This window comes from Primulina eburnea, chromosome 6, assembly GCF_022965805.1.
Source record: "Primulina eburnea isolate SZY01 chromosome 6, ASM2296580v1, whole genome shotgun sequence".
Classification (NCBI taxonomy): Eukaryota; Viridiplantae; Streptophyta; class Magnoliopsida; order Lamiales; family Gesneriaceae; genus Primulina; species Primulina eburnea.
In genome coordinates, this window is record NC_133106.1 from 36,193,710 (window position 1) to 36,333,043 (window position 139,334).

A 139,334-nucleotide genomic window follows, 5' to 3' on the forward strand; every position below is an offset into this window, starting at 1 on the left:
GGTTCTGCTGTCTGAAATAGCGTCTCAATGGAAGTTACAGGAAAGAATTGTGGATTTGATATTGTCTATATACGCGTGCTTGTCTGTGTTTGGATGAGCTAGTTATAAAGTTCTTCCATGTTTCTCAAATAAAGATTCACCTGTGAAGAGAAATGGATTCTTCCTTGTCTTTGTGTTTTTTCCCATTTAACTGAATGGAGACATTGAAAGATTTTAGATTTTTGTGCTCCAGATAAACATACCATGCTGTATTTGAGTTCCAAGGTAGCAAGGAGAGTATGTTTTTCAGTGGCGACTTTCTGTGGCAATGCTTCATGTTCTTTTATATCCCATGAACATAATTATAATTCCATCTCAACTATGGGACTAATATTTGAGGGTATGCACAAGTCTGCTATTTCCGATAATTTCTTGAAGTGGGGTTCACTTGGCTTCCACAGAACATTGAGTTTCGCGACTGGATTTACCCCACTACTATTAAAGCCTTTGGAGGAAATTATCGATATTCAGAGGGCAAAAAATAAGTCATCCGAAGAACTTGCCGATATTTGGGACGATGTAATTTCCTCAAGTATTTTGCTTCCACTCAATAAATTTAGACACTTTGTGATACGTTTTCTGCATCAGTTGCATTATGAAAAACACCTTTCTATGTGGAACATCCAGATGTTGCTAATAGTTTGCCAATGTTGATTTTTGGGTGTATTCAGTATCACTTGGGAAGGGGCCATATCGGTGCATCAATTAAAGCAAAACTATACCATTTGGTGGAGCACAGAGCAGCAGATTGGTAAGTCATCTACTGGATTTTTGTTCTTAGAACATTTCTTCTTCAAGTTGATTTAATTATTCATTTTTTTGCAGCCGTTATTTTGTACTTCCATTGTGGAAAGGAAGAGGCTATACAACAATGTTTGTTCAAGGTCATTTATGAATTTGCTAATTTTTTGGATCAAATAAAGATAGAGGAGTATTCTGTTCAACTGTATGAACTATTTAACCTGATATAATCTCCAAACTAATTGGTGGAAGCATAATCTTTACTTACATAAAGATAATGGAGGATTGGACTACTTAATATAAGTATAGCTTAATAATGTTAACTTTTGAAGAGTGCGTGAAGAGACTTAACTAGACCACTTTCAAAATATACATGATTATTGTTTTGAAAAGTGCTGTTATTATTGTTATTATTATTATCAGAACATACCTCTCATGTTGCTTGATTATGTATCGAACTTGTGCAGTTCAAATGCCACACATGCTTTTCACTGGTCTTGAAGATTATAAAGCGAGAGGAACCCAAGCCGCTCCGTACTTTACTGTTTCATGCTACACAGAATTTGCAGACAGCAAAGACCTGGTGCTTATTCGTGGAAATGTAGTGCTTCCTAGCAAGCTGAGTGACTCAGAGGCAAAGTGGCTTTTGGAAACTGCTCAGTTTTTTTACCTAAACGATCAAAGGTATAAACTGGTGGAGCGATTCAACAAAGAAACACGTGAATTCGAGTTCAAAGATGTTTTGAAAGCATTAGATATGCCCATAATGTAGCTAAATAAACGGAATGGGATTATTGAAGCCATATATAGATGCAGAAGATGAATGAAGTGAGTGATCGGTTCAAACAGATGATCTTCCATTTTTTTTAATCTTTTGTATAACACATTTGTTTGGTTTTGTAACAAAACTAACTGATATTTTCTTCTTTTTACATGTGTGGGAGAGTTTAGTTTCGTATTTCAAGCGTTTGTCACAATTGTCAAGCTGGTTCTGCCCTTTCGGCGGATAAAATCTTTGAAGACACTTGCTGTTTGATATTTTACTTCATTTCTTATTAGGAATGAATCTTTTTTCTGCAACGTTTTTGGAGATGGAATGACCGATTTCCCTGAGTTTTCCCCTCTAATTTGTTTTACCCGCTGCTCCATCGAAATAAATCAACACAACTCTCCTTTGAATTTGACTGAAACTTTGGAAAGTAAGAGTACAGAACACTTGACTTTATACAAAGAACACTGACTTTATACAAACCGGAGATAGCAGAGAGCTGGTCCGACATATACTTTACAGAACAGTCCGATGATAAATTAACTCTTCCTAATGTACAGTAAATCAAGAACCACACCCATATCCAATCTTTCTTTTCTTTTGAAATTTGCTGCCGATAAGCACACAGTTGTTCAAGCTCAACGAGCAAAGCATGCCTGACTGGCTGATTTTCGTCATCACCTTGATGCTGCACACTCTTCTTGAATCTGAAAACTCGACTTTAGGATTCATCCTGTTCATTCTTGGTTTCACCATCTTCGGCTTTCGCATTCACTTTCGGAACAGATGTTCTCTCAGATGCTTCATAAGACAGTTTTCGAGATCTTCTAGCAGCCTTTCCATTAGGAGAAGCTAACTTGACTTTAACTGATGCTTTGATCGTGGGAGGAGTTTTGTTTTTAGGAGTCTTGCTTGCCTGGAGACTTGGTGCTTTCTTTGGACTTACTGATGTTGGAACTCGGCTCTCCCAAGGTCGAGCAGCAATCCACCGGTCCATCCAGCTCCAGCCCCAATTTTCTTTGCCAAGTTCATAGTTTCCTGATCCAAAATTCGGATCGGAGTTGGCCCTCCACTGAAAAAAGACATGGATTCGGTCACTACTCTCGATTAACAAAGACAGCATGCAACACGACACAGGATCTATGTTTCGGCTACCAAGGCCTACATACATGATCCCATCCCCAAATGACAAAAACTATTATTAATTTAGAATTAGAATAAAATATGGTAGGAAATATTTCATATAACTAGATTGAAAAATAAAAAAAAGAACCAAATATAAAAGATATATCGGAATCCGAATAATATCTAATCTGATTTCAGATTTTTCTTGTTTTCACACCTGATGAGAAAAGGCATATGCCATAGCTCGCTCCCGCCTCATTGCTGCTTCTTCTCTTTGATGTATTCTTGCAAGAGCTTCATCCATTGTCTCAGAACCTGCACTCCAGTCCACCTGTAAGGCAATCCATCCATGGGGGATATGGCAGAGTCAAGTTCAATATATAATTTCGAAACATTTAAATACTGGCCACATAGGGGAAGCACTCTATCTTACCTCGAGGTCATGAAGCTTTGCTTCGAGCTTCATCTTATTCTCGAGGTTCTTCTGCCTGAGTCGACCTTGAGTAACCATATGAACTCGCCGAGCTCTAACCTGGGTTTGAATTCTGCTCCATGAGTGGAGATGACGTAGCGTGGTTGATGCTTGCTTCTTGACAGAATCACATTGCACCAGATCCTTGAACCTTGTCATTCCTTTCATTTGGCGATATTTTTTCCGAGCCTAAACAAATGTTGTATTTGAAATAGAGAAATATATATTGACGATTGAAAACCATAGAGACCTTCATCCAAGACAACAATAACCATGAGGCTGGACTTCTTTTTAGTCCAGCTCAACTTAGATGAAAATACATTAGAATATATATATGTGTGTGTGTGTGTGTGGAAATTTTTCTTATAGCTAAATCGCAATAAAATCATATAAAAAATTAAATCTTATTCTTATTATTTTTGTTTTCACAGTAAGATAAAAATAAACATTTGTGAGTAAACAAGAATAAGGTTGACAAGTAGGTTATTCGGCACATTGAAGTATCACATACCCTATATGCTCGATACACGGTCTGAATTCGAGTTGCAGCCCTATTCTCAACTTGGATCCGTATATGGTCTCCCTCAGATGTCCCATTGGCCAATACAGGACAATCTTTCCCCAAGACTTCCTCATTGTGGCCATTTGACTTGTCAGATGCTGAATACTTCTGCTCGATTACGAAAAAAGAACTCAAAATGCATAAATTCAGATATCCAGAATCCAGACACCTAGATATCCATAGTCAAATAAAGGAAAAGGATTGAATAATATTTGGAGTTCGACTCCACTTATAATTGCAATATCTGTATAATACTGGCTTAATAGTTTAGTTGTCGGGAGAAAAAAAAGACATCTCCAGAGCTTCTAACCTGCGATTTTTGTGATCTGTTACCCTTGGATTTCTTTCTAGTGATTATATTCTTAAACCAAACTCCCGAACCCATTCTTGATACTTACTGTATACAACAAAATCACCTGCAGATGGTTGTATCCCATGAGCATCGTCGAAGTCATATCTAGAATTCACAAGATTAAAAATAACTAAACAAGCCTACATATCAACCGTGCACTGCTGTAGATTTATACCATTTCATCCTTTAGTAGTCAATTAATGAAAATGTTTTGAGATTTGCCCACGAGTCAAGAATTTGTTTTATCATGCAATAGAACACCCAAAACGAGCATGTAAAAAGAAAACATTAGCAAATTTAATGGAAAAACTCGTATTCTATCTTGGAACAAGATGAAGCCATTTTGGTGTTTAATAGTTTATATTTAAGGTTAGAGCAAATCATATAAAGATAACTCAAGATTGACACATCATCTCTCTCTCTCTCTCTTATAATCCATATATTCGAGACAAGAGCTTTTCAGGAAAGTGAAGAGGATACCAACAAATTTTAAAAAAGGGACATTCTAAATTCATCAAATGAGCCAAGGGACCAAAACTTGCAAGTTCTCGAATTTAAGTATACTTGGTTGTTCATAGATCCATCAGCGTAAGGACCTATCAGTCTCGCAAATGACTGAATATACAGTTCCCTTCCAATTCTTGTGAAACGAAAACTATATGAAGAGGAATTCAATGATCAACAATGTGAAAGATGTAGAACACCCCCTTATTCGAACATTTCACACCGTACGGACCAAATCAAGCATCACAACTTCACATTATCTTTACCACAACTTCTCACAGTCTCAAAATCAAAATCTAACAAATAACTATGTAAAACTGCTGTCAAGAACTAATTCAAGATTACACGAAGACCCATTGCTTTTTTCAATATTTAACACCAAAAAAAGAATTCAGATTCACATCCATCACTTGAATCGGTGAAAAATATACGAAGAAACACATTAATAGCAATAGGCAATCCAAGAATCACATACCAGGCAAAAGAACCCCACATAAAGTCAGTAACCTTCCCGCAAAAGGGTATCTCCAAAATATGAAGAAACGCCAAGAAAAAAGATGCAAATGCAATGACGTTGAGAAATGCAATCGAGGTAGGCAACACTATTATTATGTTATGAGTAAGATTGAAGAAATATGAAACATGTATATGAATAAACTTAAAAAAAAAAAAAGTGGGTGGCTTGTCTATGCTTGCAATGACCCACAACTATTGACTTCCAAAAGATATGATCAATTATCATCATTAAATACAAGTATAATCAAGAAACAAGGAAATCAGAGCCACCGTCACCATTAATTCTGAATAAATAATTGCCAATACACTAAATCAAAGGGCCTAATCAAATTCCACCCAAATTAATTCAGGAATCGTAGTTTATTATTGTCATCCCAGAAAATATTACTACGAAAGCAGCACCAGACGCGGCAACCTTTTGACAATGAGTTTTGACGCGTTCCTGTGTTATTTGCTACATATCAGCATCAAAATAGTAATATATATTATATATAAATCTTTTCCAATTTTATAATCTGAGAATTACATTGATATATATATATAATATTTTCCGATTTTATAATCTGAGAATTATATATATAAATCTTTTCCAATTTTATAATCTGAGAATTACATTGGATGCAATAAAAACCGAGAAAATTTAAGTATGTTTGCCTTGGTATGCAGTCTACGAAATGCGTGTCATGCAGGACACTACTAGCCAACTGGAATTCTCAATTTAATGCCAATTTTTTATTATTATTATTATTATATATATATATATAAATTATTTTACGAATATATATATAAAAAAAAATTATTTTACGAATCATATTTGTGGTATATTCCTATGCAAATTACAATTTGCACATATAAAAATCATATTTTTACGAATCAGATATCATATCATATAAGAAATATATCTGAGTCATGTAAATTTAACGTGGGGTGCATTCGATTGTATAATAATTGTTAATATTGTTAGCTAACTTATTATACAGTATTTTCTTGTTAACTATCAAATTCGAGTCATCCCCAAATTCATGTACACCGATTACAGTGTATATTCGGCCATATATGTTTCGTGCTTGTCCTGAATTTCTTGATGAGAAATAGAAGTAGAAGACAACGGTTGGTGATGTTTGGATTACGAATTCTTTTTGCTGTTCTAAAATAAATATGGATGATTAGATATCTTGTTGTCTTAAAATTGTTCGTATTACCATATGATTATAATACCAATAATTAATTTTTTTTGGTTGTTTGGTGGATAAATATAAAAGTACTGATGATTGGACGCACATTTGTCTTTAATATATTATGCGCATAATGAATTAGCGATAATTTTTTTCATAAAAAAATTTGTGAGACGGTCTCACGAGTCAATTTTATAAGACGGATCTCTTGTTTTAGTTATGCATAAAAAATATTATTTTTTATGTCAAAAATATTACTTATTGTGGTAAATATGGACATAGTTGATTATCTCACGAATAAATATTCGGCAAAAACTTGTGTGAGACGGTCTCACGAGTCGTATTTGTGAAAAAGATCAATTATTTGGCTCATCCATTAAAAAGTATTACTTTTTATGCTAAGAGTATTACTTTTTATTGTGAATATTGGTATAGTTGACCCGTATCATAGATTAAGATATGTGACACAATCTCACACAAGATCCACTCAAAATATTCGTGAGATCGTTCAAAAGTGACCAACTAATTTATTTAAAGCACTATTTGATGGGAAAAAAAAAATAAGATTCAATAACTTTCTATCATTCTGTATTTGACTAATTTTTTTACAATAATTGGAGTTGAAATGAGTTTCTCCCAAAAGTTCTTTAATATTTATAAATAAAAATATCCTTCACCAAAAAAACTGTTAAATTTTTGTTTTTCTTCTTTCCAATTCTTTATAAAAAAATCATTCTCTAACCTGTTTCGTGTGAATTTATAGTTGTGTTGTTTATAAATTCTATTTATTTTGAATACTCTTGACCATTAAATTCAACAAGACAATGAAGTCACAATTTCCACAAATATAGTAAATCACGCTCAAAACGATGAAATTGTTTTATCTTAAAAGAGATCTTCTATAATTTTCCACTCCAAGCAAAATCACATTCTTGATTTTCTCTGTAACATAAAACCGTACTTGTGTTCGATGAGACTTGATACAAAATTTAAAAATAAGCTTTTTTGTTGGTATAAAAAATGTTAAAAGTTTTTAGCAAATAAATAATACATAAATACACAAGAAATAATATATATTACATAAAAACATGTAAATAAATATTTGAAATAATTACATAAATAATAATCGTCTAGTTTTTTAGAGGAAAAAATATATCAAATTTGTATAATCTAGTTTTCGGATCATTTATTTGTCAGTCATCAACATAGTTAGCTCAATTAGTCTATTTTGTGATATTATTGATCGAAGATAAGTGTACTGTGTATTAACCTCAACTTCGATAAGCTTCTTTCTACTTATACAACTGTTACTAGGATATTTAACAAAATCTTATAGACAATATAAGTACTTGAGAATAAATCATTCAGTTTTGCCAGACACTGTAGTATCTTAAAAAATTGTTGAAACTCTATACAATATTTTATCGAACTAGTTAAAGACTAACTCGTTAACTTTCCAAACTCAACAAAATGCCCCAAAATCTCTTGACATTGTTTAAATTGTTCAAACCAACTTGAAAAAAAGATCGAGTTCAATTATAAACAAAAAAATATTCATTTTATTCATTTTTTCATTTAATATCAGGTGAGAAAAAACTTATTTCAATAAATTATCAACTCAAAATATATATTCCTTGGTCTCGTTAAAAGTTCGGGCCTACTGTAACAAAAACTAGTAATGTTATCATCTTTCAATTTGTCGTATTATCATTCATATGTAATATCAAAATTTTGATATTTTTTTAAAAAACAATACAATGTGTATCATAAGTGAATTTATGATTAGAGTAACTGAGAAAAAGACAAATAGAAAATATATCAATCTGGTGCAATATAGCGTGCATGTTATAAATTTTATTATAAATTAATGATAAACATCACATTTTAGGGTTAATGAGATCCTACCCATATAGACATTGCCTCCATGAGAGGATGGATGGCCAAGATCTTGCCAAACATACAATTTCAAAAAAAAAAGTGGGTCTTATATATGCATGGACAAATCTTGACCATCCATCCTATCATTGGGGCAATGCCCGCATAAGTAGGATGAAATAAACCACATTTTAGGTATAAAAAAACCAAGATATCCAAGGGCAAATATATTATATATCAATTGATCCTATTGATCCGGGTGGAGCTCAAACGCACAACAGGCCGACGCTCTAAACCGGGCTTACAAATATATCTAAGGCATTATTCGATTTAATCAGTTCAAGAAATCAATAATCAAACTGACTGGATTTAATTTAAACCAAACGTTAAATAAACAATAGGTGGAAAAATCTTCAAATGTGAAGGATAAAAATATTTTTATTATTTTATTTATAATTCGAAACCAACTAATTATGCTGCCACAGATCCCATCGAACCTTCCAAGCATCTTACAGACATAAAAGCCAGACAAATGCAACACACAGCCTCCATAAAATTCCATGTAATTACCACCTGAAATCCCATATGCTCTCATGTATCAACTTTAGCCACGGAACCATGTACAATTCTCGAAAGACTTGAGAGGATCTTCCGCATCGATATCAGAAAGGAGTGGCTGATCCACAGGCAGACTTTCCAGGCTTATTCCTTCTTCCTTGAGCCGGGCGACCACTTCCTCAAACAAAACTTTGCTCCCTTTCTCAGTTAGGTGCAACCCATCTCTGCGTTTCAAAGAATAGGATCGAATATTACATGATATTATGATTCTGATTATATGCCACAGCCCGAAGAGAATGATCTAATAAAAGGGTGAGTCTGTCACCCCATTTCGTTCCTGGATTCACCCTGTTACGATGGAAAGATTTTGAACAAAAGAAGAAGCACATGTACACTAAATAAGCCTTTTGCCATCCAGGAAACTGCTGCATTTTCGTCCAGAGGTCTACAGCTGCAACTCCACATTCAGATGCAACTGCGAGGCATGCTTTGGAATAGTTTCCAGCAGCTTCATTTGTCCTCTCAGGTAGGCCGGATGAGTTGTCACTCAACGGATGCCTGAATTATTTTTACATCCAAGATGAAACGTTAAAAGTATAGTGACTTTAAGAATGTTAAAATTAAAAGTTTGAAAGTACTAGCTAGAAATACAGCAAGTTTTACAGGAGACGTGCAGCTTCATCAATTGGAGGAGGCGTGATGAGGAGAACACAAGATGAAGGCCATTGCTTCTGAAGCATTAGTAAAGAAGGCGGTAATGTCACACAAAGCATTGTGACAAAAGCAAGAAAAGGATATTATGTTCAGAGTAGAACAGTTGCATCTTAGTTTGGACTTACTAGAACCAGTACCACTATGATAATGAATCATTTTGAGGCATGGGCAAAGAACTACTATGCTAAAATAACCGAAAAATAACAGTATGCTAGCAAAATTAATACACCAATATCAAGTTTCTCAAAGATCTAAAAGCAACTTGCATGAAACAATTAACAAGTTCAAATCGAGGGGAAGAACTACTATACTACATCCCCTGCCTTTAATTTTGGTCCATGCATGAGCAGTCGCAAGTTACAGGCATGAATGGTACCCAATTCATAGTAAAATATACAAGTTTGAGAAGAAAGTCGTCAAATCATACTCTTCTCATCTTCCATTTCCGCCTCGGTTACTGGGCGTCATATAATGACCACGTTAAACTTACTTTTCCAATAATTTTCTTCATTCACTACAAACAGTGTGTTGGTGGGGTCGTGCACACTTTCCAAGTTTACCTTGAGAAAAGCAACGATAGCGTGGAGGTTCTGCTTGTACTCCTCAAGCGGCACGTATTGGAAAGCACTAGATCTGTCGGGGATACACGCGTCGTTCGCCCCGAAGAACACCAGCACCGCCGCCGGAGAACGGCTGCTCTCCGACGGATGCAGCACCTTCTCTTTCACCTTCAAAGCCCATCTCGTGTTGTACCCACTGTACCCTCTCAAGACCACATCCGCCTAACATCAACAGCGTCAATATGATCCCCATCAACTTTAAGCAAAGAAAAAACCCAAATCAAACAAAAAAAATCCGGAATCCTCACCGTGCGAGAGAAGTGATTCGCAAGAGAAGAACCCCACCCACCTTCTGCGAACGACGCCTCCGTGATGGAGTCTCCAAACAGATAAATCTTTGGTCTCATTTTTTGCTTGCAGATGCTCAAGAAGAAGATAATTTGCTTGCTGAGTGTTAAATGTTTTTTGAAATTGTTGAATGTGTGTCACCAAAACATCAGAGAAGTTATTCTCTATGAGTGTGTGTAGCCACTGGTAACAAGAAGGCAGTTGAAAAGCGGTTGGCCAGCTCAAGTACTGACCTGGAAACTAGAAGGCAGGGCTATACATATAAATGGGATGTTTTCGGGAATACACACAAGAAGAAGAAGAAGAAAGAAGAATCTCTGACTCTCTCAAGCAGAAGGGATATACAAGAGTGTAAACAAGGGAGAGGAAGAGAGTGAATGTTCTTGAGTGATAGGAAGAATACTAGTGCTCAGAGAAAGGACTCTCAATAATCTTGTACACTTGAATTGTTGTGAATAAAACTGATATTGTTCCTCCCGTGGATGTAGGTCAATCGACCGAATCACGTAATCTCTGGTCTTGTGATTCTCATTTGATATTTCTTAGATTCTTGATTGCACAGGTTGAAACTCAAAGCTGATCATCTACAAGAGGATCACTCAACAAGTGGCGTCGTCTGTGGGAATCGAACCCACGAATCAACGAATCAAGAACTACGGCAGAATGAGATCAATGAAATTCGATATAGAGAAATTTACTGGCAAGAACGACTTCTCGCTGTGGAGAATCAAGATGCAGGCCATTCTGGTACAGCAAGGGCTGAGTGTAGCTCTGAAACAGAAAGAAGAATTGTCAACAACTATAGGTGACGAAATTCTTGCTAAGGCACAAAGCGCAATAATCTTGTGCCTTGGAGACAAACCATTGAGAGAAGTCGCCAAAGAAAGGACCGCTGCTGCGATGTGGTTGAAACTGGAGAATCTCTACATGACTAAATCCCTGGCAAATCGCTTGTATATGAAACAAAGACTTTACTCATTCAAGATCAGGGATGATAAGAATTTTGGAGATCAAATCGACGAGTTCATCAAGATTCTTGATGATCTCGAAAATCTTGAAGTTAAATTAGAAGATGAAGACAAGGCGCTCATTTTATTAAATGCTTTACCGAAGAATTTTGAGAACTTCAAGGATACAATGTTGTATGGAAGAGAGTCATCAATCACACTGGAAGAAGTTCAAGCTGCTTTAAATGCCAAAGAACTACAGAGGAAACTCCAAAATGAGGAGATTCAAGGTGAAGGACTTTCTGTCCGGGGAAGATCAGAAAGGAGAAACTACAAGCCCAGTTCTAAGAACAGATCGAGATCAAAAAGTCAAGCAAAATACAAATGTTTCCACTGCCATAAAGAAGGACATTTCAAGAGAAATTGCCCTGAAAGAAAGCATCGACCATATGAAAAACCAAAGGGGGAAGGAGAAGCAGCAGTGGCCCTACAAGATTATCAAGAAGCAGAAGCACTGACTGTCACTGATCAAGAATCAGAGAATGAATGGATCTTAGACTCTGGTTGTTCATTCCATATGTGCCCAACAAAATCATGGTTTGAACATCTAAGTGACTCAGAGGAAGGCATCGTTCTTCTGGGAAATAACAAGTCCTGCAAGGTAAAAGGGATTGGATCCATACGAATAAGGATGTATGATGGGGTGGATATAGTCCTACAACAAGTGAGATATGTGCCCAAACTCAAGAGAAACCTATTATCTCTAGGAACTCTTGAATCACATGGATACTCTTTCAAGTCTGATGCAGGAACTATCAAGGTTACAAAAGGACAGCTAGTAGTCATGAAGGCAATAAAAAGAAATTCATTATACATACTACAAGGAAATACTGTCATAGGATCCTCTTCAATTATCCAAAAGAATGAAGATGTGACAGAATTGTGGCACAGGAGACTTGGTCATGTGGGTACAAGAGGATTGAATGAGTTGTCTAAGCAGAATCTTCTATGTGGGGGCCGTATCCAAAACTTAGATACATGTGAGTATTGCATACTTGGAAAAGCCAAAAGGGTCCAGTTTGAGACAGGAAAACACTCAACCGATGGCCCCTTTGAATATGCTCATTCTGATCTTTGGGGACCAGCAAGAACTCCAACACATGGAGGGGGAAGGTACTTTATGAGCATAATAGATGACCACACAAAGAGACTTTGGGTATATGTTTTGAAATCCAAAGGTGAAGCTTACAAAAAATTCAAGGAATGGCTACATTTGATGGAAACCAGACTGGATAAAAGACTGAAACATCTAAGGACAGATAATGGCCTTGAATACCTCTCAGATCAGTTCAATCAATTATGCAAGGAAAAAGGAATTACAAGGCATAGGACAGTCCCGGGGACACCACAACAGAATGGGACAGCGGAGAGGATGAATCGCACATTGCTTGAGAGGGTAAGATGCATGCTACTAAGTGCAAACCTGCCAAAATCTTTTTGGGGGGAAGCAGTAGTAACAGCAGCATATTTGATTAACAGATGTCCCTCCTCAGCATTGAACTATAAAACTCCAATGGAATTGTGGAATGGATCCCCGTCAGACTATTCAAGCTTAAAGGTTTTCGGTTGTCTTGCCTATGCTCATATAAAGTAAGACAAACTTGAACCAAGGGCCTTAAGAAGTATTTTCATCGGATATCCAGATGGCATAAAAGGATATAAAGTGTGGAATCTTGAAGCTACTGGACCAAGATGTTTTAACACCAGGGATGTCACATTTGACGCTCTATTCCTAATATCAGCTCACAAATTGAGGTGAAGGATTCAAAAGATCCTTCAGATCAGATTGATGATCCTATAGAAAGGGTCACTACAGAAAGAGAGGAGTCTGGTACAGAAACACACGGGAATGAGGAAACAAGTACCTACATGTTGACAAGAGATAGAGAAAGGAGGACCATTAGACCACCAAAAAGATATGCACATGCTGATATGGTATCGTATGCTTTAGTTACAGCTGAGAGTGTGGAGCTGCAAGAACCCACCAACTATCATGAAGCTGTAAATGGGAAACTAAAGCATGAATGGTTAGAGGCCATGAAAGAAGAAATTGACTCATTAATGAAGAATAAGACTTGGCAGTTATTAAGTAAACCGCTGGGACATAAGGTGGTGGGATGTAAATGGGTCTATAAGATTAAGGAAGCTAACACTGAAAACAAATCACCAAAATTCAAGGCGAGATTAGTCGCAAAAGGCTTTACCCAAGTGGAAGGAGTCGACTTCAATGAAATCTTTTCACCAGTTGTAAAACACACATCTATAAGGATGATGCTGGCCTTAGTAGCTCAGTTTGATCTTGAACTTGAGCAGGTCGACGTAAAAACCGCTTTCCTTCATGGTGACCTTGAGGAAACCATATTTATGGAACAACCTCAGGGCTTTATTGAAGAAAAGGATAAAAATAAGGTGTGCTTGCTAAGGAAATCCCTTTATGGCTTAAAACAAAGTCCCCGACAGTGGTATAAAAGATTTGATGAGTTTATGATAAGAATAAACTTTGTAAGAAGTTCATTTGACAACTGTGTCTACATGAAAAGGTTGAATGATACAGCCACTACCTTCCTACTATTATATGTTGACGATATGCTTATTGCAAGCACCAATATTAAGGAGCTTCAAGTCCTTAAGAAGCTCCTGAACTCTGAGTTTGATATGAAGGAATTGGGGGAAGCCAAAAGAATTCTGGGCATGGAGATCATCAGGAATAGAAGGGAAGAAAACTTGTTTCTCAGTCAATCCAGTTACATCAAAAAGATCCTAAAAAGGTTTAGAATGCATGAGTCTAAACAAGTTACTACTCCATTAGGGCAACACTTCAAGTTATCAGAGAATCAATCCCCTGGAAATGAAGAAGAGCAGTACAAAATGAGAAGTATACCCTATGCAAATGGTGTAGGGTGTATAATGTATGGAATGGTGTGCACACGTCCAGACCTTTCACATGCTATAAGTCTGATATCAAGATTTATGGCTAATCCAGGGAAGATGCATTGGGAAGGTCTAAAGTGGATTATAAGATACTTGAAGGGAACTGAAAAATTGGGACTGATGTTTAGAAAACAAGGAAAATTAGACCAGCCACTGGAAGCTTTTGTGGACTCAGATTATGCTGGGAATTTGGACACAAGAAAGTCATTAACAGGGTATGTCTTCACCTTATTTGGGACTGCTATAAGTTGGAAGGCCTCTCTACAATCAGTGGTCGCTTTATCAACTACAGAAGCGGAATACATAGCTCTTACAGAAGCTATTAAGGAAGCAATTTGGCTCCAAGGGATAGTAGCTGAATTCGGTATAAAACAAGAGCTTGTAGTGGTGAAGTGTGATAGTCAAAGTGCAATACACCTCACGAAACATCAAGTATTCCATGAAAGGTGTAAGCACATCGATGTCAAGTTACATTTTGTAAGAGATATAATCTCAAAAGGGGATGTTGAAGTGCAGAAAATATCCACAGAAGATAGTCCTGCAGATATGCTAACAAAAAATCTACCTCAAACCAAGTTCAGGAAGTGCCTTGGCTTGGTGAACTTGACAGAAAGAAGTTAAGCTCCCTTACGGGAGGAAAAAGGGGGAACAACCAGGAAAGACTCTGTTTTGGAGACAAGGTGAAGATTGTTGAATGTGTGTGTCACCAAAACATCAGAGAAGTTATTCTCTGTGAGTGTGTGTAGCCACTGGTAACAAGAAGGCAGTTGAAAAGCGGTTGGCCAGCTCAAGTACTGACCTGGAAACTAGAAGGCAGGGCTATACATATAAATGGGATGTTTTCGGGAATACACACAAGAAGAAGAAGAAGAAAGAAGAATCTCTGACTCTCTCAAGCAGAAGGGATATACAAGAGTGTAAACAAGGGAGAGGAAGAGAGTGAATGTTCTTGAGTGATAGGAAGAATACTAGTGCTCAGAGAAAGGACTCTCAATAATCTTGTACACTTGAATTGTTGTGAATAAAACTGATATTGTTCCTCCCGTGGATGTAGGTCAATCGACCGAACCACGTAATCTCTGGTCTTGTGATTCTCATTTGATATTTCTTAGATTCTTGATTGCACAGGTTGAAACTCAAAGCTGATCATCTACAAGAGGATCACTCAACAGAAATAAGGATCAACAGAGGAAGGTGGTCAAATATTTAATACCATAAGTTCGAGCAGATTTGGCGGTTCGAATACAAAGCAGTGACGAAAACTTTTATCATAAAATAATATTTTATGATAGAATTTGAATGGTGTCTTTTAGTATTTGAATATGTTGCTTACATATTGCTTTTCTATATTTAGATAATATTTCGAAACAAAATTTGCCCACAGCAGTTTCAGATGATCATTCGATGACCATCATGGAATTAAGTGTGTTGACTCTTTGAGTCTCGATCATATTACCAAATTGGTTTTGTTGGAATTCACTACTCCAGCTCCCAGCAAACGATCGATTGAAGCTCGTTTGAAACAAATGTTTGTCGGATTCAGAGACGACGATGCTACACTGAATATGTTAACACCGACCAGATTGAATTTCATATTAGAAACTCAAAGTTCCATTGCTTAATTTATATGTTGGTTGTCCATGACTCGACAAATGGGTCTTCTCAGGTAAGACAAATATCTTGGGAAACTCGAGATATACTGTAATATCACAAAATGCATGCAACTCTATTACAAAGATCACGACAAATAGCAAAATATGATGTTAAAATCAAATATTTTTTTAAAAAAAACACACACCGCTATCAATATCACATCAATAACAAAAAAATAAAAAATAAAAAATAAAAAAAAAACTCATGCAACACTCCACTGTGATCTACTTTTTACTTATTTTTTCATAAAAAGAATAAATATAATATTTTTCAATTGAAAATTATATTTTTTTTAAAAATTAGTATTGGAAATTTATATAATTAAAAAGAGAGAATACCTGACGGTTACATTCAAGCGGCTAATTTGTAGGATAAATGGAAAAAAAAAAAAAGAGATTTCATATGTATTTATGGAAAAAAAACTATTTTCGCTTAAAAAATATATAACAACGGTTAGTTGAAAAAATCGAAAAATGAAAGGAAAAAGAAAATCAAACGGATGAAATTTTTTTTAAAAAGAAAAAAAAAAAGAATGTCCTTCCTTGTGCCATTGGGGCTGTCCTAAGTTGAATTTCAACCATCATTGTGTAAAGAGGCACGGATCAAACGGCGAAATGACTAAGGGATTATTTCATCGAAGGGCCAAAAAAAAATTTTATTTTTTTTTTAATTTTTTTTTCCCCATGAAGTGGAATCTCAACCACTCATATGGGGTGTGGGCACTGCCCACACACCCATAATCGAACTAACCATGACTAAGAGGGCCTATTCCTTTTTTGCTCTTAAAATCTAAGAATTGAAAGGAAAAATATAAAACCAACATGTATATGGGCTGGCAGCCATTATTGTATAGGGCTTGTTGTCATTCTAAACGAGCTTAATATCAAATTAAGCCCAGCAAATGTTGGTGACGTGTACTGGATCAACACAGATGAAATATATGGATGAACCACGTTAACGACTGCATTCAAGGGAGCATACATTAATGGTAGAATAGTCGCCCTTCACTCCATCTCTTTTTAGCCCCATCGACTTGCTAATCATTAGGTTCCCCCTCGTCGATCGGAGAACGAAAAATCGAACAAATTCGCCGATGATCTAGATACGAGAAAATTTAATATTACATTTTCTTGTAAAATTCATATATAATTTATTTTGGTAAATCATCAAATTGAAAAATAGGATATTTTACCAAGATAAATAAGAAAGGTAGGGGGCGTTGCAACGGGTGGTGCAGACTATCCCAGTGGACCACTTCACATTGATCCATGTATCCCCCCCAACTCCTGTCATTCTCCCTTCATACCCTTCGGACATTGCCACGTTATCTTGATAAATTAATTGCTTTCTCTAAACTTCTATTTCTTCCATTGTTCAAGAATTAATACACTCACTCTTTGCTGAAGAGAAATGGGGAAAATTCCTTTTTTTTGTTGGGATTAAATGTGATTCTACTTTTAGTCCAGCTTAACAGAGAAATGAATATACAAATAGTTCGAAATGGGTATTTGATTGATGTACCACATTGGGTCAAAAAGACAGGGATGGAATAAACAAAAGACAAAAAATGTAATGAAACAGAAGGAGCAGTGTTGGGTAATGGTCACATTCATTTTGCTTAGCCCCTTTGTATTGATGGTGATTTATCAGCCTTCAAAATTATTTATGATTCTCCACCTATATATTCCTCAAATAGATCTAATTTTTATTTTTCCTATAGTATATATTTCACTTTTAGTCGACTAAAATCATGCACGGAATGAAATGATCATCAGATAAAGGAAAGGAGTTCAAGAATTGTAACCCTATATTACTATATTAATGAATATGGGACTAAATATGGCTTATATCCAATTATATCAATATTATTTTAAAATGTGACGTCGTGCATTATTAACCTTACATAAAACAAAAAAAATTATTTGAATCAATCATAATCGTTGTTACGTCCAGTAAACAATATCCTAATGAATTTAAAAACTTTGCTTATTTGAAAATTTACACAAAATCATAAAGCATGGTAATAGTAAATTCCAAAATTAAGTAAAAATGGGGATGCAATTCAGTTGGTATTACCCAGTTTATAACCTACCAAGATCTCAGGTTTTGTGGAACCAAGTTATCGAGATTCGACCGTTAGAAGGGCCTTTCGATTTTCTTAATTATTTAACGTTATCAAAATATGAGTACTTTCAAAAAATTCAATTCTTACAACCATACGGGCCACAGGAAAAGGGACAAAACAAAGTTCACCTTCGGAGCCAGCGCGTGAACAACACCCACCGTTGACACGTTCGAGAATAACTAGAGTTTTTCTATAATGGCCCAGTACACATATACAGATAACGAGAAAGTGACCAATGAAGTCTTGTCCTTCTCTATACAGATTTCAAATAATGGCGCTGTGAAAATTTCTGTATAAGAGCGATAAGGTGAGTTTTCTTTGGATTTAAAGCGATAATGGTGGCTGGAAAAGTAAAAGTTGCGATGGGTTTGCAGAAATCGCCGGCGAATGCGAAGATAAAGCCTGATGTCTCCCCTAAGACTCCATCGATATCCACACCAAGCTCGGCTAAGCAGCAGCAAGCCCAGAAGGGATCTAACGCCGCCTATTCACGTTCTTTTGGCGTTTACTTCCCACGCGCCTCCGCCCAGGTTCAGCCTCGGCCCCCCGACGTCGCGGAGCTCCTCCGCCTTGTGGAAGAGTTACGAGAACGAGAGTCCCGCTTGAAAACAGAAATTTTGGAGAACAAACTGCTGAAAGAGTCCGTCGCCATTGTTCCTGTGCTTGAGAGCGAGATTTTGAGAAAGAATTCAGAACTTGAAAGATCCGGAAAGAAAATCGAATGCTTGGAAACGGAAAATGAAAGACTCAGGGAAGAGAATGAGTATTTGCACATGCACCTCTCCAAACAAAACCAGAAGTATGAGGAGAAAATCAAATCCATGCAGGCTGATTTATCCGATATCAAGAAAGCCGTTGCAGAAAGAGAGCGAGAGCAAGAAGAGGTGTCATCTTCATCATCCACTACGAGGTTTTGCGATGCGGCGAATAATCATAAATCTAGTGGCACAACAAAGTTTTTCAGAAAATGCATGACCCAAAATAGCATTAACTTTGGTGGTTTCGAAACTGGTAATATTAACTTCAAGCCAGAAATTGAGGAAAAGAAAGAGGTAAATGTTGGTGTAATTGAGATGTCTGAAAGGCCGAGGCATTCTCGGAGTAATTCTGACGAAATTCCAGACGTTTCTGATGGGTTAATAGGGCTGAGACCACCCCGCGTTCCTCGTGTTCCTAAGCCGCCGCCGAGGCCATCCACCTCAATTTTATCATCATGTTCTTCGTCTTCCTCTTTAATATCTTCTTCTCTGTCTTTGCCTTCGTACGGCTCTTTATCGGATTCAGCTGACCGCGCGTTGGCGGAGATTTCCAACATTCCTCCTCCGCCACCTCCACCACCGCCTCCGGTGAAAGTTTCCTCCCTGAAATGTCCTCCACCGCCATGTTCGAAAGCTGCACCACCACCTCCTCCGCCTCCTCAGAAAGGGGCAATAAGGCCTGTCCAGGCTAAGGTTCGAAGGGCCCCGGAGGTTGTCGAGTTCTACCATTCCCTCATGAGGAGGGACTCATATTCGAGGCGGGATTCCGGTGGGGGAGGCTCCGTCGATACCCAGGCGGCCGGAGCTGCGGCCAAGGATATGATAGGGGAGATTGCGAACCGTTCTTCCCATTTACTGGCAGTAAGTTTTGCTATATTAACCATAATTATTCATTGTGTGATAGTATATTTACTCCTACTGCAACTGAATTATACCAAGCTGGGCCTGACATTGACCGGCCTTGGTGCGCTTTTTCTTGGAATTTTGCTAGACTACTTCCAAAACTTGACAGAGACTTGGATTCGAAATCCGAATTGGTAATACAAAAAGTTGAAAATTTAATGAAACCATGTGGACTTATATGAAAATTTAATCTTGTATTCATTATGCCAATGAATTCAAATATCACCTTTAATAGTTTTAAAGGACATATTATGGATCAAGAAAGATTAAATCTTTATCTAATGTCGATCCTTTTAAATTATTTTAAATAACAGATTAAGACAGATGTGGAAACTCAAGGGGATTTCATCAGGTTTTTGATTAAAGAAGTTGAAGATGCTGCCTTCACAGATATAGAAGATATAGTGCCTTTTGTTAAATGGCTTGATGACGAGCTCTCTTTCTTGGTACATATTTTCAATATTTTTACAGTAATCTGTTGCGTTTCTTTTTGTTCTATTTTTTGGGTTATTTTTTTGTATATTTTGTGATCCAGATTGTCTTTGGTTAGGTTGATGAAAGGGCAGTTTTGAAGCACTTTGAATGGCCTGAGCAGAAGGCAGATGTTTTAAGAGAAGCAGCATTCGGGTACTGTGATTTGAAAAAGCTCGAATCTGAAGCCTCCACATTTCGAGATGACCCCAGACAACCTTGTTCTCATGCTCTCAAGAAAATGCAGTCTTTGTTTGAGAAGTAAACCGAAATGAATGCTACCTTTGTCAGTTACTTTGTCTGGATAATTTTGTTTTTAGATTCGATTGGTTGAAATATTGTAACAGATTGGAGCATGGAGTATATAACTTGTCAAGAATGAGAGAATCAGCTGCAAAACGATACAAAGCATTTCAAATTCCTATGAACTGGATGCTAGATACCGGTTACGTCAGCCAGGTTATAAAATATGAAACTAGCTGTAAATTTTCTACCAAGTGATATATTATGTGATTTTCCTGGTTTTGAATCCACCAGGTTAAAATAAACAATAATTTACAGTGATCGGCATGATTCTGTGATTTATCAGAATTGGAATTCTAACCATGTCTTGTGCTCTCTAGTCATTTGAATCATTGGATGACTCTAACTCATTGAATCCTCTAGTAAAACAATCATCTAAATTCGGATTGACTAAGAGAAACACGACGGGCTCATTGTTTACCAAAGAGAACTTGAAAAGATAGTTTTTTTCTCTCTCTCACGACTATTCCCTAGGAAAAGATCCATCGTTGGGCTAATTAATTGATCAATTTATTAGCTACTTTATCTCTACAACTATAAAGTTGTGGGAAGCAAAGGAAACTGCATGGAGACGGTACAATCAGCTACGTCTTTATTTAAACAAATTGATGCTATGTGACAAAAGGGACGGAGAGATTTTGCCTTATTTTGTTTGCTTCACGCCTGTTTTCCTTGTCTGTATTCCATTATTTTATGGAATTCTTCCTAGTTTTACGAGACATACAGATTTTGAACTTTCTGTTAAAGATTTTGTTATCTGATAATCTTTTAATTTGACGTGAAATTTGAATAAATTTTGTAGAGAATTCCAAAGAAAGCTGAGGAATTTGCCCCCTCTTTCGGTCACTTTCTCATGGTCTCCTATAACTGCAGATCAAGCTGGCATCAGTGAAACTGGCCATGAAGTACATGAAACGGATATCCGCTGAGCTCGAAATGATTTGGGGATGTCCAGAAGAAGAAGAGCTTATTCTTCAAGGTGTAAAGTTTGCGTTCCGGGTTCATCAGGTACATAAATTCTTGTTTCTTTATAAAAAAAACTCCTATGTTTCATTGATCAAAATAAACTTAAACGCTTTTTGTAATCTTATAGCTGCTCATGATTTCGGGTTTTTTGGGCTTTTATTTTCTTAGTTTGCTGGTGGTTTTGATGTGGAGACAATGAAAGCATTTCAAGAACTGAGGGATAAAGCTCGATCCTGCAATGTGCAATACCATAATCAGCATCAACAGAAACTTGTTTACAGGTCCTCTGTTTCTTACTGATCTGCAGCAAATTCAGCTTCAGAAATGGTACCCCCACGTACCACACTTTTTCTTGTAAAGAAATTTGATACAATAAACGGCCATTTGTGAATACACAATTACGGGCATTTTGGAAATTTTCTCTGAGAAGATTGAACATGCGATCGGTTGGAATGGAATCTGTAATACAGTTATTGCTCTCGCACTGTTATTCTTTGTTCTCTATGTTAGATCAAAGATGGAAAAGAAAATACAAGTTTGTCGCTGACCCCTTTCACTTGTTGAATGCATTTTGAAACTTAGCAAATTTTTTTTAAGAAACTTAGCAATTTGAATGACACGTCTAGAACTCCAAATGTGCGTTTTAAAGTTCATAAAATCGGTAACTTCAACCAGGCAAAGAGATTCGGAATTGAGATCGAGACCAGTCTGTGTAAATCAAGACACGTATTTGATCAGATTTCCATGTCGAAGTAATACCTTTTAAACTCCTTTTCCAGTACGTATCCGATCAAATATTCAGAATCAACTATACCCTTCGATATATAAACTAATGCCATTTTCTTGATTTATGATGAGCTTGTTGAATATGAGAGTTGTCTGAAAACAATGTTCCTGGGTCTCCAAATGTGCACTGAATCTTTTTCACAAAGCTTATATAAGGTGTTCAAACTATCAGTGTTTTTAGATTTGATGTCAATTACATAATGCGGAGACTTGATCCGATACACCTCAATCTTGTTTTGTTTAAGAAAACAATCTTAACAGTCACGTGGCGAGAGCTGCATATAGTAACTGGTTCTAAGTATCTGCAATCCAGGGAGGCACCAGTGGCTGCAATCGGACCCGAATGTGTACCACTGTATGCTGACGAACTGTGACAATGTTGTGATGTCGAGTAGATACACCATTTTTGTGATCCCCGTGAGTACTTTCTCGACAACATATACCTGCAGGGGTGTTCGACTCAAACATTAGATAAACTCGAGCTAATCTTTTCAATTTCTTTTTAAAAAATATACCAATTAGAATATAATAAAATTGTTTATGTGAACCCTAGCTAGCACCAGTCAATTTCTGGGTCTTCCAGTGTGGCCCAATAAAGTCAATTTGTTTATGGACGCTTGAAAATAGAGTTTCGATAAAATTTTAAAGTCCAATTTCAATCGGAAGTTTTAGGCCCATTCAATTTTTAGAAGGACTTTCAACGATTTTGGGTTTGACCCAAAGCCCACTTCTTGAGCCCAATTCTTATATCCCAGAACTACCCCATACTTTATACAAATTACAAAACTCCCACAAACTCTTGAAATTTACAGAACGTTCCAATAACAAGATAAGGCATCAGTGCCCTCTGCCCAGAAGGCACTCGAAAGGATAACAAGCAAGCACGAAGATAAAAATGGCTTGCTGCTTATCAGTGGGAACAGCTACTTGTTACAGAGGCAGCAATGTTAATGGCCCCACGGCTTCACTTTCGCTTCTCACGGGCTCTAGAAAAAAATCCTCTTTTTCAATCAACGTGAAACCCAGGGCCGCAGCTTCTTCAGGGGGCATGCTCCTCCACTGCTCCTTCACCCCTTCTTCTGTTCTTTCTTCCTCTGCGCGCTCTTTCTTTTCGGGTAACTAGGATTTTCTTTTCCTTTTCCTTTTCTGGTTTGGATAGCTCAATAGGTCATGTAGTCTTTATTTACAAAGTTTTATAATGGAATGCAATGTGAGAGAAGGAATGATTCTGGCTTGATTGTTGGGTTTTGGTGATTTTGATTTGCGGGCTTGTGGATTTTCTGCTTAATGCGCATGTATGCATGGATTTTTGGTTTCCTTGCCGAATTTAAGATTTACTTTTGTTTTTGTTTCGAAGTTGTTTGGTGAAACAATAATGGTATTATTGGACTGTTAGAGTGCTTCTCAGTCTTTTTCGTAATTCTCGAGAGAGTTCTAATTAATTGGTTGTCAGTTGTTTGGTTGAGTACTGACTTAGTTTTTTGATGGTATTGTTCCTTGCCTGTGTGGAATATTGGAATTATGATTGAACTTAGGGATGTCACGTCTTATTAGCTTTAATTAATACTTAGTCAGCTAATTATTAGTTAGCATCACAGTTAGCGGTTCACTGCTTTTAGTTAGTTAGTTGACTAGCGGATGCATATATCTGTACAAACCTTGACTTTACACTACTTCACTTGAGCAATAATAGAGTAATCAGATTATCTCTCTCAACTCATGCTCAATGCATCCAATACGTCTTATGATAATGCAATATAGATTTAAAAGTAATAATATTGGAAGAAGTTTTTTAGAAATTTAATCTTGAATAATTATTACAATAGTATATTCTGAAACTTGAAATGAATACAATGGCAAAATGTTGCTCCTGATCAAGATATAGAACTCTGTTAAACTGAATGAATGTCGATCCATATTATTCAAACATGAAGATACACAGCAAATATCTTTTTGTTTTTGAGAATGTTAAATAGATCACTTGATAGATCACTTGATAGATTAGTGAATAAGTAACTAAGACTAGCAGTTACTCGAATACTTAATAACCATCACATGTATATATATACGAATCCTCCTTGTAAAGAGACAGTTAGTTCATTTCAATAATTCAATTCTGTATTCTCCTGGAGCTTAATGCTCTTCAATGGCTGTCTCAAATGCAAATTCTAACATGGTATCAGAGCTATTCTTCCGCATCTGATCCAATACAGATCTTCAAAATTCATGGCGAATCATGCCACCACGTTTGGATTCAGTGATCCACTGTACCTCCATCCTTCGGATGCTCCGGGGATCTCTCTGGTTCAGGATCCGCTCATTGGCGCAGATAATTACAATGTCTGGAGCAGAGCAATGTTGATTTCTCTACAAGCGAAGAACAAATTAGGTTTTATCAATGGATCGTGTGTTCGTCCAGCAATTGCGCACCCGACCTTGCATCAATGGGAGCGGTGCAATGCGATTGTTCTTTCCTGGATCATGAATTCTGTTTCGAAGGAAATCTTCGGTGGTATCATCTACTGCACTGACGCCTCAAAAGTCTGGGGAGATCTGAAAGAACGTTTTGACAAGATCTGTGGATCTCGAATATTCTCCATTCATCGAGACATTGCTCATCTTTCTCAAGGTTCATCGTCTATTTCTGTATATTTTTCAACACTCAAGCGACTATGGGATGAATTCACTTCCTTAGTAACCCTTCCTTCTTGTGAGTGTGAAAGTGCTAAGGCATATATCGATCACGATCAACAAATGCGTCTCCTTCAATTTCTGATGGGATTAAATGATAGTTATGGCCACATTAGAAGTCAAATCCTCATGATGAATCCATTGCCATCTGTCAATCAAGCTTACTCGATTATTAACCATGAGGAATCGACTCGCCATGTGCTATCTTCACAGCCTGTTGTTGACATCCCAACAGCTGCTTTCTACTCTTCATCTACTAGGAAACATGAGTCGATGAAGTGTGAAAATTGTAATATTCCAGGTCACAACAAGGAGAATTGCTTTCGGCTGATTGGATATCCTCCGGGCCACAAACTACATAACAAATTCCCTCAAACAAGAGGATTCAAAAGCCATCACCCGTCCTCTAAAGTTGCTGCTCACTCTGCCTTTGAAAAGCAGACTTCACAATCTTCATCTACACATGAGGGATTACGAGCAGATAATGCACTGCCTCGCCATTTTACTGATGTTCAATATCAGCAAATATTGAAGCTCTTGGATCAAAACTCATTAAATACATCACGAGGGGACAACGAAGTCTCAGCCAACCTTGCAGGTAATTTTACAAGTTTGATGACTATCAATGATGCTAATGAATGGATTCTAGACAGTGGAGCCAATGCTCACATTGCAGGTTCTTCTAGTGGCATGAAAAACTCGCAACCATGTGACTCCGCTGCTGGATCTATTAGGCTGCCAAATGGTAACACTACTCAAGTTTTATCCATTGGTTCCTTTCATATTGCCCATTCTTGCACACTACACCGTGTCTTACATGTCCCTGACTTCAACTTCAATCTTTTATCCATTTCCCAATTCACCAAAGACCATAGATGTTCCATTAGTTTCTATCCACACTTTTGCCTTTTTCAGGACCTTTTGACTGGGAAGATCATGGGGATTGGTAGACAAAAGCATGGACTCTATTACCTCCATCGATTTTTTCCTGCCGAAGAGAAACCTTCATCTACTCAAGCCAATAACAGACACACATCTACTCCTACAGTTTTTTCTTCAAATGCTTGTAACCTTTCCCATTGTAATGACATTGATATTGATATATGGCATAAAAGATTTGGTCACTTATCAGTGTCTCGTTTACAATTTTTGCCCTTTATTAAGCAAAAATCTCTCACACATCATTGCACGGTTTGTCCTCTATCTAAGCAAACCAGACACGTATTTCCCACAAAAGCTAGCTCGTTGTCTCCCCATGTTTTTTATCTTTTACACATTGATATATGGGGTCCCTATAAACATCAAACCTATAATGGATTCAAGTATTTCCTTACGGTGGTTGATGATTTTTCGAGAAGCACTTGGGTTTTCCTTATGCACTTCAAATCGGACACTCTACAAATTCTTAAACAGTTTTTTGCCTTTGCTTCAAATCACTTTGAAAAACCCATAAAATACATTCGAACCGACAATGCTTATGAATTTTTCAGTACTGAATGTCGAACATACTTATCTTCAATGGGCATCATTCATCAAAGCTCATGCCCTTACACTCCACAACAAAATGGCTTGGTTGAGCGCAAGCACCGACATATACTCAATATTGCTCGAGCCATTAAATTCCAGGGGTTGATTCCTGATTCGTACTGGGGAGAATGTGTTCTTCATGCAGCCTATTTAATCAATCGAACACCAACTCCCCTGCTTGCCAACAAAACACCTTTTGAATATCTCTTCAACAAGCCACCGAACTACTCGCATTTCAAGGTTTTTGGTTGCTTATGCTATGCATCCAATCTCAAGCCTGATCACAAATTTGATGTTCGAGCTAAACCATATGTGTTTATGGGTTATCCTGCAAACCAGAAAGGTTTTAAACTCCTTGATCTATCCACTCAGGAATTCATTGTATCTCGGGATGTTGTTTTTCATGAGAATATCTTTCCTTTCTCCTCACACCATCGTGACTGCCCCCCTTTTCCATCATCTTCGCAGTTAGATTATGATGATAATTCCTCTTCCCTCGATTCTACTCCACAGCGTTCTATACCTGCACATATTCCCACGATGGATGTGCTTCCAACTGCTATTTCTACCTCTACCACAAGACCTCCCAGATCACATCGTCCTCCCCAATGGACCAAAGATTATGTATGCTCTCACACTTGCTCTACCCCATACAACCTTCTTGATCATATATCTTACAACAATGTATCACCCTCATATAGATCTTTCTTAGCTTGTATTTCTCAAACAACCGCACCCACCAGTTACTCTACAGCAGCAGCTGATCCACAATGGTGTGCAGCCATGGAAGCTGAGATTTCTGCCCTAGAAGCTAACCGCACTTGGGTAATTGTTCCTCTGCCCCCGGGTAAGAAAACTATCGGTTGCAAATGGATATACAAAATCAAACACAAAGCTGATGGCAGCATCGATAGATTCAAAGCCCGTCTTGTTGCCAAAGGTTACACCCAACAATATGGCATTGACTATATTGACACATTCTCACCGGTTGCCAAGATAGTCACGGTTCGATGTGTCTTAGCTATGGCAGCAGCAAAAAATTGGTCATTGCATCAAATGGATGTAACCAACGCATTTCTCCAAGGTGATTTATATGAGGAAATCTACATGTCTATTCCGCAAGGATTTGAAAGACAACGTCCAAATCATGCTTGCAAACTCCTCAAGTCCTTATACGGCTTGAAGCAAGCTTCTCGCCAATGGAATTTAAAATTTTGTGACATTATGCAGCATGCTGGTTACTCACAATCACTTCATGATCATTCTCTGTTTTACAAGAGACAAGGAAATTCGGTCACTTTACTTCTTCTTTATGTCGATGACATTGTCATCACGGGTAATGATTCTACTGGAATTGCTACTCTGAAAGAATGTTTACATAAGAATCTTGCCATTAAGGATCTTGGATGTTTGAAATATTTCTTGGGGATTGAAGTTGCTAGATCTAAGGCTGGTATCTGCTTAAACCAACGTAAATATGCGCTGGAATTGCTATCGGATTCAGGAATGACCGGTTGCAAGCCATACAACACTCCAATGGAACAACACCTAAAACTCACCACCCTTGAATATGATCAGCTCATCAAGACCACTGATTCTGATCCTCCATTGGCTGATCCAGCTTCTTATCAACGTTTAGTTGGACGACTGATTTATCTCACGATCACTCGCCCAGATATATGCTTTGCGGTTCAATCCCTTAGTCAGTTCATGCAATATCCAAAGCACTCACACATGACTGCAGCGCTTAGAGTTCTTGGATATATCAAGAGCAGCCCATCCTTGGGCATTTTCTTGTCTGCCACTAGTGACTTACAGCTTTCTGCTTATTGCGACTCTGATTGGGGTTCATGTCCCATGAGTCGGAAATCTTTGACTGGATATGTGATCAAACTTGGTTCTTCGGTGATTTCTTGGAAAACAAAAAAGCAAAACACAGTTTCTCGTTCATCCGCCGAAGCTGAATATCGCTCCATGGCTACAACTGCTTGTGAAATCACTTGGCTTAGAAGTCTTCTAGCAGACATGGGTCTCAGTATTACTCTGCCCACTCCTCTCTTTTGTGATAATCAGGCAGCCATCCACATTGCCGCCAATCCGCTATATCATGAACGCACGAAACACATTGAAATAGATTGCCACTTCATCCGTGAAAAGATTCGTTCTCATATAATTGCCACTTCTCATCTCCACACTCGACAGCAGCCGGCAGATATCTTCACCAAAGCCTTAAGTTCAGAGCAGCATCACCATCTCTTGTCCAAGCTTGACATGTTGAACATATTACAAGCTTGAGGGGGTGTGTTAAATAGATCACTTGATAGATCACTTGATAGATTAGTGAATAAGTAACTAAGACTAGCAGTTACTCGAATACTTAATAACCATCACATGTATATATATACGAATCCTCCTTGTAAAGAGACAGTTAGTTCATTTCAATAATTCAATTCTGTATTCTCCTGGAGCTTAATGCTCTTCAATGGCTGTCTCAAATGCAAATTCTAACAGAGAATGAATACATGGCAAATATCTTGAATGCAAGAAAACAATAAGAACTCAAGCAGAACATTTTGAATGTTGGGAAGTGAAATGCATTGGTTATACTGAATTTCAGGATTATCATTGGGTTTGGACCTGAATTCCAGCATTGGCATGAGGGCTAATAAGAGGCGTGGCTTGGTGGTCAGAGCAAAAAAATTCCTTCTTTGTCAAACCAAGAGGAACAGGTCCAGGAAATCACTGGCTCGGACTCATGGTTTCCGCAAACGTATGAGCACTACTGATGGAAGAGCAGTTATCAAGCGGCGGCGTGCCAAGGGACGATGGGTCCTGTGCACAAAAACAAATCCCAACAGTGGAAAACGTGCTTGATCATTCTGATGTTTCATTTTGGGGATCAGTTCTGGTAGGTAACGCTTCAAGTTGCTGATGTATTTGCATCCATTCCTTTTGATTTGATCATCTTTTTGTGGAAATAATCTGTTTTCTTGACTGAATTCCAGCATGTCTAATTATTTCAATATATCATGTTAATTCTGTTTTTACTTGGGTTTTTTCTGCAAATTTCTGTGAGCCAACTGTAGGAACTTGTGCTGTCGTGGCATTCTACGCATGATAAGATATTTAGATGAAATATATCAACCTTCTAATAAACAGATTGGTTCCAGAATTATCAAGATTATGTTTTCTTCTTCGACTGTGATATTTTACCTAGTTTTTTAAAGCATGGGTCGAGTCTAACAGCCAAGAACGAGACCTTTTCTTATTAGAGCATCCACATTATGAACCAAATAATAATCAGAATGAAGATAGAGACTTTTGTTTATAAAATTTCCCGCCACAGTACTTAATGTTGACAATTCCACGCACACCCGACAATTGATCAATCACATTAGAAAATTACAGGGAAGCATGATGTTTTGAGGTTCTTTAGGGATCTGATAGAGGAAAACGAATTTGCAACTGTTCGGTAGCTTTGAACAGTTGGATAAGAAGCTTGAATTGTGATGGCACAGTGACCCTGTGCCACGTACACCCTTTTCATTATTATGTATTCATTCTTGGCCGGGCTGTTACCACAGAATTTCCAACCAAACACCACTACGTACCATCGCTTGATTTTCCCGCAACCAATAACCAACAGTAGTGACACCATCATCCAGCTCAGTTCCATTGAGTGGAGCTGGAAGTTGGATACATTGGTATCATGTACCTGCTAGCAGTACTGACTCCCTATTGGCTGGATCATCCTCGTATCTTGCAATCTCGGCAACAAGAGAGGATTCATTTTTCGTGTTATAGGTTCCATCTACTTCCTTGTACAGGTAGGTCGTTTTAGTTACGAAGTCGTGACTTCCGACCATGAATTCGATAACACAATCTTTGAGAGCATCACAACTGCAGCCATGATCTTCACTTGTGCCAGTCAACAATTCTTATTTGGACGGTGATACCAGTTTCTTAATAGTAATCTGGTTGATTCTTTTCCTGCCGAGAATTCCAGCAGCATGTTGTGTCTTTTGTTGATGTGAAAACACCTGTATCGTTTGCTTAAATGTTCAAAATACTAAATCCTTAAATATTAATTGATTAGACACACAAAGTAACGCATTATACCGTCTAAGGTCTTGGTCTTTGATGACTCTGCCTTTTGAATCAGGGCTGGCGAATCAAGCCAAATGTCATTAAGGCATAGTTTGGTGCACATGATAGGATAAACATGTGATATATAATATAAAGATAAGTTAAGGATAAGTAAGATGTAATATATTATATTTAATGTTTGGTATGATTTTAATAAGAGTGATTAAATTTATATATTAGATTGTACTGACAAAATTAATCTTATCATAATAAATTTTATAATTTCAAAGTTGTTGCTTGAGTTCATATTTTTTATCTGTCCATGCGTTGATAGTGCTTGAATGATTTATTTATTTTTACCTAATTATATATAATATATATAATATGATAATTGAGCCTTTGATTTTGTGAGTCAAGTCAAATATCAATTTTAAGATTAATCGAGTGATACTAATAATTTTATTGAGATTTATAAATTTTTTTTATATAATTATCTCGAATTCATTTATATAATTGTCATATTATATAATATATAAAATAAATAAAAATATTTATTTGATTTTAATTTCTACCTACTAGATTTATAAAAATCATTTATAAATTGAGGGTAATTAAGTCATTTGTAGTGTATTTTATCATCAAATTAAAATTATCACACATAATAGAAGACATTTTATCATTCTAAAAAATTATTTATCAAGGGTCGTGATATTGTCATGGGCTTTTTAAAAACGTACCAAACATGGGATAAGGAGGATTATTTATCAATTCCTCTCTTATCCTATGTACCAAACTATGCCTTATAGTTTAGGATCAAATTCGAGCTGGGATAAGTGTGTTGGAACTCGAGTTCAATACTTAAAAATTCGTAAATAAGGATTAATTGTTATGCTTTCATCCCCACGAAATACTAAACACTTCTTTTAGAAATAGGGAAAAATGTAGTGATATAAATTCAGTAAAATAACTTGAATGTTAGGTTATGTATCCAATTTTCGTTTAAAGATTAATACTTAAATTTGTCCTTGATACATCTTCGTTGCACGTCCAAACGAGCTTGATTGCACGACCAGACTCCTTTTTGAGCCTCAAGAGATTTCAAGTTGCCCTTAAAACGCTATCATTGCATTACTTTTTCTTTATACAATCACTTGCAGAAATACATTTTTAAGTTCATTTGATAATGTAGAGTAGATTTATTTTAAATTCGGGAGTGGATCTTAAATCAGCTATCAATTTGATACGATATGGTGATATAAAAATTTAAAGATATATCATATTCATATAATATGAAATAATGATTCAATTATTTTTAAAGTAAAAAAAAGTATAATCCTAAAATAACATTTTTACAGATAAATGTGGAAGTGATATAAAATTCATATTTTACAATACAAAAACTCATGTGAGAATCTCACGAGTCAATTTTTACGAATATTTTATTTAGGTCACTAATGAAAAATTATTATTTTTTATGATAAAATTATTATTTTATATTATAAATATTGATAAGATTAATCTGTTTCACAAAAACAAAATATTTTGCAATACAATTAAGTATCTTGATTAATTTTACTACACAATACGCTCAAAAAAAAAAAAAAAATAACTTGTCTCACATCAACAAGAATCCTGAAAAATATGTTTTACCTTGAAAATATCCCAACATAAATATTTCATGTACATTTTAATTTATGCCCATGTAAACACAACCCATGCGGGTTGTTATGAAATCAGAGATCTAAAAATAACGGTCGAGACAGTCACCTGATCTCACCTTTGTCTAAAACATTATTTATAAGCAGTCTGAGGATATTTGACGGTCCACGAGCAAATAGCCAACCAACGAAGACGATCGATTATTTAAAATCTTAGTCAATTATCAAAATCAAATAATTTTAAAAATCAAAATCAATCAAGTTAAAAAAATTCAAAAATTCATATATATATATATAACAAAAACACATTTCATTTTCTTTTCTATTTACTTTTGGTTCCAACCACCTACCTCAAATCACCTCCGTCAACCGCCATCTCATTTTTATTTGTACTTTGTCTCGATTATATTATACTTTTTATAAATACACATAATTTAATTACATTATAATACAAGAAAAAAATCATCTGTAATTACTGAATTGTTATATATAATTATATATAAAAAAATTATTAAAAAACTCACCCGCTATCCCCATTTTTTTTGTAATTACTATAAAAAAAAATTATTAAAAAAACTCAACCGCTTAGACACCACCCCGCCTAGCCACCGCCATTCGGTGCCTAAGCGGCCAAGCCGGGAGGAAATCACTGACAGTGACCGCCTGGCCCCCGCCATTGCCATTTACAACATTGCATGAAATGCACTCGGCCAAATGAAGTAAACGAATCTTAAAGTTTAGGGTTACAGTAGAAGAAAATTGTAGGTTGAATGCTGCAAAAATGTGCTAGGCCACCATACAAATCTCAAATATCGGGGGTTCGCCGTCCAATAGTTAATAATCTGATACTTCGGATTTTATACAGGAGCTTTGCCACCGGACTATCCCACAGTGTGTTGACAGTTGTGAATGAACACAACCCACCTGTTGTAAAAACATTCAGGCGTGCATCACTCACACAATACAATACAATACAAGGCTCAGGAATCAGCATTAATTACTCCATTCAATCCCAGTCTCCTTCGATATGAGTCATGAATCACCTCGACCAACGGTGCAGAAAGGTGAAATGCATGCAAAGTCTAGTGAAGGCCAACAATCTTACCTCAGAACCAAGGGCAGACATTGCTGCAATGATACCAAATCAGGCCAGGACTTCTTTTCAGCTAAAGCTTAAAAGTCAAGTGAAGATCAGCTATCTAACTTCAAAACCAATGCAGCTATTGTTGCAATTCTGCCCAATCAGGATGGGGCCTCTTTTCAGCTAGATCTTTTAGGGATCTCATAGAGAAAAACCCAACCTTGCAGCCTCCCCTATACTTATAAATCAAGTATGTTGTCTTTGAGAAATGACAAATTGGACATGAACTCACAGTGTCAAGGAATGCACAAAAAAAAACATGTAAGGAATCAACATCCAACACCTCAATTATTTTTCAAGTTCAGCAAGATTCCAGACCAAATATAAGTAATCCGTAGAGACAAGGTATGCATACACTAACATTTATCTCATTTTAGAATCTTGCTGAACATTAACAAATACATACGAATACAGTAGTGTGAAACCGAGACATTTTGTTCACACATAAGTGATCTCAGCAAAAAATCATATACAATTGTAGTAGTAGATACCCCAAAAAAATATTGACGTTTAGGCCAAATACCTCGTAAAACTTCGGAACTTGTGACTACCCAATCTATTTGAAAGGAAGAGCAACTATAGTCTTCTAAAACTATATGTTGTACATGTAGATCAACATTCTTTTTAGGCCAAACCACTTTATATCTTAGAACAAACAGCTCAAAAGTATCCACATATTGTTTTGTATCAACTACAGAGTAGACAAGTGTCAGAAACTCTCTCCCTCCACATACATCAAGCACTTAGCACCCATTTTCAACACACAAAAACGGAAAATTAATTTGAGGTTTCCTACGGTCCTGGAATTTCTAGAAGTGCCCCTCAAACCAAGATAAGAAGAGTAAAGCATGTTTTACAAGGAGAGCTGCAACCTGTCACCATATGATCAAGAAAGTGGAAATCATTTAGACCAAAGAATTTATCCAGTCACTCGAAGATTACAGAGCAACCTATGCTGAAAAAGGCCATCACCCCATGTCTACGTCAAAATTTGTGATTGCCAACTTTCACCAATCGCAAGACGCATAAGCTAATTCAGATATTCCAGCACCATCTCAAAGGCCATAATTACGTAGATAACATAAAGACACCACATATACTAAGAAGTAAAATTACAATTATGGAAAGCTAGATAAAAATAAATAAAAGCTAAATAAAGGGAATGTAACATCTAAAATAACAAGGCAAAACCAAACATATTAAGAAACTTCAGTCATTTATCAAATTACAAAGCATCGTTCCAAGTAAAAACTTTGAGCTCATCCTAGCGAAATATAAATGTAATCCACAACTTTATTGGAGCACATAGAGATTAAGGCAGCCAAAGATCTACAGCAGTCCATTAATCAGCCAAAGATTTCATAGTCTTGTAATCACGTAATCACCACAACCATTTAAAGCATTTGCGTCCAAGAAGCTGTCAAAATACCTGAACACACACCCATATGCTACTTAATCCATTATCCAAATCAAAACATAAAAACATGCAATATATGAATGCACTGTTCCATTGACTCATAAATATTATGAAAAATCAACATTCGAGCATAAAGATGCAATTTACTAAAAAAATCTTTACTTGTTGCTTCTTGATAACCTCTTATGAGTAAGTGAATAAAAAGAAAACTTCATATACTGTGATGTACGGTTATAATTAGCTGAATCGAAGGAAGCAGGGGAAACAGAATTCTGGGTTGTTAAGCTCATAAGGAGAAAATCCTTTCCTGAATCTACAAAACCTTCACATGTTTAACCTATACTGCTATACATCACTTTGCCATGCCACACAAACTCCAAAGCACATCTTCCTAATAATTGAATGGCGTTGAGACTTGAGTCTTAGTTTTGTACAAGGTGGCAAGATAAATGGTTCAATTAACTAAACAGGACATATAGTCAAGTATAAACATAATAAAGAATGTCGCAAGCCAGAAATTACCATCATTACCAAGCATCATAGCAGCAAATATGCAAAATAAATTTCAAGAGTGCCTATTGTTCACGTGACATGCAAAATTATGCAAATGATTACATTACGTAGCTCGATAAAATTTTCAACAAGGAATTACCTCAATAATATGGTGGTGCACCATGATATGAGGGAAACCTAGGCCCAGTTCCAGGCTGGTTCTGATTAGATGGATATGCTGGTTGAAACCCATAATTCCCACTGTCTGGATAGCTTCCAGAGCTCTGCATCCCAAGAGTACTAGGAGGCATTCTGTATCCTCCATTATTGCTCAATCCTCCGCCAAGCTCCCCTGGAGCAGCCGCATTAACACCACCGCTGTACTGTGATGATCCACCTCCATACCCGCCACCATACCCTTGCCCAACCATAGCAGTATTAAACCCTGTATTTTGATGCATCACACTCGTCTGCTGTGGCTGCTGAGGTATGCTTGGGCCCTGACCATAACCCACGTAACCTCCTGCTCCATAGTTCGAAGCAGGCATCCCTTCACCAGGAAAGCCCATGGGACCTGCATTTGGCATCCCAGTGACCATTCCTCCCATGTTAGGCCTCTGCTTCCTATTATCAGTGGCCAATTTACAAATCAATTGATGACCGTCAAAGGTTTTCATAGGATCAACCAACGAAGCCCTCGCTCCCTCCTCGGTCTTATAGACAAAAAAGGCGAAACCCTTTGGCTTACCATTCTGCTTGTCAAACCCTAATGGCCCTTCTTCAATCTCACCATACATCGAAAAGTGAGATAACAATCTCTCAGAAGTAATCTCAAACGGAATATTACCAACATAAATCTTCCTCATTGACACATCAACCGAGTGAGAGTTACCTGAACTGCCCGTAGACGCAAGCTGAGTCACCGTGATGCGGCCATCAATCTTCTTGTTCGGCTCCTTCAGGGCTAATATAGCAGCATCGATGTGCTTAAATGTCACAAACCCATAACCCTTGGACTTTCCAGTGTTCTTATCAGTGATAACAATACTATTACCCTCATCAATTTCTCCGTAGGCAGAGAAAACCTCGCGAAGCTTGTCGGTGGCGGTCTCCCAACCGAGTCCGCGAACAAAGAGCTTACGCTGTACGGGGTCCGCATCAGCCACTGCACGCACGGCCTCCAAGACGTCAGGGTGACGGACTATTGCGGCGCGAAGGATTGGGAGGATCTGCTCCTTCGTTAAGGGTTCGATGATTTTCTCAGCGTCCTCCGGGGACATGCTGGGCGACAGTTGCGCAGAAAAAGTGTCGCCGTTAACCTCGGTGGGCACGAAATACGCTCCGCCATTCTCGTCAGCCTTACGTTTCTTGGTGAGATCCATGGGTTCGAATTGATTCCTCCTCGCAACAACAAAAAAAAAAACCTCCCAATTTTAATTACTGAAAAACCCTAGGGCGACCCCTTATTTATACAGATAAGATATTCATATTCACCCGGCCGACTTTCCTGATTTGGTGGTTTATATCTGCCCCAATTTGTTGGGCCTCTGTTATCTCTTGTATTGGGCTTAATCAATATTTGATTATTATTTTAATTTTAAAAGACAATTCATTCTCATGTGAGACGTCTCAATAATCTTAATTATTCACAATAAAAAGTAATACTCTTAGCATAAAAAATAATATTTTTTTTATCGATGATCCAAATAAAATATCCGTCTCACAAATACGACTCATAAGACCGTCTCATACGAGTTTTTGTCTTTATTTTATTTAAAATCGAAGCTCATTATGTGTTTGAATTTTCGGATTTGAGACCCAATTTTTTTTGTAAAAAAAATCTTCTAATATTTCATATTACATGCATAACCCTACAAACAACATTTTGGAGAGCTAGACAATTTGACACTCCAAGAGATGTTTAAAGGTACTACCGGCTGGGTTTACGAGAAATACAGACGTATGCATTCAAAGCACAACTGTTTGTGAAATTCTAAAAATAAAGGAAGGGTTGATAAAAATAAAAAAAGTCTTGGTTGGGATTGTATCTCCATTTATGTTACGCGTAATTCCTAGCTAGCTAGCTAATTTGACAGATGCAATTGTAGGGACGTTATGTATTTCTATCATCCATAAGCAAATGAAAGCAAAAAATTTATGTAAAATCAAAACTTTTTCCATCACATGAGTAGAAAGAAATCTTTTTTATTCTCATCAGACATTAAAAAAAAAAACAGCATTTCACAATAGGAACACGTAGAAAATTAAATCTTCACTTGTTCGATGGTTAAATCGGAGACATGGATAGATATATTCGCTTCATCATCACTTCTCGGCAGCAAACGCCTCGGTCGGGAAAGTCTTGGTGATACCAGCAAGACTCTTGAAGTGAATCTTCCCGGTTGAAGGATCAGCGATGGTGATCTCACTGACTGGTGGCCACAGCATCAGCTCCTTAGCCTTCACTCCTTTGAGCTTCTTGATTGTCTTATTCGACACGTATCCTGTGATGTTTGCGTCGTAGCTCACGAGTTTTCTGATCATCTTGAAATTGTGCTCAACTTTCTTCTTCTGCTGGATCCACATGTACCCCGTGGCCCTCACAAACCCTACTTCAAGAACATCGGCCAAGGGAAGAAGCCCGGACGGGAGCTCGAATTCGTCGAGTAGGGATGCAGCCATTTTGAGCCCTTCTTCATGGCCTATTTTGATGATGGCTCCTTCCTTTTCTGCCATGGTTCAATGGGCTTTGATTTTTTCGGTTTGTTCAGTGGAGGAGAGTTTGATGATATTTTGATGGATTCGTTTAATCTCGATCGGGATGTGATTTAGATTTATAGTGAGGATTTGCTTGAAAGAAACAAATGAAATGAGGTGAGGGATTCGAAGTGACGAACTTCGTGTTGATCACCTGTGAAAATGTATAGTCATAATTGATTAATAAATTCTTGTCATAAGTTTCATCACAGAAATCAAGCAGATTGAAACTGCCAAATGCATATGGAATAGGCAGATGGCTTCTTTTTTTGAAAAAAACAAAAAAACCAAAGAAATATTAATGTTAATTTCTATGTCCTATTTTTCATAGTTTTGTTTTGATACACTAATTTTTTATTTTTTTATTTTGGTTCAATAGCTAATGTGATATCTGAAAAATTAGTAATTTTCGATGTCACGTCATTATTTTTCGATATTATGTCAGTACTTTCTCATTTGACGTCAATAATTTTACTAAAATAGACGAAATTTAAAAATTATTTTATCGAAAAAAACTTTGAAAACTTAGTGGGCCGAAACCAAAAATTAAACAAGCTCATTGGAAAATAAATAAATTAAACTTCACACTCAAGAATATTAAGTTTTTTCTTCTTTTTTTTTTTTAAATACAAAAATATGTATAGTCTTCTTTCAGGTATATAATTTGTGGCTAAATACTTGGGCATGGGCCCATCTAATTGGGCTCTCGCAGATTGATGGGCTTCTTGAAGCGATTTCTAAGTTGTCAAAAACTAAAACCCAACTGGTCTACTTAGCCGTAATTGTCCGGAATGGATCTAAATAACCAATTAATTAGAATAGATTTGACTTAAAAATTTAAAACGGGAATCTATCAAGTGGTTTTATACGAAGAACATAACCTTTGGCACTGTTTTGTACACAGGATAAGAGTGTGATTGATAAATAATCCGTCTTATCTCATGTTTAGTACATTTTTAAAAAGCCCATTATAATATCATGGGCCCTTGATAAATACATTTTTAGAAGGATAAAACATCCTTAGTAAGAGGTGTGATAGTTTTAATTTAATGATAAAATACACTACAAATTACTTAATTACCCTCAATTTATAAATGATTTTTTTATAAATCTATGCTAGTAGGTAAAAATTAAAATCAAATAAATATTTTATTAATTTTTATATATTATATAATATGATAATTATATAAATGAATTCGAGATAATTATATAAATAATTTTTATAAATCTCAATAAAATTATTATTATCACTCGATTAACTTTAAAAATTGATATTTGACTTGACTCAAAAAATCAAGGGCTCAATTATCATATTATATAATATATAAAATTAGGTAAAAATAAATAAATCATGCAAGTACTATTGACACATGAACAAATAAAAAATATGAACTCAAACAACAACTTTGAAATTATAAAATTTATTATGATAAAGTTAATTTTGTCATTACAATCTAATATATAAATTTAATCACTCTTATTAAAATCATACCAAACATTAAATATAATATCATACATCTCATTTATCCTTAACTTATCCTTCTATTATATATCAAATGTTTATCCTATCATGTGTACCAAACTATGCCTTTATATACATGTTATCATGGTCAAGTAGTGAACATCTCTATGAAAGCAAAAGAATTGGTCATTATAAGCAGGGCCGGACCTTTTATGAGGCCAAGAAAGCCACCGCCTCAGGGCCCGGTACTTGAGGGGGCCCAATATAAATATAGTGAGAGTTGATAATCTATTGAAATAAATTTTTTTGCCCAACATTAAATAAAAGAAGAGTAATTTAAATATTTTTTGTTTATAATTGATCAAACTCGATCTTTTTTCAAGTTCGGTTTGAACAATTTAAACAATTTCAAGAGACTTTGGGACATTTGTTGAGTTTTGAGAAATTAACGAATTAGTCTTAAATAATCTTGATGAACTTTTGTATAGAACTTCAACAATTTTTTAAGACGTTACAATGTTTGACAAAATCGAATGATTTATTATCAAATACTTATATTGCATGTAAGATTTTGTTAATTATCTTAGTAACTGTTGCATAAGCAGAAACAAACCTATCGAACTTGAAGTTAATAAATACTTATCTTCGATCACAAATGTCATAAAACAGACTAAATGAACAAGCTATGTTGCCAAAGAAATGATCCGAAATAGATTATACAAATTTGATATATATTTTTTCTTCTGAAATAGCTAGAAGATTATTATTTATATAATTATTTCAAATATTTATTGATTTTTATGTAATATATTGTTTCTTGTTTATTTATGTACTATTTATTATTTGCTAGCTGAATTTTAGCATTATTCATATCAACAACATAACTTATTTTTAAATTTTCGCTTCAGGCCCTATCGAACATTGGTAGGCTCTGATTATAAGTGTGTTGATTTCATTGAGTGTGTGAAGCCTGAAGCTAAAATTACAAGTTCGAATCTTAAAAAAAAACTTCCCTGCTTGTATCTATCTGCAAAGATATGTGCGCTCTATTACATGTCCAATATTTACCAAATATAAATCTGAATGGTAGTAGATGCGAGTTTCAAATACTTGAAATAAAAAACAAAAACAAAAAAGATAATTGGCTAGATGAGTATGAGGAGTGGGAGTCAATTATTTCAGTAATTACGTAGAAACTGTGGTCGACTGCTCGTATTAGGTTTTCTGCCTCTGTAAGTCGTCTCACTTAAATTATTGCTTGTATCATTGTACGACGTCATTGATGTAAGAATCAATGAGATCACCCGATAATTAAGAAACCATTTGACAGACCAAGTCTTTTTCCACTTATTTAATGGTCGAAATGGAACCTAAATTAAACGAAACTGATATCTTCTATTGTTATATATTATAATAGACTGACGTGTTGAGTTAGACTTTGCTAATTGTAATTAAACCCCAGTCTCCCCGGTCGAGCAGCAACATTAAATTTTATTTTTTTAATGACGTTGATGGCATGCAATACTTATTTTTAGGTCTGTCCTGAGTAAACTTTCGGTCTAACACAGTAATCTGCAAATCATGTTAATTAAATAAACCATACAAAGTTTGTAAGCTCGTCCGCGAATGTGTTATAGGAAAATCGAACTCCAAACTTTACACTTCTGACAGGACAAGTGCAACAACATTAAATTATTGTTCTTAGAGCAAATGCATCTGTCAAATATTAGTAGCTATTCTTAGAATAAAACATGTACCATGATTATCGGGAATGCATAAACATGAAGACTCACAGTGATCCCAACCTAACAAAGTAATATAAAGTATCAAAATAAATATCAATTGTTTCAATCTAATTACAATATCATATGCATAAATTATTGATTTCACCCGATAGTATAACATAATTACCATCTTCTTATGAAATATAATGATGAGTGATATAATGATAAATTAAAAAATAAAAACAATATAATTATTTTTTAACTATAATTATTATAAATTTTAAGTAAAACTTGAATGATCGAATCTCGATTTTCGCACTAAACAGATCTAAATGTATATTAATATATAGACTATTAAAATAAATATATCAAATGTTTAACTTTAATTATCACTACACAAATGATTGATTTGACCAATAAACTAACATTACTTATCTTCCATTTATATTTAACAAAATAAACAAGCAAGCGTGTGTATCTCACACAAAATTGCGTCATTACTGTGATGCATTGGTCATTAATAAATTATTAATCGAGAAAACTTCGGGGTAAATTACTTTAAATATTATTAGTCTTTCTCATCTTTGCTTGCTTGTTTAAGCAAGACATAGCTTGCTCTCCAACTTAATTTTCCCTCTATAAATATAGAACACGAAATACCACTTAAATTCAGACAACCCAAAATCTTCTTCACTAGATTGAGTATCTCTCAAGTCCACTCTAAATATGTCGGTAAGCTGATCAGCTCTACTAAATTTTATCATCAGCACTGTGTGCTATGGTTTTGTGCCTCTCGCCAAATTTTGTACTATATATAGTTATACTAAAAATCTTAACCAAAACTAACATGAATTCATCTTTCATAATTCAGTATTCGTGTATTCGCTACCAAAAAAAATCATTTCCCTTTTATGTTTTAAGCTACGTCACGCCGACGTTATAACTATTACTATTTTTTTAATGAGTTTCTTTGCATTAACATCTGTATTTAATGAATTTGGTTTGAACTAGATAAGGAGATAAGTGTCAAATAGTGACGGGTTTTGTTTTCTTGCTCTTCAGATTGTGGAGATGAGAGTGCACATGGATTGTCCAGGATGTGAGACAAGAATAAAAAAAGCTCTATCCAAAATAAAAGGTAATTCATTTTATTCCACTGGTTCTACATCTTATGGACATATATTATATATCCTAGTATCAAATGTGTCCTATCTTTTTTTTATTTTTTTTAGGCATTAAATAATGTACTCTGACGATAAGCAATCTACGAAACAAAATGGAACTGAACTATGTGGTGTAAAAGATTAAACATCAAGAGCTAAAATATCATCCAGAAACAGGCCACTTCAAGAGCATGGGTCGACTTTCTCACCTGTCGGAATATGTTGTTTACATAAATTTATGTAAACAACATAGCAAAGATGCAGAGATCAGAACTACTTCCAAAGCAACAAAAGCAGTTGATGAGGCAATCAGGATGATTATAAATAGAGACACCAAATTGCAACTATGAAGGCTGAGTGTGGGTGAGGAGTTGGAAAAAATTGCACTGAACTGACAGATTAGGTCTCTATAATATGTACAAGTATAAGACAAGAAAAACTAAACCTAAAAATAAAGGAGGAAATACAAATAAACAGTCCTGAAAGGAAGATTCTCTGGAGAGCTCAATTGATTTCTTCACAAATCAATTAAACCACATTAAAAGCAATATCGATTTCCCAAGATATATGGAGATAGACAATCAACCAGCCACCCCAGCACTTCCATAGCACCTGCCACCACTACTTCAGGAACCTTAAGTGAATTCCTCATAAGAAGTCAGCTCACGGGCCAATCTTATTCATTCTATATGCAATCTATCACTAACCCACTTCACCTAGTGCACATGATGGATGTACAACCAATGGAATTGAGCATAGCCTTCCACCCATTCTATTACGGTTGTTTAGTCAGGAACAAGAATGCTAGAAATTATGTACCTTTCAATTATAACTAATTAATGGACTTGCAGGAGTGGACAACATCTATGTAGACATGGAGATGCAAAAGGTGACAGTGATGGGGTGGGCTGACCAGAAAAAAGTCCTGAAAACTGTGAGGAATACAGGTCGGGTCGCAGAGATCTGGCCATATCCCTATAATCCCGAATACCATGGCTATGCCCACAAGTATTATTTCAGTAACAATAGTCATGACAGCCAGGCTCCGACCAAGAAATTCTACTCCGGATACAGAGGTGGAGGCCTTGAACATTCTATTGAATCTAAGCCATCCTCAACATACAACTATCATGTGCACGGTTACAATGGGCACGAGCATGGTTACTTCCAGCAGCCGCTTTCCTCTGCTTTTGTGGATGAGGGAACTAGATACATGTTCAGTGACGATAATGTTCATGGCTGCTCTATTATGTGATCGTTATATTTACATTTGGAACAGAGCATGTAAATTTTTGCAAGTGTACTTGTGGAATATATCATGTATATTTTGTGACTTGAGTTGTGTATATGAGTTGTTTGACATAGACCCAACCAGTCTATTACCTTAATTGTTAAGACATCGTGTTTCAAGATTGAGCTCTGCTCTAACTATCGGGTTAGCCCGCGATGAATGTGGGGATAAGTTTCAAGGTTGAGTCCATGCACCCATGAAACATATCTGAAAACGAAGCATAAACAATACAGAAAAATTGCAGTAAATTGGACTAAAGAGGATGGCATCTTAAAATTTACAAGAGACCTACAAATCAATCACACAAGGAAATGGGCTTATTCACAAATATGCATCACAGATTTGATTAATCTGGAAATCAAAATTTCATGGCTTAGACATTTTACTTGCACGTCATGCCAGAAGAAAATCAAGCATCACTCCAGTTACTTTCACCTTCCCCATCATCACTACCAACAACCTGAATTGCCAACAAAGAGACACAGAAATGCACAAACAAATTAATAGCAGATTCATATAACTATATATTTGTTTATGGAGGAAGATATTATTGATACCTGGCGAATTGCATTCACCTTCCGAAGAATGGCTGACACGTGGACATTAGATGTGGGATCCCCATATTTTGATTTACCAATTACAGTTGGTCTCAGATTCAATGACTGGTGCCACAAACAAAGGTGTACACACAGGTGAGTTCTTAGAGCTACATCTTAAATAAAGTACAGTTTGTTCACAAGCTATTCTGATACTATCTACATAATAGTAACAAGATCATAACTCAGGACAGTATCATGATCACATCCTTTTTTTTTGACAATCCACTCAAGGTAGTTGATTGAAGAATCATGTCATTACACTATGATTTAAAAGAAACATAGTAGATAATGCATGTGATATTCGGCTTATGTAAACCACTGATTAGCTACTGCAGCTGGTTGGTAAGGAATAGAAGGCATGCAGGTCCAACATCCCTAGACCCTACTTGTCTCTAAATGGTAAGTGCAGATGAGATTATTCTTAGGTTGTATCAAATCAAATATCTAATACATGCTTGTCTATTAAAAAAATTAGAAAATTTGTCCACTAAAGCAACTTACTTTGGATCGAATTTGCTGCAAAAAATCTTGCTTTTCATCTGTGCCTTTGAGCTGATTAGCTTCTCTTTGTCGATTGGATGTCTGCAACTCTGATTGCTGCTTAAGAACAAATACAGATTAAATGCAGGCAGTAAAATGGGTATCTTAACAACAGTTCCATTCATCTCCTGGATTGAGTAAAAAATAAGTGTGCGTGGGTGGGAGAGTATCTGGGATATAACACCTTGCTTTCTTGCATTTTTGCACTCTCAATATCTTGATATTGAGTGAAGGGGGTGGGCTTAGGTTGTTGACAAGTTGTCGATGCCGAAAAGTTGAGATCAAAGTCAAAATATGATCCTTTGATAAATGTTTCTCTCTTGCCTTCTTCATCATCAAGATGGGACTCCATACCCCGCCATTGCACTGGAGGTGGAGTAGTGGGAGTAGGTGTACCCTGTGGCCTGACAACATGCTTCGAATCGGCATAGTTCCTTGGTTCCTTGGTGAATTCACTTTGAGATTCTGAACTTCGAAAATCAAACGAACTGCCAGAATTTTGTTCACCGTATTCAAGACAAGGAAACTGAAGTCCATAGTGGATCTCTCCACGGCTTCTACCATTTCCCTGATCTGTTGCAGCAGATTGTGTCAAGGAGATTCTGTAAAGGTCATCATACAAGTCAAGGTCCTTCCCACAATGTAATTGGCCAGATTCCCACTGCCCGGAATTTGATTCAGATTGATGATGAAGACAATCGTCTGACAAAGAAGAAGATGATCTACAGAATGTGTCATCTGAGTCTGAGTCAATGTTCTGCCGTATAATGGTTATCTCTGGGACCAGCTGAAAAGAAGGAAAGAAATCTCTGCTGGTTTCATGATTAATATTTCCGTCAGGAAATTTTAGTTTTAGCTTGGAAGTCTCAACACCATCTATTGGCTTAAATGATATTTTCAGATGCCCAAGCGGAGGAGATGAAGAAGGTGACAGTATAGATGATTCACAGCCAAAAAAATCTTTAGCATGTCCAGAAATTTTTTTATATGCAACACTTTGATTTTGGTTCCGCTCAAAAGATCCGGAATTTCGGTAGCTGGAAGGGTGGGAGTCATCTTCTCTGCCATGTAGCGGTATTATGTTAGATCCAGTAGTTTGCAATCTATCGCCGAGGTCAGATATTCGAACTGAGCTCCTGCTATTTTCTTCACCCCTTTTGGCATCTTTGAACATTGAATTAACAGGAAGAGAACTTCCAGTTGCCATTGTCCTTGCTTCGGTAGAGCTAGCATTATTAGGAGAGAGTGAATAGCCAGTTATTCCACGCTTGATTCCTAAATCAGCATGTGAGATTTTCCAAGATGGTTTTCTAAAATGTCTGCCACTTTCTCCGTGTTCCTGAAACGTATAGCTTTGAGTATCAAGGCCAGTTTCAAAATTTTTGAACATCTCTATTTGATTTGGTTTCTTTGAATCTATATCCCTGTAACGCTGACTAGATGTATTAATTTCTTCATCTTGGGCAGACGCAGGATATTGAGGAATACCACTGTTTGCATTGAGATCTGGTGGTTTTGAAGGTTCGAGTCCTAACAAGCCACCATTAGTCCAGAACATGACGGGAGTAACATATGAAGTTTTTATTGCAGGTTTCTGATGCGCAGGACTGCCTGTACGATTGATCATTGGTACACCAGAGTTGTCATACCTGAAAGAGCAAAGTGAAGTGCTAGCAACAGATTCTTCATTTGTTATGCCATCAATTTTAACAGTCTCAAAAGAATCAACACCCGGCAGACTGCTTATGTCTGACAACTCTGCAGCCCTTTGAGCTGGCAATAAAGCCTTGTCCACTGAAGACATTGAATCATATACATCTTTGACTGCCATTGGATTGTCATAATTGTATTGCGCAGAGGTGGATTTTGGAGACGTTGAACTGGGGTTATGCCCAATACTATCATTGTACATTGAACCATTGACCAGACCATCGGATTCAGAATAGGATGAATGGCATTCCGAATTATGTTTTCCTATTTCCAGTTCATTGTCTACTGCTTTCCCCCACAACTTGGAAAAATGTTCTATTTCTTGTCTTTTCCTGCAATCTGTTTGATGATCAAATTCAACGGTGTTCGTTGCATCAATTAAACAACCTGTTTCACTTTCAATATCATCAAGGTGGACCTCACTGGGCTCCAATGTTGGCAGAGTCTCACTTAAAGGCTGACCATCCATTTTTCCAACAGTTTCAAAATTTAAAGAGGTGTCACCCCGAGTTTCGACTTCATACTTTCGGGGAAATGATTCTTGATTTCTATCATGGTAATCATTCTGTGTCCCATCACAATCATGCTCTCGTGCTTCTATCTTTTCGTCCCAAGTAATAGAAGGTGAACTACAGCCTGCTTGGTCTTGTGACAGATTGATCTGAATATAATCATAAGCATCACTAATTTTTTCCTGGAGGAAAATGTAGTCTAAGAATTCATCATCAACGTAGTGCCTCTTTACAGGAGAAGAAATGGAATCTCGTGATCCTGGTTCTTCCGTTTGCACGGAGTGACTTGGATGGAAATCACCCTCACTGTAAGTTGACCCATTTCTCAGGTCTAGACTTGATTGATCATCCAAATCGGACATTATTTGAGTAGTTTTATTACCACCATTGAGTTGAGTGACCTGCATTCTGCAAAATTAAAACTTCCCAAATTAAGTCCTGCCATCGTGATAGCACACATCTATTGAGTTGAGTTGTAAAACTTTCATGTCTACACCTCTTAAGGGTATAAGTATGAAATGACATGAACCTGCCATCGTGATGGGAAAACGATGCCCCTTGAGCTAGTTCTCCATTCCTGGCCCACAACTTTTTTTTCTGTTGAAGTTTCACAACCTCAGTCCAATAGGCTTATAAGAAAGCTTGGAAGGAAAAAAAAAATCTTGCATAGCACACATCTTGAGCCGTAAACCTAAGGAAAAAAAACTCTAAAGGCTAGCGTGTAAACATCATTTTGATCTTTTCACATAAATCAGAATAATGAACTTCAGAATTTTCTCGAATACATAAGATTTTGTGAGCCAAAGCAAGTCCTAATAAAAGTTATTTTATACACACAGATATATCTAGGGCTTGCTGAAACATAGAAATTTAACTCAATTTAAAACAGTGTGTCCTTGGAGCAGTTCAGAGGCATGAAGCGGAAATATATGTTCTTCAAACAGCTTAGTATGTTAATGTTGCTTCAACCTTTTTCAAAAAACACAATACCTTAATTCTGAGACGTTTCTTATCTTTTGTGACTTTCTTGTCGCTTGCTTCACCAGATGCCACCGATTCTCTCTTAAATAAATTTGGATCTGAATACCTTTTCAGGCATGATCCAGGGCCACCAGGGTCAAACCTATAAAAAGAAAAACCTTATGCAGATGGATGAGTAGAAACACAATTGTATAAGTTTAAGAGCTGCCAATACCTGTCAAGCAATTGTAATCGGGGAGGGCTGCGACAGTCTTCGTAAGAAGCCATGATAAATTGAGGCATATCACTGAACACAAAATGATTTTGGTCACACTGGATATGAGCTTGCCAGTTAGAACCTGCAAACATTTTTCTCATAAAGACTAAAAATACGAAAAAACTTTGTACCATAAAGACCAACAATCCAACCACCTGGCTGTGTGAAACGGCCAAGTGAAAGGAGATTTGACATCTGAACAATAATGGCGTAAAACAACAAAGCTAGGATTACAACTATACCGGTTGTATAAGCAAAATGCAAGTGGCTCCTCTGTGCAAGAACAACCTTCTCAAGTGGAGAAAGTGCGGATTCAATTTGTTTCGTGCGGGCTCTCAAATTATGGGTTCTAGAAGACATAACCATCACTTCTTCCTGCAACCCATGAAAAACTTCCGCAGCAAATCTACCACATGCAGCGATAATATTTTAGTTAACAATCTGGTATGAAATTTCGAAAAATGAAGATTATAAACAACAGCATCGCTGGAGTATATTTGTTCCCAATGAACCAGGAGCTTCCGCGGAATAACAATCAAAGACACATTAAAAATAACATTTTAGGATCCGTTTTATTCATGCAATTGAATGAAAAAATAGAGATTAAAAACAGTATGAACCATGACAAAATAGTTAAATATATATGTTTGAAGCAAAATTTAACCCAACACCTTAGGCCATCGAGGCTCACATCCATCTATTCATATCAAAGCCTTGTTTCTGTAATATCCGATTCTTACAGTGACATCATCAAGAAGCATAACAGACTTATTTTAAGTGTTTTCATCCGATGCACAATGGACTTGTTTTAAGTTTTTTTCATCTGGTTGAGTTCCTTGTCACGGTGGTTTTGCATCACAGCCGCATGCCGGTTTATAGAGCAATATATTGATTCTCAATGTATGAAATTAGCAATTTGTTTATGTTTGTCAATACCAAACAGAAGCTATAGTATCTGGAATCCAACCAGGCAACGCATTGACATAGAAATCATGAACTCCACTGTAAGACAACTAAAAAATCTCCAAATATCAACAATAAAGTGAAATTTATGAGGCATATAGACAGAGATGAGGAATAACATACTCGGCGAGATCCCCGAGCTGACGTAAGATGCCGACGAGACCAGCCACCGTGACCCCATCAAAAATCTCCTTCGGGTCTTCCTTGTTCGCCTCCCTGTACAGCTCCTGTACTCCGAGTCCATAACAATTCCTCACCTCAGCTCTCGCCAACGGCATCGTTTTCCGTACAACTCACACGACAAAAAACAACACCAAGAGACTCTAAATATTTGCGGCTGACGGTCTGATAGAATGAACATATACTGTCGCACTTTACAATCTGTGCGCGAGTGAAATGCCAAACGGAAGGAGAAGAAGCCAATGCTACATAATCCCGTAAGCCATTGGAGCAGCTTCAGCTCGTGCTGACAGCTGAAGCGAAAGGGCATAAATGGGCCTGGGATTCTGAGGCTTGAACCTTGCTCCACGTGAAATGACAGGATTACCCATGGAGGTGTGGTTCATATGAATCCGAGTTGTAGATTCGTCACGCTGCGATTGATTAGATTTTTATCTCTTTTTGGAGAAAATTATAAATTATTATTATCCTACATATTATAATTATTTTAAATCTGGGTATTTTGGGAAAAAAATTGGTAAATCAAATGGTGAGACTAAATTGTCCTTATCTGATAATAAATTATCATGGCATTTCAGAAGATACACTTGAAAATAATTTTTGTAACACACTTGAAAATAATTTTTGTAACACACCCAATGTGTGTGTTTAACGGTAGAGTATGTCTATCATTAGTCGATCTCACGAATATTTATCTGTGAGACGGGTCAATCTTATCGATATTCACCATAAAAAGTAATATTCTTAGCATAAAAAGTAATATTTTTTCTTAAATAATCCAAACAAAGAACTCGTTTCACAAAATATGACTCGTGATACCGTCTCACACAAATTTTCACCTTAACCGATAGTATATAGTAAATATTAAAAAATTATATTGTTTGGTTAGTTAACTACAAAACGGTCCTGTATGGATTCCCAAAGAGGTTAGTTTCACACTCTCATCATGTTGACATATGGTACTTGTTTGTTATGTAAGTTTTGAAAAGAGTTTGGAAAGTACTTCGTGTTGGTCTAGATTAAAATGAGCTCTTTTTTGTTGTGCTTTATTTCTACTGAAGAATGTTAAGACAAAAGAGTTTGAATTGTGTGTACCTTTTGTTGGGGCAATTTGGAACGAGATTTTGTGAAATTACACGTGAGTTACATGAAAGAATGGCCAAATTCAAGCGAATTGAGCTTATGATTTTTTTTGAGAATATTCGAAAAAAGAGGGTGGAGTGTTCTATTGTTAGTTTTCGAATTTTTCACTTTTCAGTTTTTCGTATTGTTCGCCTCTCATGTATAAGTAATTTTTTTATTTCAAATTTTCTTTTATACATGTTTGAATTAGGTCTAATTTTAAATTAAATGGGAAAATTGATTAATAGAGTTATGGCCAAAAAAATATTTTTTCCATTTAAAATTATTGAACTTAATTTTTTTTTTTTGAGGAGAAATCAGATATTATACATTAATTAAATCCACAGTAGCTACATCCATCAACCACGATGGGTAAAAACCGTCCATCCAACATGAACGAGAAGGATTAGATAAAGCAAAATGCGCTACACAGTGCGCTAACTTGTTTGCATTTCTACTAATGTGATCTAATTTTTTAAATCTACCAGAAGTCAAGATATCTAATATGTTCAAGACTAACAGTCTCTGGTGGTTGCGAGCCTGAGACTTCGAAGTCACCTCTTTAACAGCATTACAGGAGTCCGAGAAGACCCAAACATCATAAACGTTACATCTCACAGCAAGCAACAAAGCAAACTGAATATTTAACCATTTGTCGATCAAAGCTTAATAATTAGTAAATGTTAAATTTGGACTTACTGAGAAATTCCTAGCTCCTTGTTATCCATTTTGCTGCTAGCCCGAGGACATATGGGCTATAAAGTTTCCAGATGAAATATGTATGTACCGTACCCACTAGCTGTTCTTTGGGCCTTTATGGGCCTCCATCATTATATATGTATATTCATCGTATTTTTTCTATATTATTGAATTTGACATTGAAAAATAGCACTCCACTATGTAAAACCATGAACGGGCACACAACCCCGTAGAGTGTTCGAGTTGGTATCGGAGTAGATGAGCAAGAGACTAAATAGTCACCGGCATCTACCAACACTTTATTGGTTGAGTATATCATTTTGAGTTTGACTAGTATGAATTAACTAATTGACGTGGTTTGCATGGGTTGATTTCATCCTATAGGGTACTACTCCTCATGATAGAATCAAGGGTCCAAATTTAGCCACACATACACGAGGTCCACTAATTTTTTTAATATCATATATGTGTGTGAGTTTTGTTCATCCAAATCATGTGCAGATAGTGTCCCCTTATATAACATCTAGTTAACCGTTTGCATGTACGTGTTAAGTCCAATGATTTACTCATTACATATCCGACGAATAGTGAACTGTCGGCTACGGGTTCCATCATGTGCATGCATGCACTCGATATGATATGATGCCCTGTAATAATATAAATTTTATAATTTTAAGATATTAATATAAAATTAATTTGCAATATATATATATATATATATATATGTATATGTATTATATTATATTTGACTGCGAAGGCAAATTTAATTATATATATATAGAAATGGACAATGAATTATTAAGGGGGACATGATTCACGAAGAAGGGACAAATAGAGAAGAGAGGGTAGGACCTACCCATCACGGGAATCACTCATTTTAAGATTCCTTTTACTTTACCCGATCGGACATATTTATTGTATTATTATATTATTTACAAAATTTTATTTGAAACGATTTTACGAATTAATTTTATAAAATAGATTTTTTATTTGAGTCATTTATTAAAAAATATTATTTTTATGTCAAATAAATTACATAAATATAAGTAAAGTTGACTCATCTTACAGATAAAAATCTGCGAGATCGTTTAAAAAAAACTATTAATTATATGATATGATTCGGATTTGGTCTCCGAACCTGAATATTTATTTCCAAGTCTAATTACTAAATTTAAAAATATATTAGAATTTTAAATTCGAAATAAATTTGATTTTTATACTTTTTAAAAATAAAAACTTTAAGCATAGGATGATTTTTTAAAACTTTGGATTTTATGGTATTCATAATATTTTCATTGTTTAATTATTTCATATTTCTAATACGTACCTATAGTTTAATATATATTTATTAGAGAAGCAAGAGAACTACCAATTGATTATGCGCATTATGCACGCACATTATATGTTTGCTTTCACGAGTGTTTTATTATATGATTAGAAGCTAAATTCTTATATATCGGATATAAATAAATAAATAAAGTTTGCTAAGAAACTACGCTTCATGAACTATAATATATTTTTGTTTCAATATTAATATATTAATATCTAATCTTAAAAAACATTAATTTTATTTCAAGATTATCGAATTAAATATTTTTATATATGGTAAATAGATTTCTTTATACAACCTAATTATTATTCTAAAATATATATACCATTTAATCAACAATTTTGTAATAAAAACTAATTTATTTTAAATTAAATCAATAAAGGGTATTTTAAAAACAAAAATAAAATATTTTGATATTTTGTGTTTTAGGCATACAAATATAAGATTGGGCTTTAATATAAAAATTACTAAATTTATTTGGATACAAAAAATATTATTTGCGTAATAAAAATCATCGCATCATTATTCAGGTTGATTTAAAAAGAAATTAACACCCCGATTGCGAAGGCCATCTTTACACGGAAGATCGCCGACATAAATTAATCGTGTATTTTTTGTTTCGAACTAAGATTCTTTGGTTTTTTAAAATTAAATATCCCGTGTATAAATTAAACGTACATCGAAATTCATCCTTCTCATTCCTTCAATTCCATAACTAAAAATTCAGAAGTAAATGTCACGCCTCGAGACCAGGATTAATCGACACCGACGTTGTTTTACAACCACACAATTAAAAACAACTAACCTTGTAGTACCAAAAACCAGTTATTACTCATAATTAATAATAAGATTGTCTTTACGACATAAATTCTTAGAACGACAAAAATTATACGGAAACGTTTATAATTTACTAAGCGAAAACTAAAATAAATTTCTTGATTCTTCTTGTTACCAGCCTCAAAATTAGTCTTGTTCACATTCCTCGATTTTCTCTTCTGATTTATCTATGGAGGGTAGAGTAATGGTAAGTGATATGGTCGTCACTCAGTAAGTGAGGGGTCGTTCGAGCACATACATAACAAATACACATGAATTTCGAAAACCACATATCATATTATGCATAACATTATTGTCATAACATGTCATTATAGTAACCATAAACATAGTTTTGGCCAAGGCACTGATATTCCTCTACTTCTATGGTTTACAGATATCAGTCCCTAATTTTTACTTTTCTAAGGGGACGATGCCATATAACGTTTACAATCCAACCGTGTAAGGGCCATAAACATATAATGCATATTGAGATTCTCACTCATATCCAATTGAAACCTCACTGTGTCGAAACATAAAATATATGATAATAATATCAAGAAGAGGTAGAAACAGAATAACAGTGCTCGACCGAAACTTTCAAAAGCAAAATAATTCATACGCAACATATTTTTAAAAAAAGCCTACTTACCTTAGACTAGAAGAAAACATGAAGAACTCAGAAACCATAGAATAATCATGCAACCGACACTTCGAAAACGCAGCAGCACATATACCGAAAAATCACCCGCTTTATAAAATTTCTTGATCCTTATTGAACCGTTGGATTGTGCTTAAAATTTTACAGTACGTTCATAAGTACATCAAATAAATTATTAACGGTGGAGATCGGGTTTGAAATTCGTTTTGACCTGCTTATGGAAAAAAATCGTAGGTATGTTGTTCCCCACCTAAAATTTGAGCAGCTTTCTTGCAAATACTATAAACGAAAAACTAACTGTTGGATTTGGCTGAAATTTGGATATGTTATTCAAAACATATGAAAGCATATTCTGAATGATGGAGATCAGAGTCTGAGCAACTGAGCGAGAGAAATCATTTTCTGAACTTTTACAGAACTTTGATAACTGCAACAAAATTTTGAAGAGGAAATTTCGAAAATATAGAGAGAAAACTCAAAAATTGATGTATAGATTTTGAATGAAAGCTTCTCTTATTTATAGAGGGGTGGTAAAAATCTTAATATAATTCGATTGATATCATTCCCTAATTGGAGATGCTCCTTCCATAATTTCGAGATAATCCTTCCAAAAATATTGAGATGCTTCATTGTTGAGAAAAACTGTCTTGTATATAATATTTATTTCCAATTATGTGGATATTCAGTCCTAATTTATCGTGTATCTTGCATTGGATTTCGAATTCTATGTATTTATTGTCTTATAATTTTTTGAATACCAATATGTATTATTTTAATATTTTCGAATTTATCATTTTTACAATAATATCATAATTCAAAAATAAATTATTATACATGTCTATATTTAAAAATTACACTCCCAAAATATTAGATTATCACAATAAATTTATATACATATCATTCATAATATATATATATATATATATATATTTATATATATATATATATATATATATCGCATTTTCATAAATTTAAATCCGAAGTACAGATTGAATTTGTTAAAGATATTCTCTGAACTTCACATGCATGGTACTTTGGTAAGTACACTCAAAATATTTATCGTTATAATCTAGGGTTTGCTTGAACATTAATTAAAAATTAGATGATTTTTTAAAAAAATTCTAGTTTTTGTGCACAAAATTAATAAAAAAATTTAATAGAATTCAACTCGCGAGGCTATATATACTGCATAACCTAATAGATTTTTATCAAAAAAAATCTCTTAGCTTTCCGAAATTTTGTAAATTTTCTAATAATTCCACAGTACTTATACATACATACATATTTATATTTGTGTGGTGTGTGTGTATGTATAAACGCAATAATTTGCATAAATTAAAATCAAAAGCACAGACTGAATTTGTACAATTTCTCCGATTTATTTTGTCAATTAATAGGGTAGGTCCAAAGATTAAATGATGATATTTGAAAAAGATAAAGAAAACGTACGACGGTCTTTAAAAACAAGGAACAGAAATTTTGTAGGGCAGAAGGGCCACAATTAAAAAGAAATCAAGGCCCCAATTTAACATGGGAGGGGGCCGATTCCAAACTGCACGAGAAAAGGGAAATAAATGGTGGTCGCTCGCCCAGGTGAAATTAACGTATATATAATTTTCTTTTTCTCAGTGTGATTTAATTATGTTTGCTGGAAATAATAAATGGGCAGTGACTCTATCTGAGAACAAATTAATCTGAGAACAAATTATAGGAAAAAAGGTATTTTGGACATATATGTTTGTTTCTTTGCGATTTTGATAATTTATGTTGTCAAATTTCAGTTTTAGTCTGCTATCTGTGTTTTTGTTGTTACAATTTTACGTTTTTTCAATGTGGCGCTGATGAAACAACAATGCAATACTGACGTTTATAATGTGACATCAGCGCTCTCGATGAAAAATGATTAAATTGTCAAAAGTCAGAAGATGCATGCACTAAAACTGAAATTTTATAACATAAAGACGAAAATGACAAAATTACATGACCAAAATATTGTAGTTTGCCTTAAATTATATATAAATATAGTTTTCTACAAGTGCATTTGTAAAACATTCTCTTTCGCAATCGTTTAATTTCACATGGTGTATTATTACCTATGAATTGTGCAAAAAGTCTTTTGCAATTTGATCGAACTAGACGCAGAAAATGGGGAAATTGAGAGAGTGAGATACATTGTATGATCAAACATTTGATGTTTTATCAAAAGTTATAAATAACGTTAATGGTACAACTCAAATTTTTTTTAAACCGTAGAACAACTTAGAGACATTTTTCAAAGAAAATATTTTGATTTTTCTACTCAGCAAGGACAAATATTGCACCAAGATAATTTATCTCTCAATAATTACACTCATTTTAGTCAATGATAATGTAACACGTGACATTGACTCTGATGTCAATTGTAGCACCGAGCCCATGCCGTTTTACCAAAAGTTATAACTGATGATAACAGTGCAACTCAAGTCTTTTAAACCGTACAACAACACAAACACCACATTTCGTATGTTCTACTCAACAAAAACAATTATTATATCCAAAAAACCGTGGAAAAATAATCCAGTTTTATAACTATAAATAGGAAATTGGGTCACACAAAAATGAGCAATACATATTTTTCAAAAATAATATTACTGCATGCATGTGTTTATAAATAGGAAATGGGTCACACAAAAATGAGTAACACATATTTTCCAAAAATAATATTACTGCGTGTGTGTATTTGTGTGTTATTTTTCAATATGCGTTGAAAAAAAAATGAAGAAGAAGATCGATCATTGTGAAATAGAATATTTCAAGTGGAGAGGGAATAGCACTAGGGAAAAAACATAAGATAAGATAAAGTAACAATTAAGGAGACAGAATCTAATTGCAATATTTTCTTTTCACCTGTTAAATACTCCTTTTGTGTTGGAGTTGGTCTCATGTGAGACCGTCTCACGGATACTAATTTGTGAGACGGTCCGTGAGACGGGTCAACCCTACCCATATTCACAATAAAAACTAATACTCTAAGCATAAAAATTATACTTTTTCATGAATGACCCAAATAAGAGATCCTGTCTCACAAATTCGACCCGTAAGACCGTCTCACACAAGTTTTTTCCTTTGTGTTGTTTTAAGATTCTCAAAAGTCGAAAACTCACACTTTATTTCCGATCCAACCTTAATTAATTACGTCAAACTTCTTACCAAGCTTCTAATCACATTAATTATGCTAAAACTGGTGAGAATTTATGTCCTAAATCAAATGAGACAAATTCATATATCATGATCTGATCTGATTACCTATCAACATTGTATGCATGGTTTTTTAAAGGATATTTTGATTAAGCAATTGATCAAAAATGGGGATTGGACAGTTTTATTTTAAATAAATACATTAATATATATATATTTTTAAATTTAATATTTATTTTTGGTAAAAAATAATAATAAAGTTTTATATGTTTTCATCTTGTTTATTTCAAATCTTGAACCTACAATCCTATTTGCTTTAATCTGAGGTCTCAACTTTAGGAACCTTAAAACAATGACACATCTTTTTGTAGGCTTTATGATGAATCTGCCCCCAACCAAAGTCACAAAAAATTCAAATAAAACCTATTTGAATTAAAAATAAATAAAAATTCCATGTTTGTATTAGTTTCACGGGAAAAAAATAATTTAGAAAATTTTATTGTTTGACTTGGCTCAGGCAATTAATCTCACATAATTAATTTTATATCTAAAACTTGCAGAATATGATGCCGCATTCTATAAATTGATTAGGTTACAGATTGTTTTTTGTAATATAAATAAGTCACGCATGATTTTTTTAAATAATGTGAGAATCTACGGTCGTTAACCTTCGATACATATTAAAGAGTAAAGTCCTAAACTAACATATTTGCCTATAAATCATGCTAACCAAATAAATTGTACTTATCAAGCCATATACGATATGCTAATCCGATAAAATGGTTATAGAAAAAATTTCAAACTTCTCACCTTTAATTAAACTGTCACCTATTCCATTTATTTGGAAAATTCTTGAGGGCGTCACATGTGATTTTTAATTAATGGAATATGAATTAATCTGGTTAAATGATTTGAAAAAGAAATGTGGGGTATAGATATAAATAAATTAATGTGAACGGGAAACGTGGAGTACTTGCCAACTAGCTAGGCATATCGTAAATGAAAATTAATGCATTTTTTTTTCCGTTAGCAGTCGTAGATGAGGATTAATGCATTTTATTTTATTTTATTTTTTCGTTAGCTATATATGGTTGGAACCTATATTATTTACATATTACACATCTTAGCAATTTCAGCTCACAGGATAACGAGAAACTAGTACATTTTTTTCCGGACGAGCTTCTCACATATAGTTTGATCAATGTGATTAATGTAATTAATGTAATTTGCAGTACGTCAGTATGTGACTTTACCGAGTAATTAAAATTTCATAACTATAATAATATTATCATATTTTTAATATAAACAAAACTAATTACAAAAAAATTGAAAAGAATAAAATTATTTTTTTTAAAAATAACATACCGTATAACCACACAATGCGTAGAAAGAAAGAGGTGTCGTTTACTGGCCTCGAATTTGATTCAACGTATAATTTTTGGTAACGTGCATGGTTGAAAGAAATCGACATCAACCAAATAATAAAACATACTATAGATTATAGAATTATTATAGTATTCTTAATGATATTTACTTAATTAAAAAATGATACTCATCACATAAATGAATATTTAATTTAAATTAAAATGAACTGACTAATGGTTAGTTGGTCAATTCTCACGTGCACGATCTATTTAAGGGAAAATTGTCAAAACAATTCCATAAATCAATTTTGGTCCGGTAAGTTATGTTATATTTTGATTTTTGGTTTTTTTTACAGAGTGTTTACGTGACATCATAAAATATTGATGTAGTACCGAGAAATACGGATATTTCTGACACTATATCAAAATTCCATAAAGAAGATCAAAAGTCAAAAGAAAAATCTAACTTACATGACCAAAATCCTAATATGAATACTTGCATGACCAAAAAAACAAAATAAACAAACTTAAACAACATTTTGACTATTTTCCCTCTATTTAACAGTTTTTTTTTTTGAATGAGTATTTCAAATTTTCGATTAAATGGCTACATCTTAATATCTTGTCCAGTAGTGATTCGTTATTGAGTGAGTCTCATGTGAGACCGTCTCACGGATCATAATTCGTGAGACAGGTTAACCCTACCCATATTCACAATAAAAAGTAATATTCTTAGCATAAAAAATAATAATTTTTCATGGGTGACTCAAATAAAAGATCCGTCTCACAAATACGACCCGTGAGACCATCTCACACGAGTTTTTGCCTTGATTATTTATAGAACTTGGGCGGGCATGTGTTGGAATTTGTCAAAGTTCAGTCAATTTTAGTCGGGTATCCAATATATGTATGTTAGGTAGGAAACAAAATTAAACTCGATTATAACCCGATAAGATCGGGCACTCAATAGTAATTTCAAGTACCCAATGAATCATTTCTAAATAAAAACTAATGATATAGCTTAAAAATAAATATTGTTTAAGAGAAATTTCTCGAAAACATATAATGTAGAGTTTTTATTCCAATAAACCCTCGCACACAAAAACCCGTGAGCATAAATAATTTATGTTATATCCAAAAATAAATCAATTTTTAGTTATTCCTAAACTAAATAAGTGAAAAAATAAATATGAAACGTGATGGTTATAACTTATAAGTGATAAATTATAAATTTATTGAAATATAAAAGAACGAGCATTTTCTTCCATCTATTAAAAGGCAAAAACTTGTGTGAGACGGTCTCATGGGTCGTATTTTGTGAGACGGGTCTTTATTTGGATAACCATAAAAAAATATTACTTTTTATGCTAAAAGTATTACTTTTTATTGTTAATATGGGTAGGGTTGACCGGTCTCACAGATTGAGATCCGTGAGACGGTCTCACATGAGATCTACTCCTATTAAAATGACCAAGGTAGGAGTTGATGCATTATATTATATAAATAGTATATTGAAAAAATTTGTGTGAGACGGTTTCAGAGGTCGTATTTGTGAGACAGATCTCTTATTTGGATTACTCATGAAAAAGTACACTTTTTATGCTAAAGTATTACTTTTTATTGTGAATATGTTAAAGTTGACCCGTCTCACAGATTATGATCCGTGAGACGATCTCATATGAGACTCATTCATAATATATACTTCCAAAAATTTAAATCATTTTTAATATTGCATTTGTTTAAATGAGTTATGTAGAAATAGTTTTTTATTGGAAATTATGAGCAATGTTTTTAAAAAATATAAATAAACCCGTAATATGAATATATACACAAGCACATTAATACGATATAATAAGGACAACATAGAGTTTTATACTTTTCGATCGAGAACAAATTTATATATATATATTGAATCGTGAGACCGTCGTAATAAATTTTTGTGATATATATCACACAAATCTATTAATATTTCTGATTAAAAACTAAACTAGAAGTTTAAAAAGAATTATTAATGAATAATGGAAAGAGGAAGAGGGGAAAATAAAATAAAAAAATAAATGGAAAACAAATAAAGCAAGAACAAATTAAAGCACTTTGAAAGCTAAGGGTCCATATCATGTCTCCTCAATGTAGTATTCAAGACGTGATCTCAGTCTTTGTTCACTGAATCCATTCCATTTCCAGTATTTTCCTCAAACCTTCTCTTTCCATCTTCCTTTCTTGTCCGATTTCCAAATTAACCCATGAATCCTTCTGCAACAACGATGTTCAGCGACTCCAAAGAAGCCTCCGCCAGTAATCCACCACCCCCACAAGCACGTCCACCGCAGCTTAGCCGTTACGAATCCCAGAAGAGAAGAGACTGGAACACTTTTGGTCAGTACTTGAAGAACCAGAGACCTTCGGTTCCACTCTCACAGTGTAACTGTAACCATGTTCTGGAATTTCTCCGATACCTAGACCAGTTCGGCAAAACTAAGGTTCATTTGCATGGGTGTATGTTCTTCGGGAAGCCCGATCCTCCGGCGCCGTGCATCTGCCCCTTGAGGCAGGCTTGGGGAAGCCTAGATGCTCTGATTGGACGGCTCAGAGCAGCTTATGAAGAGCACGGCGGATCACAAGAGACTAACCCGTTCGGAAACGGGTCGATCCGGGTTTATTTGCGTGAAGTGAAAGAGAGTCAAGTTAAGGCTAGAGGGATTCCATACAAGAAGAAGAAGAAGAACAAAATAAATAATAAAAAAAAGGCCCATCAGGAATCCGAAGCTGCCCCTTCGAATTAATAAGCCTTCTCTTTTTGCAAGAAAACATGGTAATTTGTCCTTATTTCATCTCAAGATTTTATGAATCCATGTTTCACATCTTTATAGTCAGCTTGTAGTGACTTGGAAACCGATAAATTATAATGGAAAGAACAGTGAATTTCATATTGTTCCCAGAGTGGTGTTTGTTGGAATGTTCACAAGTTAAATAAGGAAACATCTGATATCTACATCTTTGGCCCGGAGCAGTCTTTATACAAGCAAAGAAACCCTAGATCCATCCACCAAAAAACGAAACCCTAGTTTTTTCGAGGATATTTTTGGCGACCCTGGTCGAGAAACCAAATCACGGCATTACTAAACTAATTCTCTTTATATATATAGGTAGTCCAATTTTTTTTTTTTTTTTTTTGAGAGTGGCCATACTCGACCCAATCATCCATCACTTGATTTGTCTAAGATCACTGATCTACTTGTTGTGCACATGCAATATCTCATTCAAGAAACAATCTACAATTTTGGCATTTTTTTATTGTAGATTGCTTTAAAACAGCAGTGCTAGCAATCCATGGACTGTTTAATAGACCAAATTTAATTCATGTACATGTGATATGTATGTACATTTTACTTTCCAAACTATATATAACTACCGATCCTTCCAAACCCCACCGCTGAGCTCTCCTATTCATCCCCTTACAATGCCTTTCCTTTAATCTAATTTCTGCGGACTAGACCTCCGTGCGCTAAATTTTCGATAGCCATCAACTTAATCCAAACTCCGAGTGAAATAATCTTGAGGAATGTATGGCCTCTAGAGCCACAGAGAGCATATCATATAGTTTTATGCCAAATAACTTAAACATTTCAGTCTATTTAATATAATTAAAAAATATGATAATTTTTTGCATAAAAGAATTATATTGTTTGGTCTAATTCAAGACTTTTCGTTCAACACTATTTATGGTAGGTTTACTTAATTTCGTTCTGTCAAATCATGGGAAAATACCGTGCATTTACTTTCTTGTACCAGTACGTATGTGATGAACATCTTTTTTGTTGATTTGGTACTTGCTATTTAAACAATTATACAAGAGAAAAAAACTCTTTTGGTTAATAACTTATCTTTTTTTTTTCCCATTAATTTTTCGATTTTTTATTTTCATTGTTGGACTTTGGAGGACTATTGGGTATTTTGTCATTTTAAATGAAAATTGGATAACCACCTTATGACATTGATAATTAAGTGGATGAATAAGTGAGGAAGAAGAGTGTCCCACATAGTAAGTTGCTAGAGAAATCACACCACAAACCACTCTAAGTTGCTGTTAATTTTCGAGTACCCAAATTCTGTCCAAATTCAGAAAATATTTCTCATCGTTTTAAACATTCATCGTTTTAAACATTCGAATCCGATTTTCACCGTTCAGAATACGCCTACACATGTTTTGAGTAATATATCCAAAATTCTGATCGATCCAACGGTTCAATTAAGTGTAATTTTTTTTCAAGGTGACTGATTTTTGATGCCAAATTCCAGATTGTTCATTTCAAGATTTTCGAAACAATTTATCAAGTAAGTGATTTTTTGCTATATTTTTATGTGCACTTGCATTTCATAAGTGTACTATTTGCTATATATAAAATGACATGCTTGTTCTTCATAAGTGAATCTATGTTTGTACAAAAAGAAGTATGTATGTTTTGAAATTCGACCGACATATGTTATTCTTTCGATTTGTTAAATGATATTTGAAGCATGTTTGAGAAAAATATTTTTGAAAACACTGTTATCATTCATATTTGAAATGGCTAGGAAACTCCGATATTTGCGTTGATTTGATATGACCCTGATGCAGTGGATTATAATAACCAATACTATGGTCTTGCACCCTTAGAGAATATAACTTAGGGAACTGATCAGTTAGCCATGTAAAATAAGATGATTATGAGTGCCATTTTTTTAATTGATATGATATGATATAATTTGAACATGCTATCTTTTTTCAAATGATATACGCATTTATTATCAACTATGATCAATCGGTTCCTATTTACTAAGTATTTCTCCAAATACTCACTATTTACTTCCTCCCCTCAGATAAGAATAAAGAACAAATTGAGGAACAAGAATATTTACGGGGTTGGTGAAAATCAATTCAAACAAGACCAGTTATGTTATTTCGTTTATGTCATTTTTTTTTTACGCTTCCGTATTTCATTCAAGTTTTGTAAAGACACTGATGTGATTTATGAAATAGACTGGTTTGGACTGTTGGTGCTCCATATGATTGACTGTTGGTGCTCCACCTGAGCAGCCTTAGGCCTTTTGGATGGCCAGTCTGTAACTGTCCGTATGGAACCCAAGTGCATATATATATATATATATATATATATATATATATATATATATATATATATATATATATATATAATATAGGTAGCTTAGAGTCTTTTATGCATATATCATACTCACATATTACTTTCATCTCTCTTCTTGTCTCGGATTCCTGCTGCCCTGTTACTATGCTCCAATTTATGATACAGTTCAGGTACTTCTTCAGTTTGTCGACGTAGTACCTTCGTGCTAGGACGTTATATCTGGTTGTTCCATTGTATCCCGAGAAACAATTGTCCAACTTGATCTGTGACGCACATATCGGATGAGACAAATCTGTTTTAAGGATATTATACTTCGTATATGCCTCATTTTGCTTTACTGTTTCAATTTTACCTACTGTATTTTCTCATGGACCGTTCATTGGTTTATGTTAGGTTTCATGTATCTTTTAAAAGTTTACAACACTTTATTTCTCTTTCGAGAATTACGATATTGCATAACATTGATACAATAACCTTTGAATTGAATATTAGTGGTAGCTAGATGAATCAAAATAACTGAATTCAGAAGTTATTAAACCAAATAAAAATTCAAAAGCTAGTCAATTGACTTAAACCCAAAAAAAAAAAAAATTTAGTTAATAGAAAAAAATATTTCCCTTAATTATAAATAGTGCCAGGTTTCTGTTCGGCCCATGAATGTCCTTGCATACCATTCTTTTTAAAACAACTAAGGTATGTGTGTGGGTATTATTATATTATATGCTTGCATAATTACATATCGAACACATATTTATTAGCGTCAACCAAAAACAATATTCATGCATTCAAAGTTGCTATCAGGGTTTGGTACAAAAAATTAGTTGCTAGTTGTTAGTAATATATTTATATCGTTATCTGCAGTTGTCTATAATTAGCTGACAGTTCCATTGTTTAATAATTGGTCGGCTTTACTGTTATGCCGCAGCATGAAAATTTTAATTGCTTCATAATTATGAAAATAACAGGAGATCAGGTATTATATATATAGAGAAGGGTACAGAGAAAATGTAAGAAACTTATAATTTCAGGTACATCTATGGAAGAAAGATTTGAAGAACTGATCATTATAAAATAAGAAAAGGTAAAAAGAGATGGAATATATGTCAAAATCGTTTGCAAATTGACCTTGGGAAGGATGGAGCCATACATAAAAAACATTTTCCTCATTCTCTAACCAGGAGTCATATTATTGCAGCCTAGATCGAGTTCATGGTTCTAATTAAGAAAAGAGAAAAGCATATTGATTAAGGCAACATATACCTACATATATATGAGATTCTGGCTTTGAGTTTTGATTTAAGTTGATATAAATGCACGATTGCAACGCAAACACTGCATTCAGGAGCTACACGTACACTTGTCATGATCCCATTCAAATAATAAAAAAGGTGTAATTTTGTGCTATCTTTTGAAATATGAGTTCTCGGCCCTCAACATATTAAGTCATCCTTTATTCATGATTTTTTTCTTTCTTTCTTTCTTGGCCTCATGAGTTTAATAGAGAGGTATTAGGAAAGTTAGTCGTGATCGATCTAGCTTACTGAGTTGAGGGAATATTTTAAAAAAAATATGCACAATCTTTGAATTTTTCTATTGGGTCAAGCCATTAGATTCGACAGAAGTGGAAAGTACGTTGAAGGCCATTAGGACATGTACACTACCTTATCTAACCATGCATAACAAGTTTGAGAAATTGGTAAAATTTTGTTTTGGAATTGTTGTGCAGGATTAATTAATTAGATATTTATCAAGAAGATGTTGCGCCTGCAGGTTTCCAGTTTTTCTTTAATGCAGCCGATCTGTAAAATCCCAAATAATTCTTATGTATAACATAGATAGACATGATCTCCACTTGAAATGGATCACATATCTATAAATAGAGGAGCTTTTTCTGTATTATATTATATATTTTAATATCTTACATACGAATGACAGTAAAAAATCTTTGTTGCACTTCTTCATTTATCACTAGTGAGAAAGAATCAAAATGTCGGGGAATGTATTATTATTACCTTGCAGGTCCCATGCTTTTCTTGGTTGGACCAAGACGCTTTCAGACAAGTCTCTCTTCATTTTTAGAAGAAGAGCGGAAACTGCAAAATGAAATTTTAGTTATGGGACGAAGGTTAACTATATCTGAGGGAGCGAATCCGACCCCCACCGATATCCGCTTTGTGCACTCGACCGATATCCAGATCCGGCACTATCGTTTTCGGCTAGGCATGTGAGAAAGTCAATAAAAATATATATGTTAATAAATGTATAACATTTATATAATTATATGAAAAAAATTACAAATATCTAAAAAATCTTACAAAAAATTCCCGAGAGTCCATCAAATTTTGTTTACAGATATGTGAGAAAGTCAATAAAAATATATGAAATTCACCTACTTATATTTTTGTTTGGAAGAGGAAAGAATGGCTCGTGGAGGATTATGTTTGGGACTGAAAAACAAATCCAGTGGTTTGCCAGCTTGGTTCAAATGTTGCAAACTTGCTTCAGAGAGGCGACACGATTGCTTCCGATAAGTCAAACTCATCAGCTCCAAAATAAAAATTTACAAATTCTGAAAATTTATATTTATTTTAGGTAATATGTTGAAAATTGGATGTATAAACACTTTCCTATTATGCATATTTATGTACTGAACTGAAATGAATATTAAAAAATCATATTTATTTTTTCATTTTGATTTTGAAATTTATAAAAGGTATCTAGAGTTTAACAGTACGATCATTAAAAAATGAGTTATTTTAGAATCGAAATAAAACATGAACTCAAATTTAAATTATTTTGTTTGAGCTCGATGTTAAGCCAAAACTATAATTACATGTATAAGTTAAAAATCAAATTCATAAAAGTTACACTATTGTTTTTCAATTTCAGTCGATATTTATGCATGCAACTGTTAGTAGACGGACAAAAACACATCTTATTTCATACAACAGAAATTATTATAAGAATCTATTTTAATAAATTACAAAAATAACTAATTAATGTATTTTAGTTATAATTAATAACTTAAAGATTTTAAAATATTAATTAAGTAAAAAATTTATGCACTCCAACAATTACGAGTGCGTGGGCTACCAGTAACTATTAATTTTCTTAATAATAAAAAAAACAATTGCAAAGAGAATATTATATTTAACAAAATTTTCTCCAACTGGCATCTAATCCGTTGTAGTCTAGTTGGTCAGGATATTCGGCTCTCACCCGAAAGACCCGGGTTCAAGTCCCGGCAACGGAAGATATTCATTGTGGTATATTTTAGTTCTCTTGTATGTTTTTTGTTTCTGAATTTGATCAAAACTTTGATCCCTGAAATTGGCTGCAGGCTTCAGAGAAGAAGCTGTCCAACCCAATGATAGAGATGAAAGTTCAGAAGCTCGTCCCCAACATCTCTGTCGGTGAGAGCGGTTATCGCCTGACACGCGCCGCCAAGGTCGCACATTTGTCCAATATATTTGAATCATTCATCAAAGTTTCATTGTATTCTTACTTAAAGTTTGAATTTTGATTTGTGTGACTTAAAGTTTTGGAACAGTTTAGTGATCAAACACCCGTCTTCTCCAAGGGTATTGAATTATGAAGGCGATGCAACTTTTGGAGAGCGGGTTGAAGGTGAAGGAGTATGAGCAGCTGAGACGCAATTTCAGTGAAACTGGATGCTTCTGATTCGGTATTCAGGAGCATATTGACCTTGGTTTTTCCCAGATTCTTGAAACCTCAGTTTGAGAAGATGTGGAGAGTTGAAAATAATAGGACCTCTAACTCTAAGACAGGATTGGTGTTGCTTGTAGTTTGTAAACCAATGAAATTTACTATGTTTATTTCATGTCATTGATGTTGTTGTCTGATTACTTGATGTTGTTGTCTGATTACTTTATCCGTTTCTTTCATCATTTTTAACCGAAAATCATGTAATGCAGCTGTGTATATTTTTTCTTTGATGAGGACAAATACCAGTGTTATGTACTGAGATATCACACTGTTTAATGTCACTGCTTACAGACTTATAGCTTATCTTTTATCTTTGCTCGAAGGGGTATGTTTCATTTTTTTAGTTGCATGAGATTTTGTGGCTAGAATGTTGATTTAGGTTTGAAGTGTTTGATGATAACCAATCTATTGCTCATCACTTGCTGATTCTTCAAATTGAATTGTGAGACTCTGATACTCAATTTTATCCATGACCTATCATTGCAGGTACTACCCTTCTACTGGTATCTATGGTATGGATTTCTATGTTGTTCTAGAACGCCCAGGATACCGTGTGGGTCGCCGTCGAATGTGTAAATCTCACACTGGAATGATAGGGATTTCAAAACTGTTTAGGCATGAAAATGTGCAGTTGAGGAGAGTTTAAAAAATTTGATAGGTACTACTCATATCATCAAGGCGGTTAATCGTGCTTGACTTTGGACAATTATGAGATGATTAATCCCTGATAAGTTTCTTAGGGTCTGTGTGAACGAGGATATAAGCACAATGGAAAGACCTGTGTTAGTATGAGGGCAATCGTTGAATCTGAGACGTTACATTTTTTTTAGCGAGGTAAGGAAAATGAATGGATGCTAGCTATATCAAAAAATATTGTTAATCAAGAATAATAAAGACGAGATTGAATCCATGTATTTGGCCCATCAGGAATGTTGAAATGAAATGCAATTTGGTGAAGTATTTTTTATTTTATGTTTTGATCTTCTTTGAGTTTGAAGTTATTTTTTCCATGTTGGCGTTTGAAGGAGTTGGATGGTAAAATACTATCAATCATGGTAATTATCATTGAGATAGTGATCATGATAAAACTTTGAGTTTATCATGATAAATAGTGCAGCATGTAAAACCAAACAATTTGAGTGGCTGAGAATTGTCAAATTAAGGATAAAATATAATGTATCTTACATGTGATAATCAAAAAATTAAGGTAATAACACCAAGAAAGATGTGCGTCATACCTACCGAAAAAGAACTCATATTCATGTTATGTTAAATCAACTTTTATAAAGACAAAGCATGAGCTAGCCCAATAAAAAACATCACATGTATCTCCAATCTCAACACATGAATTAATAGTCAAATTTTGATTCTAAATCATGCTATCCATATCCACTCCATGATTGCAAAAATCCAGAAATGTCTCCATCAAACTACTCTTTTATATTCATTCCAAGATTCCCGACTAGTTATTGTTCTAATCACTTCATTAAATTATATATTCTACATATCCTATAAGGTATGATCAAAATCAAATGTCTGTCCCTGAAATCTCATCCCCAGCTCAAATCTTGGCCCATTCCTCACAGAGGATTCAGTTGGTGTCCAAATCTGTATCCCAAAGACTACTTTCCAAGTTTTATGATGTTTCAGAATTCAACTTTGATTACACACAAAGTGCGCTGTGGTCTCCTCCCGTGCCAAGAGGCGCTTTCTTAGCCTCGCCGGGCCGGATTTTCACCGAACAAGATATGGTGGTTAAGCTAAGAAGAGCCCTGGAAGCTCATCAGAGACGAAGATCCAGGCTTTCTTTTAATGTCAGCATACGCTACATTTATTTTTTCTTCGTTTTCTTCAACAGAAAATGCAAGAAAAGTAACTGGAGAAAATGGTGTTATGTTAATGTAATGGATTTTCGCGACTTTGCGCAGGCATGTTTGTGTTCTCCAAAGAGATGCTGATGATAAAGATTTAAGAAGTCGGGCATACATAATTTTATCTATATTCTAATATTCTGTGTACACCATATTTAAGTTAATTTATAGGAATGAAATTTTACTCTGCACGTAACATCTGTCAAGAAAATTCGAGACGAGTGTACTAGAATTGAGAAAGTATCATTGTATTTATTGAGGGATTTATTATGATTGTTGGGGTCAAGCCTGAGGTTAGAATCGAGACAAGAAACAACAAAAACCATCAAGTTTAGATCGTACATACATTATCCAACTTTAATGCATTAATGATCCATGTGAAATATCCGTATAGATTGTATTAGTATATGCTTGGAATGTGCCAATGTGGAATCTAGTCTATTTGTGATTCATCAACGGACCAGGATGTGACCCAAGGGGATAATGTGGATTCCAATGTAAAAGAAATTACTTTTTCCAGGTGTGCTGATGAAAAACTTATATTATAGACATATTTTTTCAAAACCTGCACTTGAGATATATCCTTTTGTTTTTTATGCAGATGGCTGTTAACCAAGCTCGCCTTTGGCCTCTGCCAAGTCGCCCTTGCCTTGCTAATACCGTAGAAAAATTTGGATACCTGTTCAAAGTTTCTACGCCAAAACTGTAATGAATTCTTTTAGCAATATGAATCAACCATAATATTAAAACGATTACGCGTTCGTATTGTACAGCCAATCCTTGTATCGAAACTATCTAAGATTTAAGAGTTATATAAACATTAGATTTTTAATGCACCGCACCCAATAATTATCGATAAATGAGACGCTTGGATGCAATAGGAAATAACGACCTGAATTCACAGTGGACTCAAGAGTGAATGAAATACTTCGGAATTTGAATGGCCGCACAACTGTAGGACCATGCTAGCTAAAGTTCCAAGTGTAATTCTCTCAGAACTGGTAAGAATCTAGCCTGCAGTAATCCCACCAGACTTTACAGATGTGTCTTTTTTGCGTAGCCTTTCCTTTAGCCCAAAGACCGACCCCACCAGCACCACCCCTCCTCGCAGGGCGTTCTGCACTTGGACCAAAGTTAATATGCATCTGTCATGTCATTTTCACAAGCAAAAATTTTCAAAATGGCAAACCAAATCCAAGTACAACCTAACCCCAAGTGCCTATCTACTTTTGTGTATGACGATGAAACCGACAGTTGTAACCATTTGATAAACACAGTAAACTAATCAAACTTTATTCATATTAGTTTTTTAAGTTAGTAGGTGCATGTTTTTCATTGTTTTGGACAAGTTTGATGTTTTACTGTTACTTTTGTAGATATAGTTATGTCTCAGTTTATTTGCTCATACATGTCTGGTGTATTTGTACTTGAACACTTTTGATCTATGAATTTATTTTTACTGGAAAAAAACCACTAAACATTGCAACATAAGGTACCTGAACAACCCAGTTGGATCCGAATTAAACCGCTTGAGGTGAGTCACCGATTCCTGCCATAAATTACTATGCCCTCACTACTCAGCACTTTGGTCGTTGGATTGGGCATTGTACGATGTAAAATGTGATGTCTGACAATATTCTATACAAATGTATCAAAAGGTGCTTAAATTGGACTTTGACCTCTATCAAGTACCCAACTACATCTCACTACTAAATCTTCGTAGTTAATTCGCGTACAAATATACAAGACGTCTCCACCTCAAAATCACTCCCGGCCCTGTAAAACATTTTCTCTACCAATTTTTAAACCTACCTAGAATGGTGAAAAGGAATGAGTTCCTTGGTTTTATTGATAATTTTTTCTACTTTAATCTCGTCTTTGCATGGACCAAAGCTTTCAATTAAAGTGTCGCATGATAAGATCCTCCGTCTTGAGTAGATATGTTATATTTCCCAGCGATCCCCCATCTTGAGTAGATATGTTATATTTTCCGGCGCTTGCGTCGATGCCTGGCAAGAAAGGTCACGCTGTTGCTGTTGATGAGAAGCTCATCGCTCGCCATCTCTCTCCGATCAGTCCCAAGCCCCGGGCAGGCCATTAGCCATGTACAAATTTCAAATTTCGTGCTGCCATTATATTCATTTTCCTTTCCAGTTTCCACCATAGTTTTGGCTTTGGTTGATAATTACATGTTCAAAGGGTTAATTCAACAGGTGACAGTTGATCTGTAAACATGGAAGTGAGTGTATAGCATGTAGATATATATACCTGGTTATATAGTTCTGTACATCTGAGTTTACTTATAATAACCAAAATATTATTTTTTTGGCATTTTCAGGATCAATTCTGAAACTGTGTTACTGGTACATGGATTAATTTTTATTTGAGTACATAAACGTCTTACAGAATATAAATGAAAATTTGAAATTAAATTGATCAGAATATTTTGCTGGAAAGAAATTAACATGTAACATAATTAGTTACAACTATTATAATATACGAAAAATAATTTATTTACCTTCTTACATGTCATTGGGGAAGTGAATATCCTTTTTAAAGGTGGTTTAAAAGATATAGATATTGGTTTAATTTCTCGTATATCTCTTGGAACATGCTCCTTCAGATAATATTACTAGGTTCAACCGTTCAACTACTGACTACTTAAACAGAACGATTCCAACTGTGTCCATCCACAAAATCTTAATACCGGCACTAACATTTGTAACCATCACCAAAATTTCCTCTGCTAAAATCATACTTGATCTGTCAAAAGAGACAAACTATGTGTGAAGTTACAAATATGAGCACATCTCGAACTAGGTCCAGAATTTACATGTATAGAACGAACATAGCTTTTTAAGTATGTCACAGGCTGCAGGTAGGAGCAAGATGGGAACCTAATTCTCCCAAATAAATATGGGAAGACGTGATTCGACTCGACTCTGTCATAAGTGAGGCTCATTTCAACAATAACTTGCGACAGATGTGTAAACTATGCTACGACGGTACGAAGAGCAGATTCAGTTGTATCTGTGTACCATATGCAATATTTTTTGTATCAGGCTGGCAACTTCAGTTTCACTTTGTTTTTCCAGCTGCAATAACGCGGTAAAATCTCTTTAACGATGGGATTATTCAGATACTTATGAGGCCGGAGAGCTATATTTTCAAGAGGGGTTCCTCACCTGATGAAGTAATAGTAGAAAAAGTCTGCATACAGAGCTGTTTGGAGAAGCCCAGAGACGCAGGCTGGCAAAAGAAGAAAGATTGTTAATAATCAGAACAAATAAAAAAAAACTCATCCAACAGTTCTATAACCGTGACTTACAAATCCATCGAGTGAAATGCTGCTCTGTGAAGTAGCGGTATACCCAGTTCAGGATGTAGAATGCTCGATAGGCACTGTGCAGCAAAAAGATGAGAGGGTTTCAGCCAGTTAACATTACAAAAATGTGATCTATTTGATCCGTAAATTTTAGAAAACAGGCAAAATACATGAGAGAATAAGTAGCGCATGATGCCTCAGCAGATGAAATTACATGAATCAACAATCGAAAGTCCGCAGGCAGGTAGTATTGGGAAAATTTAGCAAACACAGCTCTTGCCGGTATGTATATTTGGACAAAAAATATTTTGAAGTTTAAATTTTCCAGCCACCAGTAAAATAGAAAATTGAAATTACCCGAGAAAGAAAACATATTGTCCAGCCAGATTGTCCACATTTCCACTTCTTTGCAAGAGAACCAATTGTGGTAGAATTGCAACAGCCTCCAAGTAAATTGAAAATGCCCAAAATATCTGGAATAGGTTTAATCAAAATTAACAATTAACATCAAACCGCAATCACAAAAGCAACAAATGCAAACAAAAACAGTAAGTTCACCAATTTCAAAAAATGCCTGATTGACTCAACACAGCAAAGATAAATATCCAGCAGCACACTTAAAAGAGACCCATTGAAAGCCTTCCACCAAGGTCGTGTCATCCCAAGGGAAAAAAATTTTCGTGATGCCATGTGAAAGAGGACAAATACTTCATGTCCCAAAGTCATAAATAATAAATGTTAGCTACAACCACCAAACTCAAAGTACCTAGATTCAAGAGGGCTTGTGTCGATGTAACAACAACCGGATGTATGTTTTTTGCTCAAGTACAGAGACATGACATCTGGCTACTCAACAACAAATGAAAAGTAACATATTTATATTTTCAAAAAATTAAACTTTCAACACCATTTTTCAGCTAAGCAGAGTGAAAACCTCAAACCATCATCAAAGACCAAAGATTCTTTCTGACCTATGAAATTGTCGGGTAATGAGCATAACATTTTGGCAACCAATTTCAATGGCAGGAGTGGACAAGTGCGAAATCAAGGATCAGAAGACATAAATTAGAGTTCTCAAAGACATAGACATAGCACATTAAGGCACTTGATACAAAGCATATGCTAAATACCACAATCTGTAAATGTTATCTACTTCAAACAACATCAACTAATCAACATCTGAAAACAAAAAGGAGATGATCTGACCTCTTGAAATGTGAACTTCTCATGAACAAGAAGTGCCAAGAGAAAACAGAATACAACAAGTAAATCATGCCTAAAGGTGTCAAGCTCACGGTCATAGGAACGCCGCACAACGCGGTGAAACCGCATGCAATATACTATGGCCAAAGAGCTTCCCACAAACACCAACTTCATCAGAGTGTTGTACACTGAAATAAAGTCAGTAAACAAATCCAGATACCGAGCCAAGAACACAATTGTATACAGTTCCTGCGTCCTCAATGAAATCCCTGAGAGCATAAATGACCATTAGTTTCACACCATCTAATATTAAAGATAAGCACTACCAAAGTCAGAATATACAATATATCACAATTTAATGTTTCACCAGTTCAAGGAACATATGCACACTATATAACTGTGACTGCATGCGTTGTTTCTTACCGTAAGGACATCTATACACATAAATATCACAAAACCGATGACAAAAATGTGATCATTAGCTTTTAACTTGGGATGGGGATTTAGGGCAAGATTTATTTTATTTTTTAATGTAACCCATAAACTACCAACATTTTTTATTGAGACACACGCTCAACTGACAGTATTTAACAACACCATATGAGGAATACATAAAATCACCTCTCGCAACCGATTCTTGATCACATCACAGGCAAGACAGAATTGAATCGCGCTAATACTTGTGTTAATGGACAACTGTGACAGTCACTTAGCATTACAAACAGTAATAAGGCCAGTCAATTAGTACTGCTCGATGGAAGGAGATACATCAATACGAGTGAGGAAGAAAGATCTTTGGACACGGAAAGAAATCATAAATTATTGGTGTATGCCGTATGCGTAGACATAATACAGAGTTAAAGACTACTAGATAAAACAAAATGTGAGAAAAATATGTAATTGAGAGTAAAAATAATAATGAAAAGACGGGGGGAAAAAACTCTACAAATATCCAGATTTTTCCCACAGCAAGAAAAATGAGAACATCGTCCTAAATACCTAAATACAAAAAAAAAAAGATTAAAAATGCATAACCAAAAAAAAAAAAAAAAACTCCTGGCAATTTTAAAACCCTACCAGTTATTTTCTTATCTAATCCTACTTAACTATAGGTCTTTTTTAAAAAAATAAATAAAATGGTTGACCAGCTACATTTTCGTAAATATCCCAACCCTACCACTCCATACCGTACGCGTTAGAATTAAGAAGTAACAGAATCGGTAAGCACTGCAATATAATCCTCGCAAAGCATAGAGCATCACCAGGAAGCGAAACCGAAATTCATTACCGCATTGCCAATCAATCAATCAACTCATAATAGCTAGAATACAAACCCTAATACATGAACTCGTTTACCAATCAAATTGCGCCAACAACAAAGAACTCGAGCGGAATTACTAACCTGAGCACGATTTGGTGGCATAAATTTTAAGGAGGAGGACCAAAATACTGATCAAATGCGTCATGTCACCAGCAAATCTAAACACATTCATGGCTGCGAAATCTCCAGTAAACCCGACAAATCACGTAAGGTTTCCTCTTTCCTTCGCTGTGTAGAATCAAAAAATGGGAGAAATTCCAAGTTAATCGGCCGAGTTGAGAAAAGGTTAAACCATAAATAAATGCAAAAATGAATTATTATTTAAATTAAAATAAATGGGATGGCAGCTGACGTGGAAGTCCGAAATCACTTTAGGGGCTTGAGTCCACAAAAACGAACCACGTTTTCCCCAAATCGGCATTATTTATTTTATCTTATTATTACACGACACGACATTTATTTTGTGTTTCGAATGTGATGTCACAAACATTTTTTTTTATAATACTGTTTCTATACTTTTTATATATTAACAAATTTAAAAATTAATAAATCACTAATTTATCTTCCAATTTTATATTAATAATATTTATGAAATAATTATTACCAAATCTATTAATTTATATTCGACTCATCACAAAATAAAAATTATAATTATATATTTTAATTTTAAACACATTTTTATAAAATAAATTATTTCAATCTAAAATTAAGAATTAAGATATACATTATTCAATAAATAAAAATATAATAGATTCGTAATAATATATGTATACTTATAAGTTTAAATGTATCTCTGTGTATGTATAAATGTATAGCGGTGGGGTGAGTTGATTACATCTTACATAGTAGGGGCACTACCTCATGATAGAATCAAGTGCCCAAATTTAGCCACACATACATGTGGTCTACTAATTTTTTTGTGTGAATCTTGTCCATCCAAATCATGTGGGGACATTGCCTCCACATGTAGCATCGAATCTACCAGTAGGGTGAATGGGTAAGTCCGCTGAATTTCAAGACTGACTTGATTGGGTATACAACATTTTAGCTTAATACGAGATCAAGTTTAGATTAAAAAATTACGAGATATTTTCACAAGTCAATTTTGCAAAACAAATTTTTTATCTGACACGATCCATAAAAAATATTATTTTTTATTAAAAGTATTATTTTTTATTTTATATATGAATCAGATTGATTCGTCTCACAGATATAAAATGTATATATGATGAGAAGATATTACATTAAATATGCTCTTTGGAATTACAATAAATCAGCCAGCTTAGGACTAACACCGAGTTCTATTGTGAAATTTATAAATCTAGCTTGGGGAAAAAATGCAGCATTATTTAAAAGGATATTCACATAGAATTAACGTTTGGATTTATTTGGTCAACAATATATCTAATAGTCGGTCACACTTTTATATATTATTTTGTCTTTTATTTATTATTATTTTATCTTATAAATTAATTTGTGATATATAAAAAAAAGAGGGTGGAGAGATGGATGTAGAAATAATATCATATAATATAAAAAAAAACAGAGAAATGAAAACTATTAATTAATCCTTCCAAGAACACTGCCGATCCCCCTAAATCCACGATTATGTCTCTTATCCAGTCTCACTTCGCCTTGCCTTAAATTCTCGGTTGTGCCAACATCAAAAGAGCATAAACACTAGTACTCCGTAAGCAAGCATATGTTCTGTTTTCTAACAAGGAGGCACCTTTACCCTTTTTTTTTATAGTAAAAACACACAAAAAATGGAATCTTTGAAATATATATGAATATGGAGTAATAACTACGCACCTATGTTCTCTTACTTCTGAAAGCTTGGGCCAACGTCGATTTCAGGGAGGCTGCATTGAATTTTCCTTGAGAAAACGTGAATCAACCTACTGAAATTCCAGTCATTTGATAATTACGCACAAATCCTATACCGTTTTATGTTACTGGTTTTTCGCTGCTTTCTTCTTCGAATTGCTTTTCCAACTTTTACCTGGAATCAGGAATCTGTAGTTATTCCTGTTTATATAAGATGCACTGCAAGACAATGGCCACACATCGTTTCACGCATTCTAGAATTTATTTGAGCACGTTAATGACCCTTTGAGTATTTGCAACGTATTTGTAAAATTTTCGGTCGTATTAGTCATCGGCGGCGATGTTCCCATCGAGATAACTGTCGTTGACGGGGTTTCCTTTACCAGGGGGTACTCTGTCTAATGCTTCACTTTTGGAGACCCTGCTCGCGTTTTCTACAGAGCTGGTGTTAGCATTCTCCGATGCCACGCCTTTCTTTCAGCGAGGGAATTTCAGATATTTGATTCGGAAAATTCAGGTGATTTCTGTGATGGTGGATGCTATTCGCGACGTGGCGTTCTTGCAAGTGAATCCCACGATACTTTATGCTTGAAGGAGTTGTACTTGTCTCTTTATAGGGCGAAAATCTTGTTTATTATGTCAAAGGTTCGATTAAGTTGTGGCTGTTGCTTCAGAACCACTCGATGATCATTTTCATGATTTGAATCAGGAAATATCTGTCCTTTTGGATGTTTCCCCTCTTACAAAATGTAAGTTGCCTGTGGATGTTAAAGAACAAGTCGAATTGTTAAGATAACAATCAAGAAAGTCAAGATTGACCACTGATAGCCATGATGATTTGTTAAGGTCGAACTTTTATTATATCTTGAATGCATTTGAAGAGGGGGGGATTCCCCATAGCAATGATTTGTACTCCTTTTTCGTAGAAAAGATTATGATTCGCAATGTAAGAAGTTGTAGAGTTGAGATTTAGTTCTTGGAGGAGCAGATTGTTAATCACGGCGGGGATATTGAACCTACGAAATCCTTTCTTAATGGATTCCTGGCTTGGATACGATATAGTAGGTTCTTACTCTTTAGGTTTGAAGATGAGGAGGGAGAATTGGGAAGCTGGAACAAAAAAACGAAGAATTACTTTATTTCAAAGGAAATTTCTGAAACATTTGCAGCGAGGGATTTTTGTTGCCCGATATCACTTGAAATGATGAAGGATCCGGTGGTAACATCTACTGGTCAGACGTATGATCGTCGGTCAATTTCGAGATGGATGGAAGAAGGACACCGTACTTGTCCCAAGACTGGACAGATGCTAGTTCATACTCAGTTGGTGCCGAAGATGCCTCTGAGAAATTTGATTCTACGGTGGGGCATGGGTAATGGTATTTCATATGATCCACTCAAGAATGCAGATCCATCTTCTGAAAGTGCTGAGGCTGCTTCACGTAGCAAAGCTGTTGCTGAAGCTACAAAAGCCACAGTGGGCCTACTCGTCGAACAACTAGCTAATGGGATGCCTAGGGCAAAGACAGTGGCTGCCTTGGAGATTAGATTGCTGGCGAAAACGGGGAAGGAGAGTCGGGCTTGCATAGCTGAGGCTGGCGCTCTTTCTCTTCTGGAAATGCTACTCTCGTCTTTGGATGCTGTTGCACAAGAAAACTCCATATAAAAGCAGGATCATGAATGTGGAAGGGTGTTTAGGAGCAATCGTTGAAGTTTTGAGATTCGGGCACACAATCGAGGCCCGAGAGAATGCTGCCGCAACATTATTCAGCCTCTCTGCTGTTCATGAATTCAAGAAACAAATAGCCGAAAAACAAGGGGCGATTGAAACCTTGGCTGGACTGCTGAGAAATGGAACTCCCAGAGGTAAAAAAGACGCAGTTACTGCTTTGTTTAACCTATCAACTCACACCGAGACTTGTGCAAGAATGATAGACTCGGGGGCCATAATCGTGCTAGTTGACGCACTATGAGATGAAGGCGTGTCTGAAGAAGCCGCAGGTGATTAAACCTGATTGTTCGGCATCCAATAGGGGCTGAAGCTGTAGGAAGTGAGGAAAGGGCGGTCAGCGTGCTGATTGAAATGATGCAATGTGGCACTCCAAGGGGTAAAGAAAACGCTGTGGCAGCATTGCTCGAATTATGTAAGAGGCGGTAGTGCGGTGCGGCTACCACAGAGAAGGTTGTGAATGCACCGCCAGTGGCCAGTTTGTTACAGAGTTTACTATTTACAGGCACGAAAAGAGCCAGGAGAAAAGCAGCATCACTAGCTAGGGTATTCCAAAGGAGTGAGAATATGTTAGTAGCAGGGTATTCGATTTCGGGCGGGAACTCGACCGCGGCAAGGGATACTACGAGTGTATCCATCAGTATTCATATATTCTACTCTCCTTCCTTATATTCGAATTTGTCAACGTCTACCTGCTCAACAAATGTCCACGCGCCATCAAATTCCACTCTCCTTCCTTATATTCGAATTTGTCAACGTCTACTTGTTCCACAAATGTCCACGCGCCATCCTTCACCGCGTAAATTCCACTCTCCTTCCTTATATTCAAATTTGTCAACGTCTACCTGTTCTCCTCAATACTCGTAACGCTGCCACTAGTTCATTAAATACACACGAATAATGAATAGTAAAACACTTCGAATTGTTGCTTAATTCTTGTCTGTAATTATCCGATCTTGACCTAAATTTTTCCTTTCGAAAGCGGGATTCAATCATGAATTATCTCTGGTTTTCGATTACAACTGTTAGATTCCAAAAATATAGGGTGGGTTTGAATTTTCTTTCGAAAATTCAACTATCTTTGAATTCTTAGGGTTGAAACTCGAATACTTCAACTTTTATTGGCGGATTATTGGGTTTTGATCTTTTCTTGAGCAGTTTTTTCTTTGATATTGACTTTTAATTCTGTTTCGCGTTATACAGCGTTCCTTCTAGGCATTTGAATGCAAATACGGCGTGAGCTACATTTTCTTGAAAATTTTATTGATTCCAGTTACTAAAAGACTCGGTGATTAACATCTTATGTAACGTTCTTCTTGATTGCAATTTACAGATCTGAGTTCCGTATTGATTGTGACTGATATTGCCTCGATAATTGAAAATTCTTTTGAAGAGGAATTCTTGATCGGATTTTTCCAATGGAATCCGGTAAGCCTGTGAGATTTACACTGTTGAAGCAGTCGTCCATGGCTCCAGAGCGGGACTCCGAGAGCCTGGACGACATGGATGGTGAGCATCAATTTGGAGATGTGAGTGACATTGATCCTGGGTTGAGGCTGATGTTCTTGGCAAACGAGGGTGAATTAGAAGGAATGAAGGAGCTTTTAGATTCTGGTGCAGATGTTAATTTCAGAGATATCGACTATCGGACTGCTCTTCATGTTGCTGCTTGCCAGGGAAACCATGACGTTGCCAAGTTGTTGATTGAAAACGGGGCGGAGTTAGACCTTAAAGATAGATGGGGAAGCACGGTATGGTTTGACTCTGAGACTATACAAGTTTAATTTGTTCATTGGGTAAAAAAGGTTTCTATTATGGAACTTGTTCCTTGCTTTTTATTCTTGGTTTACTATTTCCTTTAACTCTTGGGAATTATTAGTAATTTAAAGTTCGTCAGTCTCATTGTATTTTCTATGTATATGTCTGTGAAGATTCTTGAGTAATGCACAAGATGGAAATGTCCTAGTCCTCAAGTGTAGACTTGCGAAATCTTTGGGGGTATATTTACAATTCTCTATCTCAATTATGCCTCCTATTCTCGTTTGAACAGCCTCTTGCAGATGCAACACATTATAAGAGTTATGGTGTGATCAATCTGTTGGAGAAATATGGCGCTAAGCGATTGGTAAGTGGCTTTATTTTTTATTTTTATTTTTGGTTACAAAGTTTTTCGTGTATCAAGAATTTTTTGGAACTGGTAGCTGGTTTTTTCTCTTTAGTGGCCTTTGTCCTTTGGGGTTAATTGCTTTCTGTGTTTTCATCAGATGGCTCCCGCTCCAATGCATGTTCAAAATGCTCGTGAGGTACCAGAATACGAGATTAATCCAAGAGAACTCGATTTCTCGAACAGTATTAAAATAACCAAGGTATTTGGTTAACTCAGGCACATTGCTTATTAGTACAGCAATTTTCTTTCACCCATTGAATTCTTGATAAATAAGCTGACGACCATCCTCGCTATTTGGAAATCTAACATTCAATGGGTTGAAATTCATGAGATATTATTCAAACGGCGAATAAGATTTGTCAATTTGATAGTAGTTAAATTTGACATAGTTTTTATTCACTCTTTTGATGGAATATTTTAGGGAACCTTCAGAATAGCTTCGTGGGGTGGAACACAAGTTGCTGTCAAACCATTTTGGGAGGGTATTGCTGATGAAGATAAAGTGTGAGTTCCTTGATAGTTTACATGGTATTTTAATTTTTCAACTTCACACATTCTAAACTACTGGAATTTGCAGGCGGGCATTTAGAGATGAGCTTGCGTTGCTTCAGAAAATAAGACATCCAAATGTTGTTCAATTTCTTGGTGCCGTGACACAAAGTAGTCCTATGATGATTGTTACTGAATACTTACCAAAGGTTTTCCTGAGAAACTGTTTTAAATACTTCAGTGAATTGAACTCTTCTGATCTTTTTTCCTTGCTAACTTTTCACATGAACTCATTTGTTCTGAAGTTTATTTGTTACGTTGTTTTGAATTTCTTATACAAGCATATATTGCTTGTTATGTTGAAATATACTGTCTCTCAAAAGTTTTTTCTGGTTTAGCAAAGTTTTGTTTTGGCTCCTCTTCTTTTACTTGAATTGATAATCCTCGATTATTTTTTAATGGTTTATATTGTATTAGACATGTAGTTAGATGATTAATTTAATATTGGGCCTTATCTTCCTTATATATGTTTTTTCAGGGTGACCTTCATGAGTATTTGAAAAGAAAAGGAGCTCTTAAACCTGTAGCAGCTCTCAGATTTGCTATGGACATTGCAAGGTTTAATATTTTTCCAAGTTTCTTTTATAACGTGTTTTCTTACAGACTTCTGAGATTCAAAAGTATGTAGACATGCTGCTGATTCTCATCTCATCTCTTTTAAACGGAAAGAAGTTGAGGACTCCGGTTATTTATCTTTTTTGTTTCAGTCTCTTATCACTTAGGATAATGATTGGTACTGTCACATGAATAGTTTTTCATAGAAATAAACTAAATTAGAATACGGATTTGACATTTAGAAAATTTTATTCCTGTATTGCTAACATTTTGTCATAAGAAACCTCAGAACAATAAATGAAATTGAAGGAAAATAATAGACGAGAACACAATTTTACTGAGAAAAATGATCTTAAATCAAAATGGGAAAACCATGGCCGCACAAAGAAATCATCATTATTTGGAATCTTATGTGTCAATTACAAGAGGCATTCAATACACACATGCACAACACAAATAATTATAGGGCTCACGAAAATGCCCCAAATTAACTCTTATCAACGGGGTACGTTGTGTTGATGCTGACTTCCTTACTCACTATAATAATTTAGGACATCACTCTTGTCTTGCAAATTTTGGTATGCAGGGGAATGAACTATCTACATGAACATAAACCTGAAGCAATTATTCATCGTGATCTTGAGCCTTCGTAAGTTTTTTTTTTGTTGCTAGAATTCTAGGATTATTATTGAAATAGTTCCATTATGTTGTTCTAGTTTCTCAAAGAATTTACTCTTATTTTTTCACTACAAATCAGAAATATCTTGAGGGATGATTCTGGAAATCTGAAAGTTGCAGACTTTGGCGTTAGCAAGCTTCTAGAAGTTGCCAACAGAGTTAAAGAAGATAGGCCTCTTAGTTGTCAGGATACTTCTTGTGAGTGCGAATCTGAAGATTCTTTCTTGCAAAAAATACTTGAGGGTTACTTAGGACATTATAATTTGGAAATGTCTAGTCGCATAGGATTCATTTTGGTCATCGATTCCACTCCTGGAAGGACCTTGCATGTGGAAAAAGATTCCATCCTCATTTATATATGCATATAAATATCTAGTAATTTTTCACTTAGAAGTAAGTGATTCTTTCCCCTTTAGCAATCCGTAAGTAAATAAATGACTGATTCTGTGAATATTATTCCTGTGTTGCCAGGTCGGTATGTGGCTCCCGAAGTTTTCAAAAATGAGGAATACGATACCAAAGTGGATGTTTTCTCATTCGCTTTGATTCTACAAGAGGTGATGTACCTAAACGCTTGAACATGTTAGGTTAGAAAGGCATTTCCGTTTATTTGCATGGCCCGAACAAGTTTTTCAATTCAGCTATGCGCTGAGTTTCCCACTTATATATCAAAGTTGTTGATGATAGTAGCATCGTATATATCAAACAATATACAGGGTACTAGAGAAAAAGCAGAATTTAATTAGCATGCATGTAGAAATATACAGTACTAGAGAAAAAAGCAGAACTTAATTAGTATGCATGTAGAAATATACATGCAGATTCTGTTTGGAACTTAATTTGATCACCGATTGATTGATTCATAGCACATATACTCGAATCAAGCAAAATATTCATTTATAATAGTTCTATAGTTCCTTGTGTTTCTCAACTCTTCACTAAAGTAGCCTTGGAGTGTCTCATCGGTATTTGGAGACCATATCAAGAAATCAGATTCTAGAGTTGATTTGCTTTTTAATACGGTACATATTTGACGAATTTCAAATCTAATTAATCCTGGCATCATGCCGTTTATTTGGTGGACTGGTGGGATCTTTCCATTATGCACCTGTAATTTGCTTTTTTATCATAGGTTGCCTTATTTGTTGATGTACTGCTATCACATGACTCGATTTAACAAGAAACATAATGTATGCTTATTTTTAAGCAAGTGTCACTTTGACAAACTATGTCTTCTATACCAGCTTTCCATTAACTGGTCTTTCTGATGTGCTAAACTTAGATGATTGAAGGACACCAACCGTTATACGCAAAGGAAGACTATGAAGTTCCCGAATCTTATGCTGCAAAAGAACGGCCACCTTTTAGAGCCTCAGCAAAGTTATATGCGCATGGATTGAAGGAGTACGTACTCAGGATTTCTTAAGTTATGCAAATGTTTTCTTGCACACCTATCATGGAGAAATGATACAGCTCATTGTTCTTTCTCATTGTTTAGTTTTTATTTCACTTGATTGTATTTCATACTCACGACATATTCTTTCCTTCAGTCCAAACATTTATGCCAATTCAAACTTGTTTTTGGCTTGCTTTTTCTACTCTTACAGGTTGATTGAGCGGTGTTGGAGTGAAAATCCAGCTGATAGACCAACATTCAAGCAAATAATCCCAAAGCTTGAATCCATCTACAATAGATTTGGCCACAGAAGCCGTTGGAAGGTCGGTTTTCCTACTTCCTTTCTATCTCTCTCTCTCTCTCTCTCTCTCCATATTATCTCCCTTCCTTTTCACACGCCTTGTGTTCATGTGAGTGGGATGCGTATCTAATATTGTTAAGATAAAATTATTTACCACTTTTGATAAATTAGTTAAACTATTTTATAACATGGTGTCAGAGCCTAAAGGTCACTTGTTCAAAACCTTTTGATTCGAACCACCCCCCACCACACACACACAGAGACACTGCGTTCATTTGATTGCGTTGTATGTTAACACCTGCAGATATATATACGATTTTCGACTTACACATGAGGCAATATTTTTAAAGTGAAAAATTATTGTTTAGCCATCTCTCATTAGATCAAGCTTTTTGAAAAACGACGACTTACTGTACTTGCACGCGTATGCAACATCATCAAGACAAGAACGAGCTTTATTATGTTGAGCAAATTGAATGTGGCCTTTCTTGTCGACTTGTCGTTATAGAAATTATTTTCCTTGTTTCAAATTTTTGAATATGATGGAATGCATGTACAGGTTAGACCATTGAAATGCTTTCAGAATCCTGACTGGAAGAAGGACCCTTCAAGTTTAAGTAGCCGAACTAGTTCATCCCGATCCACGGGGAGAAATTAGATAGTGCAGCAACAATAGGTCGTGCAAAAACATTCGCTTTAGAGAATATTTGGTTTAATTTTAATGTATTTTGAATGGATAAATAGTATTTGTAATCCAAATCATTTATGATCATTAGGACACAGATAAGTCCCTTTCTCTTGTGCTTTGATGAAAATGTTGATAAGTGTACACAATTTGTCACAAACCAAACAGATTTAATGTACATATGTGAGAGTTTGAGGATTTCAATTGCAATTTTCGTCTTTTGTTTCAGAGAAATTATGAGTTTCTCTGTAGTTAACATGGCCCACAAAAAAGATAGCACCTGCAATTTCTATTGTATTAAAAAAAAGGTAACAAAGCCACTAATCTATGCTTTTCGTATTTTACTGACGCTAACGGATTCTGATATCTAAAATACATCAAAACTTTTCTCCAAATTTTTTTCATATTTTAGTGGCAAAACATGATAAAATAAAAATTCGAACAATCCATAAATTAGGAACAATTTATAAAGTTTCTATTGGTTTGCAAGTGTTCACGAAATTTAAAATTTATTCGTGTGTTAAATTTAACTATTTCTCTTAAGATTTGAGTTCAGGTTTGTATAAATATAGAATTCGATTTAAAAGTTATCTGTTTAAAATAATGTAACAAAGAGAGAATAACAAGGAGTTGAAAAATGAATTCTTGGGACTCTCAAGCATGGGTACCCGGTAACCCGGGGGCCCATGTCGTGTACTCGTACTTTGTTAAGTGATAGATATTGTATTAGAATATTATATTTTTAGTAACGTAATTTATATTTCTTCCAATTTTAGTTATGCCATGAGCTTTTGTGAGACAGCATCAGAATCTTTATCGATGAGAAGGGTCAATCCTATCGATATTCAAAAATAAAAATTAATATTCTTAGTATAGTGCTATTTTTTCATTGATGACCTAAATAAGATATATGTACAAAAAAATACGACCCGTGAGACTGTTTCACACAAGTTTTTGCCTATGCCATTTTTATAATAGTAATTTGTAATTTTTTTTCCTTCCAATTTCGGTCCTTTTTTGCCGTAATTGAAATTAACCGACACAAATGGCTTTGTTATTGACCCGGTATGCTAACTTGTATTTTTTTCAATTTCGTTCCTTTTTATTTTCACCAGAATCGAAATCGGTCACCAAAAATTTCTTAGCTTAGCTGACTGCCGGTAAAGATGAGTTGGAAAATGAATTTGTGGACTTCGGTGACCAATTTCGATTCTGGTGAAAATAAAAAGGAACGAAATTGGAAAAAATACAAGTTACTATACTAATTAGTATAGTAACATGACTAAAATTGAAAAATGTGCAAATCACAAAACTAAAAATATAAATTTTCCGATATTGTATTGTTCTTTCATATGATATAATCTAACCTGAGCTCACTTATCAGATATATATTTTATAGTCGGAATTGAGATTAAATTCTCTCATCCATTTCTGTCGATAGAATATAAATTTAATATAACAATACACCCATAATATAGATTACAATCGACCAAAGCATTTTCACACTCAACTTCCTAGACCTAATCGAATTGTTTTCGAAATTGAGAGTAAGAATATTCCATCTTTTGTCCAAGAAATATAGGATGCTTCTCACATGCTTTATATTTCGAGTAGGTCTCTCGTGAGCCGATCTCACGAATCTTTATTTGTGAGACGAGTCAACCCTACCGATATTCACAATAAAAAGAAATACTCTTAGCATAAAAAATAATATTTTTTTCATGGATAATCCAAATAAAATATATGTCTCACAAAAATACGATCCGTGAGACCGTCTCACAAGTTTATGCCTTATATTTCTGCATTCACAGTCATAGCATGTGTTCGAGACATTATTTAAAATAAATAAACAAACATTTTCCAACACTTTCCCTAAAAAAAAAAAAAAGAGATTCCCAAATCAAAATTAATGGAAGAGAGCTCGTCTAGGAAATCACAATTCTTTTTGTTTGCCTAATATAGTTAAAATTTAGTAGAGGACCACAACTACAACATAAAAGATGTTTAAAGATAAACAACTAGGCACGGATGGTTATAAAGTCCGAACAAAGTGCTTAGAATATATACCACAACACTAACATGAGCCATAATGATAACATAGTTCGTGTTCGATTCAATTTTTTGTAAAACTCGAACCAGACACAAAACGAAATAAATATGTCGAATATCATCGTTCATGCCGATTATAAAAGATTTTCGGAGAAATTTCGAAAGGTAAATTAGCATTTAAAAAAAAAATCATTATCAATTTATCATTTGTTGAAGTAATCATGGATTGTTCCAAATAAATCCAAACCTTACATTCTTGATTATTGTTCGGATACTATTTCTGTTAAACTTGTCAATCAAGCGTGGACGCCAATGGGTAAAATTTAATACGCGAAATTGATTATGGGCCATTCATTAATTACGTTAGGTCTTTGAACTGAATTCTTTCATATTTCAACATCAATAAGAATCCAGTCCAGATATATTTAGAACTAAATTATTTAATTTCTAATTGTGTTTCATAATTAATTTTCATAAATATATATACGCATGCATTATCATTTAATTTTAGAAAAATTACAAAGTTGGTTTTATATTTTTGACTTTTTGTGGTCTTTTTTTTTTCTACAAATTTCAGTTTTAGTCATGTATATATCATTTTGGGTACATTTCCTATCCTTTTCTTTTTTTTTTTCCTGCAAGAGTGGTGATGTGATGTCGCCCAGCCCACTTATGATGTTGCCCGCTTTAGCCTGAGGTCTCACGGCTATAAAGCCGCACGTTGTGACGCGTTTTAAAGCCGTGAGACCTCGGGCCAAGACGAATAATATCACAAGTGGGTTGGGCCGTGACATGTGACAATGCACACCTCATCCCATGTCAACGTCACGTAGAAAAACGACCAAAATTACAAAAACCCCAAAGATGACATACTAAAATGATATTTGATAACATAGAAGACCAAAATTACAATTTTTATGTGTGTTCATGGATCGAACACTCGGTATATATAGTTTGTTTGGCACACTATAAATGAAGATGAAGCCATCTCCAAAATCAAAGTTGCACGTAAAAATAATTACGAGTAAGGAGGGGGATGGATCCAACTATCATTCCTACCTGAGTATGTAGGTCGGTCCCCTTCTTAGAAAGAATATTGTTTCTAAAATGACTTTAGGGCATGCACTTTTTATATGTCTCAATTTCCATCAAACTATTAATTATTTGGAAGCTTTCACTATTGCTTTTGTTGTATTGTGTTATAAGGAATCTCAAAACCATCGGTGAAATAATCAGTTGGGAGTTTGAATATGACACCCCCACGCGTTTAAAGAAAAATTAAATTAATAATGTACATTAAGGTCCTCGATATCCTTCTATTTTATTTCACAAATAATGGTGGGAAATTTATTTTATTTTTCACTAACTTGTCTTATTTTGAGTTTTGGTTCGCTAAGTATTTGACGTTTGGTTTTGGTGAAGCGACTTTTATTTGTCATTTTTTTACTTCTGCATTTTATTCATTTCGTCGTAGTGCTGACGTGCACCAGAAAATGCAGATGTGATGTTAGAAAAATATTAATAACTATAAGTTGACACAAAAAACAGCTGGCGTTGGCGCGGAAAATGTCGATATGTCCGGTGTCATGTCAACAATCAGATCAAAACCCACCAGGAATTAAAATATAGTCCATCAAAACCAAAATTTGACAAGTTAATTGACTAAATCCAAAATCTAGTAAAAAAAGTTGTTTCCCAATAATAGGTGCATATATATCCACATAAGTTAATAAAAGAGTGAATTTAAAATTCACCGAACATAAATTCATCAATGCAATCAAATAGATTTGAAATTCGTCTGAGAGAAGTTTATGTGAGTTGCGAGTCCACTACAAAGTGAGGTGGCTCAAATAAATGGCAAAAATTTGTGTGAGACGGTCTCACGGGTTGTATTTTGTGAGACATGTATCTTATTTGGGTCATACATGAAAAAATATCATTTTTATGTTAAGAATATTACTTTTTATTGTGAATATCAGTAGGGTTGACCAGTCTCACAGATAAATATTTGTGAGACTGTATCACAAGAGACCTACTCCAAATAAATATCTTGATGTGTTTCTTATACCTATTTCCTATAATAACAATTACATTGAGGATATTTTCAGAAAGTTGTTTCTTTTCATACTATAATTAGAAGGAAATCAATTGTGGCCTTTCATCGTGAAGTGGAACATTATCTATATTACTGATCTTTTGCAAGCATTGCGTATTTATACAATGCAAAAACTTGTGTGAGACGGATTTTTTATTTAGATCATCCATGAAAAAGTATCATTTTTTATGCTAAAAGTATTACTTTTTATTGTGAATATTGGTAGGGTCGACCCGTCTCACAGATTATGATTCGTGAGACGGTCTCATATGAGACTCACTCTTTATATAATTGGAATAATTATTTAAATACGATAATTTTTTCTTTTAAAATTAATTATTTTTATTTAATTTAAAAAATTGACATATAGATAAAGATCAGATTGTAAGATTTAAAAAGTTGTTATTTTAGGAAGGGTCATCAAAAAAGTTATACATTAATGAGAGTATAATTATAATTTTAATAGTACTTTACAAAATCAATTAAAAATTTGTTAGTAGAACTTAATAAGAACCTCAAATATAACTAGAATCAAAGAATTTGTTTCTCCTATTTTTTTCCTGAGGATATACATGTTTTAACCTCTCCATTAATGTCGAAAATGAAAGTGAAACATATGTAACAACGCTTGTGTACTCTTTTATATCAATTTTGTTCTTATAATGTCCTAAATCCTCAATTTTCGACTTAAAAATTAATAATTTTTCACGGGCCGAATGGAGATTTGTTTCACAAAACTGACTCGTGAGACCGTCTCATAAGAGTTTTTATGTTAAATACTTAAATTCTTAAAACAAGATATGTATAATTTTAATAACCTCGTCTAAAACAGGCAATCACTATTTATATGACACAAAGTACTGGTTAAATTTTACAATATCCTTATCTAGTTAATCTATTTATATAAAATATTTCTGAACATAATACATATCATGAATATAAAAGTTGAATTCCAAACACAACATATATAATCAGAAGCCACAAACAAATTTGGCACAGACAATAATTTTAGTTATCAAAACAACGAGTTATCATAATAACGTGAAAGGGTCTCGATCGGTAGCTAGGTAATATATCGTAGGATGACCTATCTTTCAAGGGAAAATGATAATTCATATTTAGCATGACAATATCCAAACCAATCCCCAAGAAATGAGCCACAGTCACCTTGCTAGCTAGGTCAACTCAAATCACGTCTCAGTTAAGTTATTGAAAAAAAAAACTCACTAAAATAGAGCAAATTCCGCAGATGAGATGCTAGCATAAGGGTTATACCCATCTAATAGTATACTTTTAATTCGATCATGTGAGATTCATATATTTCTATGTACCTCGCATGTCCAAATCAATTTTGGACTATTGGATTTAGCATTAGCGTACTACCATTATGCTAACATAAACTCAACCGAGTAGGGTGAACACAGAAGAGGGAGAATCGTAAAATTGATCACATAAGTTAGCTTAATTGTAATTTTGATAATCTATATGATCAAATTTCAGTCTTAATTTAGTAATTTTGTTTTTTCAATTTTTTTTAGTCAAAGTATTGATGTGGTGCTAGATATTAATGATGCGGAGTCATATCATTGAAAAAGGTAAAAAAAAAAATTATTTATTGGTTGAGAATGAAATTTAGAGGACCAAAACGACAAGTATATTAGACATCGCGACACAGAGAAATATATTTACTTTTAGAATCCCATGGTTATCGTGGAGTGGTAAACTTCTCATTCAATATAGCAAAAGAAATGGTGTCACCGTATGTTACATCATTTCCATAGCATAGATACGATGTATTTTGGAAAACCCAACCGCACGTTAAGTACCATTTGTGTGTGTTCAGTTAGCAGATATTCACCTCTAATAAACCTTGAATGTAAATTACAATTGTATTTTTCTTTCTCTAAAGCCATTTTCTGTGAAAGTAGGCAAGAAAATGTGGCCAAATAATTAGCTCCCCGGAGGAGTAACCGATCGAGTCATACACACTCGGGATAGAACTAAAAAAAGCGAGCAAGCAACGCAGAAAGAAGAAGAAAAAAATGAGTAAATGGATTTTTATTTTTATTAATCAAACAATTTTCTTATGTTCTTGTTCCGATCGACCACGAGACTATATAGCAAGAAAATATCGCAGAAAGTAATTAGTATGCATGAATTTAGCTGGGATACAAAATACAATTAAATAAAAAGAATTTAGCTGTGTTTATAACAACAGAGATCGAGTTATCTATTATAATCATGGCATTACGAGTCAACTTCACTTTATAAATACACAACTCCTAACATTTTTCTGTATCGGTTCCTTACATCACAGAGAAATTTAATTCGTCTTCTGCTCTCAAGAAACCTTCAACCCGTTATCAGGTTAGTGAGGCCGCAAATAATCTGACAAATCAAGAAGTGTATATATACTGTGCTAGCTGTCACATATACATGATAACACAATTCTTGATGAAGTATTAATTTAAAGCTTAATTTTTGGCAATCGTTTGATGTTTCTGGAATCCAAATTACAAAGGGTGCAACGTTTGATTCAGATTTTTTATTTATTTATTTTAGTTATGTCAAGAATCAGAAACTGATGTTACTTTTGCTGCAGAAATTAATCGATGGAATTCCACAATGACCAAGCAAGGGATTTGTCTCCCCAGAGGAAGATTGCGAGGGGGAAGATCGAGATCAAGCGGATCGAAAACACGACAAATCGGCAGGTGACCTTCTGTAAACGCCGCAACGGTCTGCTGAAGAAGGCCTATGAATTATCGGTGCTTTGTGATGCTGAGGTTGCTCTGATTGTCTTCTCCAACCGAGGCCGTCTCTACGAGTATTCAAACAACAGGTAAACATACAAATTTTGTGTGGCAAAAAAGGTCAAACTTATAAAGCAAAAGATGAAAAAGGGTTCAACTAATTTTTAGCTATCTTGGGGGATCTGGGCTGGTTTCACTTCTCTTGAAACTGCTCTGGAGGCGCTTGTCTTTATGTTTTGCTTTTTTTTCCTTCTTGTTTTTTTCTGTAAGGAAACGATGGATCTTGGATGCTTCTTTCTCTCATTTTCTCGTGTCCAACAAAAAGGGGAACTTGGATAAATTTGTGACCTCCTCTATTTGAGATCTTGCTAAACCAAATTTTGGGGAAGATTTTGATACCACGGACATAATCGTGCAGTGAAAATATTTAGCTTTTTTTTCTTGACATAGATTTTGTTTGTCTTTCTTTGTTTTCCTAATTTGTTCATTTCACTGTGCTTTACGAGGGTTTCTTTTTAATGCATAGATCTCTTGCAAAAGATAAATGCATAGTTGTTGTCAGCAAGAAATAGAAAATTTGAAGCCATACATTAATACAAAAAAAAAATAAAAAATTGAGATCGCCTCTCAAATTACATTTGCTGCCAAGTTTTCTTCATCTCAAAGGCTATGGGAGGACTATTTTCAAGTTGTCAAGCTCTCATTCGCCGATCCATTGAATAATTCTTTAATAGCAAGTCAGTTTTTAGCATCAGCAAGGTAAAGAAAAAGGACTCTGCGAGAAAAGATGTCAACAGTCCTATTACATCCCTCATTAGGGTTTCTTTTTCTTTTAAATTTTTTATTAGGTTTTTCAAAATCTCGAGTAATAACCAAGATTGAGCTCAAATTAACCTTCAATATGTCTACTTTACACCATGATTTCTCTAGCTACAAACTCCTCCAAGCCCAAGCACAGATCTTTTGGACATGAATCATACAAACTCATATGACACGGGTCTTTCTTGTCTTTTCACATACCCGGAAACCTAATCTGCGACTGCGAGAGGGAGTCTTACTAGTTAGCAAAGATCACTACTTCAGCAACTCAATCTCAGAAAACTTTAGCATGAATCCAACCCAATTTACTTTTTACTTTTGGTTTGATTTTCTTGTTCTTGGAATCTAACCATAGGTATACTTAGAACCGAAAGTCGAAGTAGATAAATTTATCTCAGTTACAAGAATCTTTGGTCACGTCACACTCGATTTTCTTGTTCTTAATTTCTGACCAAATGCAGTTTTAATATGTCACGATACTAGAAATCTTTTTTTCTCTCAAATTTTTTCTGCGACGGTGAAACTTTAATTACTGAACCCGTTTTCTTTATGCCATCTCAGTTTAAGGCTTTCACTAAGCTTCTGAAAACTTTGTAACCAAAAGAGGAAAGAAGTAAATGAACGGAACTGAAGCAGGATAGCTATCCAATGAGAATGCCTGCCTTTAAGTTCTGAATATATACGTACAAACTATATATATATATATATATATATATATATATATATATATATATATATATATATATTTCACAAACACAGAGATACGTAGGGTACGGCTTCTGCCAGCCAATAGGAGATTTCTGAAATTCAGATGTATTTTTTTGGTTTTCTTACTGTGCTAGCTTGTTGGTGAGAATCAACTTGAATAATTTACAATATATTCTGGGAAAATAAAGTGCTGTTAGAAAAGAAATTTTAGATGTAATAGGCATTACTTGCCACTTTTATTGTTAGGTCATGGCTTAGTTTGATGGATTTTTAAAATATATTAATTCTGAATGATTTAAAAATTTTAAATTTTGAAAATAAGAATTGGAAATTTAGTTTTTCAATTTTTTTCAAATAATCACATAATTAAAATATTTGAACGAATACTGTAGGGGTGTTTGTAAGAAAGTGCAAGTTCATGTAATCATGTTCTAGATAGGTCTAGTTCATGGATAGATATTGGTGTTTTTACTTTCAGTCATTCTATTTAACCAAGAATATCACATCAAATCCCAAAAAGTGATATATACAACAAATATCAACATAGTTCATATATGTCAAAACATAACAGAAGTACTTATTGTATTTGACATTTATCTTACTTATCAAATATAAATATTATAATTATAAAATCTAAAAAAAGTAAGTGTGAAATTCATTAAATATAGAGGATGTGAATGCAAAAAACGAAAACATAGTTTTTTGATCTCACCAAATAAATATTAATGTGAGATCTATATATATATAATAAAGATTTAACGATTATCCTTGATAGCATAAATTTAACAATAGGACAGATTTGTGCTTTAATAGAAACGACTCTATATATTTGAGACCGGTTATGTAGCCAATGGTCTCACCTTCTGCCGGATTAGCCAGTTCCTTGGGTTCGATCTCCTCTCTCCGCGTGAGTTGTAATAAAAAAAAATAAGAAAAGAAATGACTCTATATATTTACTCGTGAAATCTACTCAACGTATATGATTGTTTTTATGGACTAGAATTTTAAGGTGGTGGGGCTCAGAATTTTGTTTATGCCTGTAAAATAATACTGACCTCATCTGTGCATATACTGATGTCTATGCTTATACGTGTGGTAAATTTCAGTAATATTTGTATTACAAATAAGTAGAGTTTATATGTAGATATATACATATAATAGAGGCTTTACTTACCATCACAGTGTTAAAAATTTAAAATATATATAGAAACATGAGCCAATCAATATAGAAGATCGAGTGCCAGCTTGGCAATGGCAGCCAATCAGTGCCTCGACTGAATTAAGGTAGCAGAAAGTAAGGAGTGAGCTAGCTGTCTGTTGTGTTGGGTTCAATTCATTAAATCATGTCACATTAGACATTTTGAATGGACTGCAGAATCAATCTGAACGAATTTCAACACTCCCTTTTGGATTGTTGTTGATGCCTTTTCCCCATTGGTTTTTGTTCATTGTACAAAAGGCTATTGTTCCCCCATAAAATCATGAGTTAAAAAAAAGAAAATTCGGAAGCGATATTGTTGAGTTTATTTGTACAGAACGTCGAGATATTATAGACTGCAACGAGAATTTAAACTCAAGTTTCTTGAAAAAGGAGTACTATGATCTCAAAATTAGCTTGTTATATAATGACCATAAACGCAAAGACTTGAATTTATCCGACTGGTGCAGTGTGAAAACGACCATCGAAAGGTACAAGAAAGCATCCTCAGATTCCTCAAACAATGGGTCTGTTGCTGAAGCCAACACTCAGTATTACCAGCAAGAAGCGTCAAAACTGCGTGCACAGATCAGTAATTTGCAGAACCATAACAGGTGATGAACAGTTAAAGCATAAATGCATGCATTTCCCAATAATTATTTCATTTGGACCATATTCCTATTTTGATTCAGGAACATGATTGGTGAGTCTTTAGGAGGTTTAACCCTGAGGGAGCTCAAGAATCTGGAGACTAAGGTTGAAAGAGGCATTAGCAGAATTCGATCCAAAAAGGTTGATGGGCTAATATATGAATACGAATGAAGATATAATTTATTTATTTTCAAAGTTAAACCAATTTCTGAATGGATGATGATGAATTGTTGTTGTTAATATAATGTGTCCTCCGTCAATTTGTTGCAGAATGAGCTGCTTTTTTCTGAAATCGAATACATGCAGAAGAGGGTAAGTAAGTGATCATGTATATAATTTTTATGTTGCTAACATGTATTTGAATTCTTAGCTTGCTGATGATTTGCAGCAGGAGGTCGACTTACATCACAATAACCAGTACCTTCGAGCAAAGGTACGTTAATATATAACATCATATCCATTTGTAGCTAATGTTTGGGAGATGAATTGGTGTGTTTTCACATAAGTGAACGGATCATAATTGTATGTACATGGGATTGACTCACATTTGGTTTTTGGATGAACTGTAAATTAAAGATAGCTGAAACTGAGAGAGCCCAACAGCAGCACATGAATTTGATGCCTGCAAGTGCTTCTGATTATGATCAACTCGTTCCGCCCCAGACATTTGATGCTCGAAGCTACCTTCAAGTCAATGAATTGCAACAAAATAATGATCATTACCCTCGCCAAGACCCACCATCTCTGCAGTTAGTGTAAGTATTCATAGCGTTTCAACATAATACATATTTGCACAATACGCGAATATCTAAACACCATTATTTTGTAGTTAAAGAAAGCAGGGTTGTTCTTATATATACACATATTCTTCGAATTTAAAGAAGCCCGTTTCACGAACAAATCAAGCACTTGATTGTTTTCTGGGGTAAAAGCTTCCTAAGAGTTGGATGGACTTATCAAACTCGTTTAAGTTGAATATTTTTGGATTCAAACACACATGCTATTATTTGAACGAAGATCGAAGATAAAAAAATGCAATAACAATTTTCTCATATTTTCCAACAGCTGATGGGGTAACAGAAGCCATGGTATTTCTCATGTTCCTGTTTCTTGCAACGTATTTCTGGCTTTTAGGTGAATTAAGAAGATGAGCAGATATCAAATTGAATATGATCAGAGTCGTATCATGTTAACTGAGTAATTGTAGCTTTTTATATAAATATTTTATCTATGTTATCATGATGCTATGAAACAGATATTGTCTATTTTATCAGTACGTTATTGTATTTTTGGACCTTGTTTCTGCCTACGATGAATAAGATGACATGTTTCAAGTGTTGTTTGACTCAGAATGTGTCTATTATCTCAAATTCAATCAAATCTAATTGTGTAATAAGGAAGAAATTTAGTGCTACCCAAGATGAACAAGCTAAGGAATTATATTTTGTACACAAATATCACGAGGATACGTATCGGATCCCTTCTATGCGTTATATTAATTTAAAACGCAAGATAGGATATATGAAAAATTGAATTTGGCCAACTCCAAATAATGCAAACTTCCTTGCCCCGAATTCGTCCGATGTCTATACCAACAAGAATTCATGACCAAAAAAAGTTGTCAAAAGTTATCACAAACACAAGAATTAGTTTCACGTGATATTTACACAATAATCAAAACTAGATGATCAACTAGTAGAAATTTATTTACCTTTACTTGGTCGGAATATTGTTCTGGCGAGTGCCGGCGGGCGGTGATGTAGATAGTTGCTGCCGACTCCGATTGAGTAGATGCAATTGTGGGAGACCGTGTTCTTGTAGTTAAATACTTGTCCCGTGAAATCGATTCTTGCACCATATAGTTAGTTATTCGTGTTTTTACCAACAGTTATTTTTATTACTGGGTTATTACGTCTTGGCTATCGGCATCTTCAAAGCCCAATAGATCCGCTGCACGTGGCCAGATTAAATTAATGTACCACTAAATTTGCCATGTAAAAAAATTAATAAATACTAAAGTTAATTTGGAAAAATTAGTAATTGTCGCCCCCACGTTGATTCTACGCTCAATTTATATATATTTTTTAAGTTTTATACATTTAGATTTATATGTGTTTTCACACAAATTTAAAAAAATTATTGAAACAAATAACAAATAAATTTCTTATTTAATGAATATTTTAGTAATCAAATGAACAAATTAATACTTAAAAAATAAATTAAATATGTATGAATTGTAAAAGACTAGAGAAAATAATACTAAATTCGAAAACTTGACAATATATTTGGGACGGAAGAAAAAGAAAATTCAGTCTAAATAGATGAGACTAATGAGATATACATGTGTGCCTATTAGATTCAAAATCACATTTCATTTATAGATATAATTTTGTATATTATTATTCCAAAAGTAATAGTTTCTTTCATTTTATTACTTATTATCATTCACAAATACACATATAGCTAGACATCAATTTTTTCGATGTCGGCACCTAATATCTATAAGCGAAGAAATGATGGCGACCTCATAGTCTCAAGACATTTTGTAGTATATTGGACACCATGAATTCCGCATTTCGGATTATCATGATTTTACCCTTATCTTACATGTTGCAGGGGGCATATGGGCGTACTATTGACTATCATGATTTATTGATCAGGGTCATTCATACCATATTACAATCGTTAACTCTCTTGTTAATTCAATAATCTCAGGCTGCCGTACACTTCTCGACACGCATCTCTCTCTCAAAATTCAACATGTTCGAAGACAAGCAAATATGGTGGCTCATACTCTTGCTCGGAATGCCATAGCTTATGCAAATCCTTTTATTATGATTGAAACGCCAGAAATCTCATGTAATTTCATTTCCTACGATTGCAGGAAAACGCTTGATTTATGAAATTTTCATTTCTAAAAAAAAAAAAAAAACTCTCTTGTTAATTTTACGTGATGTTGACGTGTGTAGTATCATCAGTTCGGTACTTCTAATAAAAAAATAATCAAAATATTGAAGATACGAAACTAACATTAAAATTTGATAACAGTACTTCTGATAAAATATAATCAAAATATTGAAGATATGAAACTAAGGTTAAAATTTCATAACATGTATTACCAAAATCATAAATAGTCAAACGTACCGGCCAAAAATATCATTTTCCCAAAATATTTAAACAATTAACTGAACAAATTCTTGGTTTTCATTTACTCTTCTGCCGTCCGCCCTACCCCGTCTTACGCGCTTAAGGGCGACAATTCCCATCCTATCCTCGGGACAAATTTGTCAATCCATGAAACTAAAGCCGGCCTATTAAAAAACAAAGATGCGTCGAGTTCGAAGCAAATAGATTGGGGGACGAGGGAGGGAGTGAAACCCTAAAACCCCTCGCCTCTTCGTTCGCTCAACTCCCGATCCTTCCAACACTGGATCTTATTCTTTTTTTTATGCGTTTGCTCTTTAACATTGGAAGCTTACGTTCTCAAAGTCGCGATTTCGTATTGGGTAAGTATGCTCAACTTCAAGGAACCCTGGTTTGCTTCTTGTTCTTTTTTTTTCTCATTAAATTTGGGTTCATTAAAATTCTGGTTTTTGTGTATCGTGGCAGCGTTTATATTCAATAGGTGGATGGAAAGTTGAACTTTCACTGAACTTACTGATTTTTATGTGATTATGGTTTTACTAGTGTTTTCCTTATTTCCTGTGTACGATCTATCTTATTTGTCAAATATATTTTCCTCATTTGTGTATACTTTATTGTTTAATATTACCTGGGTTTTTTCCTTTTGGTAGTGAGTTCTACTATGGGAAGTGTTTTTACGTGTTTACTGGAATTTAAAATTTTATGTTTCCGAATGGGGTGACTTTGTTTTTTACATCGGTGACTTTATTAAAATCGATTTGTTCCTAAAACCGTTGATTCGTTTGTTATTATTATTATTATTATACACGATGTTCTGATTCTTGCATCTTGCAAGCGTAATTGTGGGATAACTTTCCTAGATTTTATTCTATTGATTAGTTGTAGTCTCTTCTTTTCTTGTACTTATCGATAATTTTACAGCTAGTATGTCCCGTTGTACTTTTACCTGCTCTGGTGTACCCTTCATCCGATCTTACTCTGACCTTTGTCACGTGTTGCTGTAAATTTATAATCAAGAAATTTAACTTAACTATTCCGGTTGGCAGAAACTATATGTTTCTGTGCTATAAGCAAGTTATTCTAAATGGTTTTTGGAGGCTGAAATTATTTACTCTAGTCTGTAACTGGTAGCTCTAGGTTTCAGCATTTCAATGTTATTGCTACTTGCTAGTGTTGTCAATTTTCCATTTATTGCATACATGTACGTTACATTGCTGTTATCAAATCAGTATCAATGTATCTTTTTCCCTGTATGTGAAGTGCGTTGCTGGGGCAAGTGGGCATGCATGGTGGCTGTGAATGACCATTACAATCTGATCCACTCCCTGTATCAACTATTTTAGTTTTCCACGATGACAGCTCTGGATAACTCATGTGAAAAGCAGATTGAAGTTTAAAATAACTTCCAAAGGAATAAGGGATGAATCAAATGTGAAACCATGCCAAAGCATCATTAAGTTTGTGGTAACCAATGGACACAAAAGTGGCCACCGAGTTACTGTGGTCAAAGATAAGCAATCGGACTTGGATAATTCAGTGAGATCATGTCCACCGGTAGACTGTCATAAGCGAAGGGCTGACACATGTCTTGACGGTCAAAGGGTGAAAAGGCAGAAGATGGACCGTAATGTGAAGCAGCAGTGTACTAACATTTTGAAAACATTGATGATTCATCGATTGGGACATCATTTTAGCCAACCGGTTGATCCAGTGGAATTGAATATACCTGATTATTTATCAATAATCACCAAGCCTATGGATTTGGGAACGATAAAGCGCAAACTAGAGAGTGAATCATACTATGGAGCAGAGGACTTTGCTGCTGATGTTAGGTTGACCTTTTCCAATGCAATGTTGTATAATCCTCCTGGGAACTGTTTCCATTCATTCGCGAAAGAATTAGATGGAATTTTTAACAAGAGGTGGAAATTAATAGAGGCCAAATTAAAGAGTCAGAGCAGGAACGTTGAAAACTTTTTTGTTGATGAAAGAAATGGCCAAGATTCTGACTGGACAGCAAACGTTAATGCGCTAGACGCACCCAAAATCGGCCTCAACAAAGTTTCTTCGCATGTTAATGTTGTCGCAAAAAGGCCTATGTCATTGGAGGAAAAGCAAAAGCTTAGATTTGAGTTTCTGGAGTTATCAAGCAGAGAGATGACCGGAAATTTGAGAGCTGTGTTCCAAAAGTTTGGTTTGACAATAAATGAAGAAAGGATTGCTTCCTTTTTTGATGCAGCTGATGATGAAACTTTATGGAAGTTGAAAAAAGCAGTAAAATGTTTTCAGGATACAAGAGTTGATAAGGTAAGATAAATTTTATGGAGGAAGGTATTATTATGCTCTGTTGCTGTGTGAAAGTAACTTTCTTTTGGTGTCCATTTGGCATGCTATGGTAATTGACACAACCTTAAACATTTGCTTGTTTACACCACTTTTTTTTGTTATAGGTCATTATGCCTCTATCTCACTTGAGTTTTACCTGTACTGTTTGAGTGACATTCTGTGGTTCTGTGTTGATTGAAGCAGGTCAAACCTGCCAAAATGGAAAAAAGTGGGCACCTGATACTGAATAAAGCTACCGTGAAAGGTACTGAGTGGCGTAGAAAAGAGTCTTCTTTTTAGCTCTTCTTTAGAGCTGATTAGTCATCTCTTAAAGGCACAGAAAACTGTTGTCAAATTTCTTTTGCTTGTGCGAATCATAAACAATCGATCAATTCTATTGCAGCCAATTGTTCTGCATGTGCTACCTTGCCATGCCATTGCAGGCGGCTTAAAGTAGCTTCAGCTCTGTCCAATGGTTAGTTCTATTGTACTTTTTACTATTTCATGTACACCTAAAATTTGGTAGTCAAACAACTCATTTTATTTTGTCTTGTAGGGATAACGTTGGAAAGATTATCAGAACTTGGTAGTTATGATCAACCTGTATGTATCATCGACTTTGGTATTTAGTGTTTATCCCATGAAAAGTGGTTGATGCAACTTTGCTTAATTTATCAGAATGGCGAGGTGAAATATCCCATGGAATCTCACTCAAGCAAACTAAACCCAGGTTTTGGTGGTGAGAGCATTTTTTCCTTTGGTATATTATATCTCCACATGAATGGCACTGGTATTTTTGCCATGATATGCTGTGATTCAAGATCTTGTATAATTTGATTTTGCAGGAAGCAGCCCCCACGGCCATGTCTCAACCCCTGCTTCAGCTGATGTTTGTGGTGAAGGTAGTTTTTCTTATTAATATGTGGTCTATATTCCAATAATGTGGCAGTACTCCAACTTGTCAATAATATGGCAGGACTCAACTTGTCTATCATATCTTGTGTTAATTTGAATTGATAACCTGTGCGAAAAGTTTCTTTAGTTGAGTTTGATTGTGGGGGAGAAACCTTAAAAAATTTATTTCTTGAGCATTTCTATGGAATGAGATTATGAGACAAATACTTTACAGTGTTTCACTGTTCAAGTATGTTTACCCAAAACATGTAACATCTGCGTGCATGCACATGCTATGGTTATTTGCGACTCCTTTTTACTTTGTTTGTTCCAGACATGTGGTTATGAGTTTCATGGTTACAGTTCTTAACTTCCTATTGTAACTCTGAATTTGAATTGTTTCTAGGATGGACGTCATTAAATTTCCAAATGTCTCCAAAGAAGCTTTGCGTGCTGCAATGCTAAAAACTCGCTTTGCCGATACTATCTTCCGGGCTACGCATCAGGCTCTACTAGATCATGTAACTGCTTATTTCTAGTCTTAAATGTTTTGATGATTGATGTTATTTTTTGATGTATTGGTTGATTGAGCAGTTTGAATTAATCACTTACATGTTGCTTGTGACATTTTCTAGGGTGAGAAGTCAGACCCTGTAAGGATGCAACAAGAAAAAGATAGAATGGAAAGGCAACAACGTGAAGGTGGTCAGAACTTCTTTATCAAACTATGATTTTGCATATGTGCACGTCCAAGTAAATGTTACCTTGGCATTATTAACTTGCGATGGATTTTCCTCTTGATGATTAATAATGATTTATGAAACCTTTTAATTTGTAGCAGAAGTTACCAATGAAATTAAGTTAAATGATTGCTTCTATGTTCTTCAACCATGCATCTGTATCCACCAGCCCTTTTGTACAAACCTACGTCTAATATGTGGTCCTTTATTGTTTAATTAATAATATATTTCAAATTTACCAGAAAGTTATGTGATTTGCAGAGAAGACCAGAATTGAAGCAGAAATCAAAGCCGTTGAAGAAGCATCAAGAATGAGACGGGAGAAAGAAAGAGAAGCTGCTAGGATGGCAATGCAAAAGGTTTATTTATTTTATTCCCCGCCAGCCTATTTACCCAATCCACTTGTGTCAATAGGAATGGTTTTAACTTTGATTCATTGATATATTGGGAGTCGTTTTTGCAGATGGAAAAAACGGTTGAAATAAATGAAAATCAAGAGGTTTTGAATTACCTAGAGATGTTAAGCCGTGATTCCCCATCTGATTTTCTCGATGGAGAGGGGTCCGAGGGATCATTGGGAATCAGTCGTCACTCTCGAAACTTTCTGGAGCGTCTTGGCTTGTACATAAAGGATGATTATTGGGGAGAAGAAGAAGATGAAATTTTGAGCGGGGAAGAGGGGGAGATTCTCTCTTAGGATGTGCGTTCGGGTGTATGCCTTCTGACTCTAGCTTTAACTTACTTGTTTATATCTTGAAATAGCGTAGTATTTGACAGTAATAGGTGCATCTCGTGTAATATTTCAAATTTTATTCCTGTTTTATAGGTGACTTACGTACTTCCGCAATCATAATAATAATAAAAAAAAATAGGAATTGATACTGTTAATAACATTTGCTCGAGTTTATTTGATGCATTGGTGGAATCGGAGTTGCTTTCTAGTAATTGTACAAGCTTTTCAGATTTTTATGATCAGCTCATAGAAACTCATTTGGTTTATTTTGAAAATAATTTATCCAATTTATTTTGAAGAAAATAAAAGTTTAATGTGTAGGTTTTTGTGAAACGGTCTTGTGAATCTTCATTTGTGATATGAGTCAATATTATCGATATTCACAATAAAAAGTAATATTCTTAGCATAAAAAGTAATATATTTTCATGGATATATATATATATAAAAGTTTTATGTATACATGACAAACCAGTAGAGGAAATGTAAAATATGTCAAGTTACTAAATAAATATCTTTTTTGGTTTCGGAGTACAAAAAAAAAAGGTAAAAAAGATGAGGTTTGTGATAGTTTTTTTCTAACCAAACCTTGACAACCGAAGTAAACAGACATGTCTCGTACTAAAATACAAATGGGTAGAGTTAATTCCTCCGTGCTTTCATGTATTGGAGGAATGTTTTTCCATTGAGCCTCTGTGAGAAGAAATCTTTAACGTATTGTTCCATGATCATGCGCCTATACAACGGGGGCTGATCGACTCGTACGACGGAAGGCGACGGCCCTACTTCTGCTTCGAATTTTGGGTTGAAGAACATGGCAAACGAGATCCTCTCTTTTTCCGAGTTCACTATTGCTCTATGCTCGATGCTCTTGTATAAACCATTGCTTAATATCTACAATCCATGCATAAATGTCATTACATGTATGTAGCATATTAAGATAACTCAATTCCTATATCATTACTTATAAATGATGGATTTTGATTTTAGACAAAATCTTTTTAAAAATCGACGTATTTCAAGTGTGTGTTTATCACTTAAATTTGTTCAAATGCATTGATGATAAACTGTATGTTACATAGACATGTGATGTAGGTCTAGCGTTGATCCAGGATCTATGATAGATATTTCTATCATCTAAAGGATATTTTGATCACCAACTAAATATAAACGTTGTTACGCGAGTATTACGAGAACACCTACAATAAACACAAGAATCCTTTCGTTGCAACTATATGAGATATGGAGGGAGGATAATTTTAGCGGTTGAAGTTTTGGTATGTTTCATATGGTTGCCTACAAATCCTTTTTACATATGGACTCAACCCTATTAAATAAGATATTGACATGTTTCAAACTCTTATAAGGCCCTTGGGTCTAATTTTTTTGGGTCCTCCTGCAATAACAGCTCTCATGATAATTCATGGAGCCTTACTAGAGCACGTGTCTTCCCAGTCTCGAACTCAAGTACTTGGATTAAAAAGAACTGATACCAATATAATTGAGCCATGTAATTAGGTCAAAGCTCACATGGATGACTGAGTCCATCAGTATTGAAGATAAAATATACAATCCAAATTAAGGGTTTTTTCCAGTCAAACATGTGAGATGCAATAACAGTCTCAAGAATCGCTGGAGGCGCAGTCACTTCCCATTCGTTATAAATTAAGATCTGGTAAAAATAAGGGGGAAAAAAAAGACAAACCTCGGATACGTCTCCTAAATTAACGACAAAGGCATTTGGAAGGAACCGGACAGGCAACCAAACTCCATCCTTTTTAACTTGGAATCCCTCCACACCATTGACTTGAAGGAGAATAGTGACTCCGCTGGCGTCCGAGTGTGGGGTCAGCCCGATGACCTTGTTAGGCTCCGGGCATGGCGGATAGTAAGTCATTCTCATTGCTTGCATTCCATTTTCAAACATGTTCTCCACTTCTGTGTACTCGATTTTCAGGGCTTCTGCCATCAATCCAAATATGGCCATGGAAAGTTTTTGTAACTCTGATATGTAACTCTCTATGGTCTCCCTACAAATTTTGTATAATGATATATCATGGATCGCGTGTATTCTGGTAACAGGAAAATATGATTCTATGCACACGAAACACTTGTTGCTAAATCAACAAGCTCATCGTGGCTACTTATTCATACTCAAAGCCTCACGATACACTGTAATTTGTCGATGATACAATTACAATAATAACTCCGGCGACCTGAAGCCGGCCTTTTTGGACCTCCGGCGAGGGTTGACGGCCCTCTGTACAATTTCCTGTTACATGTTACCTTCTAGACAATACCTTTTCATTGATTCGATATTGATTTTGAGACACTATTATTGGTTACTCATGGTTGAATAAATCAAAGCTAAAATTCTCATAAAGATAGGGATGCTAGTACATATGAAACATACCTGAGGGGTGAAGGAAGCCGAGGAAAGAGATGAGATTTCCTTCTATTAACGGGGTTGGTGATGATGTATAATCTGTCAGCCCAATCAACCTTGTGTCCCTCAGATGAAATGATAGTGTTCCCATACCCCTCAAAATCCCCGTCTCTTACCTTATAGCTCAACCTTTCCTCCACCGGAAGTTTGTAAAACTCTTGAATCTCGTGCTTTAGCTTCTCCACCAGTGAACAGTCCACACCATGGTTCACCAACTGCATGCAATTCACTTTGCTTTTCCAATAATTTTCTACGATATTATTACTAATAAACCTCTATCATTATGTGGAAAATACAGTTACCTGGAAGATTCCCCATTCTTTGCAGGTCGAGTGGAACCTCTCGAGTTCGAAATTCTTGGTCTCTGCACAAAGCAGGCTGCTCAAATCGACTACAGGGATTACCGAGGAAGAACCCCCGCTGTCCGACGAATCTGGAAAGTTACAAGGTTCTTGGTCGACGAGGAAACGCGTGGGGATCTCCGAAATGGGCTTTTTAACCATTTCTTGAACACTGAAACCCATTTCGGCGTTTAACCTTAATTCTGCAATGAAACCAGCTTGGTTGCTGGTTCTTATAGATGTGCGCGGCGACTACCAAAACTTTGTCCGCTCCGAAATATAATACGACGTGAAAATTATTCGAGTTTTCACGATTTCAATTCTAGACTACTTCCCTTGTTCCCATTCGCCCGCGCAATGCCATGTTTTAATTAAAAACATAAACGGAGTTTAGTCTTACTTTTTGCCTACTTTTCAGTCGATTATTATTTATTATATTAGATTGGCTTGTGTTCGACTTTCGATCGAACTCGTACAACTCTATAATGACAAAGATTTATGTCGGCATACCGCAAGATGTCAAATCAGTCTATTATTTTTTAATATACTTTTTTATATTTATTTTGAGAAACATAAACCGCGTACATTATATATATATATATATATATATATCAATGGTGTGTATTTCATCACATCTAATAGATTAATATCGCTTTATCGATATTCATAAATGTGCGTGATAAATATACAACATATTAAAACAATATATATACGAAAAATGAGAATCGTGTATGTAATTATCGGTTGAAATATAGATAAGTATGAGACGTATAATGACATGGATGTTACACTTTGAATTATTGATTTTAAGTATAAAATAATATTTGAATTGGAAGTTTGAAACATTTAGGGTGGAGCTCGAAACAGGGCATGTGGGAGTCGAATAGAGCAAACCCCACTCGGAAAAATTCATCTCAATAATTCTTCAAATGGACAATTGTATCTCAAATGAAAAACAATCAATCCGTCTAGCTATGTTGTCATGATATTTACTCAACTAGTGCTCAGATATTTGTACTCGGATATTTTTAAAATATGATTGAATATGTCTAATAATGTGAAACGATCTTGCATATTTATATTTATAAGATGAGTCGGTATTATTCATATTCGCAGTGAAAATTAATATTTTTAATATAAAAAATAATATTTATCATGAGTCGCATCGATTTGAAGATTTACCTCAAAATATTGACTCATAACACCGTTTCACGTGATTTTTTGTGAATATAATCTACATTACGTGCATTCAACCAATTCCATCCCTTGAGGCTGCGTTTGGTTTTATGAATTTGAAAGTTAAGTACTTCAAATCCACTGGCTTGTTTGAGTAAATACTTTCACAGTGGATTTTAAATTCTTAACTAGTTAATACTTGAAGTATTTCTTCAAATACTTGCTCGAATCCGATTGTTGTTCAATCTGTCAAAACAGTCACAAAGTAGATACCTTAGTTTCCCAAATCCTATCAACATGCCGACCAAATATCTGAAGAAATTGGAGTATGGGTCCGGTTCCTGCTCAATACACATAAAAGGAATCAAGGACGGAGCTGCCCCAAAAGTTGGGATGGATTCCGGCTCGATGTCGATTTTTCCAAACATGTAATATATATAATATAATTTTTTATATTTATAATAAACATAATAAAAAAATTAATTTAGTTCATGATAAAAAAAAATATTATTAAGTGCGAGTTTTGGTTTTTTAAGTATAGCCTGATAATAAAATTATTAGATTAAATTTATTTCGATTTGAATTAACAAATGAAGGGGTATAAATATATAGAAACTTGCTCACGTGAATGGAATCGACCGACTCCTATTCAATTTCCTGTTTCACATGAACACTCAAATTCACCTACCGCACGTGCAATGTGTGCATTATTTTTATCCATACTGGTCCCCTTCTCAATAATAAACGCGGAATTGAAGATTTTAAACACGTGATTAATAAGTATTGCATTATATATACACATGTATAAAAGAGTAGGTCTCTTGTGAGACGGTCTCATAAATCTTTATCTGTGAGACGGGTCAACCCTAACGATATTTACAACAAAAATAAAACTCTTAACATAAAAAGTAATGTTTTTTCATAGATGACCCAAATAAGAAATTCGTTTCACAAAATACGATCTGTGAGACCATCTCACACAACTTTTTCCTTATATAAAAATATTTTTTTTTATCCTTAAACTTTAGGGTTTATTCAATTTTTATTATAAATTTTGTATAAAATAAAATGATTAATTATGGATAATAACATATTTTAGAATAATTAATACAACTACATTTAAATTAATTGTTGAAACTATAATTAATTAATATAATAAGGAAATGGACCCGTGTAATCATTAAATGGATTTAAGCCCAATAATAGGCCCATATTCATCTTCAGAATTACATAAAAAAATCGAGTTATTTCTCGGGCATCCACAATAAGAAAAATATTTCATTCGAATATTTGAGGACCTCATAATCTACATCATCAATCAAATATTTCTCTACTCAAATATCTCATATTTCACAATCAAATATATCACCGATCAAATATTTATGAGTCTCACTATCACTTTAATTAATATTTTATTTTAATTTAAATTAAATCATTTAACCATTTTAATTACTTTCATCTATTATTTAGTGTTATATTTTTATTGAATAAAATAAATATTAATAAAATTAAAAAATTGGTCGACCAATTGTTGAAACAATTGGTGGTCGACCAATTGGAACCCATTGCAATTGGTCGACCAATTGTTGAAACTCACATGGATCGACCAATTGAAACAATTGGTCGATCAAGTGTAGGTGGACCAATGTTTTTGGTCGATCGATGTATTTCTGGACTCAAACTTGGTCAATCTCAGATTCTATTTAATTGTCCACTACAGGCTTTAACACACGAGTGCAATGCACGCACGTGTCTCAAGTCAGCGTGAAACTCATGTTGACATGTATTATATCCACCATTGTGGATGCTCTAAGACATATTCTTATTTTATGCTCAATAAGCATACATAGATAGCGGAATTGGGTCGTTGGTTGGTAAGTCGATTGTTTTCATCTCGATTTTCCTTTTTTTCAAGCTTTTGTTCATGATTTTCAGCCGTGGTCCAGTGGTTAAAACTGAAAATCTTCTCATGGGGGCAGTGTCCCATAAGATAGGGTGAAATATTCCGTTTTCTTTCAATAAATTAAAATATGGATTTTATTTTAATCTGGATTACAAGGTTGGAAGAACAATCGAACTACAACAAATGCAGACAATGTGAAGCTGAAATCGAAGGCTATAACCTACTTTTTAGCTATTCCAGAATCCAATTGAGTTGCCTCATCGCCAACTCCTAGTAGTTATTAAGATTAATTTAGCGGCCCAAAAACTGGAGAGAAAGGAGAGAGCTGTGTCGAGCGGAAAGCTGGCATCTCAGAGGACTCCTCTTCTGAGATGGAGAATGATGCAGTTCAATCTTTTGATGACAGAGTGACTCGGTCGGTTATACAATGAAGCAAGCGCATGCAACTGCAAATGGTGGAGCAGAAAATGGGAAACATTCTGGAGTTACCGAGGTGCTGCCTCATTCTTTTGATTACTCACATCAAGTAAACATAGAGGACTTGCTAGTTTTTGGCTACCAACTCTTTTTTGGGAAAAAATTATATGTTCGTTCCATCTTCAATGTTGGCAGCCATTGTTAACTCCGCGACAACCAACTCAAACTACGTCCTGGAAGGGTTGCTGTGGACTGTTGGCAATATTTACTGGTCCTGGAAGATTATCCAAGGTTAGATCCTTTTAAAGTTTCATGGAACAAGAGATATCAATTGATACTGTCGTGTGGGTAAAGTGGAAGGCCTCGGAGCATTGCATTTTCTACCTGGATACAGTTGCTGATCTTACTGTATATATTGGTTGATATACACAAGGTATCTGAAGATTTACCAAATCTTTGTCTTTTGGGTGCAGAATCAGAGAGAGCATCAAGAATCTTGAATCCTTGTGATCGTGCAAAATTCGGACAGGTTTTCGCATAGAAATATATATTTCGAAACTTCAGCCTAATTAGGCTGAAGTTTTGAAATATATATTTTTGTGGAATATGTTGATAATAATTTATTATAAAATTATATTCAAAAAAAAAAAAAACTAAAACTGAGATACAATATTATAAAGATTGCTTTTGGATTTAAACATTAAGCATATAATAGGTGGAAATTTTTAAATTCTTGAAATTGTAATAACACCTATATCTAAAATCTATTCTGATTGTTAATGCACAAGTTAAATTTTGGAAAATGATAGATCCAAAATCTTCTCATGTTAAATTTAAGGTCTTGGATGAATCAACATTAGTATTTGGGTCGATAAATTTCAAATTCATTTAACATTAAGTTCAGTTGTTTCAAGTTTTTTTTATAGTAGATTTCAATCATATTCAAAATATATTGGGTGCAATAATTGTTCATTTTGGGTAGAGCAATTGAAACGTGTCATTTCTACTTTTATACGGTTTAGAATATTTGAGTTACACTGTTTTCATCTGTTATAGTTTTTAGTAAAATACCAAGTTATCGGCCTTACTAAAAAATCACATGATATATAATTACGAATAGTTACTCAAATTGCAATTATCTTTTTTAGTTATAAATCAATACACACACATATATATAAAATTCATCTCATGTGCACTTACTGTGAACACTTATGTAAGGCTCGAGATTATTAATCTTCATTAACATGGGACTCGGAAGATATGAGAATGCATGACGTGCAATGAGGAGAGAAAAGACATGAGAAATTAGAGTTTTTGAGTACAAGAGAGACCGCACCCGCGCTTAGAACAGGAGTGCACCCGCGGTCATTAAAAAAATGAAATTATGAAGGGAAGGCCGAAGCATCACCGCACCTGCGGTGCTAGAAGGACCGCACCCGCGGTGCTGCTACAGTCGGGTGACCGCACCCGCGGTAAGATCAGGACCGCACCCGCGGTCGGCAATTTTAGAAAAATGAAAGGGCTGCCGAGGGCAGACCGCACCCGCGGTCTTGATGGAGCGCACCCGCGGTGTTGCATGCGAAGAAGTCCACCTTTATTCCTTGTACTGACACATGGCGCATATATATATAGATACTTGAGCTGAGTCATTTTCCTCAGATTCTTGAAGAGCACCGAGAGCTATTCCAAAAGAGAAGAAAGGTTTCTTTCATTCAAACTTTAATTTGTGCAAGATTTAGCCATCCGAATTATATTCCGAGTTAAGATTCTTGTTCCTCTCTTCAAAGGCTACACAAGGACGTAAGTTTTATTACGTTTAGACATGATTTGAAATTATGATGTTGTCAGAATTGAATATGAATCAGATATGATGTTTCTGCTACAGTAGATATTGTACCATTGAAGTCAGATTAAAGAACAGACTGTTTATGAAATTGTTATGAATTTCAGAGTTGATTCAGTTGAGATTCTATATCAGAATTGTGTTAGTATTCAGATTATGAATTGTATTGATACCGATTATGAGTTCTGGTATTATATTTGTGATGTTGAGATTGACGGGGTTATTCAGATTGTATTGTTATGCCGTCGAAACATCAGCAGACTGACATCTGATCAGAATTGATATTGATTGAGATTGCATTGTTATGTCATTGATATTGATCAGAACAGATTATGAACTGAGATATATACTGATATGGTATTTTTATGAATTGTCATTATCAGATTGATATGGACAGAGGGGAATACCAGACTTCGTCTTCGTCAGACCTGGAAGACAAAGGTATAATTCATGTGATTATAGGGAAGACATGACTCGAATCAGATTTGATTAAAGTTTCCCAACAAAATCACATACTAGATTTATTATTGTATCTTTTGATATGTTTTGGATTTGTTTACAGATTTATATGCAAATCTATTGATATGATCATGCTTTGTCTATAGAATTATATTCAAGCATTGAGATAGGAGAGTCATTGACAGATTTGTCAAAACTAGACGTTCGGTGTATCGACGCATAGGAGCAGACTTCCTCCGATTGTAGACATTCGATACAGACACGACCGAAGTCTAGGAGTAAGACGTACAGTTACCCCGATTGGGAGGGTAGGTAACAGACAGTGACGTCTTATTCACCCCGGGATCCCTAGAGTAGAGTCAAGACATAAGTTGATTTGCATTGCATGCTTATATATGCTGGTTTCATAGACTATGGAACCTATGATGTAGATTACATGCATGATATTGTATTTTATGATTTTATTATGCATATATACATGTTTTATACTGGGATGTGTTCTCACCGGAGTTTCCGGCTATTATTATGTCTGTATGTGTGCATAATAACAGGTGAGGCAGGATCGGGGTCACGACAGAGATGAGTTCGAGTTAGAGTGGTGACTACGGGCGCAGAAGATCACTAGTGGTGTCAGATTGGACTTGTACTACTTGTATGTTATGGTTTGTAATAAACATTAGAGATATGTTTGTATTAGAACAAGACATATTTGTATGTTTGTATAATAAGTAAAGATTTTATGTTTATTTATATACATTAGAATTAATGTTAAAAAGCGAAAATTTGACCCACATTTTCTCGTAGATCCATTTAATCCCAGATAAAATTGAGTTAGAGCCCGGATCCCCACAACTTATATGAGCATCATTGAGATGACGTCCAACTATTGGAAATGATGAAATCGTATATATAATATGCAGATTTGACATCATCGATGCTCACATAAATGTCCAAATTTTGTGTATATATAATATACATACACACAAAAAAAATTAGTAAATTGATAAAAATACAATAATATATATTTATATCTAAATTAAAGTACAATTCGAAAAATATATTTTAGACCAACTAACAAATTTATATATTTAATCTAAATTGATAAAAATACAATATTTATATCTAAATTAAAGTACAATAAATATATATTTATTTTTTATGTAAAAAAACATTATTTTTCATTATAATGTGAGTCAGATCGATTCGTCTAATAAATACAAATTCGTACGACTATTTTACATAAGTCCAACTCACAATTTTTTTTGTCTCTAAACATTTCAACGCAATACTTTTAGTTCAAAATTACAACAAAATTAGTTATTGCCATTTTTTTTATGATTAAATATATTTGCGAAGACTAATTTATGACATTTATTAAATTTTAGTGACCAAAATTAATCCTGAAACTATCAATTTTTTATTTTTGTTTTAAAAACATTTTTCCCCAATTTTAATATAAAAATAAAAAAACAATATTTTCTTTTACAAATATTTTTTATTACATAATTTAAAATTAATCAAATACTAACTTCGTCATTTTAAAAGTTTGAAAGTTTTTACAATATATCTTAGAAATAACAACAACAACAATATTCTTACATTAATATTTAAGTAAAATCAAAATTAAATTTATAAAAAAATCTAAAATTTAGTATCTGAACTAACAAAGTTTATAATGATATATTTTTTTGATAAAAAATAATCCATTGTTTATAAAAATTTTATTTAAATATGATACAATGTATAAGTTTTTAACTACAAATTTTAGTTGATTTTGATATGTTTATCTAAGTTTTATTTGTGCTTATAATTTATGTACAAAATTAATATAAAGTTTTGTTCATATATATAATTAATATGTATATGTATCTATATTGTAGATGTTCTATTATTTAGCTTCTTTATTTTTGCCAAAATTTTATTTTCCAAATTATTTTGTTTATTTTCGCTCTAAAATATAATAAATTTGATAATTTACTCCATATCATTATATTTAAAAATAAAATTTAAAAAAAGACTAATTTTGTTATATTTTTTAAAATTTAGAGAAAAAAAATGTTGAATTCAAATATTTAAGGACAAAAATATTTTAATAAAACATATGAGGATTAAAAAATAATTTTCTCCTTTATGGCTGTAGTTGCAGATTATCACGAAAGTAAGTATACTTATCCAGCACGCAGCCTCTGGGTATAAATATCCGAATGCCAACCAATTTCTACAGGGGAAAAGCGCGTTGTAGAGAGAGAGAGAGAGAGAGAAGGGGGGAGGAGACTTGGTGTTCCACAGGTAAACAGGGAGGCAATATCAAACTTTGATCGTGCTAAAGAAGTATGTGTTTCGCTGCAAACAAGACAACTTACTTGCGTATACACCCATTAAGTGAAAACGATTTTTGTGTGCGTTGCTGTGATCATTGAGTTCTGGGTCGCGAGTGTTGAATTCCTGTATGCTGATGTTTTAGTTGCCCGGGGTTTGAATTGTGGAGTAAGTGTGAATTGTGGATTTCTATGTTTTATCGACTTAAATGTTTGTTCTGGGGGAAGTGTTTGGATGGGTTGACTTCTATTTTCTCGGGGTTTCTTGAATAGTTTGGGTTTTATGGGAAATAACTTTGACGGTTTTACGGGTTTGCTTCGTGTTATTGTGCTTTGCGAATTCTGATTTTTCGATTAGGGTTTTGTCACCGGATTGAAAGACATTTAATTTCTCGTTTTGTTATTAATTTCAAATTTATTCTTCGTGAATAAAGTCCTTGCTTGAGTTGGATTGACTTCTTTTCCTTGGGGGTTTTCTTGAATAATTTCGGTTCTCTTGGAAGGAACTTGACATTTTTTACTGCTGTGCTTTAGATTCTTTTGCTTTCTGGCGAAAACTTTTGGGTTTCCGGCTAGATAGGTTAGGGGTGTTCTCTTATTTTACGTGAAGATTGTACTAGTTATTCGAGTCAAAGATTCGGTCCAAAGTTTGTGAAAACATGTACATTGTAGACTTTTTTGCTTATCGCCTTTATTTAACTCTGTGATGTCCTTCAGATCTAACTGAATATTTCTCGGGTCTCTGTTTGATTTGAAAGTAATCAACCTAGATATTTCTTCATTTTCCTTCAGCTAATGACGGTCGGAAGTAGGTAATATTCTGTTTTTGACACAGCCTAAATTGTTAATGTAATTGTGAGTAATCCACAAGCTCGCAATGTTGTTTTTTTTTTAAGTTTTACCTACTATATCAGACAATTTCATTCGTACTTGGGCTGATTAATTTTTTTTTTTGGAATAAGATAATTTTTTAATGCATCTAAATGTTGACCTGGCATGTTTTGCACTTGAAGAGCTGCAGATTGTGAATGCTAACACAGCTGAAACATCATCCTTTCTCGTTTGTCACCCTTGTTTTCTGAATTTTGCTGATGATTTGGAAGATTTAGTGACAAGTGATGTCTTGACTATAACTATTCGAAAGCTTTATGAGGTCATGCGTAGGCATGCTGACCTGCAGACTCATATGAGTAACACCTTCATTATCTGTTACAAAAATAGCTAATCCAAATGACTAGGGTAGTCTTATGTGTAGTATTGAAAATCCATTAATAATTTAACATATTTTCCCCTAAACTGAGTTGGAATGGGATATAGTTGTCAAATTCTTCGGTACACGAAGTTATTGTCGTGTCCTGACATACTAATCTACCAACACTGGGGCTTGAAAGGTGGTTTCTTTGTGTTCAAGAGTTTGCTCTTGTACATGTAGTATTGATTATGAGTCACTAAACTTCTAAACCTTTTTTATATTGGTAACCTGCTAATCCTTTTTTGATATTGTAATCTCATAAGCCTGTTTTTTATGTGGAACCTCCTAAATCTATTTTTATATTTGTGCTCTTCCTTAAGGGAATCAATCCTGATTGTTCTATTTTCTCTGTCAACTGCCTTATTTATTTGGGTTATATTGTGAAACATCCGTTTATGGGAACTTGTGTTTTCCTTGCAGTCACTTGTTGCTGATCTGATTGTATAGGAAAGTGTTTGTTCCCCTCGCAGTCTTCTGTGATTCTTGTTACCTGAAAGGGGGTTTTGATTCAGTATTGCTATACATATCATAAATACAGATCAAATGCCATCATTAAGAATGAAAACCAAGTCAACCACAGGCTGTTTTGCTGGAAAAAATGGTCTCCATGTCTGTCGGAAATCATGTGTGATATCCAAGAATCCTCTTTCTCCTGCTAAGATTTCTCAAAATGTGGAAGAAGTCGGAACTTATATTCAGAATAGTTTTCATGGTAAGCATGAGTATATCCTGGATTTTCAGCCTCACTAGACTGTATGGGGGAGGACTTTCATCCACTACCTGCCCCAGACGTGTCATTGCTTGTTATTCGTTCCTCGTCTTTCTCTATGGGGATGTGGGTCGGGTACTAGGAAGTAGGATCTCATATTTCCACAAAAAGCTGTCATTTCTTTGGTCTAAAAATCTCAGTGTTGTTTATAGTTCCAGTTTCACAGCTTTGCTAGCTCTTTTCGAGCTTGGAATTTGTGTCCAACTGGTAACTAATCTTGTATCTGTAGTTTGCCATGAAATAATCATGTGGTGACCATGTATGATTTTTAAAATGGACCTATCTAAAATCAGTTAACAGGGGATAGAAAGGAGAGAAATTTGACAAATATTCCCCCAATTGAGACCACAGCCATTCTGGTGCCTCATACAAACGGCTGGATTCTGTATGTGGTATCACCTGGCTAAGATTTACGGGGGCACTGGTTATGTGGAGATTGAAAGACTGATTTACAAAACACCATGTTATTTTACTTCCCATGGCAGTTCTATTTCTTTTCTGTACTCTGCAATTGCATACTTTTATACCTCTTTTAAGATTCTATCTCTAGCTGATATTTCTATGCTAATCATGCTATACACGATAAATTATTAAGTAGGCAACTGGTATATTTGTAAATCACTAAGTCTTGTTACGTATTGGATTATCACTCAGCTTCTTTTTATGATAAAGTATATGCTCTGGAAATTGCAGGGCTTGAGGCCAACCATGATGAATTTTTTGATGTAGAACATTTTTTGCAGAAGCAGCAATTCAATGAACCTGATTCTTCAGCTGCAGATAATTTGGTAAGCACATTCTTTGTTACAATAATTCATTTGTTACCATAAATTTTGCTGTTTCATTAGTGCAGAGATTTGACACAAGTTTCCGAGAAGTCCTCTCAGAGCCTTATTTGTGAAATTCACATAAAGAATTTGCTAATACTAGCCATACCCTTAATTGTGTTGTATGAAATACATGCAGGATACTAAAGCATCCCCTTGCACATCAAATGTGGATACGATATTTTCTTCCATCCTAGAGTCTCTAGATTTCCTCAATGATGAAGGTATATATATACTACAGTTTTATATCGACCCTTACAATTGGGGGAGCATGCACAACATTAAGTTTATCGATATCATATCTTACCTCATCTCATTACTCTGCAGGAATTGACCATCTTTTTGTGCCACAGTTAGATAACAAACAAAGTGGTGATGCTACCAGCAGAAACCAATGTGAATCTCAAGCATGCAATGCTTCAGATTTATACATCTCTGAGAGTATTTTTCCCGGTCCATATGTTGAAGGCAATTCTATATTTGACGATAAAACAGACACTATGTCCTGGCTTGATTGCAAACGCAAAGAGTCTGGTCTACTTTCTGACGTGGCTGAAGATTATAGGATATTGCCTTTTTTAAAGGATACTTTTGATGTTGGACAGGACCATGATAGCAAAACATCAGGAGAAGCCATCGTAGATGAAGAAAATTCAAATTTATGCGATATTATCCATCAGTTAAGACCTTGCGATCTGGAGGCTGACCTAAATACATATCATGACCCAGATTATGAGTGCTTTGATCCACAGATGTATATCAGAAATATACCAGGCCAGGAAGATGTGTCTTTGTGTTATTCATCTGATACAAAGGATACCCGCCGGATCACTTTAGTACTTGACTTGGATGGTAATTGCATTGCCTTCATATTTGTTTGATTTAACTTTACATGAGGTTTTCACTTTTCAAAATTTCATGCATTTTGTGCAACCTTGACTGGGGACGTTGACAGTTCAATATGAATAAGCGAAGTGCCTTTTCACGCTTTAAGCTCTAAACTCTAGACAATGAGTCGATATATGAAATCACACAAGTTTTAATTATTTGTATTTATGTTCTTTATTGAGTGGTCTAAAAGGTGGATATCCAAATTTCTGCTCAAGTAACTTCTAGGAGTCGATCAGTTTCTTTTTTCTTTCTTTTTTTTTAAAAAAAAATTGATTTAAGATTTGTTCCTTTAATGTGTACAGAAACACTTGTTCATTCCACGTTGGATTATTGTGAGGACGCGGACTTCACATTTCCCATTTTCTTCAACATGAAAGATTATACCGTGTATGTGAAAAAAAGGCCTCACCTTGGTGTTTTTCTGAAAAGAGTAGCAGAGTTGTTTGATATCATGGTATTCACAGCTAGCCAAAGCATCTATGCCAAACAACTCCTAGATATTCTGGATCCAGAAGGAAAGCTTTTATCTAAACGGGCATATCGGGAATCATGCATCATTTTAGAGGGAAATTATGTGAAAGACCTAACTGTTTTAGGCGTTGATCTTGCAAAGGTTGCCATAATTGATAACTCCCCACAGGTGGAAACTATATTCCTAGTTCTTCATTAAATTATTGGCATCTCTTGTTGCATCTGGTGCTTGTCTTTGTTTCAGTTCTAACCTTGAAATTTTGATTGAAAAACAATAATTTTTAATACAAAGTTTCAACTTGTCGCCTAGGATCTTTCCCATATGTAGCAACTAATATTGATTTAAATTGGTTAATGAATACTCCTTTGCATTAATTATCTTGTGAGGACACTGGATGCTCCACATAGGTAGTGCACTCCTACTAGGTAGTATAAAGGGTTATTCTAAGTACAGCGTCTGACATCCTCCCAGATGATTAATATAAATACAAGTTAATTCACTAATTTACCTTACCATATTACTTTATATTAGTAAACATACACTGGGTGAGGATAAACCAACAATATATTGATTCAAATAAAAGTGAGATAAACACATTCCATAATTGAAAATAGGAGCAATTTTATATTGTTTAGTACAAACTGATTAAATTTTTACACCTGTCCTAAGCCAAACTCGAGCGTCCTTTCCTCCTCCCTCTTCCGAGCCTGTTTCACCTTGAAGTCACTTTGCTGGGTTAGCCGAGGTTGAATTCTTTAAAAGCTACATTTTCCTATTTATGAGATTCTTCTGCCATGCTTATAACATACGAGCATGTATTTGTCATGCCTGCATCATTAACACTTTCTAAGTTTTAAAACAGTTGGCAGCATACTCCTTAGATGTTAGATCCTAAAGATGTCATAAGTATATCCTTGGCATTGAGCATTATGCTTGTGATGATTTCAGGTTTTCAAGCTGCAGGTAAATAACGGCATTCCTATTAGGAGTTGGTTTGATGACCCGACAGATTGTGCCCTCATGTCACTCCTTCCATTTTTAGAGACTTTGGTTGATGCGGATGATGTACGGCCCATCATTGCTATGACATTTGGTAACACGGAATAAGGGCTCCTCGTCAATCCTCACTAGTTCTTTAACTACTCTCAGTCTCGTCAACTTTTTAGGAACAGTCTTTGATTTTTTTTGTTTGCTTCCGCTATCTTTTTTGAGTTGATAGAATTTATTTACTGATAAAAAGATAATCCTCATGGATTAAACTCATGCACATAATTTCTTCCTACCCATTTGTAAATCTCTCTGGCTGTTTAGGTTAGTTTATGCCAGAAGTTGGGGCCACAAGGTTCCTTTTTTAAAAACTTGTACAGCTATAGACATAGTGCTTCTCGGAATGTGTATGGATTGATTTCTGTGCAATAAATTATGTTTCTTTAGTGAAATATTGTAAAACTTGCATCCAACAAAATGTATGACTTTCATTCTCGACTAAATTATGTGAAGTGCCAAGCATTAACCATGTCTACAGAATTTTTTCAAGGATGGACAAGGGCAGAATGGTGATGCTTTATATCCAGTGGTCAATGCATAATGGAATCTGGACAGTGAGATTGTTATCTGGCTTATTGAAATTATTCTGTTCTATTAACACCTGATACAGTGCGAAGTAAATTTGCAGTGGTTGTCCTCATGTTTGTTTGATCTCACGTCTTTCCATACTTGATGGCATGATTTTAACCTGTGGAAACATTGTCAATAACACTCTCCGTACAAACTAACAACTTAAAAGCTGCTGTTGAAAAAATTAGTTGGTTTAATGTCCATCTCAACTAAAAAAATATTCTACGAACCTACACGTTCACAAAACGAGAATAAATAACTGGGTTTTCAAGGGAGGTTATAACCACTGACTCCATCTTATAGTCATGGTTTAACTATACGAGTAAACAGAAAGAAAGTATATTATGTAATTGTTTCTCTATAAAGTTCGCAAAGGGAAATGATATGGTCCTGTGATTCTCTCTATTCTTCTTTTTTTATCCGTCTCTCTATTCATTCTTTCCTCTATGGAAATCTACTTTAATGATCTCAGTACATAGAATTCGGAAGTTAATATTTTGCGAGATATCTTGTGATAACGCTATTTCAATTGTATGTGTGTTCCCCCTCTTTCCTTGTCTTCTACTTCATTTTTGCAGTGATGTATTTTAGTTTTTCTTTGGGTTGGTTCGCTACTGCCTTTCCCCACGTTTTTCTCATCATCGGCTTAGCTCAAGTTAGGTTGTGCTTTCTGACTTAGAAAGAGGTTAGTAATGCAACTGCACGAGTTCTTTTGGGTTCAGTACATTTTGTGGTCATATGCATTGAGTTTCTGTCGTTTATAGGGTGATCACCAGATGATATGATGTTTCTAAAAATCATATTTTATTTCTTCATCTGTGCACCGAATTTCATGTCTCGGGTTCTTTAGTTCATCTATAGTTTCTTATTAAATATTTTGCTCGTCACTTATTTTGGGGTAGTCTAGGTGTGCAAATTATTTTAAAAGAAAATTATCAAGTATTTGTTGAATTTATGGATTGTTTTGAGCTCCAGAATACTATCTTAGCATGCCATGCATCACAATATATGAGTAACCTTCTTGGCACCGGGTACCTGTTTATTATTTTTGGAATCGTACTTTCAGCATATAGGACCTTCTTCCACTAGTTGATGTGAGTGAAACTGCCGATGATCAGAATGGACAATGTCAGTATTGAAATTGGAAAACCTTGATGAAGATTGGCTATGGTAATGGAGCTTACCAATGAAAGGCTTTGGTTTTACGTTTACAAACAGCCTAGGAAATGACTGGCTGAATGATATCCTGCAATCAATGTAACATATGGGTCAAGAATCTTATTCTTGCTGTCCGTGTTTCTTTCACAGTTTTTGAATACCTTACTGCAGGTTGTTTGAAGAAGTTTTATGTTTGCCAGACAATACAACATTATTAGGCATGTTTGGTAAAGGTTCTTTTATTATCTTTAAAATCTTGAGTTTTATTTCAGATTTTAGAGTTTCCTGTATGGATGTTTTAATCTGTCAAATCTTGTTTTGAGGTATTAGTAGATTTATAATTTAATTTCTAAACACCTTGTTTAGATTTATGGAATGTAGTGTTGTCACATACAGTAAGAATTACCAGACTGCTTTTTGTTGACTGAACATCAACGTTGATGTATTGGGATTTTGTGGTGTTCCAGTCGACTAATGACTTTGGTGATGACAATAGCATTGCATGATTTTTTCACGTCAATGCTCGTTTATTGGATGTTTTTTATTGAGCTAAAGCGATTTGGTCAACTTGGAAGTTTGAACTTGCAATCTTTATGTGTGTCTCTCTGGTTTACACTTATAAATTAATTTAATTATAATAAACATAAATTTTAAATAAAAATTTATCTTTTATGTTAATAGATTTTCATTTTAATTTTAGCAAGACTTCAAATTATTAATAATGTATGACATTTTTGTCAAAAAACCTTAATATACAATATAACTGGCTTTAATATCTGTAGTATATAATTAACTATTAATTAAATTACAGATTTTATTATAACCACTGGTTAATTGATCTTCTTAACTTCCTGCTTCGTCGAGTAATTGGATTTTGTGTTCTGCAATCCTGTTCGTGATAGATGTTTAGGATTTAATTCTCGTATTTCTACCGTCTTTTCGAAGTGATTGTTCGTTATGATTTTTAGGTTGATACGATGATGCATGGTTTTAGCGCGTACGGTGAATGTGGTGAATGCTTAACATATCAATATGTTTATATTATATAATATAATCTTAATTTAGAAAACCAATAACAAATCTGGTGGACCAAGTCTTATTCTCATTTCTTACAGGTAGCAAAGGATCATCATTAAAAACATACTATTATTTGCCTATTATCGTTTAGTCTAACTTTAAAAAAGGTCCATATATACACACACACACACTCTCTCTCTCTCTCGGTAGTTATTAATTAATGTTAATAGTTATATCTATCTAAATGGATGGTATTAAAACATTAAAAGTAAATCGATAAAGAAAACATTTAAGATCATGTAATATAATATCTATGAAATTTGGAAGAAAAAAAATTCTATAGAAATAATTTTGAAAAAATTCCACCCACGGAATTGAGAACACGAGGGTTAATTCATTGATTTTTTAAAAGATCGATATTTGTCGTTAAAAGGGTTTACTTGCTTTATTATTTCATTTGTATATAGTTTGTGGGTTTTTTTTTTATTTTTTAATTTCATACAATGGGAGGGGGGACAAATATTTTGTGGGAATTTTTTTAAAAAAAATTTATACAATGGGAGTGGAGACATGTTTTGTGGGAGTTCAATGTAATTAAACGTGGGTGTTTTTTTTTTATAAAAGTCAAAATCACTATTCTATGATCTCTTTATTAATTATTCACCAATATCGGAACTCGTGTGAGGGATTTAATTAAACAAGAAAATCTTTCACATTTCGAGGCTCTGCCCATCTTCAAAATAATTTGAGATCCAATGCTTAAATTAGAGTTAGGATGAGACGTAAATTCAGAAGCAATTATCCTTTAAAATGTTTTAAAAAAATGTTGACTTGCTCATTACAGTCCAAGTGGAGTAGATGGAATATAATGATTGTGGACATTGACTTTGGTTCCTCTTCTAATTGTCTATCTATAATACATAAAATAGAACAAAATGTATTTTATTAAAATGTCAAATTATTAAACATATAATCTTTAGATGTATATCATTCCAAGTGTTTAACAATCACATGGGTTAATATTTGTCCAATATATATTACTTTTTTCTGTCTCAATTATATATGTAAATAAACTTAAATATGTTACTTCTTCTTCCGTTCCAATTGTGGAAATAATTCGAGCTGATATGACGAATATTTTGGTGAAATTGATATAATACAAAGTGTGAGACCGAAAAAAAATGTGTTTGAGTATATTAGACTTGATTGTGTATAAGCGGATAATTGAACACAAAAGATAATCATAATAAAATCATCAAAATTAGAATCGTAAATAGCGAGGAAAAGACGTCTGAAATTTTGTCGTGGATGAAAGCTCACTGCTACTTAGTTGAAACTTACATCACAATTCTAAAGTCAAATTGAATATTTGGATCAGTTGATTATTCTTTTTGACCAACGTGTAAATGAAAACCAAATATTTGAACATGATACATGATGGTGGGAGAGGAGATCGTACCGTAATATACTTGAAAAGGGAATTTCTTTTTTAATAAATAGATGTAATATAATCATAATCATAAATAAATAAATATACAAAAGTCACTAGTGAGATACATAACTTATTCAGTTCATAATCCTGAAAGTCGCGATATTCCTACGAAGGGTTTCGCTAAAACATATGACAAAAACTTATGTGAGACTACAAAAGTCATTAGTGAGATACATAACTTATTCAGTTCATAACCCTGAAAGTCGCGAGACTCCTACAAAGGGTTTCGCTAAAACATTTGACAAAAACTTATGTGAGATGATCTCAGATGTTGTATTTTGTGAGACAGATCACTTATTTGGATCATCCATGAAAAAATATTACTTTTTATACTAAGAGTATTACTTTTTATTGTGAATATCGATAAGATTGACCCGTCTCAGAGATAAAGATTTGTGAGACTGTCTCACAAGATAACTACTCAAAACATTTTCATAGAAAAATCCAAAGGAAAAAACCTACTAAGATGGGAAAAATTTCATAGTTAATTAATAAAGCGGTATTACGAAGAAATGGAGAAATGATAAAATTCGTGTGTGACCACAGGAAGATAATATTATTAAAATATGTTGTATGTCTTATTCATTATTTATATATTTGCTGGAAATTAAGACCATTGAATCAGTCATCAGCTCACTTAAATAACTTTTTTCAACAAATAACTTTAGACTTTGCGGTCCAATATCTATCACATCGTAACATTATTAACGAAACTTTGGATAAATGAAAGTCGATCCCTTTTTTAGTCAATAAAAATTATATATAACAAACATCATGACAGAGTTGATATTAATGAAATATTTCAATTTTTTTTTTTTTGTAAAAAGTAAAATATATTGAACATGAGAGATTGGTGTTGTAGATGCCTGAAAGATACATTTTGCAATACAAAAATATACATAAATATTATCTGCCGGCCATCTTTTAATTCTGCCGTGATTGGGACTTGGTCGGAATCAAATACCAAAGGCCATTTACGTACACATATCGACGGTCAATAATCTCATGCCCCTTCTTTATTTATTTTCTTTTCATGGGAAAATTCCTACAAGCGAATTATTCGATATTCTTTCCCAAACAAATATGCTTTTTTATTATAGATTAACTAAAATGTATATATTGTTTTTCAAATTTTGAAAAATATATCCTCCTCTCTAAAATTGAATTATTATTTTTAACATCTAAAATTAACAAATTACATTACATTATCCATATAAATATATATTGATACTATATTATTAAAATGATTTTTCATTAAGACAAAACAATGTCATGATCTATTTTTTAGAAAACCTAAAATACTTCTTATAACAATATCCCAAAAACTCGATTCTTTATTCAATAGAATCACCTTAGCCACATTATCAATGATATATATATAAGATATGTGTCTTCGAGATAAAAATCAGAAAAAGTTTTAAAAAAAATTAAATTTTGTTCATATTTATTTTTAAAAGCCCAAGACATAAAAAAAATATATATCATAAAAAGCTATTTTTAGATTTTTAATATAATTTCTAGATTTTTCACATATTTTTTTATTATATATATATATTTATCGCGTGCTTATGGACGCAAGAATTGTATTACGCTACCATATGTATGTGGCAATTTGCTAGTTGTTCATTATGCGCAATCGACTCAAATAATAATGTGATGCAATATGCATTTATATAATTATGAAGTTACGTAATAATATTGTTACATGAGTCATGAGGTTGGATCTGAAATCTGTCTCGTAAAATTGAGATGTGAGACGTGTATAAATAGCAAGAATTTTAGGAACTAAATTAAACCATATTACAAAATACGTAATTTAATAACTGAGTAGCCAAAAGGTTCCGTTCATATATGATAATTCTCCTTTAATTGTCGGTATATATCCCTCCAAACGGCAACACTAGTAGCGATTTGATTTTGACCAAAATATTTCAGGATTAGTATTACACGAGATTGTGAAGTGGAAATAACGTAACATAAAATTTATAAATTCAAAGAGGATATAATTTAATAATTTATATACGGAGGCCAATGAAAATGTGCCGAAAAGGAAATTAAAGCTGAACTCTATTTTGATCTATTAATTGCGATGTGACATAATAATTAGCCGATGGATCGTACGTGCCCGTTTGACTGTAAACGTGACATATATTACTATATTAGCTAGGTTTATTTAAAATGATACTTTCATATAATTAAATAATTTAAATTAAGTGATTTAATTTGTGCACTGTAATAATTAATAGCAAAATAAGAACACAGCAATATGTTTCTTGGTCGGCGAGTATTAGGACCATGCATGAATTATGTGCTTTTATTAAGAAATACCAAACTCAGGAGAACCAAAGAGCATCTCCCACGTGCCAAAGATGCGTCGGCTATGGTCAAAAGGCGGTGCATCGGTGTGGACACGTGCAAGCCCACAAGGTTAACCCTTTTTCTGAAATATTGACGTTTCGCTAACAAAGACTACCTTGCTCAACTGCTAAAATACATACCCAAATTATACTCATTGAGTCACAATATTTTTTTTAATTCTTTTGGAGTGAAATACCTGAAACATTTTGACATTTTATAAGAAATATATAATCGATTAATATTTTATTCATAGTATAAAAGAAAATTATCAATCAATAATAACTGTCCGTCTAGTAGGATAAATTTAAACAATTGTTAGATTAAACGAGATGAATGTGATCATCTCGTGTAAAAAATGCACAACACTTTGATGCTGTGTTTTCAACACAGTAGGGGATCTAAATCCGTTGAATAGTTAATTAAATAACAAGAGTGACTCAGAATACATTATGAAATTTTGTCAAAGAAAACTTTATTAAATGGGACCCGTAAAAAATAATAGCTACTGACCTCAAGCTCCTCGTCAAAGTTTAAATATAAAGATTTCACAAGCTAAAGTTGCCCAAATTGTCAAATCCTCCTAACCTTCTCCTCTACAACCCTATTTAATTCTTCTTTCTTGAATCTCCATGTCTGAAAATTTCAACGACTTTTACTATCACCACCCCTTTCAAGATCACATCGATCATGGACGCAACAACGTCGGCGCCGGAAACTCTTCCGCTTATATGCCGAACCCATCTGTTCAGAGACAGCAAATGATTGATCAGTCTAGTAGTTACCTGAGTTTCAACGGGTTTTTGCGTGGAAGCTTTGATCAGAACGTTCAGGGTTCATTTGGGTCGTCTTCTGAGGTGTTTTACACCGTTAAGGAGGAGCAGAAACCGGTGGTGGACGGTGACCGCGGTGGTGAAAACCCTACCACGCCCAACTCCTCCATTTCCTCTTCTTCGACTGAGGCAGTAGCATGTGAGGAAGATGTAAGCAAAAACAAGAAATCAGATGGTAAAAAAGAGAACCCTGAAGATGGAGAAGACAGCAGCTCTAAAAAAGAGTACTTATATGTTTATTTATATTTATTTTTACTATTTTTCGTGGAAATTAAAGTTAATCATTGTTAGCAATTGATGAATGAAGGGGTTCCAAAGGTAAGAAGAAAGGAGAGAAGAAGCAAAGGGAGCCCAGATTTGCTTTCATGACGAAGAGTGAAGTTGATCATTTGGAAGATGGATACAGATGGAGAAAATATGGACAAAAGGCTGTCAAGAATAGCCCCTATCCAAGGTTCAATTAATTAAATGATAGTTTCTTGGCAATTAATCGAGTTTCCTGGTATAATCACACTCTAAATGTTCATGATTCACTATCAATTTGCTTGTATTCAACCTTAAACCTAACAACTTGCATGCACACATCATTATATTTTCAATAGGGAACGAACTCAAAGATGTATATGCAAACATTTATACTTCAGTCGGTATATATTGTAATAACCAAATTTATACACTTCAAGGAAAAATGACCCTTTGAAAAATGACTACATGCATCTTTGTAGTTTGAACACAACAACCCTAGGGTGAATTGTGATAAAGATTTCAGGCAATCGTAGTCAACAATTATACATATATTATTTTTAAAAACAACCTCTTTGTTGGCTTTGCTTGTTTGGAGAATATTCCGCACTACTTAACAACAAAAGCTGCGCAAATACCCCTTGCGCAGAAGCTACTACAGATGCACAACTCAGAAATGCCCTGTCAAGAAACGCATCGAAAGATCCTACCAAGACCCTTCAATCGTAATCACGACGTACGAAGGCCAACACAACCACCATCTCCCGACAAGTCTCCGGGGAAATGTGGCCGGCATATTCACTCCCTCCATGCTAACACCGCCACTAATGAACACGGACGGCCTACCGACCAACTTTCCTGATCAAGAAATGTTTGTTCATCAAATGCCTCACAATATCTACGGAGCCTACGGAGGAGGCGGCGCATATCATCAGCAAACTTTAATTGCACGTGACAATCAACAGTACCAGATTCGTGATTATGGGACGCTGCAAGATATATTCTCAGTCTTCCCCAAGCAGGAGCCCTGATGAGACATTCTAGGTCTAACCCGATCCGAGGTTTCTTTTATATCTTCCGTAGTTTTTTTTGAAAGTACATTTTCGCGTGTGCCCTAATTATTTTCCCAAAATCTACGAATCACTATTCTGTACTTGATATATTATTATTAAGTACATTGTGATGTTATGTAATATATAATATATATATGGAGTAGCGAGCTCATCTGTCATTGTTTTTTGCTGTATTAATAAATTAGGTATGGTATGACAAATTATGTGCAAATTAAATAATATAGTTTACATTGTTGTTTATCAGAAACTTAACACACACTACACACATGCATTTAACTACCTATCTACGTTCAATATCCAAAATTCATTCATGAGATTATTATACATGCATTATAATCAGATTTTTATTTCTAAGTCTCATGTCAGATGATACTTTCAAAATTTTCTAGCATATTTTTGTTTGATCAATTGATGTGCTGTCGTCGAGCTTCTAAACTTAAATTCTTACTCTTTAAATAAACTGAGTATAATGATGAGTATGATCGAATCCACAAGAAATGGAGGATAATTTCATTCGAGGAAAAACAAATGAAGGGGGATTTTTTTAGTTATGAATAAATAAAATACTACAATTAATTTAGCATGCAAGAAAAAATAAACAATCAAGAAGAATAAATGTGAAATGCAAAATTTAATATTATCAAACTCGGATTCAAGGGGTTTCCATTATTCAATTATATCACTGGTCATCGGCTGATATATTATTTATTTTTACAGTCACAAACAACTAATCTAAGGATAGCAATTAAAATCATGTGTTTTCCTAATTTAATTGACCAAACCATGTATCCAGTCAAAAATCATAAGTAATCAATTGAACACGATAGCGTACCATATTAATTAAATAATATTTTCTTTTTGTGAAAACAATTAATCCTAAAATCTAACAATCGAGATAGCTGCAATGATAGATCCAGTTTCTTTTATTTACTTAGATTAAATATGTATGATAGCACAACACACCATATATCGCTACTCATGTGCCAATAATTCACGACAATTACATATCACTGAATTCATGAATAGCAGTGGAAAATAATATATCAAATAAAATTGTCAGATTTATCGACATGCAAATGTCATAAAATTAAATTTAAATAAAAAAATACTTTAAACAAACAAGAATATTAAATTAAACACAAAAACATCACAATGATAAAATTGAAATAGCATAAATATTAATTTGATCAGAAATAAAACTTAGCCTAGAGTTCTTGAGAATAGATAAAAAATTATTGCGCCTTCTTTTGGTTCTTCACATTGAAGAGGTTGAATTCTGCCAACTTCAGTTTCACCTACAACAGAAAAACAGTATCAAGGCGTGATCATGTATTGTTCTTGGACTTCTTCTGTTTTTGTCTTTTTTTCACAACTTTATAATGACTATTTCAAATGTGATAAAAAAAATAGTCTCTTTAGCTCAAATTTGCTTCAAGACAATACAACTTCTTCTCACAACAAAATAACAGCAAAATATATCATTTAAACATGTCATATGTAAAAATAAGTATAAATCTGATAACAAAAAATACAAACTATTATGAATCTATCATTAATATAATATATTTCACATGTACACCATCAATAACAGTACTGAAAATTACATTTCGCAGATCCAGACACATTAGGTGTGAGTTTGTCACGGCATATTGTATGGACATTATTATTTGACTACATAATACATATATGACAAAAAAAAATAATTAAATTTCGTTGACGCCATCATTATCATGCATGTGAACGAAACACACAGAAGAAAAATATAGAAAGAATCCATGTTTACTAGTTTTATGTATATTTTTTCAATAAAAAAAGTATTGTTCTAATTAAATTCAAAATCACATGATATTGTGTCTGTGCCGCCATCATGCATAGTAAGAAGTATGTAGCTAGTTACAAGAGTTATTTGTTGGAATATTTGTTTTCTAACTACGTTTGGTGTTTTGAAAAAAAAAAAAGACTCAATGATTGGATTAATGAATTTCAAATTATTTTACTTGCTTGAATAACCAAAACTTACTTGGATTTCAAATTTCACTCCATTTTTTTCAAATCAAATAAATAAAACCAAGTGTAACATAAGTTTTATGACAAAAATTCTTTAAATAATGTAAATATGTAATCTATGGTGTTAATATATAGGTTTTTATATAAATCACTTTCTCAAAATTATTACATTCTTACTGTAGTATGTATATTAATTGGGTTTCAGTCTATGCATGTTATCACTTTGCGTGCACTGTAGTGGATTGCAGCTTGATCCAAGAGCCTGCCTCCTGTTTTTATCCTAGCAATCTTCTGAAACATGCCTCAGTTGCCATGAATCTTTACTACCAGAAACAGGGGAGGCATTCTTGGAATTGTGATTTCAAGAAATCGGGAATCATTGTTGTCACCGACCCTAGTGAGTATCCTACGGCTACTAATACAAATGTACAAAAGCATAAACACATGCTCAATGACCTCGATTTTTCAAGGATTTTGCAGGCTGTGGGAAATGCAAATTCGAGTTTTCCTAATAAGGGTGACTGCTGCAATGGAGTATTCTGAATATTTATGCGTTCAATAACCTGAGACTGAAGATTTCCGTTTCTGTTATTTTCTGTAGTTCGCGTATTATTTAAATTCTGGTTGAGCTGTTCAATGGAACAGGATCTATATCATCACACCGATGGTTTTTCGAATGATTCTGCCAGCCATTGGAGCATAAAAAATTTCATGATTTCACATTATAATGAAGATCAACACCTTCGGTTAAAGAGTCAAGAAATTAGTTGAGAATGATTAATACTACGCCTCGCTTACAGGACACAGAATAATTCCAATACGAGTCGCATATCCTGGTGAGTTGGTATCAAGAAAATAACTGATTATCAGCATCGGGAGTGGCAGTAAAGAAACTGGCTTACAAGAAAACAAATTATCGACTTGAAAACAAATGATCGCCCATTAAACCTGGGCAATTAAATATTTCTTGCAGCTGATTTAGCAGGTGAATCAGCTCCGATCACAAGTTTTGAATTCCCGGTTTCCAGATTATGCACTTGTGCCTCAAGGGACTTGAGGTATCGAACAGCCTCATCAAGGACGGTGACGGTACTCATCTGTTTGGCTCCAGGAACCATTCTTCTTAATACCTTCACCATCGTCCTCGTTCTCTCACCCTTTTTATAATTACAGCGAATCACAGAAGATGTCCCAAGAACTGACCTCTTTCTGGGAGGCGACTCATAATTAGAGCACGAACCTGGAGAGTTGCATTCATATGTTGCATCTGTTCGTGCAGTGCTCACCTCATCATCGTCATATTCTTTGTTTTCTACATCTTCCATGCTCAAAAGTGCATCAATATCATCTGAATCTTCTTTCAAAAGAGAGAGAAAATTTCCCTCGTAGTTTGCATCCTTCCCATCATCTTTGCCTTTCAAGATTGATGCACTCTCATCAGCAAGATCAAAGTCGAAGAATTTGGATCGTATTTCGGGATGAAAAATTATCTGGCTTCTGGTATTAGATTGATCGAAGACAACAAAATTTCTAGGGCAGGCATCAGATGGTTGGATATCAACACCATGCAAAGGCCCGGGAGGTTCACTACTGGAGGGCACAGGCACCATTATATTGTTAAACGCAGGGGCCATTTGAGTATTTTGCATAAAATAGCCCACTTGACCAGTCAGGTGGAAGTATGGCTGATCGCTATGAATGAGTTTGGACTTATAAACACTTTCAAGGTCAAAGTGACTGGAAGCTTCAAGGAGGTAAAAGCTCTTGGAGTACCTAGTTATGCGCTTAGTAACTCACAAGCATGAAATTTCTCTTACACGGTCAGAACTCGAGGTGGTGAATCTTAATGGCCTAAAGCTCTTACCGAACCTAGATTACGTTACTGGCTTAAGCAATTGACGGAAATACTCAGCCTGTATGCAAAACACATCCAAGAGTACTTAAAAATTTTGCACAAGAGATGCTATAAATCATGCATTTTGGGCTTGCATACCGAAGAAATACGAAGCACTGACCTGACAAACTTGCATCAATTGGAAAAAAGAAATGCCCCCGACGCTCATTATAAGTTTTCCCAGCTCTTTCACTTTTATATTTTTCTTTCTGGCAACAACAATGAGCATAATAACTCTCCCGACCCAAATAAGCTATAGAAATATAGAAACCAGTTAAGATCTGGAAAATCAAAAAAAATTAACTTGCAAAGATTACAAACTCAAGAAGGTTATGATGATAAACAGGAGTCAAAATTGCAATCCTCAATGTGTCGTTTGGCCGCTACAAGTAATACTACCCGCGTAGGATACACACAAAATTCTAGATGTAGAGTCATTTCACCCTTATTCTATGGTAAGTGTTAACATCTTCCTATTATTTACTGAGCATCCCTTGAGACAGTTTCAATACGTTAGAAAACACGAGAAAGAAGAATCAGACATCAGGGATTGAACTCTTGATCATACAGCACTTGAAAAACAAATATTGAGTGAATTGCATTCTTGTGTGGCAGAATATCATCCACACGCATCACTTTCAACGGTTCTAAATTGTTAATGTGGTGACGTAATGTTAGAAGTGACAAGATCTCAAGGGAGGAGAGCAACTCACCGCATTACATTAAAAATTACAGAATAACATGAAAGACGGCTACCAATCGTAAGCACTTCCCATGATAATTCGGAGATTCACAAGGCATGTCCCCTTCTTTGTCAGAATCTATAAACTTTGAAAAAACACTTTTTTCTGCCACAAAATTATAAAAAGATTTGAATGAAAGTTGGCATAAAAGAATCCGCATGAAAAACCAGCTAAGTATTAAAAGCATACCATAACATACTTGCGTTTGATTAAAAAAGGCATCAAGATTCGAATAAAAGCACTGAATTTCTAATATATAACTACAAAAAGATTCATAATTGAAAATACCACGTAACAAAGTTCATTTCTTTACTAGTTAGACAACCCGCATACATTAAATGCAGGTATTATTTGTAAACTGAATCACAAAACACCAGATTTATTTCAAATAGCAAATTATTTCTAAATGACATCATATAACATATGGACATCATGAGCAGTATCACACACGTTAACCCTTCATACAATGCTGTAGATTCCCAAATATAAAAGCAGAAAATCCCGATTCATACCCTCCTCAGCACTCAAACAAGAAAACACAGTAGGGGGCAAGAAACACAGGAAAAGAGAAAGCAAAAACCCGAAGAAAATAATGAGGAAGATGATGGCGAAAGATTCTTGTTTCAGAGATAGATTAAAGAAAGAGGAATTCTGAAGATACCAACCATACAAAGGTTTCTTGATTACAAGATCCAAGCCACCAACAAATTTGAATCTCTCTCATAAGGAGGTCAACATTTCCAATATGGAGTAGCTATTAGCTCATGTTGAGATATCTTATGCGAGGACTAAAAGTTAGGACCGCAAATAAGTTCACGTGAATTCCTCGTATTCATAAGATGTCCCAACAAAAAAGAAACAGCTACCGAATATAGTTCACCCAATTTTACCTTAATTCACACCGTAGTTGAACATCCCTTTATTTGTGCTCAGGCAATTGGAGTGGTTATTTCAAATATTCTGAGTATCTATTTCCGTTTTGTCAGCTTGCAATATGCTTTGATGAGCTTAAAAATAACTCCAAGCTATGGGAAATTTTTGGCTGTATGAGAGTATTTATTAGCAAGGTGGTCTGACAAAAGCGTGCTAAAAGTAAAAAAGAGACTCGGAATATTTATTTAAATCTTATTACATATGATGTATCATAATTCAACATTTATTTTTTAAAATTTCTTGTAATAAATGATTGGCCTTTGAAATTGAATTCATTGTGGCTTTTGTTTCCAAGCAGTTTATGTTGCTTTTCTTGATGCGCATGCTTAAAAGCACGCTTTCTGTTGTGACAGCTCCATTTTTTCTGGCGTCGTGCGACTAACATTTAATGTTTGCTCTTTGTTTTTTCGCACTTCCCAGTCTTGTGACTCCACGGTCAACTTGGCATTTTGTTTGGAATTTTCCACACGTGATATTAAATTATATTAAAAAATTAATGATTTTGAGCCATGAAAATTCGATACCCTTTAGTCCCGTTCTTCCAACTCATTCTCAAATTTTCTCTGCAGAAAATTCAGCATTTTTCTTGATACATCAGATAGCAATCTTGAAATATGATATAAATAGAATTGGAAATCTCCATTATAAATAAACGATGCATGTTATTTTTAGTAAGCACACAAAAAGTCGAGTAAATACGCATGGTTTTGTGCATTGCCTGATAAAATCTGTTGAATATAAATATATAATATTCAATCGATCAAAAATTTACAGATTAACCGAGCGTCGTGAACACAGAATAAACACAAGAATAAACCAAATGTACTTGATTTTTGTTACTGTATACACAAGCCAATATATTTTTCAAATGCAAGGGCGGTCTAGCGGCTGCAACCCGAATACCTCGTCGTCCCCCCAAATTTCTTCGGACAAATCATTGGTCTATCATGTGATGACAAATCCGTAGATGATATCATATGGGGCTTGCTCTTGATATCTACATTTCAAGAAACAAACATTGGACTGACTAAGGAAACAAAATGGTACATAAAATCCAGTCAATGCAGAAAGCAAGAATTGGAACCTGATTCTGCAAGCTCGTTGCAGAAGGACACTGCTGCTGTGGTTGGGAAGAAACTGAACCATCACTAATAAAAGCTATCGTTGTTGATTCTTGCCGTCTGTTGGTCAGAATTTGGGGTGGTAGTTCTCTCATCACATACAGTACAAATGCTGAGGGCACCGATGAACCTGGAAAAATACTGTAACCATAAAATATGGTAGCAACACTTCACATTTCGTTATTCGGTCCCCAAAAATAAATGAAAGACCATTCATTCTTCCATTAAATTGGACACGATTTTGACCATATAAACATAACCTTTATCTCCACAATATTCAGGGAACATCGTTACCTTTAAAATGGTTAAAAAGAGGATAATGTGACCATCTTGAACAGTAGATTATATATTCAAGTGAAAGCTTTAAATTATAATGAAAAAGTTGTGAGAGTTACCCATGAAAAAATACAGAACAAGTAAAAGTGATGTATAGACACCATCTATCTGTCTCTCAGGCCAGTGATAAAACAGCTGCAAGAATGAAACACCATTTGCCTATTAAACCTTTTTATTAGAAATATGTACTGAGGAGAACATTTAAGAGAATAGGCAAGAAGAACATACTGGTATATTTGTTGCTATAGCAACAACAGCACTTAACGTAAAACATACAACAGATACAATGGCCAATCCAGCAACCTGTTATCTCGTAAAGGAAATCAATCATTTTATTGGCAAGGAAAAATGAACAAGAACTATCATTCCACACATAATCAAACCAGCAACACCGTTACAAATTGAACCGTATAAAAAGGAATAAGAAGAAATATATACGCACAACTAAAAAGTATCGATTGCATTTGAATAGATTAAGCATAGTTATGGCAAATAATGATACACCTTAACTGACGCTTAAATGTCAGATAACGTACTTAGGTAATATGTAATTTCAGAAACTTCTCTGTCACTTGTTTTATAAAATAATTATTTGAATGGAACCATGAGAAACCACTTGAGTAAATTGGGTGACTACCTTCCACACTTCTGAGGATGCCAGCTCAGATCTCACTCTTCTCATTTTCAAGAACAACATAAGACCTGAATATCAAATCTAATTGATGACAAGAAAATAGACACATATATAGCAGGGAAAATATGACAAATCATTAGAGGAGAAATTACTCGAATCAAAGAGATAATAGCAAAGATTGACCACAAACTTTGGTCACCAACTTCTTGAATTACCCACTTAAACTTACTTTCTTGCAGAAGAGAAGGCAGTTGTTCAACAAGACTTCATTTTATAGGTTATGAGCATTTGAAAATACATAGCATGTAGAGATTTAAGAATCTAGGAGGGGTGAAAAATACTATAAGTGATTGGGTCTGATAACAGATTTCTCAACTTGCCAACCTCCAAGGAAAAACATGAGAATGATGATTCTGGTATGAGGTATTGTATTCAAAACTCAATATAATAATAAATGGACACAGCATACTTAAGCTAGTTCTACTTCACTTGGGTAGTCTAGAAGCTTATCCCTTTGATGTGCCTTACAGTTGACAGGTTGTCACATTTAATGTACATTCATCAAATTTACTTTCTTTTGGTTCAAGTCTGTTATATACCAAATCGACCCATGATTCTCAACTCCTAGTTCACACAATGGGATGTTAGGTTTAATTCCAGACATTAAAAGCATGAAAGGGCAAAAATTAATCCTATCGCCAAAAACAGGGGAAAAAATCAAATTTGTGGGTGAGGCTGAAGGCACTCACCATAGCATGCCAAGGCTCCTCCGAGCAAAAGAACAGCTATTGCAATGAGATCTACATATACCTGCAAGATAATTACAAACTTCCGGTTATCTGAGAGCCCTCTTATATAATATACGGTAATAGATCAAACATATTTGACACAAGGAAACAAAAGGGCCAAAGCATGCATGCCTGCGCCACAACTGCTGAATCAATTGGATTCATTCCCATGCCAATCCAGATAAGCACAGAAGAGGCAACCATTATTGCAAAAACCAAGACAGTAACCTGTTGAAAATTTTGAGATCAGACAAAGCAAAAGATTGCCGCAATAAAGATTAAAGGAATGTGGTGCTCAAATTGCTTGTATACCAAAATAACAACTTTCTGCCGGCTTCCGACTCGAGTCGGCCTAAAGGAGCAACAATCTCTACTACTGTTTGCAGTAGGATCTGCTTTATTCCTTTTATTCAGAAGAACTTCTCTAGGGCTTTCTTCATCTTCATCATCATCATTTGACTGATGACAAAGGTCAACCCTGCAAATCCTCATTTGAATTGATGTTTACCTTCCCAATGTGAAATATTATGATATTTGTTGACATTAAACACGTATCGGACGCTCATAACAACATTAAGGCAAGATTCGTCAATATACTATAAATAATAGAAGCACAATCCATTGTAGGACAACAGACTGTGCATATAGCAAACGCCATTATATATTTTACTGAAATTGTGAGCACGTGAAATATTATGTACCATAAAAATACTGCGACTGAACTCAAGTCATAATTTATCAAGCAAACGTCAACTCACCAGAATGACAAGAGTAGAAGAAAAGCTGCAACAAACATAATTTTGGGGAGAGCTGAAAGAGGAAATTTTGAAGTGAACGTCCCTTGTACAGTCATCACGCATCTTAACTTTCTTAATCACCCAAGAAGAGTGTAATTTTCTTACCCATGACAATGAAACCACAAGAATGTGACCAACAACTCCAACCCTTGCAAGCAGCAACAAGATTTAAGACAAAATACAGGAAGTAGCCTGCCAAGAAATGTAAAATACCAGAAGTCGTCATAATCCAGAACGAGAAGCTGCTCAAATTAAGAGAAACTTCCAGACTGGGTTAAATAAATTTATTATACAAGATAAAAGGTGTGGTTATTGTTGGGATATTTCTATAATCAAAACCATTATTATTATAAAATAGAAGTACCCACAGCACTTTGACTACTTGGAAAATATGTAAGCGCTTGCATTCATCTTCCTCTCTTATTGCTATTCTGCAAACAAACTGGCAGAGTCCCTAAATAGACCCTATCATTAATTATTCCAGATATTCCTCGCCCTAGCTGATATAGTTGAAGCAATAGATAAGAACCTTTAGAACAGAATTATTACAAATTTCTGCAAATTTACTGTATAAAACAAATCCTATGCATCGTTTGAGATGAGAAATGCATTCTACATATGTAAAATAATGAGATTGCAAGCATTCAGCGTGTATATATATGGCACATCGAACTGCGTCTGCTAAAAGAAATCGTAAAACGAAAATACAATCCCAAAGCTAGTTATTCTAACCCACGTTGGAAGATCCGATCAGTAGATGAAAGACCTGCAATAAAAAATGCAATCTAATCAGCCGACATCAAAATTAAACATGATGAGACAATTATAGAGCCATGTTGTAGTTTATAGACATCTAAACCACAAAATTAAAATTAGTATTTTAGAGCCTAAACTTTTCTTTTGTATCAAGTACTAGAGTAAAATGGGTACTCGTGCACAAGCCACTTGTTCTTCGTGTTATTGGTGGGAAGAATGAAAAGAATCAATTGCTTAGTTAACATTGAATGCGGAACAAGATTTCCCTGTAGTCATCTTATCCAGTAACAGTACAAAATTGAAGAACAATGTTTGCTTTTCACTGAAATTTTCTTGGTTAAGTAAGGTTTGCATTGTATAGTGAAACAGACAGGTGACAAGTTAAAGAGTGGTATAAATCATATGATTACTCACTTTTTGGCGGGTCCAGCCAGCCTCTGAATTCCTTGAATGAATCCTCATCAACTGGTTCAATGTTGGAGGAAAGACAAGCAAGAAATAAGTACGCTGAAAAATATATATAAGATCAGGATAAATGAAACAGGCATAAACCAAAAATTTATAAACTCGGATTTTTGTTGAATCATGTTTGGCTGTAAAATTTCGAAGCCATAAAACCCTCTCTAAAAGAGAAGCCATTGCTACTTGCTGAGGTATTTTACCAGACATTACGTCACAAGTTACTCGTATAAATGTGTGATATACTAATATAGTCTGTGGCTGAGGCATTTTGACAGATATTACTAATTTCCCTGAGATATTTGGAAGGTATGGAGTATTTGAGTGAAAGATTCAGCAGAAAACACCATCAAATTTCGTAGATACCAATGGCATCATACAGATCAACCATAATCAATGCAGCACACAACAATAATACTTTTCTTTTTTGAATTCTAACCATGTCAGAACGTTAGCATGAAAATGTCTTTTGAATACTTACTTAGACGCATATTTAATAAAAAAACCATAGGTGAAGAAGATGTAGACACCGTTCACATGGAAAAACTTACATGGTAAGAATCCCATGATAAAAAAGCAAGAATTGAAATCACACTGTCAATTTGATATATTGAGTTGGCTGAAACTTGGACGTTCAGATAAATTACACGTTAAATGATGAGAAATTTTCACGTGAGGGATGGGGCCTGCACTACTAGACTCACAAACCATCCCACCACAGACTTTGGTTGGAAACTCACCTCTCTCAATTCCCAAATGGTTCTGAAAACCTTTCTTTAACTTTTATGGCATTCAAACAAACTCGCATTCTCGAAATCGTGTTTATTTGTATCACACAAACACTACTCATGAAA

At 34.6% G+C, this 139,334-nt stretch overlaps 19 protein-coding genes, 3 long non-coding RNA genes, 1 other non-coding gene and 1 pseudogene across 47 annotated transcripts in view; 14 read left to right on the forward strand and 10 right to left on the reverse strand.

Moving 5' to 3' along the window:
- LOC140834838 (uncharacterized) overlaps positions 1-1,855 on the forward strand; it is a 2,337-nt gene extending 482 nt beyond the window's left edge. Inside the window, exons 2-5 of the mRNA XM_073199989.1 lie at positions 441-558; positions 711-790; positions 865-923; positions 1,248-1,855. Coding sequence (XP_073056090.1) covers positions 441-558; positions 711-790; positions 865-923; positions 1,248-1,552 — 562 coding nt within the window. The 3' untranslated portion in view covers positions 1,553-1,855. The remainder of the gene's footprint in view (positions 1-440; positions 559-710; positions 791-864; positions 924-1,247) is intronic.
- Positions 1,856-1,934: 79 nt separating this feature from the next.
- Positions 1,935-5,355, reverse strand: LOC140834837 (protein IQ-DOMAIN 9-like). 2 transcript variants are annotated; one of them, XM_073199988.1, is made up of 6 exons: positions 5,053-5,355; positions 4,019-4,124; positions 3,658-3,816; positions 3,108-3,335; positions 2,892-3,005; positions 1,935-2,621 (listed from the first exon to the last, which is right to left on the reverse strand). In XM_073199988.1, the coding sequence occupies exons 2-6, from the start codon at positions 4,091-4,093 to the stop codon at positions 2,271-2,273; spliced, it is 927 nt and encodes a 308-aa protein (XP_073056089.1). In that variant the 5' UTR covers positions 4,094-4,124; positions 5,053-5,355; the 3' UTR covers positions 1,935-2,270. The 2 variants fall into 2 exon arrangements, with proteins under 2 accessions (XP_073056089.1, XP_073056088.1); XM_073199987.1 differs by having other exon boundaries at positions 5,040-5,352.
- A 3,413-nt stretch (positions 5,356-8,768) lies between these two features.
- On the reverse strand, positions 8,769-10,428 carry LOC140833581 (GDSL esterase/lipase At5g45920-like). Its single transcript, XM_073197915.1, has 4 exons — positions 10,271-10,428; positions 9,963-10,184; positions 9,352-9,419; positions 8,769-9,246 (listed from the first exon to the last, which is right to left on the reverse strand). The coding sequence occupies exons 1-4, from the start codon at positions 10,367-10,369 to the stop codon at positions 8,940-8,942; spliced, it is 696 nt and encodes a 231-aa protein (XP_073054016.1). The 5' UTR covers positions 10,370-10,428; the 3' UTR covers positions 8,769-8,939.
- Positions 10,429-18,174: 7,746 nt separating this feature from the next.
- LOC140834839 (protein INCREASED PETAL GROWTH ANISOTROPY 1-like) lies at positions 18,175-21,907 on the forward strand. 2 transcript variants are annotated; one of them, XR_012118765.1, is made up of 6 exons: positions 18,175-19,645; positions 20,002-20,133; positions 20,238-20,419; positions 20,506-20,617; positions 21,264-21,469; positions 21,596-21,907. XR_012118765.1 is itself a non-coding variant. In XM_073199990.1 (6 exons), exons 1-6 carry the CDS (start codon positions 18,362-18,364, stop codon positions 21,725-21,727), a joined length of 1,977 nt encoding a protein of 658 aa, XP_073056091.1. In that variant the 5' UTR covers positions 18,188-18,361; the 3' UTR covers positions 21,728-21,907. The 2 variants fall into 2 exon arrangements, 1 of the variants encoding a protein (XP_073056091.1); XM_073199990.1 differs by having other exon boundaries at positions 18,188-19,645; positions 21,335-21,469.
- Positions 21,908-23,038: 1,131 nt separating this feature from the next.
- LOC140834840 (large ribosomal subunit protein bL34c) lies at positions 23,039-29,478 on the forward strand. The gene is made up of 2 exons (XM_073199991.1): positions 23,039-23,328; positions 29,049-29,478. Exons 1-2 carry the CDS (start codon positions 23,109-23,111, stop codon positions 29,303-29,305), a joined length of 477 nt encoding a protein of 158 aa, XP_073056092.1. The 5' UTR covers positions 23,039-23,108; the 3' UTR covers positions 29,306-29,478.
- LOC140834841 (uncharacterized) lies at positions 23,339-24,175 on the reverse strand. The gene is made up of 2 exons (XR_012118766.1): positions 23,878-24,175; positions 23,339-23,844 (listed from the first exon to the last, which is right to left on the reverse strand). It is a non-coding gene; the product is annotated as an uncharacterized lncRNA (long non-coding RNA).
- A 3,271-nt stretch (positions 29,479-32,749) lies between the features above and the next one.
- Positions 32,750-36,697, reverse strand: LOC140834842 (UBP1-associated protein 2C-like). 4 transcript variants are annotated; one of them, XR_012118767.1, is made up of 3 exons: positions 35,386-36,697; positions 33,281-33,489; positions 32,753-33,099 (listed from the first exon to the last, which is right to left on the reverse strand). XR_012118767.1 is itself a non-coding variant. In XM_073199995.1 (2 exons), exon 1 carries the CDS (start codon positions 36,605-36,607, stop codon positions 35,387-35,389), a length of 1,221 nt encoding a protein of 406 aa, XP_073056096.1. In that variant the 5' UTR covers positions 36,608-36,697; the 3' UTR covers positions 32,750-33,515; position 35,386. The 4 variants fall into 4 exon arrangements, 3 of the variants coding, with proteins under 3 accessions (XP_073056096.1, XP_073056094.1, XP_073056093.1); XM_073199995.1 differs by having other exon boundaries at positions 32,750-33,515; XM_073199993.1 differs by having other exon boundaries at positions 32,751-33,494.
- An 853-nt stretch (positions 36,698-37,550) lies between these two features.
- LOC140835524 (uncharacterized) lies at positions 37,551-37,961 on the reverse strand. Its single transcript, XM_073201014.1, has one exon. It carries the CDS (start codon positions 37,959-37,961, stop codon positions 37,551-37,553), a length of 411 nt encoding a protein of 136 aa, XP_073057115.1.
- Positions 37,962-41,773: 3,812 nt separating this feature from the next.
- Positions 41,774-43,664, forward strand: LOC140834844 (heavy metal-associated isoprenylated plant protein 29-like). The gene is made up of 3 exons (XM_073199998.1): positions 41,774-41,900; positions 42,231-42,306; positions 43,183-43,664. Exons 1-3 carry the CDS (start codon positions 41,895-41,897, stop codon positions 43,584-43,586), a joined length of 486 nt encoding a protein of 161 aa, XP_073056099.1. The 5' UTR covers positions 41,774-41,894; the 3' UTR covers positions 43,587-43,664.
- Positions 43,665-43,850: 186 nt separating this feature from the next.
- Positions 43,851-49,699, reverse strand: LOC140834843 (protein SCAR1-like). Of its 2 annotated transcripts, none has more exons than XM_073199996.1 (9): positions 49,307-49,699; positions 48,463-48,626; positions 48,179-48,302; positions 47,974-48,106; positions 47,513-47,598; positions 44,946-47,391; positions 44,723-44,818; positions 44,180-44,284; positions 43,851-44,082 (listed from the first exon to the last, which is right to left on the reverse strand). In XM_073199996.1, exons 1-9 carry the CDS (start codon positions 49,459-49,461, stop codon positions 44,032-44,034), a joined length of 3,360 nt encoding a protein of 1,119 aa, XP_073056097.1. In that variant the 5' UTR covers positions 49,462-49,699; the 3' UTR covers positions 43,851-44,031. The 2 variants fall into 2 exon arrangements, with proteins under 2 accessions (XP_073056097.1, XP_073056098.1); XM_073199997.1 differs by having other exon boundaries at positions 47,513-47,580; positions 49,307-49,698.
- Positions 49,700-60,624: 10,925 nt separating this feature from the next.
- On the forward strand, positions 60,625-63,561 carry LOC140833582 (protein LIGHT-DEPENDENT SHORT HYPOCOTYLS 10-like). The gene is made up of 2 exons (XM_073197916.1): positions 60,625-61,341; positions 63,390-63,561. Exon 1 carries the CDS (start codon positions 60,773-60,775, stop codon positions 61,310-61,312), a length of 540 nt encoding a protein of 179 aa, XP_073054017.1. The 5' UTR covers positions 60,625-60,772; the 3' UTR covers positions 61,313-61,341; positions 63,390-63,561.
- Positions 63,562-66,850: 3,289 nt separating this feature from the next.
- Positions 66,851-66,923, forward strand: TRNAE-CUC (transfer RNA glutamic acid (anticodon CUC)). The gene has a single exon. It is a non-coding gene; the product is annotated as a tRNA-Glu (tRNA).
- A 32-nt stretch (positions 66,924-66,955) lies between these two features.
- LOC140834845 (uncharacterized) lies at positions 66,956-67,595 on the forward strand. Its single transcript, XR_012118768.1, has 2 exons — positions 66,956-67,118; positions 67,251-67,595. It is a non-coding gene; the product is annotated as an uncharacterized lncRNA (long non-coding RNA).
- Positions 67,596-68,506: 911 nt separating this feature from the next.
- LOC140834846 (uncharacterized) lies at positions 68,507-69,553 on the forward strand. The gene is made up of 2 exons (XR_012118769.1): positions 68,507-69,210; positions 69,325-69,553. It is a non-coding gene; the product is annotated as an uncharacterized lncRNA (long non-coding RNA).
- A 2,174-nt stretch (positions 69,554-71,727) lies between these two features.
- On the reverse strand, positions 71,728-75,405 carry LOC140834847 (ER lumen protein-retaining receptor A). Of its 3 annotated transcripts, none has more exons than XM_073199999.1 (6): positions 75,198-75,405; positions 73,799-74,064; positions 72,950-73,065; positions 72,596-72,669; positions 72,453-72,516; positions 71,728-72,362 (listed from the first exon to the last, which is right to left on the reverse strand). In XM_073199999.1, exons 1-6 carry the CDS (start codon positions 75,286-75,288, stop codon positions 72,326-72,328), a joined length of 648 nt encoding a protein of 215 aa, XP_073056100.1. In that variant the 5' UTR covers positions 75,289-75,405; the 3' UTR covers positions 71,728-72,325. The 3 variants fall into 3 exon arrangements, with proteins under 3 accessions (XP_073056100.1, XP_073056101.1, XP_073056103.1); XM_073200000.1 differs by having other exon boundaries at positions 75,194-75,400; XM_073200002.1 differs by lacking the exon at positions 75,198-75,405 and adding an exon at positions 74,417-74,769.
- A 1,899-nt stretch (positions 75,406-77,304) lies between these two features.
- Positions 77,305-79,539, forward strand: LOC140835525 (U-box domain-containing protein 17-like; annotated as a pseudogene).
- On the forward strand, positions 79,453-85,207 carry LOC140834848 (serine/threonine-protein kinase 12-like). 5 transcript variants are annotated; one of them, XM_073200005.1, is made up of 14 exons: positions 79,490-79,717; positions 79,876-79,908; positions 80,006-80,423; positions 80,723-80,797; positions 80,937-81,038; positions 81,261-81,343; positions 81,417-81,537; positions 81,867-81,946; positions 82,530-82,592; positions 82,701-82,819; positions 83,093-83,178; positions 83,904-84,025; positions 84,229-84,340; positions 84,878-85,207. In XM_073200005.1, exons 3-14 carry the CDS (start codon positions 80,091-80,093, stop codon positions 84,974-84,976), a joined length of 1,395 nt encoding a protein of 464 aa, XP_073056106.1. In that variant the 5' UTR covers positions 79,490-79,717; positions 79,876-79,908; positions 80,006-80,090; the 3' UTR covers positions 84,977-85,207. The 5 variants fall into 5 exon arrangements, with proteins under 5 accessions (XP_073056108.1, XP_073056106.1, XP_073056105.1 ...); XM_073200007.1 differs by lacking the exons at positions 79,490-79,717; positions 79,876-79,908 and adding an exon at positions 79,453-79,471; XM_073200004.1 differs by having other exon boundaries at positions 79,876-80,423.
- Positions 85,208-91,263: 6,056 nt separating this feature from the next.
- LOC140834849 (floral homeotic protein AGAMOUS-like) lies at positions 91,264-96,621 on the forward strand. 3 transcript variants are annotated; one of them, XM_073200008.1, is made up of 8 exons: positions 91,264-91,514; positions 91,750-91,989; positions 95,096-95,239; positions 95,318-95,417; positions 95,547-95,588; positions 95,665-95,709; positions 95,853-96,031; positions 96,342-96,621. In XM_073200008.1, the coding sequence occupies exons 2-8, from the start codon at positions 91,760-91,762 to the stop codon at positions 96,343-96,345; spliced, it is 744 nt and encodes a 247-aa protein (XP_073056109.1). In that variant the 5' UTR covers positions 91,264-91,514; positions 91,750-91,759; the 3' UTR covers positions 96,346-96,621. The 3 variants fall into 3 exon arrangements, with proteins under 3 accessions (XP_073056109.1, XP_073056110.1, XP_073056111.1); XM_073200009.1 differs by having other exon boundaries at positions 95,668-95,709; XM_073200010.1 differs by lacking the exon at positions 96,342-96,621 and having other exon boundaries at positions 95,668-95,709; positions 95,853-96,035.
- Positions 96,622-99,571: 2,950 nt separating this feature from the next.
- On the forward strand, positions 99,572-103,320 carry LOC140835526 (transcription factor GTE12-like). The gene is given in 13 exon segments (XM_073201015.1): positions 99,572-99,670; positions 99,764-99,802; positions 99,804-100,727; positions 100,947-101,010; positions 101,149-101,220; positions 101,302-101,348; positions 101,424-101,484; positions 101,591-101,647; positions 102,046-102,081; positions 102,084-102,160; positions 102,275-102,341; positions 102,641-102,738; positions 102,843-103,320. Coding segments are annotated over 13 exon segments (1,875 nt in total). The 3' UTR covers positions 103,077-103,320.
- A 265-nt stretch (positions 103,321-103,585) lies between these two features.
- On the reverse strand, positions 103,586-106,282 carry LOC140834850 (protopine O-dealkylase-like). Its single transcript, XM_073200012.1, has 4 exons — positions 105,859-106,282; positions 105,524-105,771; positions 104,816-105,140; positions 103,586-104,004 (listed from the first exon to the last, which is right to left on the reverse strand). The coding sequence occupies exons 1-4, from the start codon at positions 106,078-106,080 to the stop codon at positions 103,753-103,755; spliced, it is 1,047 nt and encodes a 348-aa protein (XP_073056113.1). The 5' UTR covers positions 106,081-106,282; the 3' UTR covers positions 103,586-103,752.
- A 7,559-nt stretch (positions 106,283-113,841) lies between these two features.
- On the forward strand, positions 113,842-119,504 carry LOC140834851 (uncharacterized). Of its 8 annotated transcripts, none has more exons than XM_073200017.1 (7): positions 113,842-113,984; positions 115,686-115,977; positions 116,728-116,822; positions 117,001-117,085; positions 117,189-117,713; positions 118,055-118,392; positions 119,173-119,504. In XM_073200017.1, the coding sequence occupies exons 2-7, from the start codon at positions 115,809-115,811 to the stop codon at positions 119,329-119,331; spliced, it is 1,371 nt and encodes a 456-aa protein (XP_073056118.1). In that variant the 5' UTR covers positions 113,842-113,984; positions 115,686-115,808; the 3' UTR covers positions 119,332-119,504. The 8 variants fall into 8 exon arrangements, with proteins under 8 accessions (XP_073056118.1, XP_073056116.1, XP_073056114.1 ...); XM_073200015.1 differs by having other exon boundaries at positions 113,880-114,026; XM_073200013.1 differs by having other exon boundaries at positions 113,885-113,984; positions 115,804-115,977.
- Positions 119,505-126,441: 6,937 nt separating this feature from the next.
- Positions 126,442-128,193, forward strand: LOC140833583 (WRKY transcription factor 28-like). The gene is made up of 3 exons (XM_073197917.1): positions 126,442-126,920; positions 127,004-127,150; positions 127,589-128,193. Exons 1-3 carry the CDS (start codon positions 126,496-126,498, stop codon positions 127,968-127,970), a joined length of 954 nt encoding a protein of 317 aa, XP_073054018.1. The 5' UTR covers positions 126,442-126,495; the 3' UTR covers positions 127,971-128,193.
- Positions 128,194-130,766: 2,573 nt separating this feature from the next.
- Positions 130,767-132,209, reverse strand: LOC140834853 (transcription factor bHLH87-like). Its single transcript, XM_073200021.1, has 2 exons — positions 132,035-132,209; positions 130,767-131,433 (listed from the first exon to the last, which is right to left on the reverse strand). Exon 2 carries the CDS (start codon positions 131,342-131,344, stop codon positions 130,976-130,978), a length of 369 nt encoding a protein of 122 aa, XP_073056122.1. The 5' UTR covers positions 131,345-131,433; positions 132,035-132,209; the 3' UTR covers positions 130,767-130,975.
- A 2,102-nt stretch (positions 132,210-134,311) lies between these two features.
- LOC140834854 (tobamovirus multiplication protein 1-like) overlaps positions 134,312-139,334 on the reverse strand; it is a 5,773-nt gene continuing 750 nt past the window's right edge. Inside the window, exons 1-13 of one of the 4 annotated variants that reach the window (XM_073200026.1) lie at positions 138,436-138,477; positions 137,998-138,031; positions 137,630-137,765; positions 137,371-137,457; positions 137,227-137,278; positions 136,781-136,946; positions 136,601-136,696; positions 136,430-136,490; positions 135,684-135,748; positions 135,275-135,349; positions 135,106-135,181; positions 134,674-134,840; positions 134,312-134,586 (exon numbers count right to left, since the gene is read on the reverse strand). In XM_073200026.1, the coding sequence (XP_073056127.1) occupies positions 134,563-134,586; positions 134,674-134,840; positions 135,106-135,181; positions 135,275-135,349; positions 135,684-135,748; positions 136,430-136,490; positions 136,601-136,696; positions 136,781-136,946; positions 137,227-137,278; positions 137,371-137,457; positions 137,630-137,672 (912 nt within the window). In that variant the 5' untranslated portion in view covers positions 137,673-137,765; positions 137,998-138,031; positions 138,436-138,477 and the 3' untranslated portion in view covers positions 134,312-134,562. Of the gene's footprint in view, positions 134,587-134,673; positions 134,852-135,105; positions 135,182-135,274; positions 135,350-135,683; positions 135,749-136,429; positions 136,491-136,600; positions 136,697-136,780; positions 136,947-137,226; positions 137,279-137,370; positions 137,458-137,629; positions 138,032-138,435; positions 138,487-139,334 lie in introns of those variants that run through there. The other 3 variants (XM_073200022.1, XM_073200024.1, XM_073200023.1) reach the window with 3 other exon arrangements.

What these genes read in the sequence shown, in the direction of transcription:
- LOC140834837 (XM_073199988.1), bottom strand. Translation starts at nt 4,093, where the DNA reads ATGGGTTCGGGAGTTTGGTTTAAGAATATAATCACTAGAAAGAAATCC. An exon ending in ACAGATCACAAAAATCGCAG is followed by an intron (nt 3,817 to 4,018) that starts GTTAGAAGCTCT and finishes GTAATCGAGCAG; the next exon opens with AAGTATTCAGCATCTGACAA. An exon ending in CCGTGTATCGAGCATATAGG is followed by an intron (nt 3,336 to 3,657) that starts GTATGTGATACT and finishes ACATTTGTTTAG; the next exon opens with GCTCGGAAAAAATATCGCCA.
- LOC140833581 (XM_073197915.1), bottom strand. Translation starts at nt 10,369, where the DNA reads ATGAGACCAAAGATTTATCTGTTTGGAGACTCCATCACGGAGGCGTCG. An exon ending in CGAATCACTTCTCTCGCACG is followed by an intron (nt 10,185 to 10,270) that starts GTGAGGATTCCG and finishes TGTTGATGTTAG; the next exon opens with GCGGATGTGGTCTTGAGAGG. An exon ending in GATGAAGCTGCACGTCTCCT is followed by an intron (nt 9,247 to 9,351) that starts GTAAAACTTGCT and finishes AAAATAATTCAG; the next exon opens with GCATCCGTTGAGTGACAACT.
- LOC140834839 (XM_073199990.1), top strand. Translation starts at nt 18,362, where the DNA reads ATGGTGGCTGGAAAAGTAAAAGTTGCGATGGGTTTGCAGAAATCGCCG. An exon ending in ATGCAGTCTTTGTTTGAGAA is followed by an intron (nt 20,420 to 20,505) that starts GTAAACCGAAAT and finishes ATATTGTAACAG; the next exon opens with ATTGGAGCATGGAGTATATA. An exon ending in ATACCGGTTACGTCAGCCAG is followed by an intron (nt 20,618 to 21,334) that starts GTTATAAAATAT and finishes CTATAACTGCAG; the next exon opens with ATCAAGCTGGCATCAGTGAA.
- LOC140834840 (XM_073199991.1), top strand. Translation starts at nt 23,109, where the DNA reads ATGGCTTGCTGCTTATCAGTGGGAACAGCTACTTGTTACAGAGGCAGC. An exon ending in TGCGCGCTCTTTCTTTTCGG is followed by an intron (nt 23,329 to 29,048) that starts GTAACTAGGATT and finishes ACTGAATTTCAG; the next exon opens with GATTATCATTGGGTTTGGAC.
- LOC140834842 (XM_073199995.1), bottom strand. Translation starts at nt 36,607, where the DNA reads ATGGATCTCACCAAGAAACGTAAGGCTGACGAGAATGGCGGAGCGTAT.
- LOC140835524 (XM_073201014.1), bottom strand. Translation starts at nt 37,961, where the DNA reads ATGGCAGAAAAGGAAGGAGCCATCATCAAAATAGGCCATGAAGAAGGG.
- LOC140834844 (XM_073199998.1), top strand. An exon ending in AGCTCTATCCAAAATAAAAG is followed by an intron (nt 42,307 to 43,182) that starts GTAATTCATTTT and finishes ATGGACTTGCAG; the next exon opens with GAGTGGACAACATCTATGTA.
- LOC140834843 (XM_073199996.1), bottom strand. Translation starts at nt 49,461, where the DNA reads ATGCCGTTGGCGAGAGCTGAGGTGAGGAATTGTTATGGACTCGGAGTA. An exon ending in AGAAACGTCTCAGAATTAAG is followed by an intron (nt 47,599 to 47,973) that starts GTATTGTGTTTT and finishes TATTGGACTGAG; the next exon opens with GTTGTGAAACTTCAACAGAA. An exon ending in AGGTGAATGCAATTCGCCAG is followed by an intron (nt 44,083 to 44,179) that starts GTATCAATAATA and finishes TTGGCAATTCAG; the next exon opens with GTTGTTGGTAGTGATGATGG.
- LOC140833582 (XM_073197916.1), top strand. Translation starts at nt 60,773, where the DNA reads ATGAATCCTTCTGCAACAACGATGTTCAGCGACTCCAAAGAAGCCTCC.
- LOC140834847 (XM_073199999.1), bottom strand. Translation starts at nt 75,288, where the DNA reads ATGAATGTGTTTAGATTTGCTGGTGACATGACGCATTTGATCAGTATT. An exon ending in GCATTTCACTCGATGGATTT is followed by an intron (nt 72,517 to 72,595) that starts GTAAGTCACGGT and finishes TTCTTTTGCCAG; the next exon opens with CCTGCGTCTCTGGGCTTCTC. An exon ending in TTCTACTATTACTTCATCAG is followed by an intron (nt 72,363 to 72,452) that starts GTGAGGAACCCC and finishes GCGTTATTGCAG; the next exon opens with CTGGAAAAACAAAGTGAAAC.
- LOC140834848 (XM_073200007.1), top strand. Translation starts at nt 80,091, where the DNA reads ATGGAATCCGGTAAGCCTGTGAGATTTACACTGTTGAAGCAGTCGTCC. An exon ending in AAGATAGATGGGGAAGCACG is followed by an intron (nt 80,424 to 80,722) that starts GTATGGTTTGAC and finishes TCGTTTGAACAG; the next exon opens with CCTCTTGCAGATGCAACACA. An exon ending in ACAGTATTAAAATAACCAAG is followed by an intron (nt 81,039 to 81,260) that starts GTATTTGGTTAA and finishes GGAATATTTTAG; the next exon opens with GGAACCTTCAGAATAGCTTC.
- LOC140834849 (XM_073200008.1), top strand. Translation starts at nt 91,760, where the DNA reads ATGGAATTCCACAATGACCAAGCAAGGGATTTGTCTCCCCAGAGGAAG. An exon ending in GCAGAATTCGATCCAAAAAG is followed by an intron (nt 95,418 to 95,546) that starts GTTGATGGGCTA and finishes AATTTGTTGCAG; the next exon opens with AATGAGCTGCTTTTTTCTGA. An exon ending in ACCAGTACCTTCGAGCAAAG is followed by an intron (nt 95,710 to 95,852) that starts GTACGTTAATAT and finishes TGTAAATTAAAG; the next exon opens with ATAGCTGAAACTGAGAGAGC.
- LOC140834850 (XM_073200012.1), bottom strand. Translation starts at nt 106,080, where the DNA reads ATGGGTTTCAGTGTTCAAGAAATGGTTAAAAAGCCCATTTCGGAGATC. An exon ending in AAGAATGGGGAATCTTCCAG is followed by an intron (nt 105,772 to 105,858) that starts GTAACTGTATTT and finishes AATTGCATGCAG; the next exon opens with TTGGTGAACCATGGTGTGGA. An exon ending in ATTTAGGAGACGTATCCGAG is followed by an intron (nt 104,005 to 104,815) that starts GTTTGTCTTTTT and finishes CATGGATTGTAG; the next exon opens with ATATTAAGCAATGGTTTATA.
- LOC140834851 (XM_073200013.1), top strand. Translation starts at nt 113,900, where the DNA reads ATGCCAACCAATTTCTACAGGGGAAAAGCGCGTTGTAGAGAGAGAGAG. An exon ending in AGATTTCCTCAATGATGAAG is followed by an intron (nt 117,086 to 117,188) that starts GTATATATATAC and finishes ATTACTCTGCAG; the next exon opens with GAATTGACCATCTTTTTGTG. An exon ending in TAATTGATAACTCCCCACAG is followed by an intron (nt 118,393 to 119,172) that starts GTGGAAACTATA and finishes TGATGATTTCAG; the next exon opens with GTTTTCAAGCTGCAGGTAAA.
- LOC140833583 (XM_073197917.1), top strand. Translation starts at nt 126,496, where the DNA reads ATGTCTGAAAATTTCAACGACTTTTACTATCACCACCCCTTTCAAGAT. An exon ending in GACAGCAGCTCTAAAAAAGA is followed by an intron (nt 126,921 to 127,003) that starts GTACTTATATGT and finishes TGATGAATGAAG; the next exon opens with GGGTTCCAAAGGTAAGAAGA. An exon ending in AAGAATAGCCCCTATCCAAG is followed by an intron (nt 127,151 to 127,588) that starts GTTCAATTAATT and finishes CCCCTTGCGCAG; the next exon opens with AAGCTACTACAGATGCACAA.
- LOC140834853 (XM_073200021.1), bottom strand. Translation starts at nt 131,344, where the DNA reads ATGGAAGATGTAGAAAACAAAGAATATGACGATGATGAGGTGAGCACT.